Source organism: Vipera berus, assembly GCF_964194415.1.
Source record: "Vipera berus genome assembly, chromosome: W".
Lineage (NCBI taxonomy): Eukaryota > Metazoa > Chordata > Lepidosauria > Squamata > Viperidae > Vipera > Vipera berus.
The window spans coordinates 69,235,696-69,344,818 of NC_138210.1; the positions used below are offsets into that span (position 1 = coordinate 69,235,696).

Genomic DNA, 109,123 nt, shown 5'->3' on the forward strand with positions numbered 1-109,123 from the left:
CCCTATACCATTTCAGACAAATGGTTGTCCAATCTCTTCTTAAAAACCTCCAGTGATGGAGCACCCACAATTTCTAAAAACAAGCTGTTCCGCTGTTCTGTCAGGAAATTTCTCCTTAATTCCAGGTTGCTTCTCTCCTTGATTAGTTTCCATCCATTCCTTCTTGTCCTGCCTTCAGGTGCTGTGGAGAATAGGTTGACACCCTCTTTTTTGTGGCAACCCCTGAGATATTGGATCATTGTTATCATGTCACCCCTAGTCCTTCTTTGTATTAAACAGAGTCCGTTTATTTTGCTACCTTCACAACAACCATCGGGTTGAGAAAAAGAACAACCGGTTCAAAGTTTATTAATTTCCATCCATTGCTTCTTGTCCTGCCTTCATGTCACCCCTAGTCCTTCTTTTAGTTAAACAGAGCCCATTTATTTTGCTTTTGGTTGTCCTCTTCTCAAATTATTATAGGAGGACAAATATTGAACAGAAGAGGAGTGACATGAAAATGTTCAGTAGTTCTTTTTCTCCTGAGAAGAAAGAGATGGATGGGGCTATAAAATTAGATACATAAGATGGAAATGTGATTAGGGTGGACCAGAAGAATTCTTCTTTTATTATTGAAAAGTTTTACAAAATTTTAATAATAACCCTCCCCTCCCCATCAACCCTCCCCCCTTCCCTCCCCCTCCCGGACTTCCCAAAGCAGAATACAGGGTATTACATATAGCAATCTTATGCAAACATATGCTAAATATCTATTACAACGTTAACAAACCTTCCACCCTTTAACTCCCTTGTAACAAAACTAAAGTAATTATAATAACACTTCTATAATTATTAAGAATTATTCATATGCTATTTGAAACTTTTTAGTCCCATATTTGTTTTGAATATAATCAGTCCATCTTTTCCATTCCAAAATATATTTTTCTTGTGACTGTTCTTTCAAATATGCTGAAACTTTTGCCATTTCAGCCATGTCCATTACTTTAAGTATCCATTGTTCTATTGTAGGTAAATCTTCTTTCTTCCAATGTTGCGCCACCAACCATCTGGCTGCCATAAGAAGAATTGTAATGTTTAAGGATTTTTGTCTAATTCCACCACCCCTTCCTCTTTGTTTTTCCCCCAGGGATTCTTCAATGCTCAGCTCAGAAACATGGCAAAGATTCCGTCATTTTAGCAACTGCTGGAAAAGAGCTGAACCTGTCTTGCCACCATTCCTCACTAGGGCTGAATGAAAATATATTTTGGTACCGGCAGTTTCCAAAGGAGGGACCTCGTATCTTGGCATTCGGATATGAGAAGACAGTTGAGACTCACAGTCCTCAAGGCTATTTATTTATATCAAGGGTCCAAAAAATGAGCTTCTTCTCCATCAACAGAGTAACTTTTCAAGACGCTGCCTGGTATTATTGTGTTTCAGGAGACACAGTGCTTCATCTGGTGCCCTTGCTGTCTAGTAAAGCTTCCTTTCCATCACTGAATGAAGGGAGGGAGGGTTTGAGGGTGAACATTCATTCTCTGAGCTTGTGAGTTGGTTTCTGAATGTTTTGTTACCAGGCTAGGTAACATCTTCTATTGTGTAGTGGGTCCGACGCAAGGAAGAGATGCCAGCCAGAGTGTGAGTTCAGCTCTTTATTGGAAGGGGGTAGAGAACTGGGGAATGAGGGTTACCTGGCCTCCTTAAATACCTAGCCAGGTAAGCTGACAGCCAATGGGGTTGGCCCTAGGTTTCCCGCCAAACCGTTCAGGCCAACGCCCCCTGGTGGCTGTTGCTATGCAGGTGCCTGCATACATAACATCTTCAGTGGAGTTTGGGGGGGATGTCAGTCTTCTTCTGTTATAAGGGTTTTGTGATGACCCAGGCACAGTACACAGGCAAGGCAGTCAGCTGGCAACTCAAACAGTTCTTTAATTGCTCCAAATGCTCCCACGCTTGCTGGCAAGCCTCCACAAAAGAACACACAGACACACACACACCTTTAGCCAGTAGTTTCAACACAGTCTGATTAGCATAAGAAGGTACTCAAGGCCATAGAGATAAAAAGGAAGAAAACATAAACCTTGAATCCAAGCTCGCCTGAGCAGTTTGCTAAAGAGAGAATCCAAAATACAGTCCAGGGTCTTTAAACATGCAATCAATGTGGTCAGTCAGTCCAATAGTCAAGGTTTCCAGGTTTCCAAACAGGAGTCACAGAACAAGAGATCAGCAACAATACACAACACTCCCAGGATTCAGCGTTTGTTCCCAACAAATGCCCTTCCCCGCAGCATCTCCTTAAATCTCAATCTCCAGATGTGCCTTGTGGAGTGGGGTGGGATGCTCTCCTCTTGAGTAACTGAGACTGCCTGCGTTGTTCCCTCCTTCTCTCCACTCTCCGTGCTCTAGGATCAGGTGAGGGTGGGCCTTGCTCATCACCTGACCTCTGTCTCCCCTGTTCATCCTGTCCCAATCCTGAAGGGCCCTGGCCTGCCTCAGCCTGCTCTTCCCACAATCCTCTGAAGCCACAGATACCTCTCCCTAGGGTCCTGTTCCAGCTCATGTTCTTTCTCAGATTCAGGCTTAGAGGGACACCTGGCAGGCTTCAGTTGTGAGTGCGTCAAGTGAGGGTCTTGTGATGGGCCAGGTGTGAGTCATCAGTGAGAGGCTTGTGATGGGTCTTATGATGGGGTCTTGTGATGGGGACGTTACACCAGGTCAGGGAGGTGAACTGGTGGGGAGGGGCTTGCGTGGATTGGTTGGTGGTCAGTGTTGTCTCTGGTTGGTAGAGGGAGGAGAGTGGGTTTATTTATTTTTAAATAATTTATTTTTAAAAATAAAATAAAAAGGACCTCCAGCAGAAGACCTCCAAAATGACCAACCTGTCCACGGAGGCGATAGACTTAGTGGTCTATTTTTGTGCTCTGAATGGCACAACAAAGAAGAATATGAGGTTGGAACCAACACAGAACATTGGCAGAACTAAGATGGTCTCCCATTTATGCTACACCTGGAGACTTCCAAAGCACCAGTTGTCAGTCAACATACATACAGGAAAGGATTTTCTTTTCCCTTTACTGGTCATAATATATATTTCCCCTGTCCAGTCCTGTCTGACTCTAGGGCAGGGATGTCAAACTCGCCGTGTCACATGACGTGTCTTGACGTATCATGACTTTTTCCCCTTTGCCAGAGCACAGCTTCTGCGTGACGCATTCCAGCCCGCGGGCTGGCAGATTGACACACCTGCTCTAGGGCATGGTGCTCATCTCTGTTTCTTAGCCAAGGGAGCCAGTATTATCCAAAGACACCTCCGGGTCATGTGGCTGACATGACTCTATGCCTAGGCACTGTGGTGCCTATTAAATCTACTCACATTTTCATGCTTTCAAACTGCTAGGTTAGCAAGAGCTGGGGCAAGTAAGGGGAGCTCACATCGTTGTGCGGTGCTTCGGTCTTGAACCCTGGCTCTCAACTTCCCAACTGAAAAGCTCAGTGTGTATAACCAGTGAGCCATTGCGCCCCCTTGTGAAAATGATATGCATCCTTTCAAAATATGCTTTTTCACAAGGCAACTGGACTTTCTTGTTTTTCTTTGAAGATGAGGTGGGATACAGTCAGAACTGGATGAGAAGGCGAGACGTCTTTGAAGAAAAACAAGAATGTCCAGTTGCCTCGTGAAAAAAAGCAACTTTTGGGACAACCATGACCTGGATAACTGAGAATCTTCATAAACAATGTATCCTCAATTCTAACAGAAAAATCCCGTGAGATGTCCTGGGAAAGTGGCTTTGTGGAGGACCTGTAAACATTCCTCATGCCAATGAGAAAACTCCAATCTGTTGGAGAAAGCCCACATGCAATAAAGCTATTTTAGGTATGGAGCCTTTCTCAGGTTGGTGTACGCAAATACACTGGAATTACAACTCCCCATATTCTTGTAAGTCACCTTACCTAGTCATTTTATGAGTTACTGACCTAAATTCATTAGGACACTTTAGGAAGGGTACAAGGAAGAATCAAACAATTTACCGGTTGTCGGATTTTTCTCCTCCAGGGGGCAGTATAGAACTTCATTGTTTCTCCATCCTTTCTCAAACCACCTGCTTAAATTGAAAACCACGAGTGAGGTCATCTGTGATGAATTCAATTGCTTGCCCCAAAAGGAAATCATATTCTCAATTGCAGCATCTTCTAAGTGTAGGAAGCAAAGGAAGATGCTGGTTTGCTTCAGAGTTCCAAGGATGCTTTTTCACTGTCAACCAAACCCTTACTTGATTTTTGTGGGAATTTTCTCAGTGCTTCTAAAATCAGGTAATATTTCCATTGGAAACCTCTCCTTCTCGTTCCATTCTCATTCTCCTCCATCCCTCTCCTCCTCCTCCTCCTCCCCCCCTCCTCCTCCTCCTCCTCCACATTTATTAACAACTACAGACTCACTAAACAAAGTATAGGAAAGAAGAACGAGGGTTTTGAAAGTTAAGGAAAAATGTTAAATTGAAAAATTGATGTAATGACTGATAAATTTACGTCTATTATCTCTTGAAAGCACAAAACAAGTATATGGAGCCTTGGTGGAGCAGTGGGCTAATGCCTCCTTAAGTAACACCAGCTGCCTGCAATTAGTGCAGGTTCGAGTCCCACCAGGCTCAAGGTTGACTCAGCCTTCCATCCTTCCGAGGTAGGTAAAATGAGGACCCAGATTGTTGGGGGCAATAAGCTGACTTTGTAATAATGCCGCTTGGGGGCAGGGGGGGGGCGAAAGCCCTAATAAGCAGGCATATACATAGAATGAAGGCTACTGCTAAGCACATTGGTTTGTGCTTAAAATTGTAAGCCGCCCTGAGTCTTTGGAGAAGGGCGGGATATAAATGGGATTAAAATAAATTAAAAATAAAATAAATATGGAACACTGAGTTCAGTTCAGCTGTGATCTATCTTCTTTCTCTAAGGTTGTGATCTGCCTGTCATAGATTACCCTAACAACCCCTGTCCACAAAGGGATGTGGTTGAAAGCTGCTGGCATTCTCTTTTTCCCCAGATCTTGCACTTTTGGAACTTCTTTAAGTGATTTAAGTTATATAACTGGGAAATAAAAAAATATATGATAGATAAGTAAATAATTTTGCTCCATATTGAATCTTTTCCATTAATATCTCAGAAAAGGAAGATTCAAAGACCAAAATATACATTCCAAACTGTTTATCAATCTCAGAGAATATTCTGGAGTTCTGATTCCCCCCCCCTTCTCTTAAGGAAATTCTCAAAGTGACTCGGTGTCCCAAAAACAAAACAACATGGAAATCCGAGAAGGAGAAGATGCCATTTTGCCCTGTGAATTCACAACTATCAGCTCCAGTCCAACCCTTTATTGGTATCATCAGTATGGAAACCAAAGACCTGAACAAATCCTGACTGCTTACAGATATGAGAATAATCACTTCCAGAAAGGAAAGTTTTCTACCACTTTGGTTTTGGGAAGTCCGAATTCAGTTCCTCTGAACATTAAAAGTGTCTCTCTACTGGATGGAGCTGTTTATTTCTGTGCTCTGAACCCCACAGTGAATCATGACTGTAAAAAGACTCACACAAAAGTAGCTCAATAAATAAAAGCTCAATAGTAGTAACTGTGAGAGGGATCTTGGAGTCCTAGTGGACAATCGCTTAAATATGATTGGATGGTAAATATGAGGACGGTAAAATGAGGACCCAGATTGTTGTGGGGCAATAGGCTGACTCTGTAAACCTCTAAGAGAGGGCTGTAAAGCACTATGAAGCAGTATATAAGTCTAAGTGGTATTGCAATAGACAAGCATGTGCCACATAACACAACAGACTTAGTAACTGCTGATAAGAAAGATAAAAGAGTCTGGGTAATGGACATGGCAGTATCTGGAAACAGAATAAAAGAGAAAGAACTGAGGAAAAAATTACAAAATACAAAGACCTGCAAATAGAATTAGAAAAACTATGGCAAAAGATATATATATATATATAAAGGTAAAGGTTCCCCCGCACATGCGTGCTAGTCGTTTCCAACTCTAGGGGCCGGTGCTCATCTCCGTTTCAAAGCCGAAGAGCCAGCGCTTGTCCGAGGACGTCTCCGTGGTCATGTGGCTGGCATGACTAGACGCCAAAGGCGCACGGAACGCTGTTACCTTCCCACCGTAGTGTTCCCTATTTTTCTACTTGCATTTTTACGTGCTTTCGAACTGCTAGGTTGGCAGAAGCCGGGACGAGTAACAGGCGCTCACTCTGCTATGCGGCACTCGGGATTCGACCCGCCAAACTGCCGACCTTCTGATTGATCGACAGGCTCAGCGTCCTAACCCACTGAGCCACCGCGTCCCTATATATATATATATATATATATATAGATATAGATATAGATATAGATATAGATATAGATATAGATATAGATATAGATATAGATATAGATATAGATATAGATAGATAGATAGATAGATAGATAGATAGATAGATAGATAGATAGATAGATAGATAGATGATAGATAGATAGATAGATAGATAGAGATAGATAGATAGATAGATAGAGATAGATAGATAGATAGATATAGATATAGATATAGATATAGATATAGATATAGATATAGATATAGATATAGATATAGATAGATAGATAGATAGAGATAGATAGATAGATAGATATAGATATAGATATAGATATAGATATAGATATAGATATAGATATAGATAGATAGATAGATAGATAGATAGATAGATAGATAGATAGATAGATAGATAGATATAGATATATATAGATATATAGATATATAGATATATAGATAGGGACGCGGTGGCTCAGTGGGTTAGGACGCTGAGCTTGTCGATCAGAAGGTCGGCAGTTTGGCGGGTCGAATCCCGAGTGCCGCGTAACAGAGTGAGCGCCTGTTACTCGTCCCAGCTTCTGCCCACCTAGCAGTTCGAAAGCACGTAAAAATGCAAGTAGAAAAATAGGGACCACTACGGTGGGAAGGTAACAGCGTTCCGTGCGCCTTTGGCGTCTAGTCATGCCGGCCACATGACCACGGAGACGTCCTCGGACAAACGCTGGCTCTTCGGCTATGAAACGGAGATGAGCACCGGCCCCTAGAGTCGGAAACGACTAGCACGCATGTGCGGGGGAACCTTTACCTTTTACCTTAGATATATAGATATATAGATATATAGATATAGATATATAGATATATATATATATATAGCAATAGGTGCCTTGAGTTCAACCCTAAAACGTGGACCACCACTTGAATAATGTTGGCATTGACAATATCATCATTAGTCAATTGCAAAAGGCAGCTTTATCTGGAACAACTTACATCTTGCAACAACTTTTAATACCATCCAAAAACAACATCTTCCTACCTCAGGTCTTTAGGAAAGCCTGAATTGATGGATAAAAATTCCCAATCCAGCCTGAACATCTGGTTGACTGTGTGACTAACCTTAATTGCTACTACCACCATTTCAAATCCAATGCCTTGTATTATTTAAAATAAAACAATAATCTGTGAGTATTTTTAATGTATTGTCAACATGACGTAAAAGACTATACTTACGATAATATGATCTCTGTGCCATTCAGTGCATTAAAAAGTGTCATTGTTTTTCACTGGCTAGAATTCCAGGCATGACAACCCAGAGAGTGCCAAGGTAACCATGGTTGGGCATAAGGGGGTGTATAGCAAACATGGATGTACATGCAGCCCACAGCCCAATTTTCAATTGGATACATAAATGTGCTCAATCTCCACAGTCCCAAAAGGGCTTTTTCAAAAAGCAACTGGACTTTGTTTTTTCGTTGAAGACATTTCTCGTCTCATCCAAGAAGCTTCTTCAGCTCTTACCAAATGGTGGAGGATGGAAGGCCTTATATTCCTTGCAGACAGCTGGTCATTTGCTTTCTTTTAGAGAGTCCTTGAGGCCACTTGAAGGTTTATCTGGCCAAAGTCCAGTGGCCATTTGAAAAAGCATTTGGGGGACAACCATGACCTGGATGACTGAGAATGTCCATAGATGTCAATCTCAACAGCTTTTGTTACAATTAAATTTTTTTCTCACCTTTTTTTCCAGCAAACTCATTCTAGCCTAGAGGAAGAATTTCCTATGTTCGACCTTCACAACAACCATCTTGTTGAGAAAAAGAACAACCGGTTCAAAGTAATGGGGTCTGCAAGGATGGTCCAAAAATTTCAGATGAACCCACAACCATCCTGCCTTATCTGACACCCCTGTTAACTTCCTGTGAACTTCCATGGCTGAGACTAGACTGTGGCAGACAAATTGTGGATGTCCCTCTTCCAAGCTGTGAGAAGACCTGCTGGTTCTTGAATTTCTTAATACCTCTCCTTGAGAGCTACATTTCCAAAACTTGGCATTTCAGCACGGATGTGTCGACTTCTCTATATCCATTGTTTATAATTCTTACTCCGGTGAGAAACTTCCAGTCCTGGTTTTGTAGACAAAGTCCACATCCAACCAAGCTATTTTAGATATGGAGCTGTCTTCAGGTTGGTGCAGTCATATACCCTGGAACTACAACTCCCTATATCTCACCAGGACATTGTCTGGGTATTTTGAGAGTTACTGTCCTAAACGCTTTAGGACAGTGGTGGCAAACCTATGGCACATGTGCTACAGGTGGCACGCACAGCCCTCTCTGTGGGCACATACACCATTGCCCCAGCCCCGCCTCCCCTCATGGCCCCCTCCTCACCAGCAGCCCCCCCGGAGGAGAGTTGCCCCCGGGCATGGCCTGCACAGAGCAGCGCAGCCAAAGACATGGCAGATGGGCAGCAGGGACAAGACTCCACCCTCGTGCCCCATTGCATGTAGATGATGCTGCAGGGTGCGGGCAGAGGACGTGGCTGCCATGGCGCTGCAGGGCTGCCTGGGTGATCTGCTATGGAGGGCTGTGGAGGTGGTATTTATTTATTTATTTATTTATTTATTTATTTATTTATTTATTTATTTATTTATTTATTTAGATTTATATACCGCCCTTTCCCGAAGGACTCAGGGCGTTTTACAGGATATTTAAAAGAAAATCAATGCAAAAGTTAAAACAAATTTAAAAAGATTAAATGAAACCCTGAGAAAAAATAAAAACCCAGTTAAAATTCAAAATTAAAAAAATTCTCAGCCTGGGCCAGAGAGCTCGAAGAGCCAGGTCTTCAGGTCCCGGCGGAATGAACGGAGGTCGGGGGCAGTCCTAAGCTCCGCGGGCAGCTGGTTCCAAAGGGCACGCGCGCCCACTGAGAAGGCCCTACCCCTGGGTGTTACCCGCCGGCAATCTTTAACCGGCGGCACCCTGAGAAGGCCCTCCCTGTGGGAGCGCACTGGACGAAGGGAGCTTGATGCTGGCAGCAGGTGTTCCCTCAAATATCCCAGACCCTCGCCATTTAGGGCTTTATAGGTCATCACCAGCACCTTGAATCTCAAGGTGGCCCTGCAGGTGGATGGGGGGGGCAGGGGTGGGGCAGGGGTGGAACAGGGGCAGGCGGGGCGGTTTGGGGACACTCGGTGTCTAAAAGGTTCACCATCACTGCTTTAGGATGCTAACAGGATGGATGCATAGTAGAATGAAACAATTTCCATATTCGTCCTCCAGAGGGCAGCTTAGAACTTCATCCTTTCTCAAACCACCTGCTTAAATTGAAAACCACGAGTGAGGCCATCTGTGATGAATTCAATTGCTTGCCCAAAAAAAGAAACCACATTCTCATTTGCAGCTTCTTTTAAATGTAGGAAGCAAAGGAGGATGCTGGTTTGCTTCAGAGTACCAAGGATGCTTTTTCCTTCTCCACTAAACCATTATTTGATTTTTCTGGGATTTTTCTTATTGCTCCTAAAATCAGGTAATATTTTTACTGAAAAAGCTCTCCTTCTCCTCCTTCCTCCTCCCTCCTCCTCCTCCTCCTCCTCCTCCTCCTCCTCCTCCTCCTCCTCCTCTGAATTTATTAACAGAAATACAGATTGATAGTTTAGGAAAGTCTAGGTTCAAGTCTAGGACATGAAAATGAAGAAATTTGAAAATCAAGAATTGGATAAAGTGAAAATTTGATCCAATGCCTAATTTTACATTCCTTCTTTCCTAAAAGTGCAAAACAAGTCTATGGAGTACTGATTTCAGCTGTGATCCATGTCCATGTTTCTGCCTTGTGTGTGTATAACTTTAGGCAATAGATTACCCTAGTAACCTCTGTCCACAAAGGAATGGAGTTGAAAACTGTAGGTATTCATTTTTCCCCAAGATCTTGCAGATATAGATGTTTTCTTTTAAATATTGGACGATTAAAATGCTGATTTAAAAACGTGAATATAAATTGGGAAAAAATATGGGAAAGATTACTAAATGGTTCTGGTCAGTGTCCACAAATGAACTCTATACCAAATCTTTTCCTTTTAGGAGAGAAGACCAAGATATACATGCCAAACTCTGTATCAATTTGGGGGGATGTTCTGGGGTACTGATTTTGTTTTTCCTCTCTTAAGGAACATCTCAAAGCGATTCAGTGTCCCAAAGTCAAAACAACATGGAAATCCGAGAAGGAGAAGATGCCATTTTGCCTTGTGACTTCAAAACTCTCAGCTCCAATCCATACCTTTTTTGGTATCGTCAGTATGGAAACCAAAGACCTGAACGAATCCTGACTGCTTACAGATATGAGAATAATCACTTCCAGGAGGGAAAATTTTCCACCACCTTGGTTTTAGGAAGTCAGAATTCAGTTCCTCTGAACATTAGAAGTGTCTCTCTACTGGATGGAGCTGTTTATTTCTGTGCTCTGAACCCCACAGTGAATCGTGATTATTTATAGACTCACACAAAAGTCAACAGAATGAAACCAACCTCAGCTCTTTACAGAGCATTCTGTAAAAATCCCCCCAAAAAAGGATTTTTTTCCCTGCAGTCACCACCATCATCTTGAAAAAGTGGTGGAGAATGAAAAGATTAAGATCCTGCAAGACTTTCTAAAAGAAACATATTTATAACGTATTTATTTTTCTCCTGGCATATTTATTTTTCACCTATCTCCAAAGGAACAATTATGAAGAACTGACATTGAAGTATTTGGAGGCAGAAGAGAGGGAGAAACAAGGAAACAAAATAAGGAAATGTAAAGACCATACGGTAGGGACCAAGTGGATGTCGGAAAGGGAAGCAGTAGACATACCAGTAGCAATGGTTACACTTGACGACAAAAGAAGGAAAAGAGCACTTGGTCACAATAAGAATGGACTGGATCTCAACTCACTGATTACAAAAGTCCATTATGTGGAGAAGCACAAATAATCTTAATTTTAATAAAGAATAAAGCTGGAAGGCACTTTGGAGGTCTTCTAGACCAGCCCCCTGCTCAAGAAGAGAACCTATACCATCTCAGACAGTGACTGTCCAGTCACTTCTTAAAAACCTCCAATGATGGACCACCCATGATTTCTGGAGGCAAGCTGTTCCACTGTCCTCACTGTTAAGATGTTTCTCCTCAATTCAAGCTTACTTCTCTCTTTGATTAGTTTCCATCCATTGTTTCTTGTCCTGCCCTCTGGTGCTTTGGAAAATAAATTGACCCCCTCCTCTGTGAGAGTTAAAAGTATACAAAAATTCATTGGGAAGAGTCTTTATGTAAATAATAATACTTAAAACATATGCTATTACCACTAATTCAAATCCAATGTCTTGTTTTTTTGTTAAAAATAGCTGTGATTATTAATAAAGAATCTTCAAGATAATTATTCAGAAGGAGTGATAGAAATAAAATCTCTGCACCATTCAGTGTCTGGAAGACAATCAGCGCAATTGTTTTTTCATTGGCTAGAATTCCAGCCAATGGGATCCTGACAAATGTAGAGAATGCCAGTCTAATCATGAGCAAAGATGGATGCAGCCCATAGCTCAGTTCTCAAAGGGGTACATGAATGTGTTAAATCTCAATTGTTTTTGTTACAATTAATGGTTCTCTCCTACATTTTCTCTAGCAGCTCATTCTAGCTTCTGGGGAGACTGTCCTTTGGTTTCCCTTCAGAGGAACCAACCTGTTGACCGAGAGAACCATGAATCCAAAGTATGGTATCTACAAGGATGTTGTCAGGACCCACCCCAAACCACGTCTTAGGAAGACAAAACTCTTGGAACCAAATCTAGTCCAAAAGGAATCTTTACTATGACATGCTTGGTTGTAGGAATGCAAGACAGGACTTAATATTGTTCTACAAACTAAAACCTTATAAAGAGTTCCCGGTTCAACCCCCCCCTTAACCCCATTTGGTCAGTCCCCCATCATTTACCTCGTATCATCCCTCTCGTGGGAAAAAGGAACTTTTATGTTTATTGCTCTCTTCCTTGACACAAGCCAGATGCTACCTACCCTAACCCTCCCTTTTGTTCCCCCAGTTCAAAAGGCTTCTCTTTTCCTTTGAAATGCCTAATACAGGCTCAATACACATTCATTCCCTCCTCCTCATGGGAGATGGCAGAATCCAGAAACAACGTTTTAAACATACATTTATGAATATGAAATGGATTCTGACAGACGTTCAAAAACTCCAAAATGCTTCCACAGCCACCTTGTGTTCTTTTGACACCCCTGTGGGCGCCACTGTTCTTTGGTGAAGTTCCGTGGCTGAGAGAAGACTGTGGCAAGACAAACTATGGTTGTCCCTCTTCCAAGCCCTGAGAAGACTTGCCATCTTCTGGTTCTTGATTTTCTTAATACCTTTCTTTGCCTTCTCAAAGTGGGATGTCCTACTGGTTTGAGGACCTGCATTCATATAATTGACAGCCAATCAAACAGTCATGGGACTCTCTGCTGAAAAATACAGAAAACCACAACAGAGAGAAGACACCAGATGAAAGGAAGAAAGAGTCAGAAGGGCTTGTTTCTTAGACAAGATAGCACCTGTTTTCACTAAATTAGATCAGCTGAGATGTATCACTTCCTCACCATGAATTTGGCATCCTTCTCGCTAATGTTATTGGGTCTCATGTCAAGTAAGTACTATTTAGGAGTTTGTACCCTTCCTGGGACCTAAAGTCTACTTTTTTTTTCCAGGATTGGTCTTTTCCTGTAGCTCCAAAACTTTGCTTCTTGGCTGAGCTTAAGGTTTGATATTCTGTATTTATTTTTATCCCTCGTACTTTGCCTCCCTTCCAAGAACTGAGGGTGCCTTACGTAGGACATCTCCTCATTTTGCACTCCCCAAAACATTATTGTCTGAGAAAGAAAGACTATCCCATAATCACCCCATAGGTTTCTAAAACCAAGGGGGGGGGGATTTCATGAGTATTCCTACCCTTAGTCCAAGAGCTTAACCAGAACAACACACTGACACTCACAAATCCCTTGGAAGATAACTTCCTGGGGTAAGATACCCCAGAGAGCTGTATGGAGGATTCTCATAATCAGGTGCCCAGAATTCTCCATTGCAACCAACTTCCAATATAGCTGTGCAATGATCAAAAATTTCAATTCAACAATGGAATTTGAGCAGAAGAGGTAGAACAAGTTGACGGTTCTCTTTACTGCTTATTACATAATATTTCTCCATCATTCCTTCCAGGAGAGAGATAGGGTGGAGACTGTCGTAGGAAAAAAATCTTCATTTAAAAAAAGCTAGAATCATAGAAAATGTGCATTTGAAAGTCACCATAAAGGTCCTCTAGCCAATCCCCTTGCACAGCCCAGGAATCCACAAAACCATCTCTGCCAAGAGTCCATTCAGTTCCCAGTTGAAACCTCCACTTAGAGAGAACCCACCACTCTTTCAGGAGACGGTTCTACTGCTCAGAATCTCTTATAGAAAGACGTGCAAATTGTATCTTTCATTCACGGACATCCAAGAGTTCCATCAGGGACCACAGATGGTGACTTCTTGTTCTTTGCCTGTGTTTAATTTTACAGGAACCCATTTCTGCCAAGCTGAAAAGCCTGTCCAGGAACCCCTGCTGGAAGCATTAAATGGAAGGAAAATCAATCTTCTGTGCTCCCACCCCAATATTAAAACCAGTGAATACATCTATTGGTACCGACAGTTCTCTAACCAGCCTCCTCATTTAATTGCAAGTGGATTCCAGGGAACATTGGAAACCAACGAAGGGGAGAGAGTTTCCTTGATTATTCCTAAAGAGCGGAAAAATAGCACCCTCTCCTTCACCAAAGTCACCTCTGAGGACCAGGCACTGTATCTCTGTGGTGTTGGAGACACTGTGTCGCATCCTAGTGACTCTGTTTGGCAAGAACCTTTTCTTGCAATACAGCTGCCTCCAGACGGAGGAAAGAAAGACAGGTGTGAAAACAGACCTTTGAATTTTAATATACTAGTGAGCATTTTTGCTCCGGTGATTGAAAAGATGAGTGGTGAATTTGTTTCCTTGGCAATTCATTTCAGCACCAGATTAGGACTTTTCTTAATTAATTAAACACAATATATATATATATATATTTGGACTAGATGACCTCCAAGGTCCCTTCCAACTTATTATTATTATTATTATATTGGGAGGGAGCGAGAAAGAATGGGAGGATATCCACTCCTCCATAATTTCCTATAGTTTAATCACATTATCCCAGAGTATTTTCCAAGATACGCAGCCCTCATCTGTCTGGTGCAGTCATATACCCTGGAACTAGAATTCTCTTCTCAATCTCTTCTTAAAAACCTCCAGTGATGGACTGCCCATGATTTCTGGAGGCAAGCTGTTCCAATGGTTAATTGTCCTTGCTGTTAGGAAGTTTCTCCTTAATTCCAGGTTGCTTCTCTCCTTGATTAGTTTCCATCCATTGTTTCTTGTCCTGCCCTCTGGTGCTTTGGGAAATAAATTGACCTCTTCCTCTGTGATAGTTAAAAGTATACAAAATTTCATTGAGTGAATTTCATTCATCTTTATGTAAATAATAATAATAAAAAATCTGCTATTACCACTAATTCAAATCCAATGTCTTGTATTTTTTAAATGTGATTTTTAATAAAGAATTCACAAGATAATTATTCAGGAGGAGTGATAGAAATATAATCTCTGCGCCATTCAGTGTATGGAAGACAATCAGCGCAATTGCTTTTTCACTGGCTAGAATTCCAGCCAATGGGATCCTGACAAATGTAGAGAATGCCAGTGTAATCATCGGCAAACATGGATGCAGCCCATAGCTCAATTCTCAAACGGGAACATGAATGTGTTCAGACTCAACTGTTTTTGTTACAGTTAATGATTCTCTCTCACCTTTTCTCTAGCAGCTCATTCTAGCTTCTGGGGAAACTTTTCTTTGGTTTCTCTTCAGAGGAACCATCCTGTTGACAGAGAGAACCATGAATCCAAAGTATGGTCTCTAAGATGATCAAAGGCCAGGAGACTAAAACCACTGCAGAACATGGGTTTGGCTAATCTAAAGAAAAGAAGAAATAGGGGAGACATGATAGCAGTATTCCAGTATTTGAGGGGCTGCCACAAAGAAAAGGGGGTCACGTTATTCACCAAAGCACCAGAGGGCAGGACAAGAAACAGTAGATGGAAAATGATCAAAGAGAGAAGCAACCTGGAATTAAGGAGAACCTTCCTGACAGTGAGGACAATTAACCAGTGGAACAGCTTGCCTCCAGAAATCATGCGTGCTCCATCACTGGAGATTTTTAAGAAGAGGCTGAGATGGTATAGGTTCTCCTGCTTGAGCAGTGGGCTGGACTTGAAGACCTCCAAGGTTCTATTCTATTCTATTCTATTCTATTCTATTCTATTCTATTCTATTCTACTCTACTCTACTCTACTCTACTCTACTCTACTCTACTCTACTCTACTCTACTCTACTCTATTCTATTCTATTCTATTCTATTCTATTCTATTCTATTCTCATCTACAAGGATGTTCAAAAACAACAAAATGCATCCACAGCCACTTTGTGTTCTTTTGACACCCCTGTGGGCACCACTGTTATTTGGTGAAGTTCTGTGGCTGAGAGAAGACTGTGGCAAGACAAACTGAGTTTGTCCCTCTTCCCAATCTGTGAGAACATCAGCCACCTTTCATGATAGGCTGGTTCTTACACTTCATCTTAATAAACCCTAAATTGCTTTCTCAATTTAGACTCTCCTACCAGTGTGGGGAGCTAGACTCATATGCAAATTTAGGCAATTTAAGGTAAAAAAGGTAAAGGTTCCTCTGCACATGCGTGCTAGTCGTTTCCGACTCTAGGGGCCGGTGCTCATCTCCGTTTCAAAGCCGAAGAGCCAGCGATGGTCCGAGGACGTCTCCGTGGTCATGTGGCCGGCATGACTAGACTCCAAAGGCACACGGAACGCTGTTACCTTCCCACCGTAGTGGTCCCTATTTTTCTACTTGCATTTTTACGTGCTTTCGAACTGCTAGGTTGGCAGAAGCTGGGACGAGTAACAGGCGCTCACTCTGTTATGCGGCACTCGGGATTCGACCCGCCAAACTGCCGACCTTCTGATCGACAAGCTCAGTGTCCTAACCCACTGAGCCACCGCGTCCCTTTTTAGGCAATTTAGAGTCAGGTAATTCACAGCCAATGAAACAGTCAAGGGATTCTCTGCTGAAACAGTCAAAAAACCACAAGAGAGAGAAGGCAGTCAGAAGAAGGCAAGAGAGATTCTTGTGAGGCCTCATTGTTTAGACAAGATACCACCTGCTTTCTCTACATGGATCAGTTCCTCGCCATGAATTTGGCATCCTTCTTGCTAATATTATTGGCTCTCATGTCAAGTAAGTAATATTTATGGTATCACTTTTAGGCATCTGTGTCTATTTTTCTTTCACGTTTTGGTCTTAAGGTTTTACATTTTGTATTCATTTTCATTCCTTGCACTTTGCCTTCCTTCCAAGAACTGAGGATGGCTTAGATAGGACCGCTCCTCATTTTGTACTCGCCAAAACAATATTTTTGTACTCCCCAAAACAATATTTTCCGATAAAGTAAGACTAACCCATGATCACCCCTTGGGTTTCCAAAACTGAAGGGTGGGCGACTTCGTGAGGAGCTTTAATCTAAGAGCTTAAACAACAAACCACAATGACTCTTTCAACAGTCTTAAAATATATCTTCCTGGCGTAAGATGCCTCAGAGAACTGTATGGAGAAATCTCCTAAACATATGCCCAGAATTTTCCATTGCAATTAACTTCTACTATAGCAATGCAATGGTCAACATGAGCCTTGGTGGAGCAGTGGGCTAATGCCTCCTTAAGTAACACCAGCTGCCTGCAATTAGTGCAGGTTCGCATCCCACCAGGCTCAAGGTTGACTCAGCCTTCCACCCTTCCGAGGTAGGTAAAATGAGGACCCAGATTGTTGGGGGCAATAAGCTGACTTTGTAATAATGCCGCTTGGGGGGGGCGAAAGCCCTAATAATAAGCAGGCATATACATAGAATGAAGGCTATTGCTAAGCTTGTAAGCCGCCCTGAGTCTTCGGAGAAGGGCGGGATATAAGTGGAATTAAAATAATAAAAAAATAAAAATAAAACAAATTCAATTCAACAATGGAATTTGAGTAGAAGGGAATTTGACCATTCCCTTTACAAAACTCCTTTTCTACTTATTACATGACATTTCTCTTTAAGTACTTCCAAGAGAGAGATAAGATATAGATGGTTGTAGGGCAAGAGTCCTTCATTAACACCCTCCCCCCCAAAAAAAATAGAATAACTGAAAACATGGAGTAGAAAGTTACCATAAAAATCCTCTAGTCAAGTGCAGAACACAGGAATCCACTAAACCGTCTCTGCAAAGAGCCCCATTCATATCCCAATTGATCCATCTAATTAGGCAGAACCCACCAATCCTTCAGACAGATAGTTCTTCTCATCGCTTTTTACAGTATATATCCATATCCAAGCGGTATCTCTGATCCATGAACTTCCAACACTTTCAGCAGGGACTACAGATGTTGACTTCCTGTCCCTTGCCTGTGTTTGATTTTACAGGAACCCTTCTCTGCCAAGCTGAAAAGCCCATCCAGGAACCTGTGCTAGAAGCATCAAATGGAAGAAAAGCTGAACTTTCTTGCTCTCACCCCAATATTCAAAGCAACGAACACATCCTTTGGTACCGCCAGTTCCCTAGCCAGCCTCCTGATTTCATTGCAAGAGGATACAAAGAACCATCGGAAAGCAATGTAGGAGAGCGAATTTTCTTGGTTGTTGATCATAACCGAAAAAATAGCACCCTCTCCTTCACCAAAGTCACCTTTGAGGACCAGGCATTATACTTCTGTGCTCTCGGAGACACTGTGTTACATCCTAGTGACTCTCATTGGCAAGAACCCTTTCTTGCAACACAGCTGCCTCCAGAGACAGGAAAGAAAGGCTGCTGTGCAGACACACCTCTGAATTTGAATGTACAATTGAGCAATCTTGCTCCCACGATTGGAAGGATGAGTGGTGAATTTGTTTCCTTAGCAGTTAATTCCAATTCCAGATTAAGGCTTTTTTTGATCCCCTAATTCAGACATGTCAAACACAAGGCCCGGGGGCCGGATCCGGCCCACGAAGTGGTTTCATGCAGCCCGTGAAGCCACCCTGGAAACAGTGAGGGAACGGCCCCCACTGCCTTGGCCCTGGCCCAGAGACCCTCCTTCTGCCAGAGACCCTCAGATCTGTCCCACTCCTGCCCAGGCCCCCATAGGCACCCTTGATGCCGAATGATGTAGAGCTGGCCATGCCCACCCAGTAGGCCATACGCACTCAGGCCATACCCACCCGCCCCCCTGAAGGCAACTGCAATGCTGATGAGGCCCTCAATGAAATTGAGTTTGACACCCCTGCCCTAATTAAACATGACAAAAATATTGGGAGGGAGGGAGGGATATCCATTCCTCTGTAATTTCCTATAGCTCACATTATCTCAGAGTTGCCTTTTTTCTCCATGATACACAGCCCTCATCCAGCTGGTGCATTCAGATCCGCTGGAACTACAACTCCCCATATTTTCATCAGCCACATTGCTTTGAGAGTTACATTTCAAAAACTTTGGCATTTTAGCAAGGGTGTGTCGAATTTCTATATTCTAGATAAGCTGTTCTAGATATGGAGCCCTATTCTGTCTGGAACATTGACATACACTGAAACTACAACACCCCATGTTTCATCAACCACGTTGGCTGGGCACTTTCTGAGTTAAATCCCTTAGGATGTTTTAAGATGGATGCAAAATAGAATAATAATAAAAAAATGTTGATAGATTTTTCTCCTCCAGAGGGCAGTCTAGACCTTCACACTTTCTCCATCCTTTCTCAAACCTCCTGTTTGACAAAAAAAACCACAACTGAGGCCCTGTGCGATGAACACAACTGCTTGCCACAAAAGGAAACCACCCTCTGGTTTATAGCTTTTTCTAAATGTAAGAAGCGAAGGAGAATGTTGGTTTTCTTCATTGTTGCAAGGATGTCTTTTTCTTTTCAAAGAAACCATTATTTGATTTTTCTGGGAACTTTCTTACTGCTCATGAAATCAGGTATTGTTTCTACTGAAAAACTTCTTCTTCTTCTTCTTCTTCTTCTTCTTCTTCTTCTTCTTCTTCTTCTTCTTCTTCTTCTTCTTCTTCTTCTTCTGTTTTCCTTCTTTTTCCCCTCCATTCCTTCTCCTCCATCTTCTCCTCTTTCTCCTCCATTCCTTCTCCTCCATCTCTTTTCCTTCTCTTTCTTCTCTATAACTTCTCCATCTCTTCTCCTTCTCTTTCTCTTCCATTCCTTCTCCTTCTCTTTCTCCTCCATTCCTTCTCCTTCATTTCTCCTCCTCCAAATTATTGCCAGAAACAAAAGCCAACCAAGAGATTTGAAAATAAAGTGGTTCAACTGAAAAAAAATTGATCTAATGACTGATAATTTTATTTTCATCACTTCCTGAAAGTGCAAAACAAGTCTATGGAATACTCTACTTTAGCCGTGATCCAAATCCACGGTTCTGTGTTCTGTGAATAATCTTGTGATTTGCTCAACAATGAATGGGATTGGTTGAAAGCTGTTGGCATTCTCTTTCCCCCAGATCTTGCACTTTTGGAAGTGATTTGTTTTTGTTTTTCAAAAAAACGAGATCCTAAATTCCTATTTTAAATTGGGAAATTAAATATGTGATAAATAAGTAAATGGTTTTGCTCGGGGTCCAAATAAACTCTGTAGTGAATCTTTTCCATTGAAATCTCAGAAAAGGAAGATTCAAGGACCAAAATATACATTCTAAACTCTGTATCAATTTTGGGGGGTATCCTGGGGTAGTGATGTTGTTTTTCTTCTCTTAAGGAACTTCTCAAAGTGATTCAGTGTCCCAAACTCAAAAGAACATGGAAATCCAAGAAGGAGAAGATGGCATTTTGCCTTGTAACTTCACAACTCTCGACTCCAATCCATACCTTTTTTGGTATCGTCAGTATGGAAACCAAAGACCTGAACGAATCTTGACTGCTTACAAGGCAAGATCCAGGAATAATCACTTTCGTGAGGGAAAGTTTTCCACTACATTGGTTTTTGGAAATCAGAATTCAGTTTCTTTAAACATTGGAAGTGTTTCTCTATTGGATGGAGCTGTTTATTTCTGTGCTCTGAATGCCACAGTGAATCATCACTGTATACAGACTCGCACAAAAGTCAACGAAATGAAACCAACCTCAACTCTATACAGAGAGTTCTGTCCCAAAGGGCTAACTGCATTCATCAGCATCATCTTTAAAACGTGGTGGAGAATGAAAGGATTACAATCCTATTGGACTTTCTAAAAGAAATATATTTACTTGTCACCTGGAAGAAGCCAGAATGATTAAAGTTCCAGGGAAACAATACTAAACAATTGACATTCAAGGCATAAGGGAGAATGAGAAAGAACAGCTATCCAAAAAACTTCGTATTCCAACACACAGCACCCAAACCACACCACACCACACAGCCAACCACCACACACAAAAGGGGTATCAGAAATGAGAGCCAGAATTCTCCAACCGCTAATAATAATAATAATAATAATAATAATAATAATAATAATAATAATAATAATAATAATAATAATAATAATAATAATAATAATGTTGGAAGGGACCTTGGAGGTCATCTAGTCCAACCCCCTGCTCAGGCAGGAAACCCTATACCATTTCAGACAAATGGCTGTCCAGTCTCTTCTTAAAAACTTCCAGTGTTGGAGCATTCACCACTTCTGGAGGCAGGTTGTTCCACTAGTTAGTTGTTCTAACTGTCAGGAAGTTTCTCCTTAGTTCCAGGTTGCTTCCCTCCTTGATCAGTTTCCATCCGTTGCTTCTTGTCCTGCTTTCAGGTCCTTTGGAGAACAGCTTGGCTCCCTCTTCTTTGGGGCAGCCCCTGAGATATTGGAACACTGCTATAATGTCACCCCTCACCCTTCTCTTTGTTAAACTAGACGTACCCAATGCCAGCAAGAGTTCTTTATATGTTTTAGCCTCCAGTCCCCCAGTCATCTTTGTTGCTCTTCTCTGTACTCTTTCTAGAGTCTCGACATCTTTTTTACATCGTGGTGACCAAAACTGGATGCAGTATTCCAGGTGTGGCCTTACCAAGGCATTGTAAAGTGGTATTAGTACTTCCCTTGATCTTGATTCTATCCCTCTGTTAATGCAGCCTAGCACTGTGTTGGCTTTTTTGGCAGCTGCAGCACACTGCTGGCTTATATTGAAGTGATTGTCCACCAGGACTCTGAAATCCCTCTTACAGTTACTACTATCGAGCAAGGTACTACCTATACTATACCTGTGCATTTGATTTTTCCTGCCTAAATGCAGAACCTTACTTTTTTCAGAATTGAATTTCATTTTGTTAGATAGTGCCCACACACCCACAGCCACACTCTGCCAGGAATTATCCGGAACCAAAGACAAGATGAAAGAAACAACGTAATCTACAAAATCAACTGTAATGATTACAACCCATTCTACGATGATGGATGCAAGTTAAAATAAAACCATTTAGCTGTGGGTAGATTTTTGTCCTTCAGAGGGCAGTCTAGACTTTCATACATTTTCCGTCCTTTCTCAAGCTCCTGCTTGACTTAAAAAAGACACAACTCAGGCCATCTGTGGTGAATATAACTGCTTGCCACAAAAGGAAATCTTGAATTTTCTGGGAATCTTTTTATTGCTCTCAAAATCAGTTAATGCGTTTACTAAAAAAACAACTATTCTTCTTCCCTTCTCTTCCTCTTCCTCCTCCACACTTCTCCCCCTCCCCCTCCTCCCCTTTCTCCTCCCCTGTTATATTTATTACCAGAAATACAGACTCACTTAAATAAAGGAAAGGAAAAAAGACCAAGACTTTTGAAATAAAACATTGGTTAAACTAAAAAAAATATATATATCGTAATAATGACCAATATTTTTTACTTTCATAACTTCCTGAAAATGTAAAGCAAATCTACGGAATACTGTGATCCAAGTCCATGTATCTATATAAAATTTTATGTCCTAACAACTTCTATCCACAAAGGAACATGGTTGAAAGCTGTTGGTATCCTCCCCACCCCCCCACAGATCTTGTAATTTTGGAAGGTCTTTAAATGTTATAAGTGATTTGTTTCTAAATTAGATCCTGAAAAGTGTTTCTTGCGTTCGTCAGCATCATCTTTAAAAAGTGGTAGAGAATAAAACAATGGCAATGTCAGAATCCATTTATATCACATTTCATAAATGTATAGGTAGAACAATGTGCTTATTCTGGGGATTCTGCCATCTCTCCGAAGGGGGGGGAGAGGATAGACTTTAGGCATCTTCAAACAACAGGGAACATTTGAACAAAAAAGGAAGCAATAACCATAAAACCAAGGAGAGTTCCCTTTCCCATGGAAGGGCCTGACATCTGACCAAATGGATGAGGGGAGGGGCTGAAATGGGAATGCTTTATATAGGATTGAAATGTAACTTTGTTAGATTCCGTCTTGTATTGCCACAATCGATCCCATCCTAGTAAACATTTTCCTTTTGGACTAAACTTGCATCCAAGAGTTCTTATTTCCTAAGATGTGGATTGAGGTGGGTCCTGACAGGCAATCCTATTGGACTTTCTTAAAGGAATGTATTTCTTTTTCATGTGGAAGAAGCCAGAATGGTTATAACTTTAAAGAAACAATTAGGGATCAATTGACATTGAAATATCTCGAGACAGAAGGGAGAGTGAGAAAGAAGCAGGAAACAAAATATGGAAATACAAAGACCTTTGGTAGGGATCAAGTGAATATTGGAAAGAAAAGCAACAGAGAGAACAGTAGCGTTGGTTACACTTGGTGCAAAGGAAGTAAAAGAGCTCTTAGTCACAATTAGAATGGGCAGGATCTCAACTCAACAATGATAGAAGTCCCTTATTTTGAGCAGCACACACACACAAAAAAAAATTACAGTATTTTGATCCTTTGCTAGATGCTTGGAAAGGACATGATAGTTATTGTAAATGCATATAATATTCACCAATAATGATAACAATTGCTACTACCAGAACTTTAAACCCAGTGGTTTGTATTTTTGAAATAAAAAAAGTTGTCATTTTTTTTTAAAAAAAAGTATTCTCAATGTACGACAATTATTCAGAGGGAGGAAAGAAAGTAGTAGAGGTACCAGCAGCTGTACTCAGAGCTATCCTGGGGTTTTTTTTTGACACTCCTGTGGACAACCCTGTAATTCAGCTGAGAGAAAACTGTTGGCAGACAAATTGTGGTTGTGAAAACACCCATCAACTTTCATTATATGATGATTCTTGCAGTTCATAATATGCACCCTTTTTTTTCAATGTAGACCCTCCTACCAGTGTGGTAGTTGCATTGATATAATTGACAGCCAATGAAAACATCATGGGAGTCCCTGCTGAAACACACACGCACACACACACACACACACACACACACACACCACAACAGAGAAGGCAAAGAAGAAGGGAGGACAGATTCTTGCAAGCGCTCATTTTTTTTAGACAATATACCAGCCGTTTTGACTAAATTGGATAAACTGAGATGTTACAGTTCCTCAACATGAATTTGGCATCCTTGTGGCTAATATTATTGGCCTTCATGTCAAGTAAGTAATATTTAGGAACTCATTTTATACTCTTCCGGGGACCTATGTCCCCTTTTCTTTCTAAGTTCTGAGATTTTCTGTAGCTCCAAGAATTTCCTCGTTGGCTCAAGGTGAAGTTTTATACTTTATATTCATATAGATTTATTTTATTCTGCCTTTTTCCCAAGAACTGAGGGTGGCTGACACCAAATCTCTCTTCATTTTGCAATCTTCAAAACAATGTAACCTGAGAAAGAGTAACCCATGATCATCCATATACTGAGTAGGGGGTTCCCACCCTTAGTTTAAATAGCACACCACAATGACTCTCACAAATCTCTTGGAAAATATCTTCCTGGTGTAAGAAGTCGCAAGGAAGCGTATGGAGAATTCTCCTAATCAGAGACAGCTGTGCAATGGCCAACAATTTCAATTCAATCATGAAATTTGAGTAGGAGTAGAAACAGTTGACAGTGCTGTTTAGAAAACCTCCTTTGTAAGTTACTTCATGATATTTCTCTTTCAAAACTTCCAGGAGTGATAAGGTGTAGATGGTTTTAGAGCAATATTCCTTTTAGAGCAATATTTAGAGCCTTGGTGGAGCAGTGGGCTAATGCCTCCTTAAGTAACACCAGCTGCCTGCAATTAGTGCAAATTCGCATCCCACCAGGCTCAAGGTTGACTCAGCCTTCCATCCTTCCGAGGTAGGTAAAATGAGGACCCAGATTGTTGGGGGCAATTAAACTGACTTTGTAATAATGCAGCTTGGGGGAGGGGGCGAAAGCCCTAATAAGCAGGCATATACATAGAATGAAGGCTACTGCTAAGCTTGTAAGCCGCCCTGAGTCTTCGGAGAAGGGCGGGATATAAATGGAATTAAAAATAAATAAAAATAAATAAATCTAAAAAGGCTAAAACCATAGAAAACAAATGTGTTAACATGCCACATTAGAGGTCCTCTAGTCAACCCCCTTTCACAGATAGGAATCCATTAAATCATCTGTGCCAGAAACCCATTTATCTTCCAGTTGAGACTTCCGCTTAGGATGAAAACATCACTCCTTCGAGGAGACAGTTCTACTGCTCAGTGCTTCTTCTACAAGGACTTCGAAGTGGTATCTTTGATCCATGAAGTTCCAATAGTTTCATCAGGACTGCAAGTGTTGACTTCCACAACTAACCAGTGGAACAACCTGCCTCCAGAAGCTGTGAATGCTCCAACACTGGAGGTTTTTAAGAAGAGACTGGACAGCCATTTGTCTGAAATGGTATAGGGTTTCCTGCCTTAGCAGGGGGTTGGACTAGATGACCTCCAAGGTCCCTTCCAACTACTTCTTCTCCCCAGTGACTGCTCATAGTTGCAATTTCTTCTTCTTCTTCTTCTTCTTCTTCTTCTTCTTCTTCTTCTTCTTCTTCTTCTTATTATTATTATTATTATTATTATTATTATTATTATTATTATTATTATTATTATTATTATTATTATTATTATTATTATTATATTATGTTCTTTGCCTGTGTTTGATTTTACAGGAATCCTTCTCTGCCATGCTGAAAAGCCTGACCAGGAACCTCTTCTAGAAGCATTAAATGGAAGAAAAACCAACCTTTCTTGCTCCCACCCAAATATTCAAATCAACGAATACATCTTTTGGTACCGACAGTTTCCTAACCAACCTCCGCATTTCATTGCAACTGGATACAAGGCAATATCAAAAAGCAATGAAGTAGAGCACATTTCCTTGGTTGTTGCTGACGATCGAAAGACTAGCACCCTTTCATTCACCAAAGTCACTTTGCAGGACCAGGCATTGTATCTCTGTTGTATAAGAGACACTGTGTCACATCCTAGCAACTCTCTTTGGCAAAAACCCCTTCGTGCAATTCAGGTGACACAAGACAGAGGAAAGAAAGGTGGATGTGAAGACACACCTCTGTCTGAAAGTTCCTGGGAGAATGTTTGATTGAAAGGATAAATGAGGAATGAGAAGAAAGGAAGAAAGGAAGAATTAGGGATTAGGAGAAGGAAGGGAGGTGATGGCAAGAAGAAAGGAAAGTGATGGGAAGGAAGGAAGGAAGAAGGGAAGGAAGGAAGGAAGGAAGGAAGGAAGGAAGGAAGGTGATGGGAAGGAAGGAGGAAGGAAGGAAGGAAGGAAGGAAGGAAGGAAGGAAGGAAGGAAGGAAGGAAGAAAGACAGACACCCCTAGGAAGTTTCTATGGTTGAAGGATGGATTAGAAAAATGAATAGAAGAAGACAATGGCAGTCCACTTAAGTATGGTTGGAATGTACCCTAGATGAGTATCTTCCTGTAGTCAGATGGAGTTGAATTTAACTCAAAGGATTATTAAATCTTTTTTTCCTTTGTATTTCAAGAAAATATCATGTATCTTTCTGTCCTCCAGGTGGCATTGTAGACCTGCCTGCTTTCTTCGTCCTTTCTCAAATCTGCTTGACTTAAAAAACCAGACTGAGGACGCGTGTGATGAACACAACCGCTTGCCCCGAAAAGAAGCCACCTTCTCATTTATAAATGTAAGAAGCGAAGAAGAATGTTGATTTTCTTCAGAGTTCCAAGAATGTCTTTTCCTTCTCAAACAAACCATTGCTTGATTTTCCTGGGAATTTCCGTATTGCTGTTGAAATCAGGTAATATTTGCAGTATAAAAACTATTCTTCTCCTTCCCTTCTCCTTTTCCTCCATCTCTCCTCCTCCTCCGAAATTATTAACAGAAATAATAATAATAATAATAATAATAATAATAATAATAATAATAATAATAATAATAATAATAATAATAAGAAGAAGAAGAAGAAGAAGAAGAAGAAGAAGAAGAAGAAGAAGAAGAAGAAGAAGAAGAAGAAGAAGAAGAAGAAGAAGAAGAAGAAGAAGAAGAAGAAGAAGAAGAAGAAGAAGAAGAAGAAGAAGAAGAAGAAGAAGAAGAAGGAGGAAGGGACCTTGGAGGTCATCTAGTCCAACCCCCTGCTCAGGCAGGAAACCCTATACCATTTCAGACAAATGGCTGGCAGATTGACTAAATACAGATTGACTAAATACAGATTGACTAAATCAAGTCTAGGAAAGAAGGTGAAGAGGTTTGAAAACTAAGATTTTGATAAAGTGAAAAATTAACCTAAAGCCTGATAATTTTATTTTTTACTCCTTCCTGAAACTGCAAAACATGTATATGGAATATTGATTTTAGCTCTAATCCAAATCTATGTTTCTGTCTTCTGTCTCTAACCTTGTGGTCTGCCTGCCATAGATTGCCCTAACAACTGCTGTCAAGAGAAGAATTTGGTTGAATGTTATACCTGTTCTGTTTCCCCCCCAAGATCTTGCACATACAGAAGTGCTTTAAATCATTTTGTTTAAAAAAAAGCATCTGAAGATGATTAAAAATATGATTTAAAAGCTGGAAATGAAGTAGGTGACAGATACGTAGTTTGCTTTGCTCAGTGTCCCCAAATGGAGTACTGATTTTGTTTTTGTTCTCTTAAGGAACTTCTCAAAGCGATTCGGTGTCCCAAAAACAAGACAACATGGAAGTTGTAGAGGGAGAAGATGCCACTTTGCCTTGTGACTTCAAAACTCTCAGCTCCACTCCATACCTTTATTGGTATCGTCAATATAAACACCAAAGACCTGAACGAATCCTGACTGCTCACAAATATGGGAATAATCCCTTCCAAGAGGGAAAGTTTTCCACTACATTGGTTCTTGGAAATCAGAATTCAGTTCCTCTAAACATTGGAAGTGTCTCTCTCCTGGATGGAGCTGTTTATTTCTGTGCTCTGAACCCCACAGTGAATCATGACTGTATACAGACTCACACAAAATCAACCAAATGAAACCAACCTCAACTCTTGACAGAGAGTTCTGCTTCATAGGACTAACGTCTCATTCATCAAATGAAATGATTTTTTTTTTTTGCAGTCATCACTATCATCTTGAAAAATTTTTTTTGTGTAGAATGAAAGGTTAAGAATCCTGTTGGACTTTCTACAAGAAATGTGTTCACTTTTCGCCTGGAATAAGCCAGAATGATTACAGTTTCAAAGAAACAATTATGGAGGATTGATATTGAAGTATCTGAAGACAGGACACCTGATGAGAAAGAGAGAGGAAAAGACAAAAGAAAATATGAAGACTGTAAATTAAGGATGAAGTGAATATTATATAATATTATATAATATATATTATATTATATTTTATTAATGTGTTTTAACCTACTTTTAATGTGTTTTAACTTATTCGTGGGCATCTTGTTTAATCGTTTTTTATTTTTCTATCTTGTTTTTGATATGTATTGCCCTGTTCACCGCCCTGAGTCCTTTGGGAGAAGGGCGGTATACAAATTTAATAAATAAATAAGTAAATATGGGAGAAAAATAAACCAGAGATACCAGCAGTTGTATTTATTGTACCAGCAGTTGTTGGTGCAAAGAATGTATCTGAGGGGCTGGCACAAGGAAGAAGGGGTCACGTTGTTCACCAAAGCACCAGAGGGAAGGACGAGAAACAATGGTTGGAAACTGATCAAAGAGAGAAGCAGCCTGGAATTCATAGGACTAACTTCTCATTCATCCAATAAAAGGATTTTCTTGCAGTAGTGGAGAATGATTACAATCCTATTGGATTTTCTACAAGAAATGTGTTCACTTTTCACCTGGAATAAGCCAGAATAATTACAGATAATAATAATAATAATAATAATAATAATAATAATAATAATAATAATAATAATAATAATAATAATAATAATAATAATGAGGAGGAGGAGGAGGAGGAGGAAGGGACCTTGGAGGTCATCTAGTCCAACCCCCTGCTCAGGCAGGAAACCCTATACCATTTCAGGCAAATGGCTGTCCAGTCTCTTCTTAAAAACCTCCAGTGTTGGAGCATTCACCACCTCTGGAGGCACCTGGAATAAGCCAGAATAATTACAGATAATAATAATAATAATAATAATAATAATAATAATAATAATAATAATAATAATAATAATAATAATAATAATAATAATAATAATAAGAAGAAGAAGAAGAAGAAGAAGAAGAAGAAGAAGAAGAAGAAGAAGAAGAAGAAGAAGAAGAAGAAGAAGAAGAAGAAGAAGAAGAAGAAGAAGAAGAAGAAGAAGAAGAAGTTGTTGGAAGGGACCTTGGAGGTCATCTAATCCAACCCCCTGCTCAGGCAGGAAACCCTATACCATTTCAAGCAAATGGCTGTCCAGTCTCTTCTTAAAAACCTGCAGTGTTGGAGCATTCACCGCCTCTGGAGGCAGCTGGAATAAGCCAGAATACCGTAATTACAGTTTCAAAGAAACAGTTATGCAGAATTGACATTGAAGTACCTGAAGGCAGGAAGTTCAATGAGAAAGAGGGAGGAAAAAAAAGAACAGAAAATATAAAGACTGTAAATTAGGGAGCAAGTGAATATGGGAGAAGAATGAAGCAGAGATACCAGCAGTTGTATTTACACTTGGTGCAAAGAATGTGAAAAAGCATTTAACAGAACAACAGAGTCGGAAGGGATCTTGGAGGACTTCTTGTCCAAACCCCTGCTCAAATGGCTGCCCAGTCTCTTCTTAAAAGCCTCCAGTGTTGGGGCATTCACAACGTCTGGAGGCAGGTTGTTCCACTGGTTAATGGTTCTCACTGTTAGGTAATTTCTCCTTAGTTCTAGGTTGCTTCTCTCCTGGATTAGTTTCCATCCGTTGTTTCTTGTTTTGCCTTCATGTGAACCTTTTCATCACTAGAAGAATGTCCTGGATATTAGCTCACCAATGACAAAAGTCCATTACAATGTTCGGATCTTTCCTAAATGTGATAGTTAAAACTATACAAAATTCCTTCAAAAGGCTCTGTGTGTAAATAATAAAAGTAAAAAAGAACTGCTATTACCACTAATTCAAATAGAGTGGCTTATATTTTTTTTAATAAAAAATCTGTGGTTTTTATAAAATAATTCTCAAGAAAAGATAATTGTTTATAAGGAGCAATCTTTGTGCCTTTCAGTCTGTGAAAGGAACTCAGCACAATTGTTTTTCACTGGCTAGAATTCCAGGCATTGGGATCCTGAAAAACCTAGAGAATGCCAGTCTAATCATAGCAAACATGTATGCAGCCCACAGCCCAATTCTTAAACGGAGAGATGAGTGTGTTCAATCTCAGCTGTTTTTGTTACAATGAATGGTTCTCACCTACTTTTTCTCTAGCAGCTCATTCTAGCTTCTGGGGAAACTTTTGTTGAAAGAAAAATCCTCATCAGGGTCCAGTCCAGCCAGGAATTAACAAAATGGAGACTGCTTTAGAAAGAAGGTTATAGTTTATTGAAGAGCAATAAATATGACTCTGGAAAAGCTGACCATATGTAGCTAGGAGTGGTGGGGTTCTATACCTTCTTGGGCTTTTGTGTTTCGAGTTGTTTCCTGTTCCTATTGGCATGAACTTTGACCTGAGCTTTCGAGCGTGTCCTTTTTGGTATTCTGTTGGGTGTGGATGTCCTGAAAGTCATATCCTGTTTGCCTGGGGCTGTGGCGGATGGCTACGTCCTGTGATGGATGGGTGAGGGGTTGTTGGTTCTAGGGATCTTTGTCTTTCTAATCCCATCAGCTCGAAGCTTCCTGGCTCCACTCTTTCTGAAAGAATGATCAAATCTGGATTTCTACAGATCTGGATTCTGCTTGGGCAGAGAGATCTGTGGGGAGGGTTTCTGCCTTTTAAGATCTTCTCCATTATTCCTTTGGGGAAATATAATATTCTGCCTTTTTAATAATCCCCAAAATATTTCTTTCTCATGGGGGAGGACTGCTGAGCAACCATCCTGTTGACAGAGAGAACCATCAATCCAAAGTATGGTATCTACAAGGATGTTCAAAAATTTCAAAACACATCCATAGCCAACTTGTGTTTTGTTTGACACCCCTGTGGGCACCACTGCTATTTGGTGAAGTTGCATGGCTGAGAGAAGACTTTGGCAGACAAACTGTGGTTGTCCCTCTTCCAATCTATCAGAAGCCGCCTTTCATGATAGGCTGGTTCTTGCATTTCATCTTAATAAACCCTACATTGCCTTCCCAATTTAGACTCTCCTAACTGTGGGGAGCTAGACTCATATAAAAATGAAGGCAATTTAGATTCATGTAATTCACAGCCAATGAAACAGTCAAGGGATTCTCTGCTGAAACAGACAAAAAACCACAATAGAGAGAAGGCAGTCAGAAGAACGCAATTTGGCGGAAATGGCAAAGATTTCAGCATATTTGAAAGATCAATTGCAACAGAGATACATTGTGGAATGGAGAAGATGGATTGAATATATTCAGAATAAATATGGGACTAAAAAGTATCATTTAGCATTTGGATTTTTTATGACGTATAATTAGTTAGTTATTTTATTAATATTTTGATTATGGAGAGTTAAAGTGTGATAGAATTTAATGTTTTATTATTGTTGTTAGCAGATTTTAGATTATGCTTGTTTGTATTATACCCTGTATTCAGCTCTGGGAAGTCGGGGAGGGGGGAAGGTAGGGGAGGGGGGGTTGGGGAGAGGGGAGGGGGAGGAGGGTTTTTTTTTGTATTGAAAAATGTGTTGTAAAACTTTTCAATAAAAAAAAAGAACAACGCAAGTGAGATTCTTGCGAGGCCTCATTGTTTAGACAAAATACCACCTGCTTTCTCTACATGTATCAGTTCCTGATCATGACGTATCACAACTTTTTTTGCATTGCTGGAGCTGGGGTGGGCGCGGCCTCCGTGTGATGCAACCGGCCCAAGGGACGGCAGTTTGACACTCCTGAGTTAGAACAATTAATCTGTGGAACCATTTGCCTCCAGAAGTGGTGGATGCTCCAACACTGGAAGTTTTTAAGAAGAGATTGGACAACCATTTGTCTGAAATGGTGTAGGGTTTCCTGCCTGAGCAGGGGGTTGGACTAGAAGACCTCCAAGGTCCCTTCCAGCTCTGCTATTCTGAGAAGCAGACTACAATTTCTAAGAAAGTTGGTGCCATTCCTGTAGGTTTTCATTCTCTGCTTCTCCACTCATTCTTTCTTCATTTAAGGAAACAACCACATACTACATTCAGTTGCTAAGTTTTGTGCCTTCCATCTCTGTTCCTTCAGGGCTTACAAAAATGTTACCAGGGAGAGTCAGTTTTAGTTTTTGCCTTGGTTTTACCTAGTTTTATTTTATCATTTTAATCCCATTTATATCCCGCCCTTTTCCGAAGACTCAGGGCGGCTTACAATTTAAAGCACAAATCAATGTGCTTAGCAATAGCCTTCATTCTATGTATATGCCTGCTTATTAGGGCTTTCACCCCCCCATGCGGCATTATTACAAAGTCAGCTTATTGCCCCCAACAATCTGGGTCCTCATTTTACCTACCTCGGAAGGATGGAAGGCTGAGTCAACTTTGAGCCTGGTGGGACTCGAACCTGCACTAATTGCAGGCAGCTGGTGTTACTTAAGGAGGCATTAGCCCACTGCTCCACCAAGGCTCTTGATTGGATCTTTCCAGTCTTTGATATATGTATGGACTTTTGCATACCTCTTTGAGGACAAATATGATGTTTACCTCCTGGAACATCTTTGAGTTATGGAGTTTGAGCTCCTGAAGAAAAGATCCATGCTTCAGTATCAAAAGTCCATCTTCTCTTCTCTGGTTTGGACAGCCGAAGTGCCCAATGAAAAATGTGGTACGTTTCAGTAGCTTCATCCCTTCTGCTTTGAAACTCACAATGCAATGTCACTTTCAAACACAAGGTGTAGTTGTCAGGCTGTTTCCACTCACAGGGTGAACTAGTCACTGTACAGATATAAAATGAAAACATTTACATTTTTACACAGAGGCATGCTGACCACTAACCACATCCTATGAGGTTTAGCCACTAGAAGATTTCTTTTGAATTGTTTAGCAAAAAAAAGTTGAGCTGCATTAACACAAGTTTTGTACTGCAATCCTCGGAAGCCAAACAAAATATATTTCTGCCCTTTGCTTCTACATCTCTTCTTAGTTTCTTCTCTGCCAGATCAAGGGAGATGTTTCTTTCATGGTCCTTGGTGCTGATAATCCTGGGTGAGTGAACGTAATTTCTTCTCTCTCTGCCTCCCCCATTCAGAAACCTCCTTAAAAATTATACAAATGAGGCTATGGGTGCAAACTAAGTCTTAAGTAAGTGATGACTGATTTATTTTTTTGTCTTGATAAGTTGATGTCAGTGCCTAAGATTCAGTAGCATGGATATTGAATGTACAGTACATTTAAGACTAGGGGTGACAGGATAGCAGTCTTCCAATATCTCAGGCATTGCCACAAAGAAGAGGGAGTCAAGCTATTCTCCAAAGCACCTGAAGGCAGGACAAGAAGCAACGGATGGAAACTCATCAAGGAGAGAAGCAACCTAAAACTAAGGAGAAACATCCTGACAGTTAGAGACGAATGACTTTCTTCCAGAAGTTGTGGGTGCTCCAATACTGGAAGTTTTTAAGAAGAGATTGGACAACCAAATGGTATAGGATTTGCTATCTAAGCAGGAGGTTGGACTAGAAGACCTCCAAGGTCCCTTCCAACTCTGTTATTCTGTTCTGAATACCCGAGACCCCTGTGGGTCTGATTCATGGCATTGCCCACAAAGATCTAGGGGTAAGGTAACTTATGTCGCCTGCTGGAGAGAGGAACAGTTTGGGCATTGTAAGTGGCCCCAGTCACTTTGGATAGTGAGATAGGGGGCATATAAAACAATATTCACTTTGTGTGGAGCCACTATGTAAAATAAAAATGTTCTACAGATTTTAACTGGCAAATTTTCAGATGCTATAATAGTCACCCATTCCTGGAGTTGTGCAGTGGTTAGAATGCAGTATTGCAGGCTACTCCTGCTGATTGCCGGCTGCCAGCACTTTGGCAGTTCGATTCTCACCAGATCATGGTTGACTCAGCCTTTCATCTTTCCAAGATCAGTAAAATGAGGACCCAGATTTTGGGGGGCCGTAGGCTGAATCTGTCAACCACTTAGAGAGGGCTGTAAAGCACTGTGAGGTGGTATATATTGTTATTTCAATTCTGCCAACCATATCCACTATTTTTTTTTTCTGCAGAAAAGAGCACAGGACAGACTGTGACCCAAACAGAAGGCAGATTGATCATCACAGAAGGACAACCTGTATTTCTCAATTGCACTTATGACCAAAGTGTAGATTATCAACCAAGCCCATTCTGGTACATTCAATATCTTGGACAACCACCTAAGCTTTTTAAGAGCATTTTTTCAATACCTAATCTAGACACTAGCCTCCCACAAAACTTCAGGGCCATGCATAATAAAGCAGGAAAGACTTTCAACATGAAGAAGTCCATCAGCCAACTCCATGATTCAGCTACTTACTTTTGTGCACTGAAAAACACAGTGAGGAGGGTCAGAAGAGAAGCAGATCAAAAACCCACAGATGGTTGAATGAAGAAGAGGATGTAGAAGATGTTCAAGGACCTCAGCTACAATCAAATACACAACTATATTTGAGGCATTTGTGAGTATCTTCTCTGACCTGGTCTCTTCTACATAGGCTATTAGATGGGAATTGCCAGATAGGAATCATAAGCTCATTCATCTGATGGTACCAGGTTGAAGCTGATTGAGATCTAATTAAATGGGGCTTTTATTGCTTTCTACCACTTTGAGGAAATGTGTTTGTCCCATCTCGGTATTCTTTGCCTTCCTGGTCTTGTTTGTTTTATTTGGAATCAGGATTTTTTTTTAATTTTAATTCCATTTATATCCCGCCCTTCTCCGAAGACTCAAGGCGGCTTTACAAACTTATCAGTAGCCTTCATTCTATGTATATGCCTGCTTATTAGGGCTTTCACACACACCCCAAACGGCATTATTACAAAGTCAGCTTAATTGCCCCCAACAATCTGGGTCCTCATTTTACCTACCTCGGAAGGATGGAAGGCTGAGTCAACCTTGAGCCTGGTGGGATGTAAACCTGCACTAATTGCAGGCAGCTGGTGTTACTTAAGGAGGCATTAGCCCACTGCTCCACCACTGCACGTTTGGAATGTCTTGTGGATTTAAATTCTCAGAACTCCATCCAGTCAGATGTAGGGAAGTTTCTTGGCAAGAACACAAAATTATTAGAGTCCATTGAAGTGAGTGGCTATAACTTAAATAAATAAATAGATAAATAAAGCTATCAACTGACATCAAGGGCAAACTTTGAATTGTCAAGCTGTCATTTGACCTGTATATTTGTCTTGCAAAATTGATATAAGATGATGGTTGGACATAAGACAGAGAAATTTTAGAGCCAGTGGGTTGGATTCCCTGATTATTAATTATATTTGATTTATGGAATCTTGGTCTAATGAACGGCATTCATTTTATTTTTTTAAACCAAATACAATAGCATTGGCATAATACAAGATATACACTTACTCCAACCATCTTACATTTCAAGGTCCATCATTGCAATGGATTGACAACAAATTCTACCATTTTGTCCTCTTTCCATTTTGACGTTTTTCCCCTTCTTCCAGAAGAAGCAATAGATATAAAATTGAATTCTGGTGTTGACCTATTTAGGATAATTCTATATTTAACGTATGTCTTCTACTCTGAAAAAGCTTTTATTTATTCCCTTTCTGTTGTATTGAATTAGAATACTTCTGTTCCCCAGTTTTAATTATGATGTTCTTATCAAAAGAATAATAGCTATTTCTTTCTTTACCATAAAGTTTGTAAGAGAGAAATGAGTGATAGAGACCAAAACTTGTTATAAAAAGGGCATAATTGTTGGTTAGATCTACCTAGGAATAGGTTTCTTATTCCTCCTGAAACTAACTAATATATTTTTATCAGTAAAAGCTATCAACATGTGGTTTCTTAATCATTGCTTTATATTTGCAAAAGAAGAATGTTTTTTCGTTGGACAGTCTCACCTTGTCAAGGAAAAGAATAACTGAAAAAGAGTACAGAGATTTAAAAAAAACCCATAAAGACATGGATTCTTCTCTTCTTTATAACATCAAGTGAAGCATATCTTCTTAATCTTAATTTTTTTTGGCAGTGATTAACTTCAGCCAAATTGTCCTATATGACTCAAAGAAGAAAAATAAATGGGTGGGGTCAAAAAAAAGAGAAGAGATGGCAAGTGTAAATAATGTCACAGTGTAATCAAACACCCATCCAACTTTTTATATGTATAGATATGTTTATATTTTATATGTACTGTATGTGGCACACATAGAGATGAGATTCCATTGAAGAGTTATGGCTACCATCTTCATCGTTTAATCTCCATCGATGTCTCTGCTCATGAATTCAGTAATTCTGTAATTCAATAATTCAGTGACTCAATGATTCAATAATTCAGTAATTCAATAATTCAATAATTCATAATACAATAATTCAATAGTAATTAGAATAAAAAACAGTAAGTTAAGGATTTTTTTCTTGATTTCATTACATCTGTTCTTAAAATGATTAAATCTACAGACAATCGTGACTGCTGACAGTTATAACAATGAAGAAAAAATAACTTTACAACCACTTCTTAGCATTTATGATCTGGACATGTTTGCAAGTAAGATCATAAACCCAACTGTGGTTTCATTTAGCAATCTCTTCACAATTACTGAATTATCAGTCCTAACTGTGGTCGTTAAACAAAGGCTACCTGTAGTTTTGTCCCAAATCATATAATCTTACACTCGAAATATGCTTTCCTACAAAAAAAGCAAAAAACCCAGAAAAGATTCAGTTGTGATGAGAGGGGCTTAGAATCTTGTAAAGCCTTCAATGACTGTGGTTTTAACAAATAGGAAGTTCCTGGTTCATTTTGGAAAGGGAACAGAAATAACAGTAAAAGCAGGTACGTCTTGCCTATAATCTGTGTTTGAATGATGATGGTAGGATGCCGTAGAAAAATTTGCCTAAGGAAAAGAAAAAAGGAAAAGGAATAACTGTGGAACAACGAGGAAGAATGGATTGTCAAGATTTTCAAAACTGCTCCCCATACCTCGTATTAAGAGGGTATTATGACCAACAATGAGAGAAATTCAAGGTTGACTCAGCCTTCCATCCTTCCGAGGTAGGTAAAATGAGGACCCAGATTGTTGGGGGCAATTAAGCTGACTTTGTAATAATGCCGCTTGGGGTGTGTGTGAAAAACCTAATAAGCAGGCATATACATAGAATGACGGCTACTGCTAAGCTTGTAAGCCGCCCTGAGTCTTCGGAGAAGGGCGGGATATAAATGGAATTAAAATAAATAAATAAATAAATAAATAAATAAATAAATAAATAAATAAATAAATAAATAAATAAATAAATAAATAAATAAATAAATAAATAAATAAATAAAATAAATATTCAGTTCCAGTTGGTGAATCCTTCTCAACAAATACTCTAGCTTAAACCTCAGCTTTTTATAAAGAACCATATCGATATGAATATTTTAAGACATAGAATTTCTTTACAGCTCAGATGACTGAGCAGTTTATATGAACAGTGATGTGGAATCAAGAAAGGGCCAGTGGGCACAGTGAGAAATGCAGAAGGGTGTTCACCTTGTATTATTGCAAATGAATAATTTAGAGCCCAATTCAGATTCCAGTGGCTGCCAATCTCTTCAGGGAACAGGGCCAGTTTGAAAGTGAATCCTGGTGCATGCAAACAGAATGTATATATTGAAATGCATGTGAGTTCGCACACAACTCTTACGATATTTGGCTCTTGCGGCTTAGGGTTAAAAAGAAATTGGGCAAAGGTGCTTTTTCAGGAGGCACCTGGACTTTCTTGTTTTTCTTTGAAGATATTTCGCTTCTCATCCAAGAAGCTTCTTTAGCTCTGACTGGAGAGTGAGGAAGCTACTTGGATGAGAAGCGAATTGTCCTCAAAGAAAAACAAGAAAGTCCAGGTGCCTCCTGAAAAAGCACCTTTGGGACAACCATGGCCTTGGATGACTGAGAATCTTCATGGACAAGAAATTGGGCAGTTTCAGTGTTCGTAGGTGAGTTAGTGGTTTAGCAGTTGGTAGAATAAGATGCTCTTTTTTCTGGTTTTGTTTTTGGCTCTGGAGCAATGTTGAGATGTTTTTCTCCCATGCACCACTGGGTGCTTCGGGCTACCCAACGACGGAGTGGAGAGAGAGGGGCATAATGGATGATGAAGGGGAGTGGAGCTATGTTCTGTACCAGCCTGCTACTGGCCCTGCAGAAAAGGCAGGGACAACCCCTTTACAAATGGCAAGAGGCTGGAATTAAGCCTGCCAAATTTATTAAGATAAAACAGAGCAAAGCAAGACACCAACCATGAAACAGGAGCTTTAAGAAACATGAACTATCCAAGCGTTTGCCTTCAGCAAACCAGCCCTCCCACGCATTCCCCTTTTATACAGTTCAGGGCGTGGCTTCTCTCTGCCTCCTTCCGAGGTGCCCCATTGCCTTCCTCTGTTTACTCCTGATTGACTGCCTCCTGCGTCGGGCGTCCTTGAACAGGGCCAGCTGTGGGTCATCTTCATCCACGCTGTCAGGCTCACACAGCTGGGTCTCCGTGGTGACCAGGTGGGAGGGGCCTGGCTGAGGGCTCTCATCAGCAAGATCTTCAACCCCCTCAGCAAGCTCTTCAACACCCCCCTCCTCCTCTGAGTCATCCGACCCAACTGCCGAACCCACAGGCTGACCCTGAATCACAACAAGCTATTTCACGGTGCCAGGGCGGCATACGATGGACATTTTGAGGGAGAGGTTTGGAGAGGCTGAGTTCCAGGATCCCCTTCATGGCCACATTGGGAGGTGGGCCCTGAGATGGCATCATGGCCACAAATGGGACCCCAGCCAACCCAGCCAGTGCAGACCTGGTTTCGATTGGCCAGCCTGAAAATGAAATTGAATGACGGCCATGCTCCTGACACACAGCAGGTGAGAGGCCCCACCCAAAGTGCATTCCTGCCCATTCCAGCAGGACAACTGCAGGCTGTGTGGGAAGGCAGGTTGCGGTTGGATCCAAGCGACGGCCCCGCCAGGCATCCAATTCCGGTGATCAGGTCATCAGCCCGGCAGGGTGTACGTGCCAGGGAACAGAGCCCTCTACCTGCGGTTGATGCCCTACAAGGTCTGGGATGGCCCTTGGGGTCCTGACCCCAGGGGATGACCAGGGTGTCAAATTTAGAGACACTAAAAACTCCCCGTAAATTGTCCCCAAAACAAGTACGATGGGCACAGTACTTCAACCATTTTAACTTTACTCTAAAGTACATACCAGGAAGAAAAAACATCTTAGCTGATGCACTCTCCCAATTGCCACAGTACAAAAGCGAACACGAAGAAGTTCATGAGGCAATTATCCCCGGTCCACAAACTGCGGCCCAAATCACACCTCGCAGGACCCCTAATCCTAAAGAAAATAAAGTGAGAACTCCTCACTGATCAATGGTTTAAAGTCAATCAGACATCCCTAACGTGCAGGGATGGTCTGGCTTACAAGGGGGGGAAATTGTACTTGCCTGAAGCTCTTGGTCTTGATGCCCTCAAACACAGCCATGATGTCAAACAGGCTGGACATTTTGGATATCTAAAAACTCTACATCTCACTCACCCGCAATTTTGGTGGCCAGGACTAAAACGAGACGTAGAAAATTATGTCAAGAGCTGTACTCCACCATTACAGGCAATGTTCAATGGGAACCAGACCATCTGGCATTGTTTCTAAGCCAGGTCATCAGTCATTTAGACTAATACGCCTGCTTTTATCCATTCTGACACCTAACCACCAGTGGGAAAGCATTGGAGACCTTGCCACCTCTTTGAATTCTCCTTATGAAAAGCACTTTTTCTAGTTGGGGGGAGTTCCAGCTGTATCCCTGTAAGACTTTAGGCTCAAGGAAAGGCAAAGGATTAATTTTGGGTTTGGAGCATAGCTTCAGATCTTTTTTTATTAGGTTATAATATAAAATAGGAAAATACAAAAGCAAGTAGTAGGGAACAAAGGTAAGGGGAAGGGAGAAAGAGAAGTGTGGAAGGGGGGGGGAAGGCATTGACTTCCAACTCCCTCTATTGAAGTAAAATAAGGAATTAAGCATCAAACCTCAACTTTTTACCTTTCTATAGTAGTATAAAGGAGATCAACCCTGACTGCGCTTTAGAAGGCCAGATCCTGAAGCTAAAACTCAAATACTTTGGCCACCTAATGAGAAGGAAGGACTCACTGGAGAAGAGCCTCATGCTGGGAAAGATCGAGGGCAATAGAAGAAGGGGACGACAGAGAATGAGGTGGCTGGATGGAGTCACTGAAGCAGTAGGCGTGAGCTTGAATGGACTCCAGAAGATGGTAGAGGACAGGAAGGCCTGGAGGAACGCTGTCCATAGGGTCACAATGGGTCGTACACAACTTCGCAGCTAACAACAACAAAATAGTAGTATAAATTAGCCATTTCTGTATTAACAAATCAGTCTAAACAGTAAAACCTAAATCAAAGTATCGTTTGTTTTCCCACCTCAAGCACAGTGCCCAGAAGCAGCAGAAACAAGTAAGGCAAAGCTTCAGATCTTATCCTGTAAGTGTGTTCGGTCCATTTCTCTCTCCTGTTCATGCTTAAAAGAGTTCTTTCCAATGGCAAAGTCTCAAGGCAGTGCTCCTATTTCCCAGTTGGTCCACTAATATTAAACCTCTACTTGTGTAGTGCTTGAAGGTGTTTCTGTTGGCTTCTGTGTTGATCCTTTCCTCAATGTGACTTTGTGTTCTGGGCTGCTGTTTGTTCCCAATCTCCCTTCTTCATTGCCAGGTTTCGTAAAGAGATTTTCCCCTGGGTGAACAGTATACAAGATAGAATGATATCTGGAGTTAGGGCAAAACTGCAAGTTCAACCTGATAACATAAATGTAGACAATTCATTGTGCAAATATAGGTAATTGTGGGAGAGGGTGGCTGATGTGGTGATAGAGGATTCTGGACTAGACAGAGAAGTGAATATATGGCTACTCTAATGACTTTTTGAAGGGGTGCAGTGGCCTAATGCTTAAATCGCTGGGCTTGTTGACCAAAAAGAGGGCAGTTCAAGACCCAAGTATCGTGTGATAATAATAATAATAAACCTTTATTGTCAAAGTACAACATGTGTACATTGAGATTAGCTGAGCCTCCCCCCATGCTCTCTCCCCGAACCAACCCAGTGATGCCCTCGCCGTGATGTCCCGGTGCCTGGAGGCGGTCCAGGTCTGGATGGGGAGAAACAGGCTTCGTCTCAATCCCGCCAAGACTGAGTGGCTGTGCATATCGGCATCTCGGGCTAACCAGACTATTCCACCTCTAACGATGGGGGGTGAGGTGTTACCCCCCGTTGATAGGGCTCGCAACTTGGGTGTCCTCCTGGATTCACGACTCAATTTTGAAGACCACATAGGAGCCGTGACCAGGGGGGCTTTTGCACAGGTTTGCCTGGTGCGCCAGTTGCGTCCCTATCTGGACCGAGATGCCCTACGCACAGTTACTCATGCGCTCGTGACCTCCCGTTTGGACTACTGTAACGCTCTCTACATGGGGCTGCCCTTGAAGACCACTCGGAGGCTTCAACTGGTGCAGAATGCGGCCGCGCGAGTTGTAATGGGGGTGTCCCGATACTCCCATGTAACACCTCTACTCCGCGAGCTGCATTGGCTTCCGGTTGCCCTCCGGGTGAAATTCAAGGTGCTGGTTATTACCTATAAAGCCCTACATGGCCTGGGTACGGGGTATTTGAGGGAACACCTGCTGCCGGCATCAAGTGCCCTTCGCCCAGTGCGCTCCCACAGGGAGGGTCTGCTCAGGGTCCCACCAGTAAGAGATTGCCGGCGGGTGATACCCAGGGATAGGGCCTTCTCAGTGGGGGTGCCTGCCCTCTGGAACCAGCTGCCAGTGGAGCTGAGGACTGCCCCCGACCTCTGGTCATTCCGCCGGGGCCTGAAGACCTGGCTCTTTGAGCTCTCGGGCCCGGGCTGAGGAGTAACTTATTTTAATCGGGGTTTTAATTGCACAGGGTTAGTTTAATCTTTTTTTAAATTGGTTTTAACTTTTGTATTGCTGGTTTTTTAATTCCCTGTAAACCGCCCTGAGTCCTCAGGGAAAGGGCGGTATATAAATATAATAAAATAAATAAATAAACACACAGTGACAAGAAACCCTCCATCCTACCACACCATGTGAACCAACTCCCATTCTTGACCCAGTTCCTGCCAACCTAGCAGTTCCAAAGCATACAAATGCAAGCAGATAAATAGGTACCACTTCAGTGGGAAGGCAACAGTGGGAAGGCATATAATCATACTGGCCACATGACCACTGAAATGTCTTTGGACAATGCTGGCTCTCTCAGCTAAGTAATCAAGATGAGCACCACCTCCTAGAGTTGGAGACAGCTAGACAGTGAAAACCTTTAGCTTTATCTTATGGCTCTTTGAAGCTACTGGTAACATCTGGATCTGCTGTAATTTTTGTAAAGGACCACATAGCTGTGGAAGATAACTTCAGAAAATTCATTATTGGGTCTGGCACTCAGTTGGTTATAACTCCAGGTAAGTTAAAGAATTTTTCCACCATTCCTCTTCCTTTCATTTCAACATAGGATCTGAGAGGACAAAAGTCATGCAATTTGTATCTAAATAGAGACTGTCTTTAGCTTTTGCAATAAAAATTCTCTTTTAAAAATGCTCATCAAGGAAATACTGGCATAGGCTGTGAGAAAGCTGGGCTGAAATAGGTACTTATTTCAAGAGAAACTTTTAAAGCCACAGCTTCTCAACAGGATGTTTAAATTTAAGAAAACTATAGGAATGAAGAAACAAACAAACAATGGGACATCTGTGATAGCTAGAATTCTCTATCAGTGAAAGCTTCTCATGTAGCTTTTTTTCTTCTTCATAATCTCCATAATGAAACTTCATGGATCTCCTGATCTGGAACAAAATTCCATATCATATAGTCTGATCCTCATTTGATGAATAGTTGCTTCCACATGATGCTACCAACAAGCAAGGTATAGATTTTCCCCAGATAGATAGAATGCCCATTTATCATAGATTTGAAGGATTCTAGAGTTGGGAAAGGGACTTTAAAGATCAGCTAATCCAGCCCTTTTATTCTCTTCAGACTTTATGTTAATTTCTGGTTCTGCACATACACTGCTACATTTTAAAGCAAGTACACTTAAGAACTTGTATTAAACTTGTACATATAAAAATCAAAGCTGAGATTCATATATTTTCTCTGCACAAATAGCAATTATTATGGATCTTTTAATTACCCTGAAGATACTGTATTTCTTGGGCAAAAGGCGACAGGTGAAGCATATTACAGTCAACCATCATTGCTTTGAATCTTTAATACTAATTTTCTTTACACTGATTAATTGTGTTGAATAAAAATGTCAAACAAGCAGTAGGGGAATCTCTCTCTCTCTCTCTCTCTCCTTTCTTTCTCTCTGCTTTTTTTGTTTTCTTTCCTACCTTTCATTTAACTTGGTTTTACTTAGTTTTAATCTTCTTTAAGAGGGATGCGGTGGCTCAGTGGGTTAGGATGCTGAGCTTGTCGATCAGAAGGTCGGCAGTTTGGCGGGTCGAATCCCAAGTGCCGCGTAACAGAGTGAGCGCCTGTTACTCGTCCCAGCTTCTGCCAACCTAGCAGTTCGAAAGCACGTAAAAATGCAAGTAGAAAAATAGGGACCACTACGGTGGGAAGGTAACAGCGTTCTGTGCGCCTTTGGCATCCAGTCATGCCGGCCACATGACCACGGAGACGTCCTCAGACAAGCGCTGGCTCTTTGGCTTTGAAACGGAGATGAGCACCAGCCACTAGAGTCGGAAACGACTAGCACGCATGCACGGGGGAACCTTTAACTTTTAAACTTCTTTTTAAAAAAATCGAATAAATGTATAGGAGCTTTTCCTGAACAAACTGGATGGCCCAGTAAGCATGTGGAAGTCCTCTAAATTATGGGATAGAAAATGGCACAGAGTGGATACACACCTCCGAAGAAGAAACTAGAGCCCTAACAATAGTATTGGATCAATACAGATGTCCAAATAAAGTTTCTGATTCCAAGAGCTGAATCCTGGATATTTTAAAGTCAAGAGATTTTGATTTTTCTAAAGGAAGTTATGCTTGCTGATAAAAATAGGAAGTCATGTTTTTGCTAAGGGAGAAATCACTGTGTCTAGTGCTGGCTATGATAAATTTTATTTTGGAAGTGGGACCAGGCTGGTCGTCATTCCAAGTAAGTTACATTTGCCATTGTGGTAAGCACAAGAGGGTCTCTGCTCATCCCATCATTGATATGCCTCCTCAGTGATTCTCAGAACTGAGTCTTCCTTCCTTCCTTCCTTCCTTCCTTCCTCCCTCCCTCCCTCCCTCCCTCGCTTGCTTCCTTTCCTTTCTTCTTTCCCATCCATTCCCTTCCTTCCTTCCTCCCTCCCTCCCTCCCTCCCTTTCCTTCTTTTCTTCCCTTCCTTCTCCTTCCTTCCTTCCTTCCTTCCTTCCTTCCTTCCTTCCTTCCTTCCTTCCTTCCTTCCTTCCTTCCTTCCCTGGTTTCCCTGTTTAGCTCTTTCCCTTACTCCTGCCTTCATTCTTGGAGTCCACTAAGGTTTTTCTTAGATTAGATTAGATTAGATTAGAACTACAAAGGTTTCATTTAGGTTCACTGAAATCAGGGCTTAAGCTAAATACATGTCTTTCAGTTGGAACTAAGTGTGATGAACATACAGTAAACTAGATCCACCTTTTCTATTTGCCCTACAATAAAATTGAAATAGATATGGACATTTACTGGTTTTCGTTTAGTTGCTAGGTTGGGGTTGATGTAAGTTTCATCTTTTAGCCTTTAAAACACCCTTCCTTCCTTCCTTCCTTCCTTCCTTCCTTCCTTCCTTCCTTCCTTCCTTCCTTCCTTCCTTCCTTCGTTCCTCTGTCCCTCCCTCCCTCCCTCTTTCTTTCTTTCTTTCTTTCTTTCTTTCTTTCTTTCTTTCTTTCTTTCTTTCTTTCTTTCTTTCTTTCTTTCTTTCTTTCTTTCTTTCTTTCTTTCTTCTCATTTATTTATAACATATATTCAGTCATTCTACTGTAACTACCCTAGCCTGTTACACCTGGATAGCTTCCATAACTACTTCAGTAACTGTGAATGTGTCATTAGCCATCTCAGGGGAAAAAAAATCCATTACAAGTGCTTTTTCTGAACAAACCAATTGTACGGCCTTGTAAATAAGAGTCTTGGAATGTCTGAAAAGAATCTGTAAATTAATTGATGGAAAGGCCAGATTAGATCCACACCTCTGAAGAAGGTAATAGAGCATGAAGAAAAGGATTTTATACCTACAGGTATCTAAATGTTGCTTCAGATTCTCAATAGCTGCAGTATTTGATATTTTAATCCTAAAGTCTAGAGTTTTTAAAATGGAAATTCTAACAGCTGATACAAATAGGAAGACATGTTTTTGTCAAGGAGGAAAGCACTGTGTCTAACATTGGCAACAGTAAGGTTTTCTTTGGAAGTGGGACTAGGCTGGTCATCATGCCAAGTAAGTTTTTGTTCTTTATTTCTGCTGTGGTGGTCAGTGCAAAAGGATGATTTCTTAGCTCACATTATCTGCCATGGACAATCTCTATAATTATCGTACATCTTTCCAGTGTAGCCTGTGGGCCAGGTCCACATCAAGTAGAAGAATCTTCATGTACTTAAGGTCAATGATGACTCTAGATTTTGAAATAGACCTGTCAATCCATTTGTTTATCACACTGGTACTAAGTAGTGAATAGTGTAGTGATAACTGTATGTAGAGATATTGCAAAGGTTTGAACCAATGTGCATAATATGGAGGAGGAAGCAGTAAACCACTTTTGGTGCTGGGACAAAACTGCATGTCATACCAAGTGAGTCATATTGTGGTGATGCATTTTAAGAGTGATTCAAGTACTTTCTTTTCCTTCCTTCCTTCCTTCCTTCCTTCCTTCCTTCCTTCCTTCCTTCCTTCCTTCCTTCCTTCCTTCCTTCCTTCCTTCCTTCCTTCCTTCCTTCCTTCCTTCCTTCCTTCCTTCCTTTCTTTCTTTCTTTCTTTCTTTCTTTCTTTCTTTCTTTCTTTCTTTCTCCCATTCTCCCATTCTCCCATTCTCTCTCTTTCTCTCTCTTTCTCTTTTTTCTTTATTTCTCTCTCTGTGTGTGTCTCCTTTCTCTTTCTCTTTTCTTTTTTTCTTTCTACCTCTTTTCTCTTTCTTTTTTCTTCTTTCATTCCCTCTCCTCTCCTTTTTCTGACAAGTTTAATATTTGATTAAAGTGGGTCAACACTAAGAGCTATGTTACAATTTCTTTCTTTCTTTCTTTCTTTCTTTCTTTCTTTCTTTCTTTCTTTCTTTCTTTCTTTCTTTCTTTCTTTCTTCTTTCTTTCTTTCTTTCTTTCTTTCTTTCTTTCTTTCTTTCTTTCTTTCTTTCTTTCTTTCTTTCTTTCTTTCTTCACTCCCTCCCTTTCTCTCTCTTCTCCTCTCCTGTCTTTTTTTCTCTTTCTTTGTTCTTTTTCCCCTTCCATTTCCTCTCCTTTCCCTTCCCTTCCCTTTTGAGACAACATTAATTTCTTGATTAAAGTTAGTCCACACTGTCATAAATGTTGCAATTACTTTTTGCATTCTGATACCACCTTTTATGGCTAACAAATTTTCCTAAATGGCTCAAGTTTTTCTTCAATTATTCCTCAATTATTGGGAACTGGGCCCTTTGAGAAAAGATGCACAATCCCCTTCAAAAGAGGGACAACCCAGGCAGTAATTCTGGATATAAGAGAGTGTCTCTTTAGTCCATTTGTATGTCAGCAGGCTTCAGGTGAAGCATGGTACAGTTAACCATCATTGTTGGAATCTTTAATGCTAATTTTCTTTACACTGATTAATTGTGTTGAAAAACAACTTCAGACAAGGAGTGGGGGAATATCTAGTATCTAGTAATGCAGAGAATCTCTTTTCTCGAATTTTTCTAAAGCAATATTTTACAGTGCTGTTCATTTTCCAGTGACTACATTGGAAATGGTGTGAGTGTGAAAGTCAACTCAGGTACATGTGAACAGAGGAAGCAAGTCTTGAAATGCCAAAACATTTGCAGAAAAATTGCAATTTAGAAGAGTTTTATGCCACTCTGTATGTGATTAAGACGGATATGATGGCAAGATTCTTGTATCATTGCTGGTTTTTGTAAAGGGATGTGCTATTGTGCCTTATAATGCAGACAAGCTCTACTTTGGATCTGGAACAAAACTCATTGTCAGAGCAGGTGAGAATCTGGAAGGTACTGCATATTTATTGGGCGTAGGCATGTTTGTAAATATCAAATGTTAGCCCAATTACTTAACTACTTAGAACTTCTGGTGTAGAGAACTTATTCAGATTTGTTTGTTCTAGATGAAAGTGTTGGCATGTGCTGAGTGCCTCAATGATCAAACAGTATTGTGATCAAGTGCTTACAAGTTTTATACAACATATAGTTCAATTTTGGAATTCCCTAGAATGAGATGTGGTGTTGACTGCCAGTTGTCTAGCTTCCAAAAGAAGTTGGACCAATGGAAGTCAAGGGATCATTGGCCATTAGCCTTGAGAAGAGTGTGACATCTTTGAAGGACATATGTTGGACGTCTAGTGGACTTCCAGGAACCATTGGTGGGCTTTTTTGAGTACAGATTGCTGGACTAGGCCAGCCAAGGTCCAATTCGGCAATATATCACATGTATTCTTCTGTTCTTAACTTCATGAGACCTTGATACGTCTTCTTTGGTTAAATGGAGGATCCCTTCCATTTTATAACTACCTCTACTCCCTAATCCAAAACTCATGATGTTTTGCTGATATTTAATCTCTATTCCTATTTATGTTTGGTCAATTTCCCCCCTTGGTCATTTCTCTTGGGCTGTATCTTTTTCTGGAAAGCAAGGGAAAGTTTAATTATTGGATTATAGGAGAAAAATAACAATTGTATATGTCCCCCCCCCAAAAAAAATCTGTTTTTCAGTTCAAGCTTCTTTAACAACCCATATTGCACCTTTGCTGTTTGTCTTTGAAACAGTAATGTTTCCTTAATTCACCATTTTTTTTTTGCTAGATGCCAGGAAGTTTTATCTCTTTCAAATGATATAATATAACCTATGATTGTATAATATTATTATGGATTATATCATTTAATATATAATATAATCAAAGGATTTACAAGGGTTTTTTTCTGAACAGATCAATTGGCTGGCACTTTAAGTTAAGAGTCATGAAATGTTTGAAAACAGTCTGGAGATTATAGATGGAAAGGGCAAACTGGATTCACACCACTGAAGAAGAAATTAGAGCCCCAATAGTAGTATTTTATAGGTACAGATATCCAAAGGAAGCTTTATATTTCCAGGAGCCAAGTCCTTGACACACTTTAATCCTAAAGTCTAGGGAGTTAGCTATTCTAAAGGAAGTTATAATAGCTGATAGAAATAGGAAGGCATGTTTTTGTCAAGGCAGAAAGCACTGTGGATAACAACCTCGATAAGGTCATCTTTGGACGTGGGACTAGGCTGGTCGTCATGCCAAGTAAGATTTAGTCCTTTATTTTTGCCCTTCCAATCTACACAGGAAGTTCTTTTAAATGAATCATTACTGTACAGAAAAACTGACGGTCCTTCTTTCAATTTCTTTTTATTCCTTCCCTCGCTTCCTCCTTCCTTTCTTTCTTTCTTTCTTTCTTTCTTTCTTTCTTTCTTTCTTTCTTTCTTTCTTTCTTTCTTTCTTTCTTTCTTTCTTTCTTTCTTTCTCTCTCTCTCTCTCTCTCTTTCTCTCTCTCTCTCTCTCTCTCTCATTCTCTCTCTCACTTTTCTTCTTTCTTTCTCTCTGCTTTTTTTGTTTTCTTTCCTAACTTTCATTTATCTTGGTTTTACTTAGTTTTAATTTTCCTCCCCCCTCCCTTTCTTTCTTTCTTTCTTTCTTTCTTTCTTTCTTTCTTTCTTTCTTTCTTTCTTTCTTTCTTCCTTCCTTCCTTCCTTCCTTCCTTCCTTCCTTCCTTCCTTCCTTCCTTCCTTCCTTCCTTCCTTCCTTCTCTTTCTTTCTTTCTTTCTTTCTTTCTTTCTTTCTTTCTTTCTTTCTTTCTTTCTTTCTTTCTTTCTTTCTCTCTCTTCTTTCTTTCTTATTTATTTATTTGTTTATTTATTTTCATTTATTTATAACATATATTCAGTCATTCTACTGTAACTACTTTAGTCTGTTACACCTGGATAGCTTCCATAACCACTTCAGTAACTGTGAATGTGTCATTAGCCATCTCAGGGGAAAAAAACCCAAACCATTACAAGTGCTTTTTCTGAACAAACCAATTGTGCGGCCTTGTAAATAAGAGTCTTGGAATGTTTGGAAAGAATCTGGAAATTAATTGATGGAAAGGCCAGATTAGATCCACACCTCTGAAGAAGGTAATAGAGCATGAAGAAAAGGATTTTATACCTACAGGTATCCAAAGGTTGCTTCAGATTCCCAATAGCTGCAGTATTTGATATTTTAATCCTAAAGTCTAGAGTTTTTAAAATGGAAATTCTAACTTCTGATACAAATAGGAAGACATGTTTTTGTCAAGGCAGAAAGCACTGTGTCTAACATTGGCAATGGTAAGGTTTTCTTTGGAAGTGGGACTAGGCTGGTCATCATGCCAAGTAAGTTTTTGTTCTTTATTTCTGCTGTGGTGGTCAGTGCAAAAGGATGATTTCTTAGCTCACATTATCTGCCATGGACAATCTCTATAATTATCGTACATGTTTCCAGTGTAGCCTGTGGGCCAGGTCCACATCAAGTAGAAGAATCTTCATGTACTTAAGGTCAATGATGACTCTAGATTTTGAAATAGACCTGTCAATCCATTTGTTTATCACACTGGTGCTAAGTAGTGAATAGTGTAGTGATAACTGTATGTAGAGATATTGCAAAGGTTTGGACCAATGTGCATAATATGGAGGAGGAAGCAGTAAACTCACTTTTGGTGGTGGGACAAAACTGAACGTTATACCAAGTGAGTGATATTGTGATAAATAAAACCTTTATTGTCAAAGTACAACATGTGAACCTTGAGATTAGCTGAGCCTCCCCCCGTGATTCAAACTCTTTCTTTTTCTTTGTTTCTTTTTCTTACTTTCTTTTAGCCATTGGTCTTGCACTTTTGGTCTATATGGGGGGGGGGGGTCTTTTGTATTAATAATTGCTGTAAAGGAAATTCCTTTTGTTTCTATACAATTTTTTGTACCTTTGGCTTTTCCCCTTATTTTCGTCTTTGTTTTCTTCCTTTAATTTATCTTAGTTCTAGTTAGATTACGTCTCCTTTAAAAATAATAAATTCCAATAAATTTAGAAGACATGTTCCTGAACAAATGGGATAGCCCAGAAAAAAGACTGGAAATCCTTTAAATTATGGGGTAGAAAATGCCAGAGCCAATTCCATAGAAACCAGAGCTGCAAGAATAGTATTTGATAGGTACAAATATCCACATGTGGTTTCAGATTTTCAGGACCCAGGTTCTGGACATTTTTATCCTACAGTCTAGAGATTTAGCTTTTCTAAAGGCAGGTATGTTTACTGATAGAAATAGAAACTCATGTTTTTGCTAAGGGAGAAAGCACTGTGTATGTTGGTAGCAGCTATAAGGTCATCTTCGGAAGTGGGACTAGGCTGGTCATCATGCCAAGTAAGTTATTAACTGAATAACAGAATAACAGAGTTGGATGGGACTTTGGAGATCTTCTAGTACAACCCCCTACTCAAATAGGAAACCCTATAGCATTTCAGACAAATGGTTGTCCAATCTCTTCTTAAAAACTTCCAATGTTGGAACATCCACAATTTCTAAAGGCAGGTCGTTCCACAGATTAATTGTTCTAATTGTCATGAAGTTTCTCCTTAGTTCTAGGTTGGTTCTCTCCTTGATTAGTTTTTCATCTGTTGCTTCTTGTCTTGCCTTCCAGTGCTTTGGAGAATAGCTTGACCCCCTCTTCTTTGTGGCAGCATCTCAAATATTGGAAGACTACTACCATGTCACCCCCTAGTCCTTCTTTTCACTAGACTAGACATACCCAATACCAGCAACCGTTTTTCATATGTTTTATCTTCCAGTCCCCTAACCATCATTTTTGCTCTTCTCTGCACGCTTTCTAGAATTTCAACATCTTTTTTATATCGTGGCAACCACTTCAAAAATAATTGTTATGAGTAGTAGGTTTTAGTAAGGGATTGTAACATTGTGAATGATAATAGTTTCAAGATTGCTTGGGGATCTGGCACAAGACTAATAATCAGACCAAGTAAGTTGGGACTAGGCTGGTTGTACTATTTGTACTTTATTTCTCCTGTGGTGGTCCTTGCAAAAGGCTGCTTTTTTTGGTTCATATAATTTGGCACGGACCAGCTCTACAATTGTCCTACAGATCTCTTGATGTAGCCTCTGGAACAGGTCAACAGAAAGTTGTAGAAAGATCAGCGATGACTATAGATTTTGAAATAAACCTGTTAATCCATTTGTTCACCAGGGGGTACAAAGTAGTGAATTGTTGTTGTTAGTTGCGAAGTCGTGTCCGACCCATCGCAACCCTATGGACAATGTTCCTCCAGGCCTCCCTGTCCTCTACCATCTTCTGGAGTCCATCTAGGCTCACGCCTACTGAATAGTGAATAGTACAGGGATATTGTATGCAGAGATATTTGAAAGGTTTAAACTAATGTGTATATTATGGAGGAGTAAGCAGCAAATTCAGTCTTGGTGTTGGGACGAAACTTCATGTTATACCGAGTGAGTGACATTGTGGTGATAGATTTTTAAGAGCAATTCAAGCTTTCTTTCTTTCTTTCTCTCTCTTTTATTTTCTTTCTTTCTCTTTCTCTCTCTTTCTTATTTTCTTTCTTTCTTGGTGGAGCAGTGGGCTAATGCCTCCTTAAGTAACACCAGCTGCCTGCAATTAGTGCAGGTTCGAGTCCCACCAGGCTCAAGGTTGACTCAGCCTTCCATCCTTCCGAGGTAGGGAAAATGAGGACCCAGATTGTTGGGGGCAATTAAGCTGACTTTGTAATAATGCCGCTTGGGGGTGTGTGAAAGCCCTAATAAGAAGGCATATACATAGAATGAAGGCTATTGCTAAGCACATTGATTTGTGCTTTAAATTGTAAGCCACCCTGAGTCTTCGGAGAAGGGCGGGATATAAATGGGATTTTTTTTTTTAAAAAAAATCACTTTCTTGTTTCTTCTTTTTTCTTTCTCCCTTTCATTCTCTTTCTTTTTTCTTCTTTCTTTCCTTCTCCCTTTGGACAAGATTATTATTTTTTTGTATTAAACCGGGTCAACACTGATATCTATGTTACAATTACTTTTTGCATTCTGGCAGAGGTGCTCTGATACCACCTTTTCCAGTGAACAAATTTTATCAAATGGCATAAGCTTTCCTAGAATAAAAGTCTCTCTTTCTATAATTCTTCCCAATTACTAGGAATTGGGCCCTTTGAGAGAATCTGCTGAGTCACTTTCAAGAGAGGGACAACCCAGACAATGATTCTGGATACCGGGGAGCTTCTCTTTAGCCCATATGTGGTAGGGCACAATAGTGAGGTTAACTTTGAAATCTGTTGCCGTGAAACAACTATCAAATCCTGCATCAGCCATTATTAATATTTTAATCCTAAAGTCTAGTGATTTAGCTGTTCGAAAGAAGGTATAAATACTGACAGAAACAGGAAGGTATGTTTTTGTCAAGACAGAAAACATTGTGTATACCAGTAGCATATATAAGGTCTACTTTGGAAGTGGGACCAGGCTGGTTGTCATGCCAAGTAAGTTTTAGCCATATATTTTGCCCTTCTGGTCTACACAGGATAGTCGTTTGTACTAAAAATTGCTGTAAAGAAAATCTGAAACTCCTTCTGTTTCTTTCTACTTTTTTTTTATTCTGTTGGCTTTTTTGCTTGCTTGCTTTTTTTGTTTTTTTTCCTTTCCTTCCTTTATTTTATTTATTTATTTTAATTCCATTTATATCCCGCCCTTCTCCGAAGACTCAGGGCGGCTTACAAGCTTTATCTTAGTTCTAGTTAATTTTTGTCTCCTTTTTTAAAAAAATAAAATAAAATAAATTGCAAGAAATTGGTAGAAGCTTTTGCTGAACAAATTGTATGGCCAGTAAGAGTCTGGAAATACTCTTAATGATGGGATAGAAAAGGGCAGAACGTGGATTCGCACCTCCAAAGAAGAAACTAGGGCCCTAATAGTATTTGCTCGGTACATATGTCCAAACGAAGCTTTTGATCTCGAAGAATTGAGTCTTGGTTTTTTTAAAAAAATCCTAACGTCTAACGATTTAGCATTTCTAAAAGAAGTTATGCTTGCTGATCGAAATAGGAAGTCATGTTTTTGCTGAGGCAGAGAGCACTGTGATCAACACTGGATATGATAAAGTTTTCTTTGGAAGTGGGACTAGGCTGGTCATCATGCCAAGTAGGTTTTCATTTGTTATTTTTGCTATTGTAGTCATCACAAGAGGTTGCTTTCTTTGCTCATAGCTCTATTTCTCCCTCAGCTATCCCCATGTGTTATAAAATATAGTGGCACCTGGAAGCACATGTCATTCTGTTAAAACAAGAGGGTCTCTCCTACTGAATTTACATGCAGTTTTCAGAGATTACCAAAAGTAAAATGTATTCCTTTCCTTTCCCCTTTCCCCTTTCCCCTTTTCCTCTCCTCTCCTCTCCTTTCCCCTTTTCCTTTCCTTTCCTTTCCTTTCCTTTCCTTTCCTTCCCTTCCCTTCCCTTCTCTTTCCCTTCCCTTTCCTTTCCTTTCCTTTTCCTCTCCTCTCCTTTCCTTTCCCCTTTTCCTTTCCTTTCCTTTCCTTTCCTTTCCTTTCCTTTCCTTTCCTTTCCTTTCCTTTCCTCTCCTCTCCTCTCCTCTCCTCTCCTCTCCTCTCCTCTCCTCTCCTCTCCTTTCCTTTCCTTTCCTTTCCTCCTTTCCTTTCCTTTCCTTTTCCTCTCCTCTCCTCTCCTCTCCTCTCCTCTCCTCTCCTCTCCTCTCCTCTCCTCTCCTCTCCTCTCCTCTCCTTTCCTTTCTTCCCTTCCCCCTCCCATTTTGAACTTATATTCATTTCCCCAATTGTTACTAGTCTATTGGACCTGTATAGTTTCCATAACTAATTCAGCAAATATGAAATAGTTATTCTTCCTTTCAGAACAGAAGAGTTTCTTTGATATAAAGACATTTAAACCACACAAATAGATAGATAGATTCAGATTGTTGATGCTTTTTTGTTTGTTTCTAGCAAGCCTTTAAGCTCTTTTTGGTTATTGGTTAGAAATGTTGAATTATTGCTAGAGAGAAACTCAGGTATGCGATTGCTTACCACTTGGGCTAATCCTCCTGGAAGCAAAGAGATGTGAAAACATCTCAGAGATCACCTAGACCAGGGGTGTCAAACTGCCGGCCTGTGGGCCAAATGCATCATAGCGAAACCGCGCCCACTCCATTGCCGGCAATGGCAAAAAAAGTCACAATACATCATGACACGTCACGTGACGTTGCAAGTATTACTCCTTACTCAGTACAAGACTGGTTAGATAATCTCTGACAAAGGACCATCCAAGGCTGACTTGAAAACTTCTGGTGAAGGAGAACTCATCACTTCATATGCCTATTACAAAGTCCATGAGGGAAATTGGATTCATGTAATGTCCATGTGAGATTCACTTAACACATTTGGCTGACCTTAGAAGGATGGAAGGTTGAGTCAACCATCACTCAGAATCGAACTGCTGGCCATTGGCAGAATTAGCCTGCAGTACTGCATTCTAAGCACTGAGCCACCACAGCTCTTAGCTGAGGGAATGTTTTTATCAATCTTTTTACTGGGTCAATAGTTACAATTCACACATAATATTTGGGAGTAGAAACAGACTAGAGCTGAGACTGGGTAAGTTGGTTCTACAGAAGATATTTAGTGTTGAAATGACTAGTTTGTGTTGAGTAGATGCTAACTAGGTTTACAGGATGGAAGTAGCTGTGCCTGCCTTAATATGAGAAGGTTTTTAGAAAGGATTGTTATGCTGTGTAAATAACAATTTCAAGTTCTTTATTGGGTCTGGTACAAGACTGAACGTAACCCAAGTAAGTACTTTTATAAATTCACTGGTGGTGAATTCTCTCCTCCAAAGAGGGACTGATGCAGTACATACATCAGTGAAGTGAGGACCTTTCCCAACTTCCTAGATCAGGGAATGTCCTTGTTCTAATCAGGGAACAAAGGGGCACAATTCAGTTCTTAATTCAGCCTTCCTCAGCATGATGTGCACCAGGTGAAGTCAAATGGATGTTCTTAAGAAGTAGAAGTCCTTGAGGGAACCATGAATGATTGGGAATACTAGGAATTTGCCACTTTGAGAAAAGCTGCAGAGTTACCTACAAAAAAGGGACAACCCCGGGAAATAATCTGGATGTACAATTTAGCCAATATGTGATACAGTACAATTCTGAGGTTAACTTAAATTAGTGGGCATGAAACAAACACCCAGGGTTGGAGTCAGCAATGATGGGGATCATTTTAAGGAAGTTCTTATGTTCCTAATGTCCTCTATTTTTCACAGACCTCTGCATTTATCATGCACCATTCAATTTTCTCCCAATTAATATTATTGTTTGGCTTGTCAAAACAAATCAATGGAAAGAAATTGCATTGACTTCATCCCAATCCCCAATCATAGATACATACACTATTCTGCCAGGAACATATCCAATACATCTTCCTTTTTCTATTTCCCCCAATACTCTGTGAGGTTGGCCTCAGAGGGAATGACTGGCCCAAAGTCACCCAGCTGGCTTTGATGCCTAAGGCAGCACTAGAACTCACAGTCTCCTGCTTTCTAGCCTGGTGTCTTAATTGCTAGACCAAACTGACTCCCAACTTTCAACTTAAGGAGTTCACAGCTAGGAGTCCATGTTGACCTTCCTTTAACTGATGTGGCCATCTCTACTTGGATGACCAATACTAGTGTTTATAATCATATGGGTTTGCATTAGGAATTCTGGACCTTGTAGTCTTAAAGAACTGGAAGCATATTAGACTAAAGAGGTTTATGAAAAGATCTGTTGATAAAGTTTGATGGAAACTGGAAAGTGGTCTTTGGGAGCGGAACAAGATTAAGAGTTCTTGGGAGTAAGTCTTTCAATATATACACATTTTTGTGGTTCCTTAATATAGAGCACATCAAGTTTTTAAATGTAAATAAAATGTAATTATATAAAATCAGTCATGTTATTAGAGCAAGCTTTCCTCATGGTAAGAAAATAGGTGCCATTTTCTCATGATTCTTTAACTTCAATAGTCATATATGGAATCAGGTTCTACATGCAAGAAAAGGGGGGGGGGAGGAGGCTGTAGCTCTGTTTTCCCCAAATTGGGTAGAAAATAGTACAGCTGTTTTCTAACACATCTGGAGGACAACTTAAAGCAGCACTTTTTTGTTGTTCAGGATTTCTGCACTGTGTGTCTATTAAGAAATCAAAGCTCTGTTTAGAACAGGGGTCTTCAAACTTGGCCCTTTTATGACTGTGCCTGGCTGAGGAATTCTGGGAGTTGAATTCCACAAGTCATAAAAAGGCCAAGTTTGAAGACCCCAGGTTTAGAAGAAGAACTCGGCTAGAAGTAAGACCCGGTGAATAAGAGGAAAAACACTAATTGGGCAGTTGAAAATATTGGGAATGTAGAGAAGATAATTATAGGCAGAATGAATCATTAGTGGGTTTTGGGGGGGTTTGACCAAGTTAACAGTGATTGTTATGAGTAGTAAGGTCTGCCTTGAACTAATCAGTTTTTCTAAGGATCTCTGTTGAATAATGACAATTTCAAGATCTTCATCATTACAATGGGTTGTGAATACAAGCCTATAACAGAATAACAGAGTTGAAAGGGATCTTGGTGGTCTTCTAGTCCAACACTCTGTTCAGACAGGAAACCCTATACCATTTCAGACAAATGGTTGTCAAATCTCCTCTTAAAAACCTCCAGTGATGGAGCACCCGCAACTTCTGGAGGCAAGCTGACCAGATAAATTTATTTAAATGCCATTTCAGGGGTGAAGGGAAAGTTCTCAAAGGAAAGAACACCTCCCGAGGGCATTCAGATTGGAGGTGCCAAAATCTGAATGAACATTAGATGGCAACAAAGTGAGTAGCAATCTTGTGGCTCTCTAGACTTTTGCATACTAGATCTGATTACTCCATGGGATTCATTAACCATTTATTTAAAGTTCATTTAACAACATACCAAATAGAGGGAAGGAAGCAGCTGTGTTGCTCCTTCCTTTTTGTAAAGTCCTTTCTCATTGTGTAATCAAGATGCCTACCAGAAAGTGATATTTGGGCAAGGCACCAGATTGACCATCACACCAGGTATGTCAGGCAATCTCAGTAGATTGGCTTCTCATGAGTGTTACACAGGGGTAATAGCACAACATCTCTGCTCTGAAACGGAGGAGAGATTTCCCCCCCCCCCCCGTTCCTTTTGGGAATGAATGCATATTTTTCTGTTTTTTTTGAGAAATTTACATAGCTGATGTTTCCTCCTCTCTTTCCAAAAGAGATATATTTTGATAAACTAATAAAAAAATTGAACACTGAAAAGATGGAGAGGGAAGATGTAAGATGATGGGGGGAGGGGGTGGGGTGGGAAAGTGGGATCTGTTATTAATTTATCAACTATCCCTTGTATGAAATCTCTTCATTGGAATCCCAAGCTAACTGGCAGAGCCAGGTCTGTTCCTAAAAGTCTTTGGGTGCCCTTTGGATCAAACTTTGGATATACAAACTTTCCACGCTAGGTTGTCTTTTGGAGAGTCACCATTCACCTAATATTGAGGGCATGATAAGTAAGATTCTAGAAACTCTCTAAATTACGGGAACAGAAATGGCAGAGGGAGTTCAAACTTCTATAGCCCAAGGAAAGCATTTTATAGAGACAGAGGTGGAAATGATGCTTCAGATTTCCATTAGCCACAATCCTTGATATTTTAGTCCTGAACTCTAGAGATTTAGCTTTTCTAAAGGAAGCTATGATTGCTGATAAAAAATTAGGAAGACATGTTTTTGCTAAGGCAGAAAGCATTGTGTATGGTGGCAACTATAAGGTCATCTTTGGAAGTGGGAGTAGGCTTGCCGTAATACCAAGTAAGTTATCCCTGACATCGGTGGGGGCTCTTGCTCACCCCCTCCCCCTTTCCATTTATACGCAATCTTCAGTGATTATAGTAAGATTCTGGAAACTCTCTAAATTACAGGAACAGAAATGGCAGAGTAGGTTCGAACTTCCATAAATTCTGTAGCTCAAAGAAAGCTTTTTATAGAGGTCCAAATGAGGCTTCAGATTTCCAGTAGCCCAAATCCTTGATTTTTCTTTTTATCCTGAACTCTAGAGATCTAGCTTTTCTAAAGGAAGTTATGATTGCTGATAAAAATAGCAAGGCATGTTTTTGCTAAGCCAGAAAGCATTGTGTTTAGCACTGGAAGTAAGATTGTCTTTGGAAGTGGGACTAAGCTGGACATAACACCAAGTAAGTAATCCCTGACATTGTTAGGGGGGGTGTCTTCCTTGATTATTCCCCTTTCCAGTGGTGGGATTCAGCTGGCTCTCACCAGTGCGGCAGAACTGGTAGCTAATTTTTTGTTGCTCAAGCCCAGAATGGACTTCCGGAAGTGGCATCCACACAGAGAACCGGTTGTTCACATATTTTGAATCCCACCACTGCTTCTTTCCATTTATATGCAATCTTCAGTGATTATCAAAACCGAAGGGCTACATTTCTTTGTTTCTTTTGCACTTATTTCTAACCAGTGCTTTTTTTGTAAAAGAAAAAGGTGCCGAAACTCACACATGTCATACAACCCACCTTGCCTACCCTACAAGGTTCCATCCAAAAAAGGTGCCGGAACTCCGTTCTGAGTGTTCTGTGAGAAAAAAAAGCCCTGTTTCTAACACATATTCAGTCATTCTATTGCAACTCGTCTCAGTAAAGGAGTATATTTGTAGCTCAGGATTGAAATGATGCTCTCTGAGTTTGGTTGTTTTGAAAACTTGTTTGTTTTCTTGGCATTCTCTGAGCCTGGTTGTTTCCTTGGAGACATTTTATTAGCCAAATTAGTAAACTAGCCATACTGTAACCTAGTTTGGGTAATGAAATGTCTGCAAGGGAAGAACCAAGCTCAGGGTGTAACTAATCTTTTATACTTGGATAGCTTCCATAAGTACTTCGGTAACTATGAATTAGTTATCAAGCGTCTGATAACTAAAAAAAAAAAGTTTCATTACAACGGCTTTTGCTGAACAGATCAGTCAGATGGCCCTGTAAATAAGAGTCTTGAAATATCTGAAAAGGTGTCTAAAAATTAATCGATGGAAAGGCCAGAGTGGATTCACACATTCGAAGAAGACACGAGAGCATAAAGAAAAGGACTTTATATCTCTAGATGTTCAAATGATCTTCAGATTTCCCGTAGCCGCAAGTATGACTATGCCATTTTAGTCCTAAAGTTTAGAGTTTTAGCTTTTCAAAAGGAAGTTATAATTCCTTATACCAGGGGTCTTCAAATGTGGCCCTTTTATGACTTGTGGACTTCAACTCCCAGAATTCCTCAGCTAGGCATGCTGGCTGAGGAATTCTGGGAGTTAAAGTCCACAAGTCATAAAAGGGCCAAGTTTGAAGACCCCTGCCTTATACCAATAGGAAGACGTGATTTTTGTCAAGGCAGAAAGCACTGTGTACAACACAGGCATCAATAAGGTGATCTTTGGAAGCGGGACTAGGCTGGTCATAATGCCAAGTAAGTTTTAGCCATTTATTCTTACCATTGTGCTCAGTGCTAAAGGATTTCTTTTCGTACTTTTGCAAATGCTGTAACATCTGATGGTTCTTCTTTCTTTTCCTTTTTATTGTTTCCTTTTGCACTTTTGCCTTTTTTGTCTGTTTCTTTCATTTTCTCTTTTATTTTCTTTCCTCTAGTTCTCGTTGGGTTTTTAATCTCCTCAGAGTCAGAATCAGAATCAGAATGACAGTTGGAAGGGATCTTGTAGGTCATCTAGTCCAACCCCCTGCCTAAGCAGGAGAACCTACACCATTTCTGTCAGATGGCAGTCCAGTCTCTTCTTGAAAGCTTCCAGTGTCCAAAAAGATCTCAGCTTTGATGTAATAACCTCACTGGGGATTGTTGGATTGTGGGGAAATATATGAGGAGATCTAGATTTAGATCTGTTTAAATCATGGGAAAGTGGGACGTGGTGGCTCAGTGGGTTAGGACGCTGAGCTTGTCGATCAGAAGGTCGGCAGTTTGGCGGGTCGAATCCCGAGTGCCGCATAACAGAGTGAGCACCTGTTATGCGTCCCAGCTTCTGCCAACCTAGCAGTTCTAAAGCACGTAAAAAATGCAAGTAGAAAAATAGGGACCGCTACGGTGGGAAGGTAATAGCGTTCCGTGCGCCTTTGGCGTCTAGTCATGCCGGCCACATGACCACGGAGCCATCCTCAGACAAGCGCTGGCTCTTTGGCTTTGAAACAGAGATGAGCACCGGCCCCTAGAGTTGGAAATGACTAGCACGCATGTGCGGGGCAACCTTTACCTTTACTTTTTAAATCATGGAAAGAAACATAGCAATTTTGTATGTTATTTTTTAAAAAGCCTGGGTTTATTCTTAAACTTCTTTCTCAAACCATCCTTTATGTTTACTACATGTAGATGAAAAATGTATAGAAATGAATGCGTTTTTGCAAAGAACTCTAACACTGTGAATTATAACAATGCCAAGATCACTTGGGGATCAGGCACACAATTAATTGTTATGCCAAGTAAGTGTGTCCATTAAAATTAAAGATTAATCTATGTACTGGTATGCTTTAGGATGCTTCTATCTGCTTGTGTGTTGGAGACCTTTTGCCTTTTCATGGACTGGTTTGAAAAATGAAGAAAAATAATATTGGGTTTCTCAAGACATATTGGAAGGGAAGAATGGGAATTGCACATAAAATTCTAGTGTTACCTAGTTTCCTGACAAGAGAGGCTTTCAGAAATATTAGGATAAGAATGTTTTGAATTCCCACCTCATATGGTCAAGCAGGCTCTGGTCAAGATAGGTGGGAATTTGTCTTCTTAAAGATTCTTGAGGACAAATTGAGGGGAAGACAAGGATTGTAACTGCCCAGCACTCTGGAAGCTTGGATTATGGTTAGAATTATAAAAAATGTCAACCTTGAAGGACCCAATTGGGGAAAAATGCCTTTTAGATACTCCAACGAATAGTCCTGAGTGGACATATCTATCAAGAGTCTCTTTCTTCTATCCAAACATTTTAAGAGGCATCTTTTCTTTAGCCATGTTTGTTGTCTTCAAAAATTTAATTTTTCTTTGATTCTAACATAAACTGGCAGTAGATTTGCGACAGATAAATGTTTGTGTAAAGTCCCAGGCTGTTTGTGACTTCTTCTAAGCATTCCTTGGTGAGATGGAATTTTGAGGGCAAAAGTGAGCTGCATTTTAACTATGAGGGCGACAATAGGAGGACGCCAGGATTCAGAATTTCCATTGTTATGATGAGAGGTGAATTTGAGCCCTTACATTTGTTTAGATGTCATTTCAGGTGAGAAGCAGAACAACTGCGTGTGCCTCTCCCTTGAGAAGGGAAAGATCACATCTCAAGGGCTTTAGATTGGGATTGCAAGAGTCTGAATGATCATTAGATGACAGCAACATCTGTAGCAATCCTGTGGTTGTCTGGATTTTTGCATACCAGATCAGAGACTCCAGATTACTCCATGGAGCTTAATTAAGCACTTAAGTAATGTTCACTTAAAAACACACACATGGATGGGGAATGAAATCCAACGGTTAGGAATGATCTTAAGGAAAACACTCGAGGGTATTTGATCCTGGATGGACCAGAGACAATGATTATGGCGAATTATGGTAGATCAGAAGCCATTGTGGACTTTCTGAAATACATTAATAAAATGCTAACAGAGGGTTTTGAAGTTTAATTTTGCTGTTGGTTTAAGCTGTTAACTATGTTTTTTTTCCATATAGTAGATAGAGATCATGCCAAATGGGTTGGGTAAACAGTGTTGTGGAAATTTATAAAGTTTGTGCCTGCTTGGCAAAGTGTGTGTGTGTGTGTAATTATTATATTTGAAATATAGTTATCAGTATAAATAATTGTCCCCCTGGTGGGACCATTTATGCATATGGTTCTTTTCTTTTTATGCACTTTTTTGTGTGTATATGTATGTCTCTCTCTCTATATATATATAGATAGATAGATAGATAGATAGATAGATAGATAGATAGATAGATAGATAGATAGATAGATAGATAGATATGTGTGTGTGTGTGTGTGTGTGTGGTGTGTGTAAATTTTTTGGCTTGCTAACAAAAAAGGGAGCTCTTTATTGTTAGCAAGCCAAAAATTTACACAAATATGAGCTGCCACTGCTGTGGAGATATATATAACACACACACACACACACACACACACACACACACACACACACATACATACATACATACTAAAGCGAGGTCAGCAAAAAGCTGTGTATCTCCTTCCTTTTTTTGTAAAGCCTTTTCTTATTGTGCAGTCGATAACAACAGGAAAGTGATATTTGGGCAAGGCACCAAGTTAACCATATTGCCAGGTATGTCAGACAATCTCAGTAGATTGGCTTCTCATGAGTTTTACACAGGAGTAGTAGCTCAACTGTGTTGCTCTGAAGAAAAGTTTTTTTCTTTCCCTTTCCTTTTGGGAATGAATGTAACTTTGCTTTGTATATTCTCCATTGTTTAAGAAATTTATATCCCTTCATCCCTTCCTCCCCAAAGTTTTTTTTTAAAGTAGTATAAACTAGAAGAGGAAATGTTCCTTCATTGGAAGAAAGAAAGTGTAGAATTCAAGAAATCCATATATTCTGCCTTCCTCCCTTTCCGTACTGCTTCTCCATGGTCATCCCCTATGTGCAAGAAGTTTGCAATCCTTAACTTCTCAATAGTTCTGAAATATTGAGGATATAGCTAAGAGGAAAACGTGTTGTTCTTGATGTTCAACAATCCATCTAAAGTCATCTTAGTGTTATGAACTGCTGAGAAATTTGGGATTTGAAATGTTCACAGCTGCAGTCCACCAAGAAGCTTAGGTTGGGGTGGAGAAAAATTATTTCTCTGCCAAGTCAAACATGTTTGAGGGCATCTCCACTATCTTTGCTTTCCAACTCTTTCTGCTTTGGGTACTTTTTGTAAAGAAATGAAGCACTGTGGAGCTAGTAGTAGCTGGAATAAGCTTAGCTTTGGAAGTGGAACTCAACTAGATGTGATTCCAAGTAAGTTTCAGCTTTTCATTTCCTTTATTCTTCTCATGTCCTGCCAATCTCAATGTCCACAATATTTGGTCTTTGGCTTTTCCACAGTGACCACAAGAAGGTTATTACAGTTTAATCTAGAACACAATCACCATTTCCAAAAAGTATCTTAGTGGAGAACATTTTAGATATGCAACCTTTCACTGCTGGATTGACTTGCAGGCAGTCACTGTTTGCACCCTGTTGAGTGTATGATATGTAAGATTTTTTAAATTCTCTAAATTGTGAGAATGGTAACAGCAAAGCAGCTCAAAGGGAAGTATTTTACAGAGACGAAAGCCCGAATGGTGCTTCAGATTTTTTAGTCCTCAATGTTTTAATCCTAAACTCTACATATTTAGTTTTTCAAAAGGGAGTTTTACTTGCTGATACAAAATGGGAAGCCATGTTTTTGTCAAGGCAGAAAGCATTGTGTACAACAGCTACGATAAGATCACATTTGGAAGTGGGACTAGATTGATTGTAATACCAAGTAAGTTACTCCTGTCATACGAGGGTGTTTTCCTTGCTTTTCCCATCCCCTATATATATGAGGTCTTTGGTGATTATTAGAATGAGTGATCATTTTAGTAATTTCAGAGATTATTTCAACATTCAAGAAATTAATTGGTCATATAACATTAATTTTCTTGAATTGTCTATGTATTCACATAATCATGCTGATATGACATAAAAAGACATTTATCAGATAAACGAACTGAAAAAAGGTAATCGACATGGAATGAGCAGCAAAGATACCAATAGTTACAATTCGATTCAGTTTAAATGTTAAGAAAATCTACACATTAATCTCACAGCAGTGATAGTGAATCCTAGTAAGAAGTGCTGTAGAAATGGAAATATGTCTATGGAGTTTCTCAGTCATGCAGGTCACGTTTATCCTTCGCTCCTTTCGCCGCGAGCTAAAAACATACTTTTTTGAACAAGCTGGCCTGGCCTGATGGGGGACTGGGGGGGGTTGTTATTGTTATTTTATTGGGGTTTTAAGATGTATTTTTAGTATATGGGCATATATTTAATTATTTTTTAACTTTTGTAATCCTGTATTTTTATTCTTGCCCTGTTCACCGCCCTGAGTCCTTCGGGAGAAGGGCGGTATAGAAATATTATTAAATTAAAATTAAATTAAATCCCAAAGGTGCTTTTTCAAGAGGCAATTGGACTTCCTTTGTTTTTCCTTGAAGACATTTCACTTCTCATCCAAGAAGCTTCTTTGGTTTTTCTTTTATGAGAAGTGAAATGTCTTCCAGTTGCCTCTTGAAAAAGCATCTTTGGGAACACTGGAATGATGGAAAAAAAATATAAATTCTATTTTAAAGGACTGGGTCCATCTATAGCATCTTATACGTTTTTATTATCAGCAGGAAAATATCAGAACAGGGTTTGGAAATCTTGGCATTTCTTTCCAGCCCTTGTCATATTTCAATCTGCTGATGAAAGGAATTTGTAAGTATCTGAGGGAAATAATAGGTTTTCATCTTCCATTCTTTCCTTCTGTTTTGGGATGCATTCAAACTCAATAATAAGCATTCTGTTCTAAGAGCCAAATTAAATTTCTGAAAAGGAGGTTGAGCAGATTTTCCTAATCTTGAATTGGCTTGTAATATTTCATTTCATACCTTTGAGAAAGAATGTTGTGATTGCTGATAAAATTAGGAAGACCTTTTTTTTTGCCAAGGCAAAATATATATATATAGAACTGGCTACAAGGTTTTCTTTGGAAGTGGGACTAGGCTGGTCATGTTGTTGTTGTTGTTGTTGGCTGCGAAGTCGTGTCCAACCCATCGCGACCCTATGGACAACATTCCTCCAGGCCTTCCTGTCTTCTACCATCTTCTGGAGTCCATTTAAGCTCACGCCTACTGCTTCAGTGACTCCATCCAGCCACCTCATTCTCTGTCGTCCCCTTCTTCTATTGCCCTCGATCTTTCCCAGCATTAGGCTCTTCTCCAGTGAGTCCTTCCTTCTCATTAGGTGGCCAAAGTATTTGAGTTTTAGCTTCAGGATCTGGCCTTCTAAAGAACAGTCAGGGTTGATCTCCTCTAGGACTGACCGGTTTGATCGCCTTGCAGTCCAAGGGACTCGCAGGAGTCTTCTCCAGCACCATAGTTCAAAGGCCTCAATTCTTTGGCGCTCAGCCTTTCTTATGGTCCAACTTTCACTGCCATACATTGCAACTGGGAAGACCATAGCCTTGACTATACGCACTTTTGTTGACAGGGTGATGTCTCTGCTTTTTAGTGTGCTGTCTAGATTTGCCATGGCTTTCCTCCCCAGGAGCAAGCGTCTTTTAATTTCTTGGCTACAGTCCCCATCTGCAGTGATCTTGGAGCCCAGGAAAACAAAATCTGTCACTACCTCCATTTCTTCCCCATCTATTTGCCAAGAATTGAGAGGGCCAGATGCCATGATCTTGGTTTTCTTAATGTTAAGTTTCAACCCAAGTTTTGCACTCTCCTTCTTCACCCGCAACAAGAGGCTCTTTAGTTCTTCTTCACTTTCTGCCATTAGGCTGGTCATAATGCCCAGTAAATTTTTGTTCTTTATTTCTGCTATTGTGGTCAGTTCAAGAGGTTGATTTCTTGGCTTATAACGCCTCCCCCCATATTATAAAATATAGTGGCATCTCAAGCTGCATGCTTTGCAGAAAATTCCAGATTCAGTTCTGGTGTCCTCATTTCCAGATGAGGAATAAAGCCTTTGATCAGAAACCCCATGTCAATCCTATTAAGCAATTACTACTTCTGATCCATATCTGGTTTTATACATCCCTTTGTTGCCCAGCTAAATGTGCTAATTCCCCAAAAGAAAAGAAAAAGCATATTACAACTTTATTATGAAACTGTCTGAGCTCTGAAAAAGTCAATTTAAAAACATCATCCACTCATAATTCTTATTCCTATAAGTGAGGTCTATGTAATCATTAAGAGCTGACAACATCTTGATGGTAGATAATCAATCAATCAATCAATCAATCAATCAATCAAGATATGTGCTTCTAGGATTTTCAGCTTTCTGATCTTACATAACTTAGACTTGGCTCATGGATGGTTGAACAATGATATCTTGACATGTTTACATTGGAAACACACACACACACACAAAGATAGATAGATAGATAGATAGATAGATAGATAGATAGATAGATAGATAGATAGATAGATAGACAGATAGACAGACAGACAGATAGAGACAGAGGCAGAGAGAGACAGAATGATAAAGACAGACAATGCTTGTTCTTAATCTTCTTCCCCAACCCATCGTGTAAGTTTACTAGCTGTGTTTGAAACAGTTGACTAATGGGTTTGTGTAAAGGACTGTAACACTGTGAATGTTAACTATGGCAAGATCACTTGGGGATCTGGCACCAACCTGATCGTTATGCCAAGTAAGTTAGTGCAGTAATATTACACATGAATATACTTGTGATTGAGGGTGCTTCTGTCTGCTTGTGTGTTGGAGACCTTTTGTCTTGTCATAGATTGATTGGAAAAATGGGGGAGAAAAAGTCTTGGTTTCCTCAAGATATGCTACAAGGGGAGAATGGGAAATGGAAATAAGGTTCTACTTCTTCTTTCTGATAAGAGGGGTTTCCAAAAATGTTAGGATGAGAATTTTATGAATGTCCATCTAACATGGTCAAGCAGGCTGCGCTTAGTATAGATGGGAATTCTAGAATTTGTCCTCCTAAAGATTCTGGAGGGGAAACTGAGGCAATGTCAATGGTTATAAATTCACAGATCTTGGAAAAGTTGGATCGTGATTATAATTATGAAGGTTTGACGCCTATGGAGATTCTCAATCATCCAGATGATGGTTGACCCAAAGGTGCTTTTTAAAAGGCAACTGGACTTCCTTGGTTTTTTCCTTGAAATTGTTTCACTTCTCATCTAAGAAGCATCCAAGAACCTGAAGTCAGAATAAGAAGCATCTTCTTGGATGAGAAGTGAATTTTTTTAAAAAAAACACAAGAAAATCCAGCTGCTTTTGAAAAGCACCGTTGGGACAATTACAAAAGTTGTCTTCTCACACTTTGGAAGACTCAACTTGGAAAAGATGCCTTAAAAATATTCCAACAAAATAATCTTGAATGGACTTACAGTATCTATCAAGAATGTCTTTCTTCTGTCCAAGAGGTATGGCTTCTTTAACCATACCTGTTGCATTAATCACAGTTGAGTTTGCAGAAATCCTAAACTATGGTTTAAGGATTTTCTATTTTGAGAATTGTATATTAATAAGTATTATTATTATTTATTTATTATTTATTAAATTTTTATACCGCCCTTCTCCCGAAGGACTCAGGGCGGTGAACAGGGCATATCTTAAAACTACAAAAATACAAAAATTAAAAAAGAATTAAATTATTGCCCACAATAAAAACAATAAAAATATATATAAATATTAAAACCCTAAGTGATTCCCCATCAGGCCAGGCCAGCTTGTTCAAATAAATGGGATACTGTAAGTAGTGGATACTGTAAATTCTTGAGCAGTTTGTAAGAGGCTGTTTTTCTTTGAGTGAGATTCTAGTTTCTGCATTGGATTAGATCTAATGTTGATTTTAAAATTGGGTTGAAAAAGGTCTTTCTTTGTCATGCAAAGCAATTTGAGGGTATCTCCACTACCTTCTCTTTCAATGTTCTCCTGCCTTGGAAAGGAAGCACTATTGAAGTAGAAGGTTCAACAAGTTTAGTTTTGGAAGAGGAGCTGAATTGGAAGTGACTCCAGGGACGCTTCAGGTTTTCATCCCCTTTAACCTTCTCATGTCCTGACTCATTCATGTGTCCACCTTCCCAATATTGAGCCTTTGGCAGTTCCACATGGAGCAGATAAACCTAATGACCTCTTAGCTCCACCAAGCAACCTCCATTCCTAGAAATATTGGGGTGCCCTTCGGATCAAAGTTTTGATATGCAACCATTCCATTTCTCAATGATGCTTCAGAGTCCCAGTAGCTCTAGTCCTTGACATTTTAATACTCAAGTCTAGAGATTTAGCCTTTCGAAAGGAAGTTATGAATGCTGATACAACTAGGAAGGCAAGTTTTTATCAAGACAGAAAGCACTGTGTATACCAGGATATCTCTAAAGTCATCTTTGGAAGTGGAACTAGACTGATCATAATGCCAAGTAAGTTGTTTCTGTCATTGTTGTAAGAGCAAAAAGGGTCTTTATCTTGCCCAAACCCACATTTTATATGTTGTCTTCAGCGAGTAACACATTCACTGATTATTTCTGTGGTTTCAGAGATTATTTCAACATTCAAGAAATTCAGGTGTCATATAATATTAATGGCCCTGATTTTTGTGCACATGTCCCTGTATTCATATAATCATGCACATATGACCTAAAAACAAGTAACAATGATAAATAAATCCAGAAAAAAGGTAATCAGTAAGGATTGAACAGCCAAGATACCAAAAGGTGACCACTGTATTAATCTGAAATGTGCAAAAACAAACACATATTTGTCTTAAAACATTGTGAGTGAATCCCAGTGTGTAACTGATGCAGAAATAGAAAACTATGGAAGATTATAAATTCTTCTTTCAAGGGCTGAGACAATTTATAATATCTTTAATTTCTGGTATCAGAAGGATAATATCATGATAAGGCTTGGGAATCTTAGCTTTTCTATCCAGTCCTTGGCATATTTCAGGACAAGGAAGTAATAGGCTATAATCTTGCATTCTCTTTTTTTGGTTCCAAGAACCAAATTAAATTTCTCAAAGGTCGAATTCAGCAGATTTTCATGAGCTTGAGTTGGCTTGCAGTATTTCATTTCTTAACTTGATTTTCAATATTTAATGCCTATGATGTTTGGGGGTAGACTTCCTAGGGCTGCCAAAAATTAAACCATCCATACCCATGAAACAATACAATTTGAAGTCTCTTCATGACTTCTCATCAAAGTTGCCGTAAGTGATGACTTTGTCAGAATCCATTTATATCACATTCATAAATGTATGTTTAAAACTTTATCCCCCCCATATGGATTCTGCCATCTCCCGAGGAAGGAGGAGCATATGTGGATTCAGCCTGCCTTAGGTTATTTCAAAGACCAAGGAAACCTTTTGAACTGGGAGGATCAAAAGGGAGGGTTAGAGAAGAAGATATCTGGCTTGTGTTTTCTTTTAATTCTGGAGAGGAAGAAGGCAATAACCATAAAGATTCAAAGTTCCTTTTTTCCCCCACGAAAGGGATGACACGAAATAGAAGGATGGGTGCTGACCAAATGGGGTTGAGGGAAGGGGGAGTTGAATCGGGTACCCTTTATAAAATTTCAATTTGTAAAACAATACTAAGTCCTGTCTTGTATTCCCACAACCAAGCATGTCCTAGTAAAGATTCCTTTCGGACTAGAACGGACTCCAAGAGTTTTTGTCTTCCTAAGACGTGGATTGGGGTGGGTCCTGACAGACTTTATGTAAAGACCCGGATCGCTGTGATAACTAATAGCAAATCTAGAGTGGTATTTGGAACTGGAACAGAGCTGAAGGTTCATCCATGTAAGTCTCTGAACAGGTCTACAAGATAAAATTTATGTAATTCTAACATAAACTGGTAGTATATTTGTGACAGGGATCTGTTTCTGTAAAGTTGAAAACTGACTCCTAAGAATTTCTTATAGAGATGGAATTTTGAGTGCAACAGTAGAAAGAAGAATGTTCCTGTGTATCTAAATTTTAAATAAAGGGGACTGAAGGCTAAACTATATGAAAAAAGGATGTAGGAACTGGATATATTTAGTTTAATGAAAAGAATGACTAGGGGTGATATGATTGCAGTGTCTAAAGGTCTGCCACAAAGAAGAGGGAGTCAACCTATATTCCAAAGCACCAGAAGGCAGGATAAGATGCAACGGATGAAAACTAAACAAGGAAAGAACCAACCTAGAATTAAGAGAAATTTCCTGACAATTAATCAGAGGAATGACTTGTCTCCAGAAGTTGTAGGTGCTCCAACACTGGAGGTTTTTAAGAAGAGACTGGACAACCACTTGTCTGAAATGGTATAGGGTTTCCTGTTTGAGCAGAGGGTTGGACTAGAAGACCTCAAAGGTCCCTTCCAACACTGTCATTCTGTTAAATATGAAAGAGGCAACAGGAGGGCTGACACATCGTTACAATGGGTTGTGAATATAGAATAGAATTAGAAGGGACCAACCACCTGCTCAGGCAGAAAACCCTATACCAGTTCAGACAAATGGTTGTCCAATCTCTTCCTAAAAACCTCCAGTGTTTGGGGTATTCACAGCTTCAGGAGACAGGTTGTTCCACTGATTAATTATTCTAACTATCAGGAAATTTCTTCTTAGTTTTAGGTTGCTTCTCTCCTTGATTAGTTTCCATCCATTGCTTCTTGTCCTGCCTTCCGGCACTTTGGAGAATAGCTTGACTCCCTCTTCTTTGTGGCAACCCCTGAGATATTGGAAGACTGAGATCATGTCCCTCCTTGTCCTTCTCTTCATTAAACTAGACATACCCAATACCAGCAATTGTCCTTTATAAGTTTTAGCCTCCAGTGCTCTTCCCTGCACTCTTTCTAGAGTCTCAATGTCTTTTATAACATATACCCTTAAAATTTCTTTAGATATTAATTCAGCTGGGAACTAGGACAACCTCATGTGCCTGTCCCTCGAGGAGGGAAAGGCTACATCTCTAGGGCTTTCAGATTAGGGCTGCAAAAATCCAAATGAGCATTAGAAGGTGACAAAATGTGTAGCAAACCTGTGGCTGTATGGCCTATACAAATAGGCAGACATGTTTTTGCCAAGGCAGAAAGCACTGTGTATACCAGTAGTGTCAGTAAGGTCATCTTTGGAAGTGGGACCAGGCTGGTTATCAAGCCAAGTAAGTTTTGGACCATTATTTTATAATATAAACCCTTAAATTTCTTTAAATATTAATTCAGCTGGGAACTAGGACAACCTCATGTGCCTGTCCCTTGAGGAGGGAAAGCCTACATCTCTAGGGCTTTCAGATTAGGGCTGCAAAAATCCAAATGAGCATTAGAAGGTGACAAAATGTGTAGCAAACCTGTGGCTATATGGCCTATACCAGGGGTAGGCAACCTCGGCTCTTTTATGACTCATGGACTTCAACTCCCAGAATTCCTGAGTCAGCACAGCTGGCTCAGGAATTCTGGGAGTTGAAGTCCATGAGCCATAAAAGAGCCGAAGGTTGCCTACCGCTGGCCTATACAAATAGGCAGACATGTTTTCGCCAAGGCAGAAAGTACTGTGTACACCAATAGTTTCAGTAAGGTCATCTTTGGAAGTGGGACCAGACTGGTTATCAAGCCAAGTAAGTTTTAGACCTTTATTTTTGCCATTATGATCAGCACAAGAGGATCTCTCCCTTGCCCATTCTCTCCCTCCACATTTATATGCAGTCTTCAGCAATTATCAAAAACAATGCTTATTTCAGTGATTGCTTTGATATTAAAAATATACGCATTTATGTGAAATCTTAATACAGAAAATATCATGCTTTTAAATTTTAATTAAATTAAGTTATATAAAACCAGTTATTTTATTGGGAGAGACTTTGCCAATGCTCTGGGGATAGGTGCCATTTTCTCATGGGTCCTAAACTTCAACCTTCATGTATGGAATAAGATACTACATGGAAGCAAAGGAAAATAATGGATGCTATAACTCAGTCTTCCCCAATTTGGGTGGGAACTATTGCAGTGGTTTTCCAACACATCTGGAGGACAACACTCCAGGACACTCGTTCTTTGATTCACAACAGACCCACTTTAAACACCTTTTTTGACCACAAACCCTGGCCAAAACCCCCAAGAGTTAACTCAAGATTTATAGAACAGAACAGAATAGAATAACAGAGTTGGAAGGGACCTTGGAGGTCTTCTAGTCCAACCCCTACTCAATCAGGAAACCCTACACCATTTCAGATAAATGATTGTCTGATCTCTTCTTAAAAACCTCCAATGTTGGAGTATTCACATCTTCTGGAGGCAGGTTGTTCCACTGATTAACTGTTCTCATTGTCAGGAAATGTCTCCTTAGTTCTAGGTTGCTTCTCTCTTTGGTTAGTTTCCATCCATTGCTTCTTGTCCTGCCTTCAAGTGCTTTGGAGAATAGCTTGACTCCTTCTTCTTTGTCGCAGCCCCTGAGATATTGGAACACTGCTATCATGTCATCCCTTGTTCTTCTCTTCTTAAACTAGACATACCCAATTCAAGCAACCATTCTTTATATTTAAATCATAAAATTTCTTCAAGCCTTTGCAGCCCCCAAGGTCCATGGACCACAGGTTGAGAACCACTGCTCTCAGAAATTTAAGTAGCATTTTGTTGTTGTTGTTATTGTTGTTAAGGATTTCTGTATTGAGTGTCTATTAACAAATCAAAGCTATATTTAGAAAAACTAGCCTAAAAGTGGGACCTGACAATAGGAGGAAAACTATATATTGAACAGATAAAAATATTGGGAAGGTTGAGAAGATAATTATTGTCAAAGTGAATCATTGATGGATATGGGGTTTTTTGACCAAACCAAAAATAATTGTTATGAGTAGTAAGATCTCCCTTGAACTAATGGGTTTTTGTAAGGGATGGTAACATTGTGAGCAGCAATGCTTTCAAGATCATTTGGGGATCTGGCAAAAGACTCATCATTAGGCCAAGTAAGTGGGTCCATCAATATTGCACATTAATGTACTTCCATTCTGCTTGAGGAAGTTTCTATCATATTTGCATTGGAGACCTTTTCAAGTGTGGTGCCCATGTTTGAAATAGTTATAGTTCCTGATTTTGCCACTTACTGTATTTTGCTGGATGCCAGGAAGTTTTATATTTTTAAAATTCATCCTAATTAATATAAAAGGGACGCAGTGACTCAGTGGGTTAGGATGCTGAGCTTGTCAATCAGAAGATCGGCAGTTTGGCGGGTCGAATCCCAAGTGCCGCGTAACAGAGTGAGCGCCTGTTACTTGTCCCAGCTTCTGCCAACCTAGCAGTTCAAAAGCACGTAAAAATGCAAGTAGAAAAATAGGGACCACTCCGGTGGGAAGGTAACAGCGTTCCGTGCGCCTTTGGCATCTAGTCATGCCAGCCACATGACCACGGAGACGTCCTCAGACAAGCGCTGGCTCTTCAGCTTTGAAACGGAGATGAGCACCGGCCCCTAGAGTCGGAAACGACTAGCACGCATGTGCGGGGGAACCTTTACCTTTTTAAAAAATTAATATAAGATATTCAATATATTTACAAATCAACAAACTGACCAAATCAACTGATGGTCCTGTAAGTAAGAGTCTTGAAATGTCTTAGTAGAGTTTGGAAATTAAAGCATGGAAAGGCAAAATGGAATCATAACTCTGAAGAAGAAACAAGAACTCCAATAATATTTTATCCCTACAGGTGTTAAAATGATGCTTCAGTTTTCCAGTCGCTGCATTCTTTGATAGTTTAATCTTAAAGTATAGAGGCTTATTTTTTCCCCCAAAAAGAAATTTGTAGTTGCTGATACAAATAAGAAAATAGGTTGAACTCTTCCACTTTTCCGTTCATTAAATGCATTTAAGTTTAATAATATAAGCATTCTGTTCCAAGAGGCAAATTAAATTTTTGAAAAGGAGATTGAACAAATTTTCCTAATCTTGAGTTGGCTTACAATATTTCATTTCGTACCTTTGAGAAATAATAAAGAGTAGAGTAGAGTAGAGTAGAGTAGAGTACAGTAGAGTAGAATAGAATAGAATAGAATAGAATAGAATAGAATAGAATAGAATAGAATAGAATAGAATAGAATAGAATAGAATAGAATAGAATAGAATAGAATAGAATAGAACAGAATAGAACAGAATAGAATAGAATAGAATAACAGAGATGGAAGAGATCTTGGAGGTCTTCTAGTCCATTCCCCTGTTCAGGCAGAAAACTCTATACCATTTCAGACAAATGGTTGCCCAATCTCTTTGTAAAAACTTCCAGCGTTGGAGCATTCACAACTTCTGGAGGCAAGTCATTCCACTGATTAATAGAATGTTGTAATTGCTGATACAAGTAGGAAGATATGTTTTTGTCAAGGCAGAAAGCACTGTGTTTAATGTTGGATACAGTTTTGTCTTCGGAAGTGGGACTAGGCTGGTCATCATACCAAGTAAGTTTTTGTTCTTTATTTCTATTATTGTGGTCAGCACAAGAGATTGTTTTCTTTCATCATCATCTTTCTCTCTCTCCCCCTCCCCCCCTCTCTCTTCCTCCCTCCCTCTCTCTCTCTCTCTCTCTCTTCTCTCTCTCCCCCTCCTCCTCTCTCCCTCCCTCTCTCTCTCCCCTATAGCCATGCACACACTTTGCAGAAAAAATGATTTTGTTTGGAAACCCTGTGTAAATGCTTTTAAGTAATCAGTACTGTTGATTCATGTCTGGGTTCACACAATCATATGTAGCCCAACTCAGGAAATAATTAAACAATTGCTCTATTCCCCAAATGTGCTAATTGTCTCAAAGATGCACCATATTAGAATTTATAATGAAGTTGTTTGGGCTCTTTTTAAAAACATTAACTCATAGTTGCTGTTCCCATAAACAAAATATATGTGGTAACTAGGAGTTGAGAACATCTTAATGGCACATAATCAATCAACCAATAGATTTGTTTTCTAGGAATTTCAGCCTCCTGATCTTAAACAACTTGGACCTGGATGATTGAATGTGGTTATCATGACTTGGTTACATTGGGAAAAGAGGAGAGGAGAGGAGAGGAGAGGAGAGGAGAGGAGAGGAGAGGAGAGGAGAGGAGAGGAGAGGAGAGGGACCATGAACTTCTAGAAATTCTTAAATGGGAACAGAGATAAGACACCATTTTCCTATATAGTTTTACTCAAAACCTTACTCCCAACCCCAATCTTGAAGTGAATCTTTTTCCCCCTGAAAGCAGGGAATAGATCTGCAAACTATCCAAAGAGCCCCCAGCCTATATGTAATAGCCTCATTGGGGTTAGTTGGAAGATACATGAAGAAATCTACATGTAGATCTACTGAAATCAGGAGAGAAAATTAGCAAAATTAGCAATAAACTCCCAGAATCTGGGTTTATTCTTTAGCTTCCTTCCCAACCCATCCTATTATTTTACTAGCTATGTTTGTAGCACTTACAAAAATGGGTTTTTGTAAGGGACTGTGACACTGTGAATAATAACTATCAGATCACTTGGGGATCTGGCACCAGGCTGATCGTTATACCAAGTAAGTTGGTCTACTAATATTACACTAATATTACACACTGATGTACCTGCATGTACTTGAGGGTGCTTCTGCCTGCTTGTGTGTGTTGGAGACCTTTTCTTTTTTCTTAAATCAATTGGAAAAATGAAGAAAAGATAATGGCTTCCATAAGATCTATTACAAGGGGAGAATGACAAATGCAAATAAAATGTTGGATTTTGTACTAATTTACTGATGTTTTCTAGTTTATATAGTTTTTTATTTTTTTATGATTGTAAGCTGCCCAGAGTTACCTTGAGATATGATTGGGTGCCCTATAAATAAAATTTTACTTCAACCTTTTGCTAATGGTCCTTCCAAAAATGGAAATAATTGTAAAAATTCCATTTGCTATTGGTACTTCCAAAAGTGGAAAGAATTATATAAATTCCCATCTAACCATGATCAAGCAGGCTATGGTCAGGATAGGTAGGAATTCTAGGATTTCTCCTCCTACAGATTCTTGAGGAGAAACTGAGGTGAAGCCAATGGTTGTCACTGTCCAGTCCTTGGATTGTAGTTAAATTTATGGATATTGTGATCCCGTAACCTGGAGAACACATTTGGGAAAGATAGATTAAGATATCTATCCATGTATATTTCATTAAAGGGACGTGGTGGCTCAGTGGGTTAGGACGCTGAGCTTGTCGATCAGAAGGTCGGCAGTTTGGCGGGTCGAATCCCGAGTGCCACGTAGCAGAGTGAGCGCCTGTTACTCGTCCCAGCTTCTGCCAACCTAGCAGTTCGAAAGCACGTAAAAATGCAAGTAGAAAAATAGGGACCACTATGGTGGGAAGGTAACAGCGTTCCGTGCGCCTTTGGCGTCTAGTCATGCCAGCCACATGACCACGGAGACGTCCTCGGACAAGCGCTGGCTCTTCGGCTTTGAAACGGAGATGAGCACCGGCCCCTAGAGTCGGAAACGACTAGCACGCAAGTGCGGGGGAACCTTTACCTTTACCTTTTACGGTGGGAAGGTAACAGCGTTCCGTGCGCCTTTGGCGTCCAGTCATGCCGGCCACATGACCACGGAGACGTCCTCGGACAAGCGCTGGCTCTTCGGCTTTGAAACGGAGATGAGCACCGGCCCCTAGAGTCGGAAACGACTAGCACGCATGTGCGGGGGAACCTTTACCTTTACCTTTTATATTTCATTAATCTCAATTGGATTTGCACAAATGATAAAGCATAAAGGGAGTAATAGACTTCCCAGGACTGCTGAAATTCTTCCATAGTTCAGACATATGTGTTATTGGAACTTCATCATGACTTGTCATCAGTGTTGGCTTAAGTGATGACTTTCTGTAAAGATCCACTTTACTGTGATAAATGATGGCACATTCAGAGTTGTATTTGGAACTGGAACAAAACTAAAGGTTCATCCATGTAAGTTTCTGAAGAGATCTTCAAAAGATAAACACTGTATAATTCCAACATAAACTGGTAGTTTATTTTGGACAGAGATCTGTTCGTGTAGAATTCCAGGCTGTTTATGACTGCTTCTAAGCATTATAAAGTTTGGAGGGCAACAAAAGTAGAAGGTCCTTGGGTATCTACAGTTCTACTATAAAAGATGATAAAATTGGGACCTGAGGGCCAAGAACTTCATTGTTAGGATGGAATGTGCACATTAGCATTAAATTTGTTTAGATGTCATTTCAGGTAGGAAGAGGACAATCTCATGCTTCTTTCCCTTGAGAAGAGAAAGACCACATCTCTGGAGCTTTCAGATTGAGGTTGCAAAACTCTGAATAATCATTAGATGATGATGGATTGTGTAGCAAACTTGTGACTGTATACATTTTTGCATACTAGACCAGAGAATGCACATTACTTCATGGACTTTCATTAAGTTCTTAGAGCAGAACAGAGCAACAGATTTGGAAGGGACCTTGGAGGTCTTCTGGTCCAACCTCCAGCTCAAGCTGGAGATCCTATAACATTTCTCCAATTTCTTCTTAAAACCTTCAGTGTTGGAGCACCCACAACTTCTGTTCCCTTCTAACATTCTTAGTTAATGTTCATTTAAGAATGCACTAAATGGAGAGATGTCAAAACCAAATATTGGGAAGGTGGACATGTGAGTGGGCAGGACATGAGAAGAATAAAGGGAATGAAAATTGGAAGCTTACTTGGAGTCACATCTAATTTAATTCCAGTTCTGAAGCTAAACTTATTCAAAATACAGCTAGTTCTACAGTTGTTTGTTTGTTTGTTTTTTGATGAAAACTGCCCAAAGCAGTTTATGTCAAGGCAGAAAGCACTGTGTATACAATGACAACTATAAGTTCATCTTTGGAAGTGGGACAAGGCTGGTTGTCATGCCAAGTAAGTTTTAGCCCTTGATTCTTGCCCTTCCAATCTACACATGAAGTTCTTTTAAACTAATAATTATTGTAAATAAAATCTGAAGTTCCTTCTTTCTGTTTATTTCCATTCCCTCCCTTCTCTTTCTTTCTTTCTTTCTTTCTTTCTTTCTTTCTTTCTTTCTTTCTTTCTTTCTTTCTTTCTCCTTCCTTCCTTCCTTCCTTCCTTCCTTCCTTCCTTCCTTCCTTCCTTCCTTCCTTCCTTCCTTCCTTCCTTCCTTCCTTCCTTCCTTCCTTCTTTCTTTCTCTTTCTTTCTTTCTTTCTTTCTTTCTTTCTTTCTTTCTTTCTTTCTTTCTTTCTTTCTTTCTTTCTGCTTTTTGTTTGTTTTCTTTTTTGCTTTCTGTCCTACCTTCCATTTATCTTGGTTCTACTTAATTTTTATCCTCTTTTTTAAAAAAAGTTAAATTCCAATAAGTCTACAGGAGCTTTTGCTGAACAAATAGGGTGGCCCACTAAGCATCTGGAAATCCTCTAAATTATGGGATGACAATTGGCAGAGTAGATTCATACCTCCGAAGAAGAAACTAGAGCCCTAATGATAGCATTGGATTGATACAGATGTCCAAATGAAGCTTCTGATTCCAAGAGCTGAGTCTTGGATTTTTTAAACTCATGAGATTTTTGACTTTTCTAAAGGAAGTTATGCTTGCTGATAAAAATAGGAAGTCATATTTTGCTAAGGCAGAAAGCACTGTGTCTTATGCTGGATATGATAAGGTTTTCTTTGGAAGTGGGACTAGGCTGGTCGTCATGCCAAGTAAGTTTTAGCCCTTGACTCTTCCCATGGTGGTCCATGCAAGACGGTCTTTCCTGTGCTACCCACCCCCATTAATATGCAGTCTTCAGTGATTATAAAAAGGGAAGTGTACATTTCTTTTCCCCCCATCTGTTTCTAACATATATCCCCCCCTTTTTTTTACTAAGCGAGAGAGATCTCTTAAGTGAGTTTTGCTTAACTTTACAACCTTTCTTGTCACATCTGTTAAGTGCATCGCTGCAGTTATTAACTTAGTAACATGGCTGTTAAGTGAATTTGGCCTCCCCACTGATTTTGTTGATCAGAAGGTCGCAAAAGGTGATCACATGACCCCGGGACACTGCAACGGTCATAAATATGAATCAGTTGCCAAGCGTCCAAATTTTGATCACATGACTATGGGGATGTGTAATGGTCGTTAAGTGTGAAAAACGGTCATAATTCACTTTTTCCAGTGCCATTGAAACTTTGAATGGTCACTAAATGAATTGTTGTAAGTCGGGTGGATTCAGACAGATTATTGATGATTTTTGCTTCCATCTATTTCTAACATATATTCCTTTATCCTATTGTAAGTAGTCTATTACACCTGGATAGATGTGGTAGACTATTTCCATAAGTAGTTCTGTAACTAAGTATTAATTATTGGCCAAATCAGAAAAAAAAAGATTTTCATTGTTCTAAAGAAATTAAACGCACAAAACAATATGAATGGATTCAGATAGTTTATTGATGTTTTTTTTTCTTTCCAGAGAACCTTTGTGTTCTTTGGAAAAGTGGTTAGTAACGTTGAATTACTGGTGGGGAGAATCAGCTATGAGGTCGAACCGAACGAACTGCCAAGATACCCATAGGTTAAAATAGTATCAAATGTCTATGGAGATTCTCAGTCATCCAGGTCACAATTATCCCAAAGATGCTTTTTCACGAGGCAACTGGCCTTTCTTGTCTTCCTTTGAAGACATTTCGCTTCTCATCCAAGAAGCTTCTTCAGCTCTGACTGGATGGTGGGGAATCTAGTCAGAGCTGAAGCAGCTTCTTGGATGAGAAGCGAAACGTCTTCAAAGGAAAACACGAAAGTTCAGTTGCCTCCTGAAAAAGCATCTTTGGAATAGTGTTAAATGTTTAAATTCACACATTTATCACACACACAATGGACATGGAAATAGAATTATGGGAAAACTACAAATTCTACTTTCAGAGGTTCAGTCCATCTATAATATCTGAGTCCATAATATAAGTTCTGTTATCAGCAGGAAAAAAAATATCATGTCATGGTTTGGGAATCTTGGCATTTCTACCCAGTCTTTGTCATATTAAAATCATGTTCCCCCATTACTTTTAATCCTAAAAATCTAAATCTGTAGCTTTTCAAAAAGAAGTTGCAACAGTAATAAAGGATAAAATATTTATAGTTTAGGGTTGACATGGGGGGGGGTCCTTGGTGCTCTCTGAGCTTGCTTGTTTTCTTGCAGACGTTTCATTATCCAAGCTAGGTAACATCATCAATGCTAGTGATGGAGTAGCACTGATGAATAGAATAGAATAGAATTGCTGCAATTGGGTATGTGTAGTTTAATGAAGAGAAGGGTGAGGGGTGACATGATAGCAGTGTTCCAATATCTCAGGGGCTGCCCCAAAGAAGAGAGAGTCAAGCTGTTCTCCAAAGCACCTGAAAGCAGGACAAGAAGCAACGGATGGAAACTAGTCAAGGAGAGAAGCAACCTAGAACTAAGGAGAAACTTCCTGACAGTTAGAACAATTAACCAGTGGAACAACTTGCCTCCAGAGGTGGTGAATGCTCCAACACTGGAGGTTTTTAAGAAGAGACTGGACAGCCATTTGCCTGAAATGGTATAGGGTTTCCTGCCTGAGCAGGGGGTTGGACTATATGACCTCCAAGGTGCCTTCCAACTTATTATTATTATTATTATTATTATTATTATTATTATTATTATTATTATTATTATTATTATTATTATTATTATTATTATTATTATTCAGAACAGAACAGAACAGAATAGAATAGAATAGAATTGGAAGGGACCTTAGAGGTCTTCTAGTCCAGTCCCCTACTCAAGCAGAAGATCCTATTCCATCTCAGACATGTGAATGTCCAGTCTCCTCTTAATAATCTCCACAATCTCTGGTTTGCAAGCTGTTCCACTGGTTGATTGTCCTCACTGTCAGGAAGTTTCTCCTCAATTCCAGGTTGTTTCTCTCTTTGGTCAGTTTCCAAACGTTGTTTCTCGTCCTGCCCTCTGATGCTTTGGTGAACAACCTGGCCCCCTCTGCCTTGTGGCAGCCCCTCAGATACTAGAACACTGCTATCATGTCTCCCCTATTTCTTCTTTTCTTTAGACTAGCCAAACCCAAGTCCCGTATACATTCTTTGTATGTTTTAGTCTCCAGGCCCCTGATCATCTTAGTTGCTCTTCTCTGAATTTTTTTTTTCCAAACTCTCAACATCTTTTTTTGTGATATGGTGACCAAAGTTCACTGCAGTATTTCAGGGGTGGTATTACTAAGGGTTTTTAATGTCTGCTTGAGAACAAGCAAGCTCGGAGAGTACTAAGGACCCTTTAGAAGTTGTAATTGCTGATATAAACAAAAGACATATTTTAGTCAAGGCAGAAAGCACTGTGTCTAGCTTTAGCAACAAGATTTCCTTTGGAAGTGGGACTAGGCTGATCATAATGCCAAGTAAGTTTTCGTTCTTTATTTCTGGTATTGACTTCAGAGCAAGAGGTTCCTTTATAGTTATAATGGCTGTAAGGAAAATCTGAAGCTCTTTCTCTCTATTTCTATTCATTTGCTATGTTTTCCACTTTTGGGTTTCTCTTTGTTTACTTTTTTTGTTTTCTTTCTTTTATTTTGGAGTGGGATTGGTTTAGATTTCCTTTTAAAAACCTTTCATTCTAATATATTTATAGCAACATTTCCTGAATACATTTGTTGGCCCAGTAAGAGTCTGAAAATCCTCTAACTCAGAGTTCCCCAACTTTTCCGGGTTGGTGGCCTGGCGCGATGGAGAGGGGGGGGGAAGAGGGGATGGTTTTGTGCGAGGGGCAGGTGTGAACTCCCGCTGCTTCCGCGAGTGGGACAGCGAGCACTGGTGCCTGCCACTTGCGTGAGTCGGGCTGCACACTCACACGCTAGCCCACCACTCATGCGACCTGGTTGCAAGTAGGCCGTGTCCCGTAGTGAGCTATGGCCCACAGGTTGGGGACCCTTGATCTAACTCATGGAATAGAAAAGGCAGAGAATGGATTCACACCTCTGAAGAAAAAACTGTATTTAACAGCTAAAAACATAAAGGTAAAAGGTAAAGGTTCCCCCGCACATGCGTGCTTGTTGTTTCTAACTCTAGGGGCCGGTGCTCATCTCCGTTTCAAAGCCGAAGAGCCAGCGCTTGTCCGAGGACATCTCCGTGGTCATGTGGCCGGCATGACTAGACGCCAAAGGCGCACGAAACACTGTTACCTTCCCATCATGGTGGTCCCTATTTGTCTACTTGCATTTTTATGTGCTTTCGAACTGCTAGGTTGGCAGAAGCTGGGACGTGTAACAGGCGCTCCCTCTGTTACGTGGCACTCGGGATTCGACCCGCCAAACTGCCGACCTTCTGATCGACAAGCTCAGCGTCCTAACCCACTGACACATGTCCAAATGATGCTTCAGATTTCCAGGAGCTGAGTCCTTGACATTTTTAATCCTAAAGTCTAGGGATTTAGCTTTTCTAAAGGAAGCCATAATTCCTTGCAGAATTAGGAAGGCATATTTTTGCTAAGGCAGAAAGCGCTGTGTCTCTAATCGTGGATACGATGACGTTTTCTTTTGGAAATGGGACTAGGCTGACTGTCATGCCAAGTAAGTTTTAGCCCTTTATTCCTGCCCATCTGGTCTACACAGGGGGGTGTCTTTTGTATTAATAATTGCTGTAAAGAAAATCTGAAAGTCCTTTTTTCTATTTCTTTCCTTTCCTTTTTTTTTTTTGCACTTTTGGTTTTTTGCTTGTATTCTTTTTGGTTTTCCTTCCTTCCTTCCCTTTATCTTTGTTCCTCTTAGTTTTTGTCTCCTTTAAAAAATAAATAAATTCCTAGTATATTTATAGGGGCTTATCCTGAACAGACTTTTTCCACATATTTTCCTCTAACTTGTGGAATAGAAAAGGCAGGGAACGGACTTCACAATTAAGGAGAATATTTGTAGCTCAGGGTTGAAAGGAAGGGTCCTTGGTGCTCTCTGAGCTTGGTTGTTTTCTTGCAAACATTTCATCATCCAGTGCTGATGAGGTTACCTAGTTTGGGTAAAGAAATGTCTGCAAGAAAACAACCAACCTCAGAGAGCACCAAGAATCCAGCAATGGATTCACACCTGTGAAGAAGAACCTAGAGCTGAAAGAAAAGTATTTTTATAATGACAAATGCCCAAATGATGCTTCAGATTTCCACTAGCTGCATCCTTTGAAACTAAACTGGGTGTTGCTCAAGTAAACCTCAGCTTTTCATTCCCTTTATCCTGCCTTTGTCAAAGTCCACCTTCTCAATATTTGATCTTTGGCTTTTCCACAAAGAGCAGATGAAGCTGATGACTGCTCAGTCCACAAAGTAATCTCCATTTGGTCAACTTTTTTATTCTATAGCCTTTTAGAGACTTGCTTTTTGCCCAGTATTGAGTGCGTGATAAGAAAGATTCTCGAAATTCTAAATTATGGGAACTGAAAGAGCAAAGTGGGCTAGAACTTTCAAAAGAACATACAGCCCAAACTAAAATATTTTATAGGGAGAGATGTCCAAATGATGCTTCAAGATTTCCAGGACCATAGTCCTTGATATTTAAGCCTGAACTCTAGAGATCTAGTTTTTCAAAAGGATGTTATAATTACGATGCAAATAGGAAGCCGTGTTTTTGTCAAAACTGAAACCACTGTGTCTTCCTTTGGCAACTCTAAAGTCATCTTTGGAGGTGGGACTAGGCTGGTTGTAATTCCAAGTAAGTTTTAGCCTTTTTGTCTATGGAGATCCTCAGTCATCAGGTCATGGTTGTTGCAAAGGTGAACTGGAGAAAAAAGGTCTTTCTCTGCCAAGTCAAACATTTTTGAGGGTATCTCCACTACCTTTCTTTTCAATATTCTCTGCTTTGGGAAGTTTTTATTGAGAAAGGAAACAGTTTTTATTGAGCAAGGAAAGTGTTTCCTTTCTCAATAAAAACTTCCCAAAGCAGAGAATATTGAAAAGAAAGGTAGTGGAGATGCCCTCAAAAATGTTTGACTTGGCAGAGAAAGACCTTTTTCTCCAGTTCAGATCTATAATAGTTTTAATAAGCTCAGCTTTGAAAGTTGGACTAAACTTGATGTGATTCCCAGTAAGTTCAGCTTCTCATTCCCTTTATCCTTCTCATGTCCTGTCCAATTTACATGTCCACCTTCGCAATATTTAGACTTTGGCTTTTCCACTTTGAGCAGAGGAAGCCGATGACTGCTTAGTCCATAAAGCAACCTCCATTCCTAAAAGTCCTTTGTGCTCTGTCGATCAGATTTTGGATATTCAATTTTTCCATGCTGGTTTGTCTTTTTTGAGAGTCACCCTTTGGACAATATTGACTGCAGGATAAGTAAGATTCTTGATGCTCTCTAAATTATGGAAATGTAAAACTGCAGAGTGGTTTCACACTTCCAAAGAACCGACATCTGAAAGGAAAGTATTTTACAGGACTGCATGTCCAAATGATTCTTCAGATTTCCAGTAGCCGTAGACCTTGATATTTTAATGTTAAAGTCTAGAGATTTAGCTTTTCCAAAGGAAGTTATAATTGCTGATAGAACTAGGAAGTCTTGTTTTTGCTAAGACATAAAGCACTGTGTATAACAACTACAATAAGATCATCTTTGGAAATGGGACTAAGTTGGTCGTAATACCAAGTAAGTTTCAATTGTTTATTATTGCCCTTGTGCTCATCCTAATCACAATTACTATCCATTAATTTTCTTGATGTGTGTGCATCTGCCAACGTATTCATGTAATCATGCACATATGACATAAAATCACATACATGTGATAAACTGAGAAAAGGTAATCTATAAAGAATAAGCAGTCAAGATGCCAACAGGTGACGATTGTATTTGGCTTAAATGTGCTTAATGTAGGCATTTATCTCACAACACTCAGAGTGAATTGCATTAAGTGATATAGAAATGGAAAAATTATACATTCTACTTTCAAGGACTGAGTTTAACTATAAAGTCTTGTAATTTTTGTTGTCAGCTGGAGAATATTGTGAGAATATTGTTTGGGAATATCATGACATGTTTTGGGGATCTTGGCATTTTTTATCCAGTCCTTGTCATGTTAGTCATTTTTTTTTAATATCAACTACTGTATTGTACCTTTCTCAGATTTGTCATAGGCTCTAATTCTATATTTTAGGTTAGTTTTACCAAACAAGAATGAAACATTTAGCATATTTTTCTATGTATCTCTCCTCCTTGGATTTTTGGATGTTCTGGTTATTTGGAAAGTATTTTCTTTTCTTCTTTCTTTCTGCTAGTTAATGTCCTCCATAAAGTTATTTATATTTCGGGAGAGAGGGAATTTTGGAGTATCTGGGGAAAAGAGTAGGTTGCAATCTTCCATTCTGTCTTAAAGGTGCTTTTCCAAAAGGCAACTGAACTTTCTTGGGTGTTTTTTTTTCCTTGAAAATGTTTTGCTTCTCATCCAAGAAGTTTCTTTGGTTCTTTAGAGAACTGAAGAAGCTTCTTGGATGAGAAGCAAAATGTTTTCAAGAAAAAAAAACACAAGAAAGTGTAATTGCCTTTTGGAAAAGTACCTTCGGGACAACCATGACCTGAATGACTGAGAATCTCCATGGACAATCTTCCATTCTCTCTTTGAATGCATTCAAACTAATTAACCCAAATATTTTGTTCCAAAGCCCAAATTAAATCTCCTAAAACAGGGGTGTCAAACTCAATTTCATCGAGGGCCGCATCAGCATTGTGGTTGCCCTCAGGGGGCTGGGTGGGTGTGGCCTGGGTGGGCGTGGCCTACTGGGTGGGCGTGGCTAGAGTGCATATGGCCTACTGGGTGGGCATGGCCAGCTCTACATCGTTTGCATCAAGGGTGCCTATGGGGGCCTGGGCAGGAGTGGGACAGATCTGAGGGTCTCTGGCAGAAGGGGGGTCTCTGGGCCAGGGCCAAGGCAGTGGGGGCCGTTCCCTCACTGTTTCCAGGATGGCTTCGTGGGCCGCGTGAAACCACTTCGCGGGCCGGCTCCGGCTCCCGGGCCTTGTGTTTGACATGTCTGTCCTAAAAGATGATATCTGTATCCATAGGAAAAATATCAGAATAGGATTTGGGAATCTTGGTATTTCTGTCCGGTCCTTGCCATATTTCATTTTTTTTAAAAAAAAAAAATTCTTTCCATTTCTATTTAGAGATAGGGATAAGGTGAGTAACTTTTTTAAATTTTATTTGGCATGCAGTATTTCATGTCCTTGTGAACGAGGTTCTAATTCCTGATACAAATAGGCATGTTCTTGTTAAGGCAGAAAGCAGTGTGTCTAACGATGGCTACAGGTTTTCCTTTGGAAGTGGGACTAGGCTGGTTGTCATGCCAAGTAAGTTTTTTTTCCCCATTGTATCAGCCCTTTTGCACTTACAATTTTTGAAAAGAAAATTTGAATCTTATTTTTTCTGTTTCTTTTCATTCTTTTTTTCCCCTTGCAGTTTTGGCCTTTTCTGTTATTTTCTTTTCTTCCTTCCCAGAGTCTGAAAATAACAGAATAACAAAATAACAGAATTGAAAGGGACCTTGGAGGTCTTCTAGTCCAACCCCCTGCTCAGGCAGGAAACCCTATAACATTTCAGACAAATGTTGTCCAGTCTCTTCTTAAAAACTTTCAGTTTTGGAGCATTCACAACATCTCAAGGCAAGTTGTTCGACTGATTAATTATTCTCACTGTCAGGAAATTACTTCTTACGTTCTAGGTTGCTTCTCTCCTTGACTAGTTTCCATCCGTTCCTTCTTGTCCTGCCTTCAGGTGCTTTGGAGAATAGCTTGACTCCCTCTTCTTTGGGGCCACCCCTGAGATATTGGCTTTCCCTATCCACTTATTCATGCTTAATGCATTTCTATCCAGTGGCAAACTCTCAAGGCATTGCACCTATTTCCCAGTTATTCCTCACCTTTAGGAGATTTAAGGCTAAGAATTCAGGGCAATTTTCAAATGTAAAAAGATGGAAAACGACAGAAATCATTGTCCTGAAATGTCTTTTCTATTCTATTCTTTTTAAATGTATGTACCATTTGGCATATAACATGAAAGAAAAAGAGAAAGAGAGGAAAGAGAGAGAGAGAGAAAATGAGAGAAAGAAAAAGAAAGAAAGAAAGAAAGAAAGAAAGAGAGAGAGAGAGAGAGAAAGAAAGAAAGAAAGAAAGAAAGAAAGAAAGAAAGAAAGAAAGAAAGAAAGAAAGAAAAGAAAAGAAAAGAAATTCTATCAGTTGTCTAAATGTTGACTAATAAGAGATCAAGAATTCCTTTATACTGATAATCTAAGGTTTTTTTTTTCCACCACTTTCAGACTATTTGATAAATAGACAGCAGCAAGTTAACCTGGTCATTGTCTGTTTAATCACAAGTAAAGGCAGGGCTATTTTTCTCATAGAACGCTCAGAACGGAGTTCCGGCACCTTTTTTAGATGGAACCTTGTAGGGTAGGCAAGGCAGGTTGTATGACATGTGTGAGTTTCTGCACCTTTTTCTTTTACAAAAAAAGCACTGAGTAAAGGGCTCTGAATGCAGTGGGGATTTCTTACCAATAAATGAATATACGATTGCAGGATGCCATGAAGTCTTGATTCTTTATTTTTACGGAGGCCTTTTCCAAACTGATAAATTGGATGGCCCAGTAAGAAAGAGCCAGGAAATATTTGAAGAGTTTGGAAATTATGGAATGAAAAGGGCAGTGTGGATTCACATTTCTGAATAAGAAACTAAAGCCCAAAGAAAAGTATTTTATATGTATAAGTGCCCAAATGATGCTTCAGATTTCCTGTAGCCACAATCCTTGACATTTTATTCCTGAAGTCTAGACTAGAGACTTAGCGCAGATGATACCACTCTAATGGAAGAAAGTGAAGAGGAACTAAAGAGCCTCTTGTTGTGAGTGAAGGAGAGTGCAAAACTTGGGTTGAAACTTAACATTAAGAAAACCAGGATCATGGCATCCGGCCCTCTCAATTCCTGGCAAATAGATGGGGAAGAAATGGAGGTAGTGACAGATTTTATTTTCCTGGGTTCCAAGATCACTGCAGATGGAGACTGTAGCCAAGAAATTAAAAGACGCTTGCTCCTCGGGAGGAAAGCCATGGTAAATCTAGACAGCACACTAAAAAGCAGACATCACCCTGTCAACAAAAGTGCGTATAGTCAAGGCTATGGTCTTCCCAGTTGCAATGTATGGCAGTGAAAGTTGGACCATAAAAAAGGCTGAGCACCAAAGAATTGAGGCCTTTCAACTCTGGTGCTGGAGAAGACTCCTGTGAGTCCCTTGGACTGCAAGGTGATCAAACCGGTCAGTCCTAGAGGAGATCAACCCTGACTGCTCTTTAGAAGGCCAGATCCTGAAGTTGAAACTCAAATACTTTGGCCACCTAATGAGAAGGAAGGACTCACTGGAGAAGAGCCTAATGCTGGGAAAGATTGAGGGCAAGAGAAGAAGGGGACGACAGAGGATGAGGTGGCTGGATGGAGTCCCTGAAGCAGGAGGCGTGAGCTTAAATGGACTCCAGAAGATGGTAGAGGACAGGAAGGCCTGGAGGAACGTTGTCCATGGGGTCGCGATGGGTCAGACACGACTTCGCAGCTAACAACAACAGAGACTTAGCTTTTGAAAAGGAAAGCATAATTCTGATGCAAATAGGAAGGGATGTTTTTGTCACGACAGAAAGCACAGTGTCTAACTTTGGCAACAGAAAGGTGATCTTTGGAAGTGGGACTACTGTAGGCTGGTCGTAACGCCAAGTAAGTTTTATCGCTTTATTTTTGCCACCGTGGTCAGCACAAGATGGTCCTTTCCTAATACTGATTTTCATGTCTAGGTATTCGTGCAATTACACACATATGACATAAAACACATACGTATGATAAATAAACTGAGAAAAGATAACCAGTAAGGAATGAACATCCAAGATATGAAAAAGTGACAACTGCACTATGCTTACATATGCAGAAAATGTACACAAAATCGAGAGTGAATATCATTAAATGACTGATATGGAAACGGAGCCGTGGAAATATTACAAAGTCTACTTTCAAGGGTTAAATCCATCTATAACATTGCGTAAATTCTGTTACCAGCAGAAGAATATCATGACAAGGTTTTGAGAATCTTGGCGTTTCTGTCCAGACTTTGCCACATTTCAATCTCTCCACAATCCTTTGGGGAGATAATTACAAGGGATAGTGTTCAGTATTTTTATCCTAAAGTCTAGAGATTTAGCTTTTCAAAAGGAAGTTATAATTGCTTAAACAAATAGGAGGACATGTTGTCTATGGAGATTTTCAATCATCCAGGGTCATGGTGGTGCTTTTCAAAAGGCAACTGGACTACCTTGGGTTTTTTTTCCCCTTGAAAACATTTCGCTTCTCATCCAAGAAGCATTCAAGAACCTGAAGGCAGGATAACAAGATTCTTTTTAAATGAGAAGTGAAATGTTTTCAAGAAACACCCCCCCCAAGAAAGTCCACTTGCCTTTTAAAAAGCACTGTTGGGAGAAGGACATGTTATTGTCAAGGCAGGAAGCACTGTGTCTTAACACTGGATACAGTAAGATGATCTTCGGAAGTGGCACTAGGCTGGTCGTAATGCCAAGTAAGTTTCGTCCCTTCATTCCTGCTATTGCAGTCAGTTCAAGATGGTTCTTTCTTCATTCATCCCAACCCACCTCCCATATTATGAAATGTAGTGGCATCTGGAGGACCATATTTGAAAACAAAATCCAGATTCAGTTCTGGTGTCCAATTCCAGTCGAGGGAAAATGACTTTGATTTGAAAGGTTGGCAGTTCCATATCAACACTCTTGAGCAATCAAATACTATCGATCCAGGTGTGAGTTTACACAACTCCTGAATTATAACCTGGCAAATAATCAAGCAATTGTTCTAACCCCTAATATGCTTGATTCCCAGTAGATAAATTATATTATATCTTTATAAGTTGTTGGGGTGTGAAGATAATTTTTTAATATAAATTTATAGTTGTTCTCCCATTGGGGAAATTCTTTATACACTGTCCCTCTGTGTCTCTCACCTGGTTGATTGTTAATGAAATGAAGCTCTGGGTAGTAAACTTTCTTTCTTTCTCTATTGTTCTTCTGTGTTTTCAAGGTTTGGATAGAAGTGAGGATTTTCTACCCTATGTATTTATTAATAAATCTATTCTTTTATTTCAACACACTGAAGGCCTGTTAGAATTCATTGGTAGATAACTTCACACTTTTCATTCAAGACAACTTTATTAGCTTAGAATTAGCTAGGAGATTGGGATATCCACAGGCCTTAAAATTTTCCCTCTGTTTTGATCATCCATCCAACCAACTACTACTACATACAGTACAATCTGCATTCACTGTCTTTCTTGTGTCTGGGAAGTTTTTGACAAGGCTGAAAACACTGTGGGAAAGTAGTGACTGGAAGCAAACATTTGGAAGTGGGACTAGACTAGTTGTAACACCAAGTAAGCCTCTCTCTCTCCTTAATAACTAAATTAATTTATGTTACAAATGCAATAAAATGTTTTTGGTTCTTCTTCATACTCCAGCAATCTGGGCCAAATTTGGTCTTGCTCTGTTCAGGGCAGATACATTGGGATGGAGGGAATAGCCAAGACGTTGTTAGTTTATAAAGCATTGGTTTCTTTAGTGAATCAGCAGATTGGGAACAGGCTAAAGTTTTTCCCTTCCCTTCCCTTCCCTTCCCTTCCCTTCCCTTCCCTTCCCTTCCCTTCCCTTCCCTTCCCTTCCCTTCCCTCCCTCCCTCCCTCCCTTCCTCCCTCCCTCCCTCCCTCCCTTTCCTCTTTTCCCCTTCCCTTCCCTTCCTTTTCATTCCCATCTCCTCCTTCTTCCCTCCCTCCCTCCCTCCCTCCCCTCTTTTTTTCCCTTCCCTTCCTCCTCATTCCCATCTCCTTCATTCCTTCCCTTTTTAATTTTGGACCCAAAAATAAAAAAAAATATTTATTATTTTATTTATTTTATTATTTGGATTTATCTACCGCCCCACTCCCAAAGGACTCGGGGCGGTGTACAGGGCAATTAAAACACTATATACAACAACAACAGCCCTAAACAATAAAACATGTTCTAAAATGTAAAATTTAAAATTTAAAATCTAAAATCCCAGTCCCTCAGTCCAGGCCGGCAAGTTCAAATAGCCAAATCTTCAGGTTGCGGCGGAAAGAGCAAAGGTCGGGAGCCATCCGGAGCTCAACAGGGAGCTGATTCCAGAGGGCAGGCGCGCCCACAGAGAATGCTCTCCCTCTGGGGGCCGCCAGTCAACATTCCCTGACCGACGGCACCCTGAGGAGGCCCTCTCTGTGGGAGCGCACAGGACGATGGGAAGTTAACGCCGGCAAAAGGTACTCCCGTAAATAATCCAGACCCATGCCATTGATAAGATGATAAGATTCAACAGTTCGTAGCCATCAGTCAACATTAGAGCAACTTTCATGTAATAGTCTTTTCTTGTTGGTTTGCTGTATTTATCTGCCACCACGTTCCATAAGACTCCAGAACTAACTTTAGTTGCCTTCTATGCGTACTGCTCAGTCAACATCTATTTGTAATTTTTTCCTTCCATTCAATTGAGTCTGAATCTTGGAGACAAGAGACAAATCTCTTTATTTTGTCAGAAGTGGCTTGCCATTGTCTCCTTCCTAGGGCTGAGAGAAAGTGACTGGCCCAAGGTCCCCCAGTTGGCTTGGTGCCCAAGACAGGACTAGAATTCACAGTCTACTGATTTCTAACCTGATGCCTTAACCATTACTCCATACTGGGTCTTGCCTGTACGACGAATGACCACAAATAAACTTATTACCAGTTAGAGGTATGGATACCGGTAGCCTGGTAAGTATTATATAAAGTTTGTTAGAATTCAGAAGTCATGTGGGATTCATTTTAACCCTTCTTATTCTTCATTGATCCTTTTAAAATATCAGGAGTGAAAGATAAATCTGTTCTAGAGGTTTTTGTAGGCCTTGGAATCACTGTGCCTCTGGCTATAAAGTAATATTTGGTAAAGGAACCCTTTTAATGGTGAAACCATGTAAGTATAATGCCTTATTTTGCTAGTAATATTAGTGGACACAAAAGTCATGGAATGACTTGTTATTCAGAGAAAATAAGAGGAGCAGTTCATATGGGAACTATTATTATAACTATTATTATCCTATGAGCCTAAATAAATTTTGATTCCATGACTATTTGGATGCTGCAATGATTGTAAGTCTAAAAAATGGTCATAAGTCATTTTTTTCAGTGTCGTTGTAACTCTGAAAGAAGTTCAAACTTTGTTTGAATAGGTTTTGACTCCTGGTGACTGCCTGGAATAAGCCTTTGCAGTTTTCTTGTTAATATTTTAGAAATGGTTTGCCATTGCCTGTTTCCAAGGGCTGAGAGAGAGGGACTGGCCCAAGATCATCGAGCCGGCTTTCATGTCCAATGAAAGTTCAGTTCAGTTCAGTTCAGTTCAAATAGTTCAGAACTAGAACTGTGGGGTCCTTGATGCTCTTTAAACTTGGTTGTTTTCTTGCAAATGTTTCATTGCCCAACATCTTCAGTGTGCTGAAGTGAATGTCTGCAAGAAAATAAACAAGCTCAGAGAGCAACAAGGACCCCTCATTTCAACCCTGAGCTACAAATACTCTCTTTATCAGAACTAAAATTCACAGACTTCCTGTTTTTAGACTGGTGCTTTAACCATTAGACAGCTGGCTCTCCTCTGTAAACCTGCAAACCTCTTCCTAAAGGTTGCCATTTTGTAAAGGATAGTTTCATAGTGTTCTGCTGGTAGTGGATGGGGTAAATTTAAATTTGGAAGTGGAACCAAACTAGTAGTTTACCCTGGTAAGTCCACATTTTTTATACATGCCGTATTTAAGGAATACATTTCAGACCCCCCTGAGGAAATCATGGCTTCATTCATTCTGTCTTTTGCCTGCATTAGTAATGGATATAAGCTTAACAAAGAAAGATTCAACCTAGAACTAAGGAGAAATTTCTTATCAGTGAGAACAATTAATCAGTGGAATGGCTTGCCTCCAGAAGTTTTGTGTGATCCATCACTGGAGGTTTTTAAGAAGAGACTGGACAGCCATTTGTCCAATGGAATACGGTCTTCTGTTTGAGCAGGGCATTGGACTAGAAGATCTCCATGGTCCCTTCCAGCTCTGTTATTACATATTTCTGTAATTATAGTTAATTTTACCTTTTAGGAATTTAAATTGCTTAAGTATTACTCTCACACTAAAAAGCAGATTTAAGAGCAACCATAGGTTCTGCCACAGCAGCCAAGAAATACATGGAGCCGGGGTGGGGGGGAAACAGAAATGGTCTGTAGATGATAGATTCATGCACAAATTGAGATGCCTTCTGACCAGATACCTGTCCACCTTTCCTTTTTAAATAAAATAAATAAATAAATAAATAAATAAACCTTTATTGTCAAAGTACAACATGTGTACATTGAGATTAGCTGAGCCTCCCTCCATGCTCTCTCCCCCCAACACACAATAACAACAAACCCTCCATCCCACCACACTATGTGAACCACCTACACCACACACCTGTAACCCAACCTGTTCTTTTATTAATTGTTAACTACAGGGTTAAATGTGTCTTGTTGCAGGACAGTTAATATTCTTCTATTTGGTGTCCTTCTGCTAGCCCTTGTCTGACTTCAAAGGTGACTTCCTTATCTTTTCAAAGGTGACTTGCTTACATATATTTTCTTCTCTTGGGACCAATTGTATTGGCCTCCATTTATTTCTCCAAACATTTTTGTTATAAAGACAGCATTTCCCAGAAGTCTTCCATTCAAATAACCTCACTCAGCTTTGACCGGGTGCTACCTCTACTGAGACTGAATTAATCAAATGCAATTTATACCCTCAGATAGTTAATAGAACATAGAATATCAGAGCTGGAACTTGGAGATCTTCTAGTCCAACCCCCAAGCTCAAGCAAGAGACTCTGCACCATTTCAGATAAATGGCTGTTCAGTCTCTTCTTAAGAATATAGAATAGAATAACAGAGTTAGAAGGGACCAACCACCTGCTCAGGCAGAAAACCCTATACCACTTCAGAAAAAATGGTTGTCCAATCTCTTCTTAAGAACTTCCAGCGTTGGAGCATTCACAACTTTGGGAGGCAGGTTGTTCCACTGATTAATTATTCTGTCAGGAAATTCCTTCTTAGTTCTAGGTTGCTTCTCTCCTTGATTAGTTTCCATCCGTTGCTTCTTGACCTGCCTTCAGGTGCTTTGGAGAATAGCTTGGCTCCCTCTTCTTTGTGGCCACCCCTCAGATATTGGATCACTGCTATCATGTCCCCCCTCGTCGTTCTCTTCCTTAAACTAGACATACCCAATTCCAGCATCCATTCTTTATATGTTTTAGCCTCCAGTCCCCTGATCATCTTTGTTGCTCTTCTCTGCACTCTTTCTAGAGATTTGACACCCCCCCTTCTGTGGCGGCCCCTTAGATATTGGAACACCGCTATCATACATAATAATATTCCTTTCTTTTACATTAAAAAATTACTAGTGACTTTTGAAATTACATTGAGAGTGCTTTCAAGCTCCTTGGGGGGGCCATCAAAAGCTTTAGATTAGAGACTTCTAAACTTATTATTGCAGCAAGCATATTCATTGAGTAAAGATAAGCAAAATGATATTTGAAAATTTGAAGGGCAATATTGTAACACAAATGGCAGGCTTTTAGTGTGAAAATAAAAAATAAAATTAAAAAAATAAAATTTAAAAAAAAGAAAAAATAATAATAAAAAATAAAAAAATTATAATCAGTTGAGGGGAAGACCAAAAGACATTCTGGAGCTCTTCCTACAGGTTGTCATTTTGTAAAGGAAGGTGTCATAGTGTTACACAAGTGGATGGAATATTAAATTTGGAAGTGGCACCAAGCTAGTAGTTCACCCTGGTAAGTCGACATTTGATGCATGCCATATTTAAGGAATAAATCTAAGAAACTCTCTAATTAAATTGTGCTTTCATTAATCCTATTCTTTATTTGAGAACATTACTATAATTACTTTTACCCTGTAGCATACAAACTGATAATCTCTCTTTAGGGTTACGTTGATTCCCAAATAGCTCCATTAAAACATCTCTACGCTCATAAAATAACCCCCAGCTTGATATTCTGCAATTTAAAATAACGTATCCTGCCATTTTATCAGGAAAAAAAACAAACACGCTATGATACTGATAAAATGAAAGCTCTAATCAGGGACGGTTTATTCAAGACGCATCCCCAAAGACCAGTAACTTGGAGAAATAAATCGTTAAGTTGCATTAATATGTTTTCAAAAAAGCAGATAAGAGGAATATTTCAGTATAATGTGTAAAGTCTAGACTGGGGAAAAAAACAACTCTTAGAATTCTGAGTCGATTTATCTATTGAGAGAAATGACAGAAAATGGATTCAGAAATGTATTTTCTGAGTCAGAGCAAATGGTCCAGAATTGATAACACTTGAATTATATGGGTCTAACGGGAGAAGCAAAGGTGTTGATTTTTTTTTAAAAAACACTTAATGAAAACTGGACTAAAAGCTAGATGTGATAGCTAAACAGAGTCTCTCCCACCTTAAATTCGGGTGTTGCACATAAACAACATAAGAACATAATATTTAATACTTGGCAAGATTTGGGAATTTACAGAAGACATAAAGAAAAGAGAATCTCTTCTGTCAAGCAAGTTAAACATGTGCCCCCCCCACTCTTAAAAAAAGAGGGATAAAAGTAAGTGGAGATTTAGAGAAAGCAATTTCTGTGGGAGGTGGAGATGATTTAATATTGTAACAAGGATAAGTTTTAGGATTTATGGATCCTAGTACATAAACAGATCAGTGAAAGGAGGCCATTTTGTAAAGGTATTCCTCATAGCGTTACAGTACTTGGAAAAAACTCACTTTGGAAGTGGGACCACACTTGTTGTCATCCCTGGTAAGCTGAACATTTTTTTAATGTGCTTCTTTTGGGAACAATTGGGAACTTCTCGATGTTTTTCTTGGTGCCCTATGAGTTTGGTGGTTTTCTTGCAGTCATTGCATTACCCAACTAGGCAACATCATCAGTGCTAGAAGAGAGTGGGGTTTGCTCTGATAACTTTGTATATACTTGTGGCTTGCCCTGCCAGTGTTTGTGCGAGTGTGAAGAACTTTCCATGGTGAAGGATTCTGCCAGACAATAAGCAGCGGTGCAAAGGGCTGCCATGTTGTAAAGACCCTCCTCATAGTGTTCAGCAAATTACTTGGAGTTTTCAGTTTGGCAGTGGAACCACACTTAAAATTCTTCCTGGTAAGATGTCTTTCTTTCTTTCTTTCTTTCTTTCTTTCTTTCTTTCTTTCTTTCTTTCTTTCTTTCTTTCTTTCTTTCTTTCTTTCTTTCTTTCTTTCTTTCTTTCTTTCTTCCTTCCTTCCTTCCTTCCTTCCTTCCTTCCTTCCTTCCTCTTTCTTTCTTTCTTTCTTTCTTTCTTTCTTTCTTTCTTTCTTTTTTTCTTCCTTCCTTTCCTTTCTTTTTTCTCTCCCTTTTTCTTTCTTCTCTTTATTTTTCTTTCAGCTCTCTCCTTTTTTCTTCTTTCTTTCTTTCTTTCTTTCTTTCTTTCTTTCTTTCTTTCTTTCTTTCTTTCTTCCTTCCTTCCTTCCTTCCTTCCTTCCTTCCTTCCTTCCTTCCTTTCCCTCTTTTTTCCTTCCTTTCCTTTCCTTTTTCTCTCCCTTTTTCTTTCTTCTCTTTATTTTTCTTTCTGCTCTCTCCTTTCTTTTTCTTTTTTTCTTTTTTCTCTTTCTTTCTTTCTTTCTTTCTTTCTTTCTCTTTCTTTCTTTCTTTTCTTTCTCAGCTGTGCAATTTCACAGACTCTTTGGCAACTGCATTTGCAAAAATTCCACTTTGGGCCATTCTACCTTTTCTGATTGTATATATTTAGGTTACATTCATTGTTTGCAGGGGGATAATTTCACTACTTTTACATGCGGACAATATGGTGATTGATTTCAAACCTTCAAACATTGAGTTTTGCGTAGTATGATATTATCATATTTGTTGGGCCTCAACTCTAGAATTTTCAGACAGTGTGGACAAAGCCTGTGGTGATCTAGATGACTGAATGGAGAAGAATTCTATATTATAATACGTATCCAGGAGCTGGGTTCATACCAATACAATTTTTATCTAAATTAACACTGGGGCCATGTTGTTCTTCCTCCAGATCCCATCAATTCAGTAACTTTAGGGTATTCCTGTAGTTTTTCAGAAATTTCCAGAATTCAGATGCCATAACCCTAAAAGTAGAACATTTTGCACTTAGTTATAGTGTTAAGTCACATCCAGTTACACAGTGTAATGTATATAGACTTTACAATTGAGGATCTCACTGGAATTTCTTCCTTCTTGTCTTGCCCTCAGGTGCTCTAGAGAATAGATTGACCCCCTCCTCTCTGTGACATTTACTCAAATGTTGGAAAACTGCTACATTTGAGAGGCTGTCACAGAGAGGAAGGGTTCAACCCAGTGGTGGGATTCAACCAGTTCGCACCAGTTCAGAAGAACTGGTAGCTAAATTTTTGTTAGCCAGGCCCAGAATGGACTTCTGGAAGTGGCATCCACACAGAGAACCATTTGTTCACATATTTGAATCCCACCACGAGTTCAACCTATTCTGCAAACACCTGGAGGCAAGACAAGGCTATTAAATTAACAGAGAGAGGTCCAACATACAATTAAGAAGAAATTTCCTGTCAGTGAGAACAATGAATCAGTGGAACAGCTTGTCTTCAGAAGTTGTGGTTCTTCATCACTGGAGTTTTTTAAGAAGAGATTGGACAGCCATTTGTCCAGGGGTGGTTGGACTAGAAGACCACCAAGGTCCCTTCCAACTCTGTTATTCTGTAACCCTGATATCGTTGGGTTTGATCTTTTTGTAGACTGAATGGAGATTTGGGTCCAAACCATGCATATTTCTTTAAGGTCATTACTCTTCAATTAATTCACTAAATGAAGACAACAGCAGGAAATGCAGCAAGACAAGCTATTGCAAGTTCTTAGTCATAAAATGATAGCATCACATGAAACCCCACAGGGAGGGAGGTGAAATCTTTGTGGGTTCTTCTCTGAAATTAGTTTTGAATAGTTTTGCAAGCACTTGAAGAAGTTATTAGCTTGTGTTGCAAAGCAAAAAAGAAAAAGTACACAAGTCAAAAGAGTATGTGTGTTGAGTTTTTGTGTTTGTGTTTTGTATTTGAACTGTGGATTTGTGCATGGCTATTCAATGTAAAGGTAAAGGGACATGGTGGCTCAGTGGGTTAGGACACTGAGCTTGTCGATCTGAAGGTCAGCAATTTGGCAGGTCGAATCCAGAGTGCCGCGTAATCCAGAGTGCCGCCTGCTACTTGTCCCAGCTTCTGCCAACCTAGCAGTTCGAAAGCACATAAAAATGCAAGTAGAAAAATAGGGACCACTACGGTGGGAAGGTAACAGTGTTCCGTGCGCCTTTGGCACCTAGTCATGCCGGCCACATGACCACGGAGATGTCCTCGGACAAACGTTGGCTCTTCAGCTTTGAAACGGAGATGAGCACTGGCCCCTAGAGTCGGAAATGACTAGCACGCATGTGTAGGGGAACCTTTACCTTTACTTTTACCTATTCAATGTAAGGGATCAAAATATAGCATTGTGGCCTTATGTTGGCACACAGGGACCATACAATTTTGGGGCTGGCTGCCCCCATGACTACCTCTCCCCTGCAGCCTATATTAACAACTACTAACCCTCTCCATCTTAGAATTTTTCACTCTTTGAAATTTCATAATGTAACTTTGTAATTTTAATATGTTTAATATTACATTAATCCTGACTTTGATGTTAACTTTATTAATTGTATTGTACACAGCCCAAAGCCCCTCTCTGAGGGAGATGGGTGGTTAAGAAATAGGAAATTTAAACTAACAAATAAATAAATTTTCCCCAAGGCTCTCTTTTGGCCAGGACAATGAAAGAATGACAAAGAGTCAGAATTTGAACAGTTTTAACAAAAGAAAGAAGTGGGGAGAAGAAAGAATTTAGGCTATTGAGTTTCACAACAGTTGATGTCTCAGGAGGCTGATACAGTAAATGGCAAGAATAGTTTAAAAGCTAAAGAAGGAAAAACGAAAACATTTCTTGGGATTTCAGGTATCGACATGTCTGAAAGATGGATCCTTGCTAAACTCATTAGGAAACTCCTTAAATTCCAGAGAATATTAACAAGGCTACTTGGGCAGGCTGCATTTCAAAGAAAACAAGTCCATATCATCCTTGAGCACGGATGCGGTGGCTCAGTGGGTTAGGACGGTGAGCTTGTCGATCAGATAGTCGACAGTTTGGTGGGTTGAATCCCGAGTGCCACATAACAGAGTGAGCGCCTGTTACTCGTCCCAGCTTCTGCCAACCTAGCAGTTCGAAAGCACATAAAAATGCAAGTAGAAAAATAGGGACCACTACGGTGGGAAGGTAACAGCATTCTGTGCCCCTTTGGTGTCTAGTCATGCCGGCCACATGACCACGGAGACGTCCTCGGACAAGCGCTGGCTCTTCGGCTTTGAAACAGAGATGAGCACTGGCCCTTAGAGTTGGAAACGACTAGCACACATGTGCAGGGGAACCTTTACCTTATCATCTTTGAGCATCTGGAATTTACCTGTTGGTTCTTTAGATCCAGATCTATCTACCTGATTCTAGATTTTCCAAAACATCTTAGTCTATCCTCCTTCTGTTGTTGTTAGTTGTGAAGTCGTGTCCGACCCATCGCAACCCCATAGACAACATTCCTCCAGAATACAGCTGGGACTTTAGAGATCTTCTATCCTCCTTTTAGGCTAGATGAAACATTAACCGTCTTAAGTACCAGCTTTGAGGTCCCAGCATTTTCTCAGTTTTGTTCAGGCTGAGGAGCTTAGCCAGCCTGATTAGTACTTGAAAAGGAGGCCAGTAGATACATGCTAGATTGGGAGGTTAAATTGAGCTCTTAACAACTTAAGAACACAGTCACCCAAAGCGTTGGGGTTCACTCCTGGATCTTGTCCAGAGGTCCACCAAACTGAAATACATAATCTAACAGAAAGGTGAGGGAGGAGAGTTAAAAACTACACAGAAGAAGCTGTTAACTGTTTTTAGTTTAATTTCCCTGAATTGTGATCACATGACTCTGTTGATGCTGCAGCCATTTAAGTGGGAGGACCGGTTGTAAATTACATTTTTTCAGTGCCATTGTAACCTCCAACGGTTGCTAAATAAAGAGTTGTAAATCTAGGACAACTTGTGTTTCCCAAGATTTTCAGATCTCAGCTCATGTTTCTGAGCAATGTCTGTTTTTATTGTAGATCTGATTGATTCAGAACCTTCTGTCTACCAGCTGAAGTCCAAAAATGAACAAAGCAATGTGGCCGCTTGCCTCATTACTGATTATTCACCTAATCCCATCGATGTGAAGACTAATAGAAATTCAAATTCAAAGTCATCCAGTGGCTCTGCTGTGGTCGTAAAAGATGGGAACAATAAAGAATCAGCCAGCCTTGGGGTTGTCATATGGGACAAGAATGATGACCAGTTTCATTGCTCTGCTACTTACAAAGGCACCCACTACGAAGCTGAAAACCAAGGTAAATCAATGAAAATATTGGTGTTTGAAAATTGTCTTGTTTTTTATCATAATCAGAAGCATTAATGATTTTTGTTGCTGCTGTTGTTGTTATAGGGGATGATACCTGTTCAGAAAATACACTGTCCGGCACTCCAGCTTTTGAAACAGGTATGTCCACTGTGTGTAAGAGCTCATATTGGGATAACAGAGTTGGAAGGTGTCAGGAAATTGTGCAGCAACTGTTCCACATGAAGTCAGAAACACTGGCATGAACTTGTAACTTTATATAAATAAATAGATTTTACATTCAAATGGACAGCCATCAAGATAGTCAGGAAAATCATGAGGTAAATTCAAACAGCAGTAAAGATAGTCAGGAAAATCATGAAGTAAATTCAAACAGCAGTCAAGAGAGTCAGGAATATCATGAGGTAAATTCAAACAACAGTCAAGATGTTCAGGAAAATCATGAGGTAAATTTAAACAGCAGTCAAGATGGTCAGGAAAATCATGAGGTAAATTCAAACAGCAGACAGAGCTTACAGAAGAAAATGGTGGTGGTGGGGAGAGAAACTCCCCCTTTATACCCCACAGCAACCAATCATAGCATAGATAGCCTCATGCATGAGTCAACACTCTCCAATCAATCAACTACAGCTGTGTGTTTTGGCCCATTGTACACTTAACTGTTCCAGCCACTAAATTTAATATCCTAACATAAGGGACCTTGGAGGTCTTCAAGTCCAACCCCCTGCTCGAACAGGAGACCCTGTACCAATCTAGGTATATTAATGAGATATTAGAAGTTGAAATAAAAACAGAGAGTTGTGTTAAGTCTTCAGTAGGGCTTGGGGGAATCTCACAAAAGTCAAGATGGTAACTGTGAATGCCAGACCCAAGTCCCACCTCTTGTTTACTATGTGTGGCAGGCCCAACACACACAAAAAAGAGCAAGGTTATGTATGGCTGATATTGCAATTTTATTTTAACCCACACTCCTCACTGTGGAATCGTTTTGAACATTCAAGTATATCCTTACTTGAGGGGTCCTTGGTGCTCTCTGAGCTTGCTTGTTTTCTTGCAGAGGTTTCATTACCCTCTCTAGGTAGCATCATCAATGTTGAGATGTTTTGAGACTGAGAGATATAAGAGCCTTGAGCACCTCCGGTCTTACATGTTCAGTTGACTTGGTCCTAAGGGGTCCTTATAGAACCGATAATGGAGGAGGGAAGCCAAAACATGAAAGATATTTGTCTATTCTGCTGTTCCTGGTCAATTCTGCTTGCCCCCAACCTTTGCTTCTTCCTCACATCAGGAAGGTTGGAGCACGTGGCATAAGTAGAGACCCCTAAAGCTTTGACAGTTTCTGAAACCAGCTTGTCAACTTGGTAGGACCTACACCTGTTGACATACTGCCCCACCCCTGGCTAGACCAATATTTTTTGAACTTCATCTCCCAGAATTCCTGAACCAGCCATGCTGGCTCAGGAATTCTGGGAGTTGAACATCACAGATCCTAAAAGAGCCACAATTCCCCACCCCTGGTCTAGGCAAACATCATAAGCAGCCAATCTCAACAGTCACTAGGAAATCTTGATATTTATCTTCTTTTCTTCTTTTTTTCAGATGAAAGGTTGAATCTTCTCTCCCTCACCGTATTGGGACTGAGAATGATATTTTTCAAGAGTGTTGCTCTCAACTTGATACTCACCTACTGGGCATGGTCAAGATGAGGTAAGCAGATTCTTTTAGGACAGGGACCGATCCACTTAATGTCAATGGTTTCGATTTTGTCAACTTAGCCTGGAAGCTTGTCTTATTACAACTGTACCCAAGCCAGAACTGAGAACTCAGCACAGGTAGTCCTCAACTTACAACAATTCATTTAGTGACTGTTCAAAGTTACAACAGCACTAGAAAAAGTGACTTGTGATCGTTTGTCACACATACAACTGTTGCGGCATCCTTATGGTCACGTGATCAAAATTCAGAAGTTTGGCAACTGACTCATGTTTATGACAGTCAGAGTGTCCCAGGGTCATGTGATCACTTTTTGTGAGCTTCTGACAAGCAAAGTCAATGGGGAAGCCAGATTCATTTTACAACTGTGCTACTAACTTGACAACTGCAGTGAATCACTTAAAATGTGGCAAGAGGTTATAAAATGGGGCAAAAATCACTTAACAAATGTCTCACTTAGCAATATAAATTTTGGGCTCAATTGTGGTCATAAATCCAGGAACTACCCATAAAGCATGAAGGATGATGTTCCACAGGGAAGGAGCCACCACAGAAAAGCTTCTTCTTGGTTCTACTAGATCAGACATGTCAAACTCGCAACGTCACGTGATGTTGCGCGACGCATCGGAACTTTTTCCCATTGCCGGCAATGGATGGGCGCGGTTTCCCCATGATGCTCCAGCCCACGGGCCGGCAGTTTGACACCCCTGTACACCCCTTGGGAGAGGGGATTAGAGGATTAGTAATCCATATAATATTGCTAATTAAAGACTTTACAGATTTATTCAAGTGTATGCTTACCCACACATCTATTGCAATAAAGGACAATGAAAGGGAAACACCATTCTTGAGTGAAGGTTATAAAACTAGGCTTGAATTAAATCATTTCTGGACTATAGTGTATGTGTGTTTGTGTTTCCAGTCCTTAGAGCCACGGGCTTAAAAATCATTCAACCAACTTGGGCTCCTATTGACCCTGATTGCTGTACGGCCACAAGTAGATTGGCCTTCTCTAAATTTGGACTTTGTAGCTAAATTTGATGGAAGTTAAAATCCATTACAACTGAATGATTGAACGGCTCTCACAAGGCTTTTAGTGGGACCCTTAAATGAAATGTAATTTCATGATGATATAAACCAAGTCTAAATTTCGAGGCATATTGCCCATCGTTAAATATTTGAAAATGGTCTGTGTTTGGGACAAGGGATATCATTCTAATTCTCTCAGGTAACCAGAATTGTCTCTTCCTCTTTGTGTATAGGAATGAGAGAAAAATGGGAGAAACATAACTGGGATGTTGTGGAAGAATCATCTAAGGAGTTCAAGATTTGACTGGACAGAATCATGCTACAAGCTTTCCTGGTTGCCTTCTCAACTTTTTAAAGAAAATGGCTTCACTTTTCAAATGTTTCATGGTACAGCTTTTAAAAACATCTACGCAGCTTATCAACTCTAATTCTTGCATTGTTGTAAATGTATTATACCATTTTCTGAATATTATCTGTCAAAACATTTATAGTGTAATAAAGATGCATATTTGAATGTATGGCTCATGTTTTATTATTCAGGATGAATGAATGAATCTTTATTGTCAAAGTACAGCCTTGGTGGAGCAGTGGGCTAATGCCTCCTTAAGTAACACCAGCTGCCTGCAATTAGTGCAGGTTCGCATCCCACCAGGCTCAAGGTTGACTCAGCCTTCCATCCTTCCCAGGTAGGTAAAATGAGGACCCAGATTGTTGGGGGCAATAAGCTGACTTTGTAATAATGCCGCTTGGGTGGGGGAAAGCCCTAATAAGCAGGCATATACATAGAATGAAGGCTATTGCTAAGCACATTGGTTTGTGCTTAAATTGTAAGCCGCCTGAGTCTTCGGAGAAGGGCGGGATATAAATGGGATTAAAATTAAAAAAAATGTATACATTGAGATTAGCTGAGCCTCCCTTCGTACTCCCACCCCCCAACTCACAGTGACAACAAACCCTCCATCTTATTACACCATGTGAACTAATTGCACCACACACCAGCCTTGCAAGTCAATTCTGCATAAAGTTTATAAAATTATTTCCCATTCAAAAGCCTAACAGCCCACGGATAAAAGCTGTTTTTCAGCCTGTTGGTGCAGCTGGCTATACTCCTATATCTCCTACCGGATGGTAGGAGAGTAAAGAGATACCGTCCAGGGTGTGAGTCATCCCTGAGAATCTTCCTCACTCTTCCAAGGCAACGAGCCCTGGCGATGTCATCCAGTGGTATCAGGGAACAGCCCACAATGTCTTGTGCTGTGCTCACTACCCTCTGTAATACTTTCCTATCCGCGGCTGTCAGACCAGCATACCAAACCACAATACCATACGAGAGGACGCTCTCTATAGTAGACCGGTAAAAGAGGGTCATTAGCCATTGTTCTACCCTGTTCTTTCGCAAGACCCTGAGAAAGTGAAGCCTCTGTTGGGCCTTTCTAGCCACCTGGGTTGTATTAACTTTCCAGGTCAGATCTTCGCAGAGGTAGACTCCCAGAAATTTAAAGGAGAAACTCTCTCCACACAGTCCTCCCTGATGTAAAGTGGGGCAGGTTCCTCCTTTTTTCTCCGGAAGTCTAGCACCATCTCTTTTGTCTTGCCGATGTTCAGGTGCAAGTTGTTGTTACTACACCATATGGATAGTTTTTGTACCTCCGCCCTGTATGCTGTCTCATCCCCACCTGTAATAAGACTCACCACAGTCGTATCATCTGCAAACTTAATTATCACAGTGGATGGGTCAGATGATACACAGACATATGTGTATAAAGAGTACAGGTAGGGGCTAAGCACGCAGCCCTGTGGCGAGCCGGTGCAAAGCTTCAGGGGGGTGGACAAAGCAGACCTGACCCTCACTGTTTGTAACCAGTCCCTAAGAAAGTCTTGAATCCAATCGCAGATGGTGGGGGAGAATTTCAAGTCAGTCAGCTTCTCAATGAGAATGCTCGGCAAAATGATCATTGTTACTTCTTCCCCCTTCATCAAAAACAAATAAACTCAGAATGGCTTACAAAGATAACAAAATAGCAGAGTTGGATGGGACCTTGGAGGTCTTCTAGTCCAACCCCCTGCTCAAGCAGGACACCCTACCATTTCAGACAAGTGGCTGTCCAATCTCTTCTTAAAAACCTCCAATGTTGGGGCACCCACAACGCCTGGACACAAGTCACTGATTAATTAGTAATAATATATTATAAGTCTATAATATTCCATAATGTGGTTTACCTTATTTAAATGAGAGAGTCCAGTCTTTATGTTCCTGTGTGCCAACCTACTTATATTGTCTTCGTATTGATGTTCTTCCTTGAAAGCAAAGCCAGAATATTAGAACTCCCACTTTTAAAAGCATAAACTTCTTAGGGTAAGCTTCTTAGAGCTTTTGCGTGCCATAGAATTTTATTTCAGCTTTTCATCTGTGCATCTAAGCACTGGTTTTTCTTTTACAAGAATTACATGCTGGATAAGAAATGTTGGCCTTCTGATCTTATTGAGTTCACCATCATTTTTTCTTAAAAAAAAATAAAGTTCATGTGTTTTTGAACATCTGAAAAGAGGTCAAAGTTACAAAGGCAATTTTTGTAATGCTAACACTTAAAGGTATTCTGGGGTTAAAACAACAGCAAAGGCCCAGAACAGGATCTCAGAATCTGAGAAAAATCAGATTTGAAGACTATGCCAATCTTGTTCTATCATTTGGACCAATGAGCAAAATCAGTATCAATTGTTCACGGTGCTGTCATAGAATTATATATATTTGAACAAAAAGTGCTAGAAGTATCTCAGCCAGAAGTTCCTTAAAAAAATAACAATAATTCCAAACTCCCAACACCTAATCAATTGGGTTTAGTCACCAATGAAGCTACATTACTGCATCTGACTCCAAAGGTTTAAAAGTTGCATTACTTGATACTAAAACAACTATCACAGCAGTTTTGATCAACCAGGTCTTTTACATTCACTTCTAAAAACCCTTGGTGACTTGACTTCTTGTGTTAGTTTTGCAGTCTTGGAATTAAACCAGATTAAATAGGTGGGAGAGATTCTAGAAAATCTACTCAGGTCTGAATCATATAAAAATCCATTGATGACTACAGAGAAGTTTCAGTATAAGCAGAAAACAAACATAATTATAGTTTCGTCTTCCCAGAACAAACCACCGTATTCAAGCTGAGCATAGCAGGAAGTGAGTTTGTTATCTAGTCTTTTACATCTAAGGATTTGGAGGAACTTTTGTTTCATTTCATTTTTATCCCACCTTTGTTATTTTTTACAAATAACTCAAGGCGGCAAAAATATCCAACACACCTTCCATTTCCCCACAACAGCAGCCCTGTGAGGTGGATTGGGCTGAGAGAGAGTCAGTGGTCCAAAGTCACTCAGCTGACTTTTATGCCTAAGGTAGGACGAGAACTCAGTCTCCTGGTGATCAGCCCAAAGTCACCTGGCTGGTTTTCATGGCTAAGGCAGGACTAGAACTCGAGTTTCCTATTGATTGGTCCAAGGTCACCCAAGAAGCTTTCATGGCTAAGGCAAGACTTGAACTTTCAGTTTTCTAGTGCTTGGTCCAAAGTCACCTAGCTGACTTTCATGCCTAAGTGGGACTAGAAGTCACAAGTCTCTTAGGAGGTTGGCTCAAGGCCACCCAGTTGGCTTTCATGGCTAAGGCAGGACTTAAATTCAAGGTCTCTTGCTTTCTAGCCTGGGGCCTTCACCACTAGACCAAAGTGGTTCTCCAAATTAGCTAGGAATTATGCTGGTTGAATTCTCCCATATTGAGAAGACAGTGAATTGAGAAAGGCTGATTTAACAAAGCTATCTTCTTTACTTTTTATTTTTTGTAAGACCCACAGAGTTAAATGTGTCTTATTTCTCAACTCTTTTAGTGTACCGTATACAACTTTATAATGATTCTTTCCTTAAGGAATATTAAATCGCCCACTGTAGGGAAACACTCATCTACAGAGTGTTTCTTATGAGAAATGAGAATCTGTGGCCTTCCGGAGTCATGGGAAAAAATCATGGGAAACAATAACTCCATTTTATTCCGAATGAGTTATAGCTCATCTGACATACTGGGAGGGATCCTAGCTGCCTCTTTTTATGAAAATGGGAAATATTATGAAAAGTGAAATAATTTAGATTGAAAACCATCAGAAGAGAAATCATACACTGCAAGATAAATCTGGGTGGAACTGTTTAAGAATGGAAGAAATGGATCTGTGGGGTTGGTGGGATTCACATAACTGGGTGTCTTTAGTCAGATATTGGACAGCCATTTGTTAAAGTTAATATATATTTTTTTATTGAAAAGTTTTATAAAAGTTACAATATTATCCCATCCCCAACCCCCCCCCCAAACCCCCCTCCCCTCCCCCACTTCCCAAAGCTGATTACAGGGTTACAAATATATCGTAATCATAATCTAACTAACATTGATCAACTATATAAATAACCAAACACATAATACACTTTAACCCACCTATAACATAATTACAAACACTCTAAAAAGTCAATGTATTATTTGATATTGGGCCAATGTCTGATTTTTTTAAGAGTTATGCAGAGCCAATAATACTATGATAGTATATTGTCATTCGTTACTCTCACAACTGTGCAATAAAAAAAAAGCATTCATTCGGGCATTCATTTATATTCTGCCTCTATTTGGATAATTGTACAGTTCCAGCAGCCGTTAATAATAGGCATATTAAAAATCCTGGATGGTACCACCCCAGATGACTTAGGGGACATGGTCTCAAAGGCGCTTTTTCTAAAGGCAACTGGACTTTCTTTGTTTTTTCCTTGAAGACGTTTGTTTCACTTGTCATCCAAGAAGCTTCTGAATGAATGATGGAGAAAGGAAGGATTTATGTTCCTTGCAGTCATTTTTGGTCATTAGCACTCCCTCTGAGAGTCGTTGAGGCCACTTGGAGGTTTATCAGTGCCCTCAGGGTCACCTGAATTGTGCAAATGGGTGTGGAGCCTTCTTGGAAGTGCTGAAAGGACTGTGTTGTAAATAGGAGATAGGTGATGTTGTATCCTTCCCCCTCTGTTAACAGAGGACTGTTCATTTTTAACACAGATGGCCTCTTGGACTCCTCTTCCAAACTAGCGGCCTTCTCTACCGAGAATATGGACTTCGTTGTCTTCAAAAGGTTTCCCTTTGTTTGGGATCAGAGAACACAGGCAATTTCTCAGAAATACGCATTCAGGTTGATGGATTTTAAAAAGTCAACAGACATACAATTTTGTGGAGTTTTTATTAGGACGTGTTAAAAAAGAGGAGCTGGACCCAGCAACATTTCAAGGGCAAAAAGATTCCCAGTTTGAACTGTCTCGTTTCCGGGTGCTAAAAAAATAGAAATCATCTCACAACAGTTGTTTCAAAGAGGGCATTACTTCCCTTACAAAAACGATCCTTCGTTTTTTCCAGATAGCACAATGGATAACTTTAAATTTAAATAATTAATTGTTTAAAACAGTGAGATAGCTGCCCATCTTTCAACCAACTCTGGGTACTTCCCAATCAAATTAAAAAAAAAAATAAAAAATAAAAATAAAATCATTTTAAAAACTATAAAATTTAACCAGTTAAAAGATTACAGCAACAGCTATCCCTGGAAGATCACATAGGAGCTGTGACCAAGGGGACCTTCTCC

At 39.9% G+C, this 109,123-nt stretch overlaps 1 gene segment (V, D, J or C); it reads left to right on the plus strand.

Moving 5' to 3' along the window:
- Positions 1–4,201: 4,201 nt before the first annotated feature.
- LOC308676239 (T-cell receptor alpha chain constant-like) lies at positions 4,202–103,873 on the plus strand. The segment is given in 5 exons: positions 4,202–4,291; positions 100,441–100,719; positions 100,815–100,868; positions 102,327–102,434; positions 103,703–103,873.
- Positions 103,874–109,123: the final 5,250 nt, after the last annotated feature.